Genomic DNA, 143,212 nt, shown 5'->3' with positions numbered 1-143,212 from the left:
ACTTACTTTCTTCAGGCTCTTTCTGATGTATGTTATCTACACTCCCTCTTTTGGATCATTTACCTCTGACACTATCACGTGGCTGAAGGTGCATCCCATCACATCCCTTATGCCATTGACAGGTAATGCAACAACAGAAAAGGACAGCTTGTATTTCTGTGTTCATCACAAATCCGATCTACTGTAACCTATGTCATTACGGACTACAGTATGTTTTATTATGTGCAGAATGAATCTTTCTATATATATTCTTTACATTTAGATATTAATCATTAAGCAGACATTCTTATTAAGACCAAGTTAAGAGGATCTGACAGTTTACAGTGTCCAAGGAGAACAGAGGACAGAAAGTCAGCTGGGCAGAGTGGAGGGATCTGACATTGCTGCAGGATTTAATGTGTAGATTGAGAAAGAAGAAACCAGTCAATGCATAGGCTTGTTCTGTTTGTGTGTTGACTCAATAGGCTGAGTAAAGACGTCGCAGGTGTCAAACTTTCTTTCCAAAGTGGTTGTCACAGGCTTCTACAGAGAGGAATGGATCTGTAACACATCTATAAAATGTATAATATGAAGATGTCTTGGTGGCAGACCTGCCCTGAATACAGAGGTCAATGAGATTGGTTGAGTCAATGAGTAGAGTGTATATCCCGTAGGAATAGCGTGCCATTTGGGAGGCCTTTCCTGAATCAGTAACACCTGATTCTCATATTACCATACTGACCCTCAACAGCAGCATAAACCACCCAGTCTCTGTTGTCTTGTGTTTCCACACAAGATCTCCTCCTTTATCTCCTCCTTTAATTATGATAATCCATAGTCAACTATTTTCCACGGAATGTCAGCCAGGCTACGACCAGTGATTTGGAACCCCATGCCCCTTGCTTGTTGGTAAATTGATTGTAACTACCCATTATCAAGGCTGGTTATAGAGTGCCTGGGTTTTATTCACTTTTTGTGTGAATAAATCTACCTGTGAATCATAGACTGAAATGAAATGTTGTGAAAATGTTGAGACTTTGGTGAGTTGACCACGGATGAGGAACAACGTCACCACATCCATACCCCCGGTAATAAAGACTGTATCATTCAGTATCTCTAGTGAATAGATTCATCCTTAAAGCATAGCTTATAATTAGATATTCAAGTGTAATTAGATTTGCATTCTGCTCATTTGTGTACAATAGCTAAATATGTCATATGTTTTACCATCTCAAAGCATTAAGTAATGATAATGCTATCCTATTCAAGCATAGTTGATCATTAGAATAAAAGTAAGAATCACTGGAATCTATGATAACTATTTAGAGCACAGAGAGCATAGAGACAGCCAGACTGTGCTTGCTGATGCTGAATTATTGGCATATGGTTATGTCTGTAGATTGTATTCAAAGGAGGATGACTCATCCTTTCTATGTAAACACCTCTTGATTCACTGAAATGAATTGTCTGAGTCACTATAGGCTTTCATGCCATCTAGTGGGCAAAACTGTGAATGAATGAGGAACTGTACGTGCTGTCTGATACCTGACAGAACATGGTCAGGTCTAATATTGAGCAGCCTGCAATCAGTCTGGTTAATCAAAATGGCAATCCGTGTTGAGTGCAAAACTAACAGCACATTTCCATTATTATAAATTATACAGGTTTAGTTTTATTTGCATAATTTAAACAATTGCATAATAATGACACTGGTTGTTTTTCTCAACCTGATACACAGATGGTGCACCATCATTAGCCAGGATTTCTATTAGCTTAGGCCAAACCAATCCAGTTCTGAATCTTTGCACTCAAATACAACCTCAAATGGACGATTATGATACCTCACGCTATAGTTACTGGAGAAACATTGGCTGATGCTGGGAAAGTGAGGCCAAATCCATTGATATTGAAGGTAATGTGTTTTTATATGAGTAGTGAAGGCAACAAGATTTGTTTAAAAGATTGACATCCATGAAGATAGAAAATCCAGCTGTTTTCTGTCACTGATATCCTTTGTAGGCCCAATAATGTCAGTGGTGACAGGGTCTACTGTAACAGCATTACTATAAATACAAGAACTGCAGTGAATGATTATTCTATGTTGGTTTTCATTTAGCATATGTCATTCAAATGAAAATCTTAAATTCTGTTAAATGTTAACTAGCTGTCCATCATATTACTGTACCAGTCTACTTTGATCTGCCAGTTGCTAGAATGTTGTGATCCACTGGATGCTTCCTGTGAAGTATAAAGGATCAGTTCTCCCCAGAATTACATATTGCCATCCACAGAGCGGGTAGAAAGGTAGGGATGGGCAATCTGACTTCATCATGAAGATGTAAAAAAAATCACCTGCCTGCAATTCTACTCAATACTGCTCAGAGAAAAAGTTGCAGTTTTGTTAATATTATATTTATGTTATATATTTTGAAATAAGTTGGCTTAAAATAATAATTACTAGTTGTATGTTGGGTTAGTTGTTGCAATTACTATACATTTGTGACATAGCTACAACAATTATTGTTAACTAGCCATACCAGGGGTGTGCACCTTGCAGTATAGCCTTGGTAGTTTTGCTGAAGTCGATGAATGAAAGTGGCTGACATATCTGCCTACCACCTGTTGTTTTATTACATTTTTTATTTTATTTAACCTTTATTTATGCAGGAAATCCCATTTAGACATCTCTTATACACTGCTCAAAAGAAATTAAGGGAACACGTAATAACACCAAGTCAATTAAACTTCAGGGGTATCAATCTGTCCAGTTAGGAAGCAAAAGCGATTGTGAATCAATGTCACCTGTTTTGGTGCAAATGAAAGTGACAACAAGTGCACTGGAAAGGCTGCCAGTACAATCACAAGAGAAAGGAGGAGATACCAGGAGACAGGCCACTACATGAGGAGAGCTGGACAGGGCCGTAGAAGGGCCCATCAGCAGGACTGGTATCAGCTCCTTTGTGTGAGGAGGAACAGGAGGAGCACTGCCAAAGCCCTATAAAATTACCTCCAGTGTGCTACAGGTGCGCATGTTTCTGACCAAACTATCAGAAACAGACTCCATGAGGGTGGCATGAAGGCCCGAAGTCCTCTAGAGGGACCTGTGCTCACAGCCCAGCACTGTGCAGCTCGATTGGCATCTGCCGTTGGCGCCCCGTTCTCTACACAGATGAGAGCAGGTTCACACTGAGCACATGTGACAAATATGAAAGAGTCTGGAGATGCCATGGTGAACGTTATGCTGCCTGCAACATCCAGCATTACCAGTTTGGAGGTGGGTCGGTGATTGTCTGGGGCAGCATATCCTTGGAGGGTCGCACAGACCTCCACGTTCTAGCCAAATGTACCCTGACTGCAGTTAGGTACCGGGATGAAATCCTCAGACCCATCGTCAGACTGGTGCAGTGTACCCTGGGATCCTCCTGGTGCAGGACAATGCCCAGCCTCATGTGGCCAGAGTGTGTAGGCAGTTCCTGGATGACAAAGGCCCAGACGCTGTTGGGAGTGCACTCTTTGAGCACTGAATAAGGAGCTCTGTTTGACATACAAAATACAAATGTACAGAAGCTCAATACATTTACAGAACTAATTTAAATACACAAAAACAAACACACAGAAACATATTCATATAAAAACACACATTTCAATATATTTTCAATTTAACAAATGCAGGCATCAGAAAAACAGCTTGCAATCATAATTCTGAACTGATTTGGAGTACAAATAACTTCTCATTTCAAGGCATTCTGTAGGTCATTGCTGAATATACTGTAGGTGCCATATACAGTAGCTAAATGCAGATTTATCTAATTAACTGTTGACTCAGGGAATATCAATCAATCAATCAATCAACATTTATTTATAAAGCGCTTTTTACAACAGCAGTTGTCACAAAGTGCTTTACAGAGACACCCGGCCTTAAACCCCAAGGAGCAAACAACAGTAGTGTTGAATTTCAGTGGCTAGGAAAAACTCCCTAAGAAGGTCGAATTTTAGGAAGAAACCTAGAGAGGACCCAGGCTCAGAGGGGTGACCAGTCCTCTTCTGGCTGTGCCGGTGAGATATTAAGAGTCCAATTGGAATAATAAATAAATTTCTCTTGGCTAAATCCAGAGTATATTCGATTTTAGACTAGGTCAGAAGTATGACCAGGTGGACAAGGACAGGAACAGCAACGGTCCCCCCAAACCAGGTAATCCGCAGGTGTGGACCAGGACCTCATCTCCTTCTAAAATTTAAAATTGGAGGAAACTGAGAAAAGTTAGTAGTACATCCCTCATGTCCCCCAGCACAATAATATAGCAGCGTAACACCTTGGAAACTGAGACGGGGGGGTCCGGTGACACTGTAATATAGCAGCGTAACAGGCAGGAAATCAATCCAACCACATTGCCAGGCATCAACCAAAGGGACACCCACCAACCGCAACCCCCCTGAATGAGGGCCGAGTATTGCTAGCAGCGTACAGCCCAACTGCACAAGTGCGCAATAGAGATTCAACAACCAGCCAGTGACTCTTCCCCCGAAGGGCATTGGAGTGAGGGCATCCCAGTGGCGACAAGAGCCCACCTGGCAAGACAGCAAGGATGGACAGTATCAAGCCTACTGGTCACCTTCACGCCCCCGGGCCAGGCTACACCTAATTATAAACCGTGCTATAGAGATGAGTTTTTAGTAGACACTTGAAAGTTTGCACTGAGTTTGCATTTCTAACCTTAATTGGCAGATCATTCCACAGGAGTGGAGCTCTATGAGAAAAGGCCCTGCCGCCAACTGTTTGTTTAGAAATTCTAGGTACAATTAAAAGGCCTGCATCTTGCGATCTAAGGTTACATGTAGGTATGTATGGCTGGATCATTTCAGCCAGGTAAGTAGGAGCAAGTCCATGTATTGATGTATAGGTTAAGAGTAAAACCTTAAAATCAGCCCTAACCCTAACAGGCAGCCAATGTAAGGAAGCCAGGACAGGAGTAATGTGTTCAAATTTTTTTTGTTCTAGTTAGGATTCTAGCAGCTGTGTGCAGCACTAATTGAAGTGTATTTATTAATTTGTCTGGATAACCAGAGAGAAGAGCATTGCAGTAATCTAATCTAGAAGTAACGAAAGCATGAATTAATTTTTCTGCATCAGTTTTTGATAGAAAGTTTCAAATTTTTGCGATGTTTCGAAGATGAAAATAAGCAACTCTTGAGACATATTTTATATGTTCTTCAAAGGAGAGGTCAGGGTCAAGGGTAACGCCAAGGTTTTTTACAGTTTTTTGGGATGCGACCATGCAGCCGTCGAGGTTCACAGTGAGATCTGCTAACAACGCTCTTTGTTTTTTGGGTCCTAAAAGGAGCATTTCTGTTTTATTTGAGTTTAAGAGCAAGAAATTCTCTGTCATCCACTTCCTAATATCTGAAACGCATGCTTCCAAAATAGCTAATTTAGGGGCTTCTCCATGCTTCATTGAAATATATAACTGTGTGTCATCAGCATAACAGTGAAAGTTAATATTGTGATTTCGGATTACATCGCCCAGAGGGAGCATGTATAGTGAGAAAAGTAATGGGCCCAGAACCGAGCCTTGAGGAACTCCAAAGCATACCTTTGACTTGTCAGAGGATATGCCATCCACACTAACGAACGGATATCTTTCAGATAAATTTAAACCAGGCATGTCCACGTAGCCCAATATGTCCACGTAGACATGTCCACGTAGCCCAATATTGGTTTCCAGTCTCTCTAAGAGAAGGGAGTGATCAATAGTGTCAAAAGCAGCACTAAGATCAAGAAGCAACAGGACGGATGCGGAACCTTTGTCTGAGGCCATTAGAAGGTCATTTGTTACCTTCACGAGTGCAGTCTCAGTACTATGATGGGATCTAAAACCAGACTGGAATATTTCATAAATGTTTTTTGTCTTTAGGAAGGCATTCAGTTGTTGGGAAACACATTTTTCTAAGATTTTTGAGAGGAACGGGAGGTTCGATATTGGCCTATAATTGTTTAATATGTCGGGATCTAGATTAGATTTTTTTAGAAGAGGCTTAATTTCCGCAATTTTTAATGAGTTTGGTACGCATCCGGAGGAAAGGGAGCAATTTATTATGTTCAGCATTGGCTGACCTAGCACAGGAAATAACTCCTTAAGTAATTTAGTAGGAATCGGGTCTAGCTGAGAGTTTGTGGGTTTAGAACTCATTACAAATTTTGTAAATGTGTCGAGCGATACGGCACCAAAAAACTCAAGTGTCCCCATTGACACCTGATCAGGGAGGTTCCGGAAATTTTTTGGACAACTGAGATTTTTAGGACCATAACTATTTAAGGATTCAGTTATTTGTTTTCTAATGGTTTATCAAGAGTTATATATTCCTACAGCTTGATATACAGCTCCAGGTAAAATTGAGAGATCACTGCAACTTTGTCTATCCATTCCCAAAAAATAAATGTTTTGAGTGAGGAACACAAGCGTTAGATTTGCAGTGGTCTCTTCCTCACTCCAACCCTTCCTTTTCAACTTTTTTGAAACAAAAGAAAAAGGTGCACTGGCCTCTTAATTTCTTCTGGGGCTGTAGTTTGATTATCTATAAATCATCAGACTCTTAGGTAACCAGGTTGTTTTTTGAGTGCCTTCTAAATAAAAAAAGAGAAATGCAGTGATGTAAGGTACTTCATTTAGGTGAAGGCAGACATACTGCTATAGAGTGTAGTCGTTTGTTCTTAAATTGTCACCAGTTGTGTTTTTATTATAAAACAATATTATTATTTTAATGGTCATTCAAGGTCTTTGTATTTGTTGGCCTACCAGGTCGTTTGTGATTTCGGAGATCATCAGTGTCTTTTTTATGGATTTTTCCCACTGTTATTTTCTTCATATTTGTCTGCTTTGTAATGGCTTCTCTTTAGTTCTCATGTCGACAATAACTGAAATGAAAGCTAGACAGTGACCATAATTAAACATATCTTTTGTAAAACTTTTGATTTGAAATAAGAATTTATTTTCTGTGGCGGCCCTCTGGACCTTTGACTATTGGGCAAAACTAGTTAAGCTGAAACAATTCAAAACCATGATCAATAATTTTGTCAGATTGCTACCATAGTAGAAGGATTAGGTATTCAACAAAAGGTGAGGTCATGCTGAGGAGACTGTAAATAATGAAACATTTTGTTATTACTTCCCCCAGTCTACCCTCAATAACCGTGGGAATAAAACATACTGTATTTTGAGTTAGGCTAATTTTTTTGAGTTTGGGCAAACAAAAGGCAAGTGCTTGTCCACCTTAATACTTATGAAGCACATCAATGACTAGAGTGTTAAGTCCCACTTAAACTAAATATATTTCCAGACATTTTGCATGAAAGAAAGCCTTTTCCTATACTTTTTATGACATTGGAGAATACTTAAACTATTCTTCCATGAATAATATTCAGTCTGGGCTTAGACTGTCCTCTTCAATGCAAACCACGTTTTAAATGGATCCTCAGTCCAAAGACTTAGATGGTCAGTGGAAAGTTTAGATTTTAAGGTCATTTAATGTTTCTTTGTACATTCTGACGTGCTTGGGGTCATTGTCTTGCTGGAAGACTCACCTACTGACAAGTTGGATCTGCCCATAACATCAAAGACCCATTATTTTAGATATATTTACACCTCCATAATAGATTTTTTTGTCTAAATGGGAATGTGCTTGTGGAAAACAACACCAAATCTACTGTATAATGTAATTTTCCACAAGCAGTTCTTACTGTAAGTCAATTGCCCTACGCAGACCTGGAAACCAAATCAGTTTCTGGACTTGACTGTGGTTTGAATAGAAGAGGGCAGACCGACAGATCTCAAGGACCTGGAAATATCCTGCAGTGCAAACAATTAGTTTTGATTTAATTATGAATCACAACTCAAGACAAAGAGTGCCTGAATTTAATGAAAATAAAAGCCACAAGCTTGCTTAACCTAAACCAGTCTGAATTTTCAAATCGTTTGCACAAAGCTAATTTCATGTGTTAGTAAATACAATAACATCAACATTTTATTTTTAACATGCTGTTCCAACCTCTAGGTGGTGTGAGTTATCTAACTTTAGGAAACTCTGGAAAAAATTACAACATAAAAAAAATATCAAAACTTGACTAACCGTGTTACAATTTGATCCAGTTGTAGTTAATGCCAATAAGTTGGAATCCTGCAAAACTACTGACCTAATGAGATACTGTAGATAATCTCCAAACACAAAACGTAATACAACAAGTGTTTTTTTTAAACAATGCTTTATTAAAACAATTGCATTAGACAAATTATATATTTTACCTAGTATTTTTCAGAAAAATAAGTTTGAGAAAAGTAAACAGAAAATTCTGTTGCCTGTACCACTGGCAACATTGTGAAGACCAAAGAACATTGAGAATGTCACAACAAAAGGTAACAAGTTATTTTCCCAGGCCTTAAAATTCCTGTTAGCACAGTCCACACTATTATAAAGAAGCTTGTGCACCATGTAACTCAAGTCAACTGTCAAGGACTCAACAACACACTAAACTTTAGATATCATGATTATAATTTTTTTTAATGGTTCACACAAAGCAACTCGCAAAATTGCTAAAGATCTACCAACAGACCTAAAAAACAGCCTGCACCATCCACTGCACACTTACCTAAGAGGAGTTTAGGAAGCCCACAAAGACTCCAGTGCTGAAAGAGAGACACAAGAAAATCAGATTGGATTTTTCAAAAACCCATCCAAACAAGCCAAGGCCGCTCAAGTGGCCATTGACGAGTCCAGGTCTTATAGAAAACCTACGATATAAGCTGAAAATAGTAATGCTGTTTTCAGAACCAGAGTGGTAGGCAGCAGAAGAGCAAACCAGGAACAGAATTACAATAACAAACCTTTTTGTAAGATTTAGCTCTGCACTTTGGAAATGTTAATGTGTGGATACAATTGAATGGTATATTACTTTGACATATGGCAATATTTATTATTTGGGTACATTAGTGCTGTTCATTACATCAATTTCATTGAAAGCCTTCCCTCAGAAATGGTAGGGGTGATTTAGGATAGGCACAAAACAATGAATCATTGCCTCCATATCTCCGTCCATGAATTTGAGATTTGACATTTCTACAGTTGCTGCTAATAGCTTTTGAAAAAATTGCTCTGAAGAAGCGCTGCATTGTTGTTGAATGAATCTCTGAATCACCCATGGAATAGCATTTTGGACAACATTGTGTAATTCCTATTATGCAGTCCCAAATGCTTTCAGGTATACAAATATTGAATATAGAAATTAAATAATTTGTATAAGGTTTTAAATCCACCTACCAAAGACATCCAGAGCTTTCCTAACTTCCGTTCATTTTCAAAATATAATCCATTAAAACTGGAACAGATTGACTTTGCAGAAAGTGGATAGTAAAATGTAGCTTGTTAGCTTTGTAAACCAATTTGTCCATATCTGTATTTTTAACCAGTGGCTTTAATCTCTCACTGACCTGTTGCCTTTAGTTAGCTGGTTAGTTAATGTTCTAAATAAACACTGTACTGCAGCAGACCATTGCTTCTATAGCGGTTGCCTCTTTTTACCCTGTGATTAAACAATTTTCACTATAAACATGCAAAATGATCAATTCTGTAGTTACTGAACCATAGGGTCTATTGTTCATCTGAAGAAAGTAACTATTGAACTGGAATATCCTTTATTTATGAATGCAAAGTACCTAAACTAGTATGCTCTACACCTCCAAAGTGGATTACAGAACCTCTGAAAACTTAAAACACACTAGCCATTTTACATTATTAATTTTGGAATTGGTTTTGAAAAATGACAGGTGATTGCCATATTCGCTATACGCTCCAGATATAATTCAGCTTTGATTTAACTTAGTTAATAGAGCACAATGAGAAAACAAATTATTAGAGCATATGGTGATGCTTCTGGATTCCTCTTGGTCTTGCAGACGGAAGATTCCAAAAAAGTAGAATCTGTATCCAATGTCTTTTAATATTGCAACTGTCTTAAGTCCATGGAGCATATCTACAGTCTTTGAAGATTTTAGAAATGATCATTGAATGTAGTCGTTTAAAAAAACAAAACATCAATCACCAATTTACAAATTACAATGACTTCACAGTGTAAATACTAACGCACATTAAGTTGAAACATGGTAACCATTGACGGCATAAGAAAACATACTCACCAAGATGTGGATGCAATTTCAGATTGTTTGTTTAACATTATAAACCGGGACTCTAAAACTACACAGTACAGTTTTGGCTGAAGATGTTTGGTAATTGGATATAACATCTGCAGCCAAAACTCTGCACTGTGTAGTTTTAGAGTTCTGTTTTCGGCTTGAGGCTTTTCCATAGTTTACATTTTTCAATGGAGCAAGCCCTTCCTTCCATCATTTTCCACCATGTAGTGGAGCGCTTTTCAAACTCCTGTGAAACTCAAACATGTGAATAATCCCAATTGAACCTTTCATGAAAATGCAAAGGACAGAGTACTATGGGGTGCTGTGGAGTTAATGTGTATTTACTAGAGGAAATTATAAGCTAGTACAACCTGCTGCAAACTGACTTCCTGAAGGATTAAACGATGAGCTGTGAACTCATGAGTAAACACATGCAGCACATTAATCAGTAACACTTTATACAAACTCCCATTCCCGAAAATAGTATAAAAATAATAAGTATAAAAATACCACTTTGCATACAAGGATCCATACTTGATCAACCAAAACATTCAGTATCAAATAAAAACATTATAACCTAGTAGAGTTGGCATATAAGTTTTAAAATATTACTGTGAATCGTAAGACAAGACTAGCCATATGGGTCTCGTGAAAGACACTACTTACCGATCCATAATGAAACATCAGTATTAGATACTGTGAAATAGAAGTAATTAGTCAAAGCATATTCAGTATTATCAATGAAGGTCTGCATGATCTGACAACATGACTACTGATGAAAAATACGGAGCGCATGTAGCATGTTTCAATTCTCGCAAATGTAACATTTTCTGTGTCCTGGTCTGATATTTGATATTTCATCTAATGCACTTACTGAAATGTTATCATGCGGCAGACAGAAAAGCGTCCCTACACACTAGAAGCAAAGAACACTACTCACTCACTCTTCAGCATTGAAAAACATGGAATCTGCCTCACTTTATGGATTTCTCCCTGCATACAGTTAACTAGACCCCGTCTGAACCATTGATATTTTAAAAAATTATATCCTTTGATGAGGATATTATTAGATGTGTATGTATCAGCTGTAACTTTTACCTACCCCTCACCAGTTGCCTGAATTAAGTCTTGACATTCAATTGAACTTACCAGTGTGACGTTCACATCAGACGGACATTCAACGAGTAGGACTTTGGATAAGCAACATTTCTAATCTAAACTGTAATAGGGAGAAAAACCCTGGATGAATGTTTGAAAACCTATGGAAATAAAACAACCTTTTCAAAAATCATTGCTATTATTTGTAACCAGCGCCTTTATACTGGTACATTGATTTTATATTGATGTAAGAATGAGTGCAATAAAAAAAGTGTTACAATTATAAATATGATGCCCTAGTCATCTTTAACTCATGATCTCTTCATCTACTTGCCTCATATATAGTGTCGTAAGAGCACAAACCAGATTCTGATTGATATTCATGAACAGACCTTTCTTTGTTAATACGTACCCAAGCATGTAGATCATAGAGGCAGCAAAATGTACCTGAGCAAGGACTGAAGCCAGCAGGTGTGTAAGGGGCTTCCTCCTGTCATAGACTGGCAGAGCTCCAATCATCAGAGAAGCATCCTGCTGGTGTCCAGGGTCTGGCACACTGATGGGGTCCCTTGCAAGGCAGATATTCCCCATCCTAACAAAGTTTAAATATCAAATCAGCAGCTATGTTGGTCAGGCAACGTATCCCAGAACTGAGGTAAGAGTTACTGGGAAAGGCCTCCTTTGGATTCTGGATCCTTGATGGAAGCAAAATGACAAGTCTGTTCATTTTCATGTAATTTTCACTAAAACTTTAGAAACTGAATTAAATACAGAATCCCTGCACAGAACAAACAGGTGGGTGGTTCCTTTCGCTGGCAGTGGCAGACGATGGTATCTGTGGAAAGACTGGGTGCCGAGACTGGAGGTTCATTCGTGTCACTGCATCACATGGCAGGGTACCAAGGTAACCTTGCCCTAATGAAGAAAAATCTTCCTGCGGGCTTCAAAGAAACTGCCAAACACACAAACAATTCAAAATGTGACTCCTTGTTTTGCTGGAACATGAGCTCTGCAGGGTTGTAGTCCTCAGTAGAGCTGTGTAGACTGGACAGACACCTCAGCTGTGCGTCACCGGCCACAGTGAACCCGCGGAGGCGTGAAGTGCTGAGCAGAGAACACCCCAGGCACCTGGATCAGAGGGGCCCAGGCGATGACAGCAGCCTCGCCATCACAGTGTAGCCAGGAGAGGTGAGCCTCTCTCCAGTCTCCGTTGTTATAGCTCATTGGAGAACATCTCCGGCACCTCCAGCTACAACAACAGGGACCAGAGATGACACTGCCGTAGCCCCCCCCCCCCACTTCAAGGGAAGACTAGAAACAGCCAAGGCACAGAAATGGTGCCCGGTTAAACAGGCAAAACATGGGAATTGACAAACGGAACATCAGCAATGATGTGAACACAAAGATTTGAGAAGCTCTTTCCCTTGCTTTCCACACTCTCCGCTCTGGTCTGAAAAGGTGGTTCCATTTTTGAAAATGATGGGTCTTTGTGTTTAAGTGTAAAATACAATTCCTTGGCAACACAACAGAAAGGTCATAGGAGTCGTCTTCCAAGGCAGAAACATTTGTTTTCCCACGAAAGAGAACATTTATTGATACCGAAACAAAATCTATTAAGTGCAAGTTGCACTTTGTTTTTTGACAGGTACTTCTTAGGCGCATGTGCAATGGCGGCTTCCAATTTTTCTCCAGAAATCAGTGGTACAGAGCACAAAGCTAATTCTCCACTTAAAACACTGGAACTGGCATCACAAAGCATTGAAAACAACTTAAGTCAATTCAATGAGCGCTTCCCCTGTGCATTTTGGGGCAATTTTGCATATGGGGACTTCCAGTGTCCAACGTTGGTGTGGGCATTATCGACCCTGGTATCCCGCGCACAGATCGGAGTCCATGGCATGTACACAATAAGCATTGTTTGCAACAACTTCACTTTCACATACACAAATAAAACACTGGCAAGTTCCAAAAGTATAACATTTGCAATTCACAAAAAGGTCAAATTGAAAGTAGTATTTCCATACATTAGACCTAATGCCAGTCAAGAGCCTTATTGTTAGATTACATCTAAACATAATTCTGTAGTATATTGCTAAGCTAAAGCTTGTGTTCAAATCTATTCATCATGAAGAAAAAAAATAAAAGTATCCTTTACTGATTTCACCCATTTAATTTCTTTAACTCACTTTTGTGGAACTGAAAAGACTTACACTTGCCCACCTGCAAGTCAAGATAGTTCCTAAATGGTTTAACTTCCAATGAAAGCAGTTCACTCAAAACCATATATTTGTGCCCTAAGCAGCAATCGTAATTTGGTTTAATAGCTTTATGCCCCTACCTGAACGTCTCATAAACATTGTCCGTTGGGCAGATTGTTATTGGAAATAACATAAATGATGGAAACCATGGAGACCTCCCTGACCTCTACAACCTCAGTCACAGGTAAATAAATTGTGGTATACTGCACCCTGCAATCAATGGAATGTATGTAATGGATGGACCCAAGGACAATAAACTGTAATAGTAAATATCAGCAGTTAGAGTCATGCTATTAGCCAATAGCTGGGTATAACCTAAGACACTTTGAAATTAGATAAATGAAAAAATATTTGAGGCTTTTCCTTTTTTACATGCCAGAAGGGTAGACATTGCAACACTTAGTACAAGGTTTAAAAAGAGATCTCATACATTCTCATAATGTATTAAACAAAAAAGACTGTTCCCAACACTGAAAATTCAGACAAACTGAGTGCTATCTGGACAAAGATACACTGACAGCAGTAGACCACATAACAGTTTGAGAATGGTTGCGGTTAGAAATATAAAGACCTTATCATAGAGCAATGTTCAATTTGACAGATATTCTAGAATTTCAAAACCTTACATGACCCCTTCCACTTGTCTGCTTGATAATACTGGTGTATTCATAGCACATTTGTTTAGTCCACTTGTTTAGCAGATGCTCTTACTCTAATCCAGAGTAATTTACATTTGTTTTTCCATAAATGTTATTACCTATACAGTACTTGAGGAGGGACAAATTAGCCAGTTAGAAGCTGAGATTAATAAATTGCAATGATGGTACAATGCTGGGCTTAACAGTGATATCTTTTGGTGACCACCTACTTACATTTTCCATTTGAAAGACAGCACCCTACTAAGGGAAATGACCCCATTTACTGTCCCGGAGCAATGGCATCTCAAACCAGAAGAAAGAGTGCCCTCCAAAACCCCTTTCACGAGTATCTGGTCTCCAATTCCACCACTAACTAGAACCAATGCTGATTGGCTTCAGAGACAAGCCAGTAGAGGAATGTAGTACATAATGTGGTTGGCTTATTAAAGAACAAAAGCAGCCCTCACTAATACATGCATAACATTGACAATGTACTGCATCAAATAGAAAATGTCTGTGGTCTTAAAGGAAGTACACATCTTCACAGGCTTCTAAATTATGGCATGGCTGATCTATCCCATCTGAGCAAGTGTATGCAACAGCTTTTTTTCAGGTGTCAGATACATCTTTATATACTTTTAGGTTCTATGGCAATGAATAGCAAACAAGACTTGACACCAGAGAAATTACTGAATGTGAATACAATGGAAGGCAACCAAAACAACCAAAGACAATAACCAAAACAACCAAAGACAATAACTATAACAAAAACAGCATGAATTACTCTTGATTCAGACATATTAGTTGAACAAATAAAGGTGAATCAACTTTGATCAACCATTAAATCAATCATTTAAATTAAATGTATCCACTTCTTGTGATTGAAATTGTTCTTATTAAAAGCAGACCACCAGCTAACATAATTCAGGCAATAAGGCATGCGGAGAAGATTGCTTCCAATATCTGAAAGGCTTGTTATTGTTGATAATCAAATTACGTATGGGATTGTTTTCTGCCAAGAAGTTCTTCATTTTAGTAAGACAAAGCTGCCCTAATTCCTGTTTTAATGACAGATAACAGATTTCCTGTATCAGGGTATGTGCGAACAGTGCTAACAACACATCACACAGTAATGATTTTCACTTATTTCAAATTTTATGACGCTCCACTGACAATGACAATCACCAGGTAGTCCTCTTCATTTTTGGCAAGGACTTTAGCTGAAGCATCCAAGAACTGCTGGGAGAAATCACAGGGAGGGAAAGCATGAAGAACTCCCGCGCCGTCCTTGTCACGACCGCCACCTACAGGCAGACTGATGACGCCAGCCGCCTGCTTCTGCTTCAGGTAGGAGACCAGGTTTTTCAGAGGCCTTTCACTGGAGCTCCCTACATCCTGGGGCCCCTCCTCAGAGCTCCCAGGCACCGCCAAGAGGACAGCGTACCCGCTGGCGCCCGCCGTCTTGATGCGACGGGCCACCTCATCCAGTTTGGGCTGATCCAGGCGAAGGCGCTGGGTGATCTTCAGCTGGGACACCTGACCACCAGTGGAGCCCTCCACCAGCAGCCCGGCTGCCACAGCCAGGTCCCCCTCCAGGAGGTGCATGGAGGTGGGGAAGCTGCTGTTCTTTAGCAGGAGCACGCCCTGCCAGGCCAGGCAGAGTTTTTGCCCCCCGGCCCCCGGGTTGGACGGCAAGTTAGGCTTGGAGGAGGATGGGTGATCACGCTCCTCCCTCTTTGCAGGGCTTTTACAGAACTCACTGGTTTTGCGTTTACGGTCCCGTTCCGGCTCGGGCGGGCTCAGCGTACGCAGCCTCTTGTCCCCGTGGCCACGGTCTAAGCTTCCCCGCTGCTCTCGGCCAGGGGACAGTCGGTCGGAGTGTGGTGGACTGTAGCGTCCCCCTTCTTGGCAACTCCCACCAGGGCTGCGCTCCAATGAGGTGCCACGACGTCGACGCACATGCTCGCTGCTATCCGGTGAGCGGTCCGTGCGACGCACATCATCCAAAAGGCGGCGTTTTCTTAGCTGGTCACGGATCTGCAGCTCCCGCTCACATTCAAGAGACCAGGGTTCCCGTGAACGCCTCTCCAGGTGCTCCACTGGTTCAAAGGCCGCCCCGCGCACCCTCTCGCGGATCAATGGGCCAGCCCAATCAGCAGCGTACAGTCCCCTTTCTCTGAAGCGGAGTGGGGGTGGAGGGCTCCTCTCCCTAAACTTAATGGCTTCTGGGGTGGGCCGGTGGATGAAGGAGTCCGCCACTAAGTCAAGGTGAGGTGGCAGGGGGAGAGGCTGCAGGTACTGTTGTTGGTAACGGAGCTCTGTGTCGGCAAAGTCCACCCTGAGTCTCCTGTCAGGACCCCCAAGAGGGAAGCCACGCATATGGGCGCAGGCAGCCTGGGCAGCATCCAGGCTCTCATATTGGATGTATGCCCACGTGTCCCCCTTCCTGTAGTCAATAGTCCTAATGGTGCCAAAGCGGTCAAACTCCCTGGCCAGGGCAGCAAGCGGAACCCAGGGACCAAGACCCCCGACCCACAACCTGGTAGTGGGGGTTGCTTTGCCATAACCAATTTTGATAGGGTTGTGACACACAACTTTGCCTGACATAGATATCTTTGCACGGTGAGCCATGTCTAGGTTCTCGAACTTTAGGAATCCATAGGTGCTGCTCTGTCCACGAGTAGTGGTGCGTTTGATGTCCACCTCAGTGATCACCCCAAACCTGTCAAATGCCCTCCTCAGGTCATTCTCTGTGACTGAGACATCAAGGTTGCCAAGAAACAACGTCCTGTTGGCCCGCTGATCATCTTCTGGGGAAAGGAGGTCCTCCTCACGAAAAGCTGCACAATCATGAATTAAGGGTGGCCGGCTCCTGGCTTCATAGATAGAAAATTCTCTCTCTCTTTCTAGTTCTCTAGGGTGTGGTGGGGGAAGACGACCTAGTGCTAGCTGTTGCAGTCTGAAGTCCCTATATCCTAGCCCTGTTGGTGAAAGAGGTCGTTGGACGTGCAAATGTCTGTGCCCTGCAACTCCCGAATATGTATCCTTTTCGATTGGGGAACGGCTCCTCCGCCGGTTCATGTACACCGCGTCAATTTTTAGGGGGCGATCATAGAGTACCAACTTTCCGCGTGCGTGCTTGGCCGCTTTGGCATCATCGGGCCTTCGGAAATTCACAAATGCCACTCTTTCGTCGTTTACTGTACTTATTTTGACACTCACGTCCCCAAATTTTTTAAATTCGTGAAATAATCCGTCTTCAATTTCTTCGTCGCTTAACTGAGAGCCGAGTTCGCTAATTCTAAGAGTCTTGTACTCACTTTCATTGCTCGGAAGAGGTCGTGGTTCACCGCGAGGATTGTTCCTTGGGTCCAGAGCAAGGCTAATCTGTAGCTTGCTAGTCGAAACAGTTGTGTTAGCATATCCGTGAATACTCCCAGTTCGACTCGATACATGGCCGTCTAAATCTCGACTGTCTCTCTTTTCAGATAGCAAACTCCTTCTCGCCGAACCACCACTTTTAACAGAACTATTCACGTTATTACTGTCTGCCGCCGAGAGAGCTCCCATTTTCTTACATGTTGTTGGGTGGTTTCCTCCCCGGTCTCGGATATCATCCAGAATCCGCGAGCGTTTTTTCACGGGCGACCGCTCCTTGCCTTTCATTTTAAACAGAATTAATTATTGTCGTGAAAACTATATATTCCAACCCTACTACTACTGTACTTTTCGTTTGCTACGTAAAATATATATTTAAATGCAGCTCATTTCCCTTTAGTTCTCTGACATGTTGAATGGCTGCATTGAAAGTCCCACCCAGCAGTGGTGATTTGGTGATATAAGGTTTGCGTAGAGAATATCTATTGGTTCCACACGTCACTCAACCCTCAATGGTTTTGCCTTCACGTCCGGTAACATAAACTTTTCCCGGTTCATTGCACTGTAGATACTAGATATGATCAGGTATGGTTGAAATCCGATGTGCACTTTAGAGTCACCTCCACTCGTTCGGATCATGACATTTACATCAGATTTTACACCTGATCGAAGTCAAGTGAACAATTTGAAAGAAACGGAAGCGAATATCACTCGGCTTTGCCCTCAAACTGACTTTTTCACGGAAGTGTTGCCATGGCAAAGGCATTAAAAACCTGATGCATTGTGGGCTATATCAAGTTGAGGAGTCGCTTTCCGTCGCTGTAATAGGAAGGGTGAAGGGCATTAAAAGGGCATGATGTAGGATGTTGCCAGTGGCGTCGTTAGGCCTGGGCGTCCGGGGCTATACCCGCGGCTCTTTTATGAATAGCCCCGGATCTCAAATAGCCCCTGATCTATTCATCAGTAATTCCGATCGCACATTAGGATCATGTTGCGTATTGGCCGCTAGCATGTGGGGGGGCTGACCCCTGAATATATTGTGATCTTAGCAACGCCTTTGAATGTTGCATTGTAAAATGTACATGATATGTTTGCAGGTATAGGTGGAATGATGTTTCGCCCTTATGAACCACTTACTTTACTCACCAGAAATGATTCTACATTAAGAAACACCCATGGAATACACCCACTCCCTCTGGAGTACCTCCTCACATTCCAGTTTGGGGAAGTACTTCGCAGGTACCTTTACTTAATAATTTTAATCATAAAAAGTAGATACTAATCCTTTAAAATGCATACAATTCTGGAAAAGCCTGGATTTTGCCTTCCTGAATGCAGAAATATTTTCTGATGAGAGAAACAATGCTAAAGACTGGCAAGACCCCAGTTGAATAGGTTCTTCAGTCAGATGGATTCTTATGTGAATCATTGACATACAGTATATTTTTTTGGTTTGCCAATACACAAGGGTCCAGCATAGTGCAAAGCTGCCTGGGTTAGACAGATCAGACAGGGCTGCCTTTTTTAGTCGAGCTCTTGAGACGCAGGCTGTTACCTCGCTACTCTTTGCTCTAGCCATCGAACCTCCTGGCCAAACCATCAGAGGGAGGCTTCTGATGGAAGAAGCCTCTGCTGTAAAAAAAAAAAGAACCAAACTGCCCGTCTTTGCCAAAGACCACATGGACAAACCGGAAGGTTTCTGGAAGACCATTCTCTGGACATGAGTCCAAAATGTACCTTTTTGCACTCAATCAAACCTCTATGTTTGGCGAACACCAAACACTGCCTACTATACCACCAAAAGAACCTTCCCAATAGTCAAAGATTGGGGTTGGGAATGTTAAGACCTAGGGCCACATTTCCTCCTTTGGACTTGTTCGACTGTGCATCAAGGAGCCAGAAATTCTGAGATATACCAGGAGATTAATGCACAGAATGTCAGCCCATCAGTCAAGGAGCTAAGAAGATTTTTGTTTTGAATTGTCCAAGTCAATGCTAAGTGAATTTCATTGTACTATACTCGTACTGTTCAATGACAGTAAAGTTGAATCTAATCTAATCTTAACCTCACTCAATTGGCTGAGTTTTGTAATGAGGATATGTGTGAAATTCCTTAGAAATATATGTCAGAGACCTATTAGTGGCCATTGGAGATAATCCCTTTATTCAGTAGCTTGTGGCACTATCACATTTTTGTTACATAAACAATAAAATATATCATACAAGTTTGGCCTGTCATAGCGTTCACTAGCTGAGATCAAGTGTATCATGAGCAATCTGTTTTCCAGGTGGATGTGAGAAAAATAACCACTAGGAGGCAGAGGGGTTCCTTTGGCACAACTGTGTGTATCTTCATATAATCTTTGTCTGCAAAGTCGAGATCACAAAAATTGCCATTTTATTGGTACCTACAACTGAGCAGACATTTGGACTTACCCATCTGTACAAATGAATTGATTCACCAGTTTTGATTCACCAGTTTAAAAAAACATTTATCCAGAACAACTTTTAATTATTCCATACCTTCTATGATAGCTAGAGGTAACAGCCACTTGACTCAGCAGGGTAAAGCACATCCTCCTCACTAAAGAAGCTGTTGGAAAAGTGCCCAAAGAAGGAGAAAAACTAATAATACTAGAATTTCCAAGCATTTGGTGTTATTTTAGATACTCTAAGTGTTTTTGGTTATGTACCATCTTGTTCTGTACGCCAATATAAGACTTATATCTAAGCAAGATGTGAAAATATAATTCGACTGGCATGGACAGATCAGATTCATCTGCTAATATACACCAATCAGCCATAACATTATGCCCACTGACAGGTGAAGTGAATAACACTGATAATCTCGTTATCATGGCACCTGCATGTGTGTGGGATATAATAGGCAGCAAGTGAAAGTTCATGTGTTGGAAGCAGGAAAAATGGGCAAGCGTAAGGATCTGAGCGACTTTGACAAGGGCCAAATTGTGATGGCTAGATGACTGGGTCAGAGCATCTCCAAAACTGCAGCCCTTGGCCCTGGCCCTTGTGATGCAATCAAACAGATGAGCTACTGTAGCTCAAATTGCTGAAAAAGTTCATGCTTGTGGTGATAGAAAGGTGTCAGAACACCTGTATAGCCGCAGACCAGTTAGAGTGCCCATGCTGACCCCTGTTCACTGCCAAAAGCGCCTACAATGGGCACATGAACATCAGAACTGGACCTCGGAGAAATGGAAGAAGGTGGTCTGATTTGATGAATCACGATTCCTTTTACATCACGTGGATGACCGGGTGCGTTTGTGTTGCTTACCTGGAGGACACATGGCACCAGGATGCTCGGAAAGAGGCAAGCCGGCGGAGGCAGTGTTATGCTTTGGGCAATATTCTGCTGGGAAACCTTGGGTCCTGCCATTCATGTGGATGTTACATACCACCTACCTTAGCATTGTTGCAGACCATGTGCACCCTTTCATGGCAAATGTATTCCCTGATGGCATTGGCCTCTTTGAGCATGATAATGTGCCCTTCCACAAAGCAAAAATGGTTCAGGAATGGTTTGAGGAACACAACAACAAGTTCAAGGTATTGACTTGGCCTCCAAATTCCCCAGATCTCAATCCAATCGAGTATCTCTGGGATGTGCTGGACAAACCATGGAGGCCCCAATCCATGGAGGTCCCACCTCGCAACTTACAGGACTTAAAGGATCTGCTGCTAACTTCTTGGTGCCAGATACCACAGCACACCTTCAGAGATCTAGTGGCGTCCATGCCTTGACTGGGCAGGGCTGTTTTGGCTGCAAAAGGGGGACCTACACAATATTAGGCAGGTGGTCATAATGTTATGGCTGATCGGTGGGTGTATATATTTGCTCTCTTCTGACAAGGTCACAGCAAGCATGGGATGAAAAGGTCAATGAAGATGACTGAGCAGCATCCGCAACAAGCTAACATGTATTTTCTTGACAGGGTTAAGTTTCCTAATGACCATTGAATAAAAATGGCAACAGAGTCAAAACAGTGCCAGTGACTGAGTGCCATATTGCTTCCAGCTATGCACATCTGGACTAAACAATTTTTTCCCATTCTTCTTTACAAAATTGCTCATGATCCGTCAAGTTTGATGGGGACCTTTGGTGAATAGCCATGTTCAAGATTTTCCACATAATTTCCATAGGATTAAAATCTGGGCTTTGACTGTGCCCAGGGGCAGCACCAGGACTTTTTGCCTGGGTTTCTTATGGGGTTGCTTAACAAAACCATGCCGGTGCTATACATTTTTTGTTTTTGGGGTGTTGTGCATGTGTGTAGTTACTCACTTATTCTGAGCAGTTGCTTTGCGATATTTTACTGCAATTTATCAGCGAAAAATGACAAAGACACATTTTCATGAGCATCTCCATGAGATGCTTTTTGCTGCATCCATTTTGCCCTTTATCTTTACAAGCTTTTCAGGCCCTGATTAAGAGAAGCATCCCCATGATATGATGCTGCCACCACCATTCCTTGCAGTAGGGATGCTTTATTCAGGATGATCTGTGGAAATATATTGTGGAAATGTTCATATATCCTACCCCTGATTGGTACATTTGAAAAACCATGTTGTTTTTATTATGTTTTTTGTTAGGCATTTTGCAAACCAACTCTGGAACCTCCAAGAGACCTGAAATTATGTGAAACACTATTGATTGCTCACAAGTGAACTCCAATCAGCACATTCAGCTGTGCCTTTGCAAAGAGGGTGAATAATTATGCAATTAATTATTTTCTATTTTATATCTGTAATTAATTTAAAACCATTTGCAGATTCTATTTTTCTTATAAACAAACATTTTTTATCCTATAAACATGACAGTAGTGTGAATCTGTGTTTTATGGTACCTCTCTGTTGAGTGATAATACACAGTAACTGCACAGGATAAACAGGACTATGGGAGAATAACATTAATTCTAAGGTTTTGAATTGCTGCATTTTTATTGTTGGGGATCGGAAGGGAGAGTGAGGAAGGGTTCAGAAAGAGGAGGGAGAAAGGGAGAACTAGAGAGCGAGGGAGGGGGGAATACAAATGAGAACCAAAGGAAAGGAAAAGTACTGGAGGTTTGAGGTGACGCAGATGCAGAATGTGTGAGTAGACGTAAGAGGATGTGTGTGAGGTGGAGCACAAAAACAAGATAACATAGAGCCGGTAGTGTACTGCAGTTTTTTTTAATTCTGTGAGGGTCAAGACAAGTGAAGGTGAATGGTACAGTCAGGAGAGCAGTGGAAATGAGAGGCAGAATCCCAGGAGTGATGCTTTGATGCCAGGCTTTAAAAATGAGCATAAAACGATAAATAGTACATGACAAATAGCAATAATAGAGAATAGAAATGTATTATTTTGCCTTTCACTGTGACACAAGAGCCCCTTCTAATACTGTATAACGCAATACTCTCTGTCTTTAACTGGCCGGATGAAGGAAAGTACTTGATTTATTTTGGTTAATTTTAAATATTTTAATGATCTTCCACCTGGCAACAGATACAGTATCTCACAAAAGTGAGTACACCCCTCACATTGTGGTAAATATTTGAGTATATCTTTTCATGTGACAACACTGAAGAAATGACACTTTGCTACAATGTAAAGTAGTGAGTGTACAGCTTGTATAACAGTGTACACTTACTGTCCCCTCAAAATAACTCAACACACAGCCATTAATGTCTAAACCGCTGGCAACAAAAGTGAGTACACCCCTAAGTGAAAATGTCCAAATTGGGCCCAATAAGCCACTTTCCCTCCCCGGTGTCATGTGACTCATTAGTGTTACAAGGTCTCAGGTGTGAATGGGGAGCAGGTGTGTTAAATTTGGCACCTCATGGCAAAGAAATCTCTTGAGTATCTGGAAAAAATTATTGTTGCTCTACATTAAGATGGCCTAGGCAATAAGAAGATTACCAAGACCCTGAAACTGAGCTGCAACACGGTGGCCAAGACCATACAGCGGTTTAACAGGACAGGTTCCATCCAGAACAGGCCTCGCCATGGTGGACCAAAGAAGTTGAGTGCACATGCTCAGCGTCATATCCAGAGGTTGTCTTTGGGAAATAGACGTATGAGTGCTGCCAGCATTGCTGCGGAGGATGAAGGGGTGGGGGGTCAGCCTGTCAGTGCTCAGACCATACACCGCACACTGCATCAAATTGGTCTGCATGGCTGTCGTCCCAGAAGGAAGCCTCTTCTAAAGATGATGCACAAGAAAGCCCGCAAACAGTTTGCTGAAGACAAGCAGACTAAGGACATGGATTACTGGAACCATGTCCTGTGGTCTGATGAGACCAAGATAAACCTATTTGGTTCGGATGGTGTCAAGCGTGTGTGGCGGAAACCAGGTGAGGAGTATAAAGAAAAGTCTGTCTTGCCTACAGTCAAGCATGGTGGTGGGAGTGTCATGGTCTGGGGATGCATAAGTGCTGCCGGCACTGGGGAGTTACAGTTTATTGAGGGAACCATGAATGCCAGCATGTACTGTGACATACTGAAACAGAGCACAATCCCCTCCCTTCAGGACTGGGCCACAGGGCTGTATTCCAACATGATAACGACCCCAAACACATCTCCAAGACGACCACTACCTTGCTCAAGAAGCAGAGGGTAAAGGTGATGGACTGGCCAAGCATGTCTCCAGACCTAAACCCTATTGAGCATCTGAGGAGCATCCTCAAACGGAAGGTGGAGGAGCACAAGGTCTCTAACATGCATCAGCTCTGTGATGTCGTCATGGAGGAGTGGAAGAGGACTCCAGTGGCAACCTATGAAGCTCTGGTGAACTCCATGCCCAAGAGGGTTAAGGCAGTGCTGGAAAACGATGGTGGCCACACAAAATATTGACACTTTGGGCCCAATTTGGACATTTTCACTTAGGGGTGTACTCACTTTTGTTGCCAGCGGTTTAGACATTAATGGCTGTTTGTTGTGTTATTTTGAGGTGACAGCAAATGTACACTGTTATACAAGCTGTACACTCACTACTTTACATTGTAGCAAAGTGTCATTTCTTCGGTGTTGTCACATGAAAAGACATACTCAAATATTGACAAAAATGTGAGGGGTGTACTCACTTTTGAGACTGTTCATGTATCAAAAACTGACCAGGGTATATACACATTAAAGTCAAAAGATGTGTTTCCATTGTGGACAAGGAGCTGATTTAAATGATAATTGATGGGGTTCAATTGAAAAAAGCACATTAGACTGTAAGTATATCTACTTAGATTGGTGATGGTGATGAGATTGTTGGAATCATAGAGAGGAGAGGCTTACAACTATATACATTCTAATGAATATATAGGCTAGGGATTTGCTCAAGGTCATGCTCAGTAGAAAGCCCTCTTGGGCAGAAATAATGCCTGGTCACATATCCATTTGTGCTGCGTCATTTGGGTGGTAAATAACAAGTCATTATATACAGTTAGAATGAACTCCATTACAATGTGTTCATGGTATTATTCCATTACATCATACTTTGAAGGGCTCATAAAAAAAAAATCAGCTTTAGTGGGAGATTATGCTTTCTGAAATGTCTCTCCATACAAAGAGAAGAAAAACATGTCCGTAGATCAGGTGTTTGTTTTGTAATGCATTTTCCACTGTGCACATGGTGATGAGAGGACATAACATTTATAAGAGAACTTAAAGGCCACTAGGTTCAAAGTAGCTCAGCATGAAATCCGAGCATTCAGTTAGGATTGAGTGGAATCTCAGTTCCGTTTGGTTTGGCAGTGTTTCTACTGAGGATTAACAAATGTACTAAATTTGCTGATTGTAAAGTAAATCACAAAAAATAGACATTGCTGAAGAGTGTAAGAAAGATGGTCAATTAAGTGGCCATTTAGAAATGGAAATTCAAAAATAAATAGGCTACTGAGTGTAAATGAATTATGGAACTGTCCACTTTCTAAGTATAATACAAACAAGTGCAGGTGTAGTTGCCTACTGTATGTGGTTCTGAATTAATCCTAATATCAACATTTATCGTACCCTGTAATCATGTTATCCGATCATATTTATCCTGCTGTCAATCCATTCTCTTAATCAATTATAGCTGGATTTCATCGCATACGTCTCCATGGGTACAGCTAGCAATGCTTGTTAAGCATCCATGCTACCATGTTACCATGGATTTTAACAATCGCGAAAGGCGCATGGTAAAGTGACGCAAACATGCGTCAGACTCACTAAACCAACTTGTATTGGCCGTCCTATTTTTTCGAAGTTTAGAGGGCAAAAAATTGTATAACCCCAAACACACACACACACACACACACACTGAAAAAATACATATTACGTACTTAGTGTGTTTCCTATGTGAGACCCAAGGTTATTCGATTACTATTAAAAGCATTGTGATAGCGATAACATTCTAATTTGGCGGTGTTATAATGAACACTGCTGCGTCACGCATCGATGCTCCCCACCCTAGAAGTCAGCCAAGACCGCTTGTGAATCAGTCCTTCCTCGCACACTTAAGTGTACTCTACCATTGAATGGAATTGACCCCGCGCGAATATTTTTGGCATTCTGGGAATCTTAGCATCACTTAACATACATTTGTTCATACTTTAAACACTGGATAGCATTTCTTCCATCGAGATACTGAAGGTGAGTAATGCGTTATTGACTTGATGTTTACAGACTGTTATACCTCTGGCACAGGCGATCAATCTGTCTCACCTCAAAATGTATACCTGTAGCCTAGTATATAGTATGAGCTGTTCTGTACTGTTTGTGACTACTTTTGATATTTTGTTAAACAAGGATCAAAGGTCAAAGGTAGTAAAATGACTTTTGCCATATAGTAGATCTAAATGAAGGAGTAACTTTAAATATCTTTAACATTTTTACGAGTTAATGTGATGTAATTAAGCTGTAATGCTTGTCCTGCATTATTACATTTTCTATTGATAGACTCATGAATTACAGGGTTGTGTGACCTTGAGTGCTGTAGCCTACAATTTAACCTTTAATTGTACAATATTTGCTCAATTGAAGAGTATTCTGTGTAGATCCTATTTTTCTGTGTTTTGGTTTAAAATTACAAGGTGACAAAGATTATCTTTCAAGTTTGTAAATCTTAGATTTGACGGAAGTCAGATGTTAGCACTCGGATTTACTCAAGTAGATGACTAACACTAAGTTTTAACATTAAAAGTATTAGCTAGTCAACATAGAATATGTTTGGGTTTAGAATAAGGGGATAGTACAGAGTGCTTAATGTGGGTATACAAGTTACTGATAGACGAACCAGAGAGAAGGTTTCAGTGGGGTGTATCATAGCCACATGGTAACTTATGGTGGTAGTACAGTAAATATCTTACAAATGTTACCATTAAGAACAAATTCTTAAGTACAATAAAAGTACAGTAAAAAAAAAAAAAAAGCATCCAGCAGGGAATGGGTATCAGGATTAAATAAAAAGAAATCAACAACAAATAAAAAAGACACATGGCAACAGCACGACAACAACAAATAATATAAAAAACAAATACAACAGGGCACAAATATATATATTTTTGAGACCACCGATTTTTGTATCTGAAATGCAGCACCTTGCTGTTTTCCACAAAAAGTGTTTTAAGCTGAAAATGTTGCCTGTCCCATCTGGCTTTTAAACTGAAGCCTTTCACAGATATAGTTATTTATCGCCCACCTGCAGTCTCAATCATAGCTGAGTTTTCTGAGCTAATGACATTACTGTGTCCTATTCTATCAAATGTTGTTGTCCTTGGTGATTTCAACATTCATGTTGATTCATCAAAATGTTCCTTTGCCACTTACTTCCTGATCCTGCTGGACTGTCTTATCCTGAGACAGCATGTCAACGTCCCCACACACAATCATGGACATACACTTGACCTCATCATCACTGGAGAAGGTCTGTCATCAGACCTGGATGTACATGTGTTAGGTGTCTCTGACCATGTCTCTGACATTCTCTGTCATTTCTCCTGCATTTCAGCTCCGCCCTATGTGGAATATTAAATTCAGACACATCAAGTCCCTTGACACGTCTATCTACCAGGAGTCACTACAGCCTACCCTAAGATCTGTCTGTCACAAGTCCACCGCTGATTGCTTGACCTGTATAACAGCACAATGAGTAACACTCTCATGCCCCTACAACAATTCCTCTAAAATCCCATCACTCCAACGGTATTCCTCGTGGTTCACAGAGGAGCTGCACAGGATGAATACACATGGCCACTAGATTGAATGTCAGTGGGGAAGCACTGGCTTCACTGTCCAACTGCTGGCCTACAAACACAACCAGAATTGTTATTTTAAAGCTTTAAAAGCAGCCCGCTCTAGTTTCTAATCTTCTTTGATTGAGAATAGCAAAGATAATCCCAGGACTTTATTTAACATTATCAGTCACCCCCTCCAACCTACATACCCTGGCCCTCCCAATGCAACCACAGGACAGGGCAAAACATTTGCTGAATTTTTGAAGAATCGAATCATCAACAATAGAGAGAATTCTTGAAGAATCATTCTATCCTGTAACCCTAATCCCCCTCAAGTCTCCTTCCCAACCACCCAGATCTGCTTCTTTTCTAAGTGACTTGCTCTGGTTACACCTGCTACTGTTCTGGCCCTCTTGACCCTATTCCAACATCACTATTCAAAAGTTGATCACCCCCTTTCATTTACTTTTTTACTCGATTGTTCAACAAGTCCCTGCACACTGGGAAGGTACCGTCACTTTACAAGGTGGCAGCCCCATTGCTTAAGAGACCATCCCCTAACCCAGACATCCTTTCCAATTATAGGCCTATTTCCAAACTCCCATTCTTATCTAAAGTCAACTTCATTCTCTTAAACACGTTCAACTATTACCCCTCTTTCTGCAAGCAGTATGTTTCTCTCTGTGAGGCAAGATCAGAGGAGTTCACATTAGCCTGTAGTGTCCCACATGGGTCGGTGCTAGGACCTATTCTCTTCCTGATATACATGCTACCACTTGGCCTGATCTTCAGACATCACGGTGTTCAGTTCCACTGCTATGAAGATGACACGTTTACATTTAAACCCAACTTGACACAACAACTTCCACCAACTCATTAGCAGCAAGACCGTTGGAATGCTTATAGGCACCCCACATCAAATCACCAACTCCTACAGCATCTGCCCTGCCACTGATGGCCACATTACTCCCTTTTCCTCAGTCATCACCAATCTGGGTGTGAAATTTGACCCTGCTTTCTCTTTTAATGTCTGTAAAACATCGTTTTTTCACCTTAAGAACATTTCTTGCCCAAGACCTTCTCTCACCTTTTCTGATGCAGAAAAGCTTGTCCATTCATTTGTTTTCTCCAGAATTGATTATGGGGATGCTGTACCCTGGGGCCTGCCAGCAAATTCAGTTAATAAAATACAGCTCATTCAAAACAGGGTTTCAAGGATCCTGACACAATCAAATAAATCTGCCCACATCACACCTCTCCTTGCTGACCTTCATTGGCTTCTTGTCCCTCAAAGAATTGACTTTAAAATGATCCTTTTAGTCTCTAAAGCTATCAGTGGCATCAGACCTGCCTACTTATCTGACCTGCTCTCCCCCTATGAACCTCCACACCATCTACTGTCCAGTAACGACAAACACCTCAATGAACCAAGAACCCAGCTGAAAAATGGGAGACCGTGCCTTTTCCTACATCAGACCTGACCTCTGGAACTCCCTTCCTGACATCCTCAATGATACACAGACAGTCATGACTTTTAGAGCAGGCCTTAAAACACACATAAGTATTATCAGTTGGCCTACCCTTCCCTTTAATCAAATGATACTGTGCATTATTATACAGCTCCGGAAGAAATGAAGAGACCCCTGCACCTTTTACTTTCCTTTCCAAAAAAGTCAAAAAGGAAGGTTTTGAATGAGGAACAGAGGGGTTGAAATTAAGACCACTGCAAATTGAATGCTTCTGTTCCTCACTCAAAACTTTCCTTTTCATCTTTTTTGGAAAGGAAATGAGAAGGTGCAGTGGACTCTTCATTTGTGCTGTATAATAAAATGTATTATACTTTTAGTTTTCTGTATTATCATTATACTTTAATGTATATAATCTGTATATATTACATTTTTATCTGATAGTTATTTTATTTAGTTAATACTATAATGTTTTTATTTTCATTTTCTTTTTCATGCACTTTGAGATTATTCCTCTATAATGAAAAGCACTTTACAAAGCAATAAATTATTATTATTAAAAACAGCAATGTACCTTTCGCTGTCATGGTATTTGTATCTTTGTACAAATATCAGCAAACCATTCACTGGAGCATTGGAATATGATATTTACATTTGAGGGAATGGTGCCACCTATTGGCACTCCAACACCACTTTCAGCTGCATCCAGAAACCAACTGGTGACCCTACCTAGCTTCAAAGGCAAACCAGCAGTGGAATGCAGGGTGCTATGCTGCTGCTGGTTAAGAGCTTGCAATTTGCAACATGTTTCAAAGCAACATCACAGCAAGGCAAAACTGGCACATTGATTTTATACATATGTATCTGTGATTTACAATCTCTGATTTCCTCCATTGTGTTTGAGGTTAACTCTCAGAAAGACCGGAAGAAGACGATTAGGGGATTTACAGGAAAAGTCTTCCTGAAAGTTAATCTTGCAGGTCAGGAAAATTAGGTAGGACAATTAGTAACATTTGGAATGTCAAAAAGGAAGCAGGGGCCTAATCCTATTCCAGGACAGCTGACGGGGGAATTATTCCAGATAGATAAAACCAGTTCAAACTGCTACCTCCTCTCCTCTTCATGAAATAAATAAGTTAGGGCATTGGATGTGACCAGGAAGGACACATTTAATGTCACTGTCTGGTATAAGGCCTAAAAATCTGAATGGAAACATGCAATATATTTAAATCCAAATAGTTTTTATTAGTTACCTTCTCTCCTGGTAACCTCCCCTAGGTCTTTAGTGTACAAGAAAAAAAGTTGTATGTAATCTGACCAGTAACCAAAGGTTTCCTATATTAAATGTCTGGACATTAAAACTGAGAGGAAAACATTGGTTGTTCTGTCCCTGAGGCGGTTAACCCTAATTTCTCCCCAGGTGTGGTAGCCCCATGCACCCCTGAGGGGTTGGTTTAAAAGTGGAAATCACATTTTGATTGGACCTTTTGTTCATTTGAAGACTAGATGGATTTACAAGTAACCATCTCCTCGCGGCTCCCTGGCTTTGTATACATTTCCATAAACAGTAGACCAGTGTATCTCAAAACCACTCCGACAAAGTCTACAGTGCATCAAGGCACTGAAGTAACAGCAATACTCTACAGTTGAGAGGTAGAATATGGCGGACGAGTTAAGTAAAATAAAGGAACATGTATACTGTATTTTAACAAGGTTTTAATATTTCTGCATCTTCATCAGACAGCTGTTGTATCCAGTACATTTTCTGTGACCCTGAACATCTTATTTCATGGGAATTAGATTTGACTTCTATCTGGTGCTGGATATCAGTTGGTGCTGCTATTGCACTTCAAAGTGCTCTAGGTTACATAATGTGGCTCTTTTTTGGGGTGGAAATAAATTGAGTTGAGGGAGTCACCTGTCATGTGGCTGACCTCTGCACTAGTCCCCAGAGACTCAACTGTGCTATATCCAGCCTGGATAAGCAGTGCATGGAAGTGGGTTGTTTTTACATTTGTATCTGTATTTAGCTGGCGCTGTTAACCTCACAATAATTGAGTACTTAAATTTCATAATGGTACTGTAATTCTGTCAGTAATCCTCTGAAGTGTTAAGGGCTTGATGTCCACAGTGACACAAAAAGACAGTACATACGCAAACTCAATTTAAAATGAAATCCCAAGCACCTTGTTAAGCAAGAAGCACCTGATTTTAGGAAATTTACCCTCTCATCTGTAAGCACAGTTTTAACGTGACTTAAATGTCCTCCACTGTCTATATTTCTTTGAGCTCATTTTGTGGGGTAGAACAGTAATACCTTGAAATAGTCAAGTGACCGATTGCCTTCCTGTTATTCTTTCATAGGACCAAAGGCCGTCTGAAACCCTGCGCTCACTCTCTTCTCAACCTCTTGCACCTAGTGTCCATCCCCTCTACACTGTAACCTTGAATACAATCTGCATGCCCCTCTCCCCGTCTCTCTGTCTCCCTCTCCTTGTCTCCCCGTCTCTCTGTCTCCCTCTCCTTGTCTCCCCGTCTCTCTGTCTCCTTCTCCTTGTCTCCCCGTCTCTCTGTCTCCCTCTCCTTGTTTCCCTGGCTCTCTGTCTCCCTATCTCCTTGTCTCTCTTTCCACCCCTCTCCCAGCTCCCCCCTCAACATCCCTGATGCCTAAGAACAGTAAGGTGTCGCAGCACGAGCACACCACTGAGCATGTCACAGAGTCGGTGGCCGACCTGCTCACTCACCAAGAGCCCATCCACTACAATAGCAGCTGTCTGAATGCTGGAGGCATCCCCGGGAAGAAGATAGTTCTCAACACCCCCGTGAACGATGGCCGTCCTGCCTGGAACAGCAAGTTGCAGTATATTCTGGCCCAAGTGGGCTTCTCTGTGGGGCTAGGAAATGTCTGGCGTTTCCCTTACCTGTGCCAAAAGAATGGAGGAGGTAAGTTTGCCACCCCTTATCTGAATGAGAATTTTAGATACCAAATAACGTATGCCCAAAAAATATAGGACTAGAATTAGAGAGCCGCCCGTAAGTATTTGCACAGTGAAACACATTTTATTTTGTCTCTGCTCCAGAACTTTAGATTTGAAATTATATTATGACGATGGGTACCTTGCATAAAGTACCTTGCATTTGGAGTTGTTTGCTGGTGTCTGACATGATGCAGATAAATAAGATTAAATCGATCAGAGACATAGCCAAAACATTGTGCTAAAATAAACTGTTTGGTACATTACCAAACAGGAAGATCTTTACAGTGGGCGACCAAAGCATGCTCACCTTAATAAATGTTTTAAAAAATAACTGCCCAACATATCAGGAACACTCTTCGAGAGGTAGGCATGGATTCATCAGCCACTAACATTTGCAGAAGGGTTCACAAGTTAAAATACAGAGGCTGGACTGTAAAGGTGCAAAAACACTACGTAGCCTCAAAAACAGGATGGCCTAAAAATTACCAAACGGAGCCTGCAGGATTCTAGAAAAATATATTGTGGACAGATGAGACACATTCACATGTACCCGAGTGACTGCAAGTGGATTGTCTAGAGAGAAAATAAGTAGCTGGTATTCCAACTTATCTGTAAAATAAGGTTGAGGGGTGTAATTTTTTGGGCATGTATGGCTGCTACTGGAACTGGCTCATTTGTCTTCACTGGTGATGTTACTGCTAACAGCAGAGTTCTGAGGTACGCAGAAACGTCTTGTCTCTTCAGATACAACCAAGTGCCTCAAACCTCATTGGACAGCACTTCACTTTGGAACAGGACAATGACCCCAAACAAACCGCTAAAGCAACCATGGAGTTGCTCAGGGCTTAAAAGGTTTTCATTAGCTGAAGACAAGACTGAAGGCAAAATGCCATTAAACCAACAGAAACTGTAGATGGCTGTATTAACGGCCTGGCAGAGCATCCCCCGAAAAACATTCCCAGTGTCCAAGGCTGTCTATGGGGTGCAGACTTCGGGTAATCATCAAGGATTCCAACCCAATACTATGATAGGATATACATTTTCCAGTTACTTTTGGTCTCCCTCCTGGGGCAGGGCTATGTGTAAAAAGCAATAAAACATGTCTGTGTCCAAATACATATGGTCATCAGGATACTTTCTGCAGCTGCTTCAACAGCTGAGCAGTGACCCATGTAGCCGGCCAATATTTGATGCATTTGATGTAATCTGGTGGCCGGGCAAACCTGCTAGGTTATTTGCTCCTGTTCTTCCTGTCTGCTTGTCTGATGAATATTTTAGAGGCGGCTGCTCACATGGCAGTTCGGTGAGCCAGACTGTAGACATGACAGATACACTGCCCTGCTATCACAGTCCAACAGACTGTCAAGAGAGAAGCTCCACAAATTACATTCTAAATATAGTTGTGCAATCGATTATTACTGGCACTAGGGTCAGTCAGTGCTCAACTGATACTCTGATCAATATGAAATGTATATGCCCCATTACCTTTAAAGGGAAAGTTCACCCATGAAATATATACGCCCCATTATCCGTTAAAGGGAAAGTTCACCCAAGAAATGTATACGCCCCATTACCCATTAAAGGTAAAGTTCACCCATTGTTACCTGTGGTTTTATTTTCACAAATTCTGTACTTTTTTGGTGATGCTGTAACTATTGATCTTTTTTTGTTAAAGGGAAACATTTTTGTCAGATTAGCAGCGCTACTACAATACATTTTTTATAAAATGCTACTAAACATTTCAAACCAAGTTATATTATGTCAGAATCCTATTCTGCACTCGCTGTATTCTTTTGTCTCTTCATACTGGAAATTCATGTTGAGTTGTTGATATAACATTAATTGGTTTGTAGACTTTTGGAAAGTTTTATAACTTGCTTAGACAATTTTTTTTGGTTTGCAATATAGGTAGTTAGTGGCAGGTGATGACCAAAAACATTACATAACATGACAACCAATTTTCTTTAACAAAACAAAATTTTGAAAGATTACTTAGAAATAAGCAAATAACTGCAAAGTAAGAGAGTGGGTGGCTGTTCTGTTTGTTTACAGTGTCTTTGGGAATTATTAGTAAAGATGAGCAAAAGAGTATATGCACATTTTCTGTTGTTGCTTATGAACTTGATCTTACACTCAAAATACAGTATAATAGAAATATTTAAATCTTTAAACATTTAAAGATGCATTAAGGGTTTTCACTTTACTAATATTCAAATAAAAAACTCTTAATCAAGAAGTACATATTGTTCTCAAAATTACTATTATTGGCAACCATTGGAATTGTTATGAGGGAAAAAAGTATTTAATCCCATGCTGATTTTGTATGTTTGCCCACTGACAAAGAAATGATCAGTCTATAATTTTAATGGTAGGTTTATCTGAACAGTGAGAGAAAGAATAACAACAAGAAAATCCTGAAAAACTGTATTAATTGATTAGCATTTTAATGTTTCCAGACCTTAATCCCATAGAAAATCTGTGGAGGGAGCTGAAGGTTCGAGTTGCCAAACGTCAGCCTCAAAACCTTAATGACTTGGAGAAGATCTGCAAAGAGGAGTGGGAAAAATCCCTCCCGAGATGTGTGCAAACCTGGTGGCCAACTATAGGAGACATCTGACCTCAGTCATGATATGATTGCCAACAATGGTTTAGCCACCAAGTACTCAGTCAGTTGCAGAGGGGTCAGTGGGCAAATGTATAAAATCAGCAGGGGATCAAATAGTTTTTTCCCTCACTGTAAATCTGATAGAACTAGCTTCCTATTTATAGTGTTATTTTCAAGTTAATCCAAGTAATTGGGAACTAAGTGGTCATCCATGATGTCCTGTATCACTGGGGTATAAATATGAGGTGCGTAGTTAAGTATTTTTGGAATAAGATAAAGACAGTGGATTTACATGAGAATTGAAGATTTTAGGGCAGTAGTTTACACAATAGACAAGCTGTAACCCAGAGCCTGTATTACATTTTATTTTATCCATGTTTTCACTCACATTACCATCTACCCCACTGTCCCTCAAATCCCTGAGACAGCCGCCCTGACTCTGGCTCAGACTCAGTCTGCTGAATTGTGCTGTCCCTGGCCCCTTGGCTCATTTCTCAGACAGTCCCTGGCCTCTAGTCCAGATTCATTCTGCTGAATTAAAAACAAGACAATCAAACACAGTGGACATTTCATCAACAGTTCATATATTCATCCACGCTCCCTGCTGTACGTACTAATGTGACCCACTACCTAGTCAATTATGCCTATTGTCTCCAGCAACTTTCTTTTTTTAAACGACCTTCCAAATGTATACTGCTGTCTTTCTCTTACTTGTGATTGATATCGCATTAATGCTAGCTGTTATGCACTGACTGCATAATGCACATTAAAAATGGATGGGAGAAAGAACAAATGACGCAGCTATTTAAGATGACTTGTTAGTTAGCTGGTATTTGGATAGGATCTAGATTGTAGTGAGCAAATTCGATTGAAAGTCATAATTGGTAGCATTCATAAACACACTGCCCATAATTTGAATTAAATTGGGGAAGTAATGTTGAAGTTAAAAAAATCATATATTGCACAGTAAGCTAGCAAGGTAGCCAACTAGGTAGTGAGGGAGAAATTGTACCTAGCTTCTCAATAAGAATCCTTTCCATATGTTAAATGTCTAGCACAGAGGCCTCTCTTGGATAATGCAATACTCATCCTGACCTTGTGTTACCTCCTCTACCTAGAAGAATCGTGAAAGAATCGGTGTCTCGTTGTCTAAAGCCCTTATTTGGGCCTCAGGAAGTAATACAATGGTAGAGTCAATATCTTAACCTCCATATGTTAAAATACAATGATAGATTCTATATAAGCAGGAGGGATCAGGTCATTCGGGAGAGATTCCTTGCATGCAGACTCTCTCCATGCAGCATGTTAACACTTATTAAATGACTCAGCTATACTTTGTAAATTAAGGTGTCTTTGTATTATTAATCTATCAATATCTATGTGACATTCCTGAGTTAGCTAGCTGAGTGTGCCAGCGTTTTGTAACCCAATTTAGAGAACAAGAAATTGCAACAACAAGCTTGCTCTAAATATATGAGAGAGTGAGAGTGAGAGAGAGAGTGAGAGTGAGAGAGAGAGAGAGAGCAAGAGAGAGAGATCTACTCTGTAGGGCATCTCGGCTACTTCAATATTTATAGGGCCTCTGGACTTAGAAATATTTCTCATTCATGTCAATGGGCCATTACAGCTTTATATGAAAAAATACGCATATGACCAAAAATTATTTCTTGTAAGAATACATATCTCTCCTGTCTATTTGTAATGATGCCCTGTAAACTACAAAACATTAAAACTACAAATCTGTAATACAGTTAAACAAAAATGAATTGACTCTATTGACCTAACCCTAATTCACAAGACTAAATTGATGTTAATAGATATTTTAAAAACATACCTTCATTGCTGTTAGAACCATGTCTTATCATTCCAATAGGGCAATCACCATAAATAACCCTGACTAGAAAAAATTGGCAATGCTGCAAAAACAACAATTGGCAACATTTGGAAGTAATGGCAAAAGTAGCATACCTTTAACCTGTTCAATACCCAAGATAATGTAACAAATCTACAAATTTGTTATATGGGAGTATAAAATCCAGCAACATCACACTGTTATCTGTAGGTTGGAACCCGATCAGACAATTCTACTGTGGAATTCTTTAGTTATTGATCATGAAAAGTAACCCGCAAAGCATTCAATTCATCCTTATGGAACGACTCCTTACCTCTGTGTAAAATATGAAAGCTTGGGAGTTGAGACTATTGCTTAGAATATGTCACCTGGAAACTAGTCTTGAAGGAGTTGCTGAAGTACCTTGCCTGTATCTTTATCTAAGGCCAAGATATGGCTAGAAATCTATAAAATTATTATCAAAATCGCCATACAATATTGACTGTTTGTGACTGCACAAAACATGCAACCATACCAAAATAACAATAGGTAATAGTTTGGAAATTTTAAATTGTCAACTACACATTTGTATCTATAGGTTGTAAAAAGATGAGACAATTCTACTGTGGAATTCTTTAGTTATTGATCCTGAAAAGTAACCCGCGAAGCATTAAATTCATCCTTATGGAACGACCCCTGACCCCTGTGTAAAATATGAAAGCTTGGGAGTTGAGACTATTGCTTAGAATATGTCACCTGGAAACTAGTCTTCTGCGTTGCAGAAGTGGCTTGCCTGTATCTTTATCCAAACCCAAGTTTGTGTAAGTGTGTCTGGATAAGATCTGTCTGCTAAACTACTAAAATGTAATTGTGAAATGATCTCCTGAAGTTTTACTGATAGTGCTCCACTGTACACTAGGACTTACCATCCTAATGATGACGAAGGATTCCTTGAATAAGATTGGAAAACTTTGTCTTGCCTTATCACGCTCTAGTGACGTGAAGAACCAGAACAGCAATTGATGTGCTTCGTAAGAAACATGTCGCCATTGACTGTCCTGGGTTTGCTGGGAGTTGCTGCAAATAATCAGGTCTTAAAATGGGATAAAACAAATAATAGTTATGATCATTGAAAGTCAGAATTAAAACATGATCACTTTGCCCCTTCCTCTCAGGTGCCTACCTGGTCCCGTACTTCATACTTCTCATCGTCATCGGCGTCCCTCTCTTCTTCCTGGAGCTGGCAGTGGGTCAAAAGATAAGGCGAGGGAGCATTGGGGTTTGGAACTACGTTTGCCCCCGCTTGGGCGGAATAGGGGTGTCCAGTCTCATGGTGAGTGACAGTGAGGATGATATTTTCTTTACCAGTAAACCTATGCACTAATAGACCTGCGCCAAGAAGAACTACAGTTCTTGAATTTCTTACTAGGAGGAGCTACTTTATCCTGTAGACATCTGCCTATACCCCAAATTCCCAAGCTTTTGCTAAATGGACACCCTGTTGACAATGCCAAATAATAATATTATTTTACATGCAACCAAACAATCCTTATTGTGATTAGTAATTAATAGGATACGTCACGTTACGGTAACTCATTAAATCAGTCCTTTTTTTTGACTTTTTTTTTGCCAGTGTCCTATTTGCTTAATTTTACATTTAGCAAAGGGGTTTAGTGCTTGAAGGAGAAATATTTATTCATAATGTTATCATAATGTATACAAATACTTCTTAGTGGTATCCAATGGGAAGCTAATCAATTACAATACTGACAACTTCGCCCTAATAAAGCCATTGCAGTATCAAGTCAACTTCTGCTGATACTGCTGAATAAAAGAGTTACCCAACAATTTGCCTCATGGGATATGATAGTTAGTAGATTAAGAAGATTAAGCCAGTGAGTAATGTCCCGGGAGATTCTTCCTGAACTCTTTATTTCCAATGAATGCCAAGTTTGACAATCGTCCATAAGACCTTCCACGCAATTTGTGGAATTCTGGCTGAAGAACTAAAAAGTCTGATCAATGGACGTACTTTCTCTGAAAAGACTTGGTCTCTGAAAAGACTTGGTCTCTGTCTGTCTTCCATTCCAGGTGTGTGGCTTTGTGGGGCTCTACTACAATGTCATCATTGGCTGGAGCATCTTCTACTTCTTCCAGTCCTTCCAGTACCCACTGCCTTGGGCGGAATGCCCTATCAGGAGGAATGGATCTTTAGCCAGTGAGTGGATGCAAGAGTTGGGAAGGAGGAGAGATGAGAATGGAGTCATAGAGCTCTGCTGATCTGTTTGATAAAGCTCTAGCAGCAGTGTTGCCATGACTACTGTGGTTTATCACACCTTGTCACATAGGCACACAAGCGAATCTCCTATAACGTGAAGCACCTTCCTCACCCAGGTAGTAGTTGACATATGGACAGTTTCTCCCATCCTTTGTAGCTCCTTCAGTTACCTTTCGCCTTGTTGGCGGCTTCTCTGACCAGCGATTCCTTTCCTAGTTGATTGCTTGTGGTGGACGGCCTGTTTAAGGCAGAGTCATGTTGTGCTACAGTATGTTCTGTAAAAAAATGTCTAATGGATTAAATTATGCTTCAGAAGAAAGTCAAAAGTCTAGGATATTATTCTTATCCCAACTCTGACTAGGAGCATTTCAAGATAACTAAAATGGAACTACCTAATAAAAGGTCATTATCATTGGCAGTATAAGGGTTAAATTAACTGGAGAACACAAAGGCCATGGTTGTTTAGAGTTACTGCATACATTACTGTCACATGAACAGAGAGAGGGTACCAATAGAATTTTGTAGCAGGCAAGTTTCTTCTGCTGAACATCACCATCTGCCTGTCATAAGCTGTCCATTTCTGTGTTTTTGTCTGTTTGTCTTTGTGTGTGTGTGCTAAGCTGTGCATGCCAGCAAACCTTGGGTGTTCATGTTGTGTGTAATTCTGAATCTGTTGGGCTGCTTTCTTCAAACGTAGAGCCATGTATAGTCAAGGTTAAACTATAAAAGGTGAAAATATGAGCAGATAAAAATATCAAGTGTCCTGGATTACCCCCCAACCACCCACCCACCCCCCCACAACCCTCTGCAGGTGTGGAACCTGAGTGCGAGAAAAGCTCGGCCACCACATACTTCTGGTACCGCCAGACCTTGAACACCACTAGCACCATCGCAGACAGCGGCGGCTTGAACATCAAGATGACCCTGTCTCTCTTGGTGGCCTGGATCATGGTCTGCCTGGCTGTCATCAGAGGCATCGCATCCTCTGGGAAGGTAGGGAGTGGGCTGTTGCTATGTAACAAAGCAGCATCACATACCGACTCTTATTTTTCTCACCTGATCAGAAAACACCAACAGACTTGGGTGGAGGGTGGTGTAACATTGATATAAAAAGCAATACATCAATGCTTCCTGGGCAGAAGAAGATTCAGATGGACACAGTAAAAAAAGAAAACCCGCCGACTAATGGGACTGTTGTTCCTAGATTCATATTTTGGTGAAAAAGCACTTACCTTGTTTTTGAAGGCCCATTGAGTCACAATTTTTCACAATAAACCATTATTCACCTTTCTCCCAGCCTGGAATTAGCTTTATTTGCATCGTCCAATATCATGGATTAAAAATGTGCATCCCATGCAACAAAAGCTGCATTGCAAGCGTAAAGGAACTAAAAAAAACTCTTCAAACTAAAATCACTAATCGGTTACCCTTGAATCAACTTTTTAGACTGCATACCGACAAAACAGCTGGTGGAATCTGGTAACTTCAAACAGGCACTATCTAAACTATTTTCTGTAGCCACCACAGCCAAAATTATTCAGCAAAAATGTAATCGGTTGCTAGCAAATTCTAAGTAGTTGTTCCACTTTGGTTGTTACGTCGAAACTTGAAAAAATGCGGACTGATACCACAAAACTGACCGGTAAACATAGGAATATCATGGGAACTCAGAGTTTCAACTCAAGAATTTGGACGATGCTGATAATGCTAATTCAAGGCTGGGAGAGAGTTGAATAATGGCTTGTTGTGACAAATGACTCCATGGTCCAACAAGAACAACTCAAGGTAAGTGTAATTTCACTCAAATATCAATCTAGGATTAACTATCCCTTTAAAGGGGGTTAAAAAACATGACAAAAGAATTGCACTGTAATGTTACTGATAATGTGACTGTATGTTGTTTCCTGTGGTGTAACAGGTGATGTATTTCAGCTCTCTGTTCCCCTACGTGGTTCTCTTCTGTTTCCTGGTGAGAGGTTTGCTGTTGAAGGGTTCTGTCGATGGAATCACACACATGTTTACTCCCAAGGTGATATTCACCTTCCAACGTTATATACACACACTCACACACACATAAAAGCCAGTGGCTCCATCAATGAAATGAAAATACATTTGTGATGATTAAAAGCAACAAGTTAATTGTTATGTGTTTCAGCTGGAGAAGATGCTGGAGCCCCAGGTGTGGAGGGAGGCAGCCACCCAAGTGTTCTTTGCCCTTGGCCTGGGCTTTGGTGGAGTCATTGCCTTCTCCAGCTACAACAAGATAGACAACAACTGCCACTTTGACGCCGTGCTCGTCTCCTTCATTAACTTCTTCACCTCTATCCTGGCCACTCTGGTGGTGTTCGCTGTGCTGGGCTTCAAGGCAAACCTTATGTGTGAGAAGTGTGTCATAGAGTGAGTTCACATCCACTGTCCTAGCAGCCTTCTAGTATTGATAGTGGAGGGTATTTAGACAAATTCAGAGTAAGCTGACTGTCAGGCCGCTCTATAATCAGATTCCTGACTTTTGCAATATGCTTCATCTCGTGCTCTAACTTGTTTCCCTATTGGATCTTCAGGAATGCAGAGAAGATCCTTGGCTACTTGAACTCTAACGTGTTGAGTCATGACCTCATTCCGTCACACGTTAACTTCTCCAAGATGTCTTTGGTAGACTACGCTGAGATGTATGGTGTCATCAGGACAGTGAAGGAGGGCAGCTTTGACCGGCTGGGCCTGGACCCCTGTCTCCTTGAGGATGAACTTAACAAGGTGCATCTGTCTGGCTGGGCTCTGAACTCAGTCTCACAAACAACTAGGTCTGCATATGATCCCTTTAACAACATCAGACAAATGTACAGTAGGTTTGTTTTGTCATCCCTGTACATTGTAATTAGCAAGTGTCAGATGAAACGGCTACATAAACAAGTAATACTTACAGTAGTGGCCAAAGATTTTGGCACCCTTGCACTTTCTTCAAGTAACTCACCATTGGTGAATTGACAAAGTAATCTCACAAAACGTTTGTTTTTGATTCAGAACTTAACATGCCATTTTAATTCCGAAAATGTACAGAAATTTGACAAATGTATTGTCAATGCCACTCTTGTGTCTGAAGATCAGCTTGAATCTGTGTGGCTGTTGATCAAGGTGCTTTCTCCACCATTCAAACAATCAGTCGCTGCCGTCGTCCATTTAGTTTTCACTTGCGACCTCATCCATGGAGATTTGCTACAGTTGCATTCCCATTAAACGTCTTGATAACAATTTGTATTGTAGAAACGGGAACATCAAGGTCTCTGGAGATTTATTTGTAGCCTTGAGATTGTCCAAGCTTGGCTACAATCTTGTGTCTGAACTCCTCAAACAATTCTCTGTTTTTTTTTTTTTATCTGTAGTTATTGCGGTACACACATTGACATGAAATAGAAGAATGAGTCCTTTTCTCTATTCAGATTGGTTGAATGGGTGATTTACATATTGCATGCACATTTAATTCAGCTCCAGATTAGTTCAATTCCAAAGTAAAGGTCAATCACCTACTTGAAAACAAAATATTTATAAGTACTTCTAGAAGTAATTTCAGGATTTCATTGTGGAAAAGGCTAAGATTTGGTGATTTTTTTTGTAATTGTTATGCAAACAAAATAAATACATATGTGGACAACAAAAGTTTTCAGGAAGTAATGCTGCACTTTTTAAAATAAACTCCATGGCTGCTCTTCAGAAATAATATTGTCAATCCAATGTGTGACTGTCTTATCATCTTGAATTGAATAAATGGTAGATTAATATAATTACGTTATAAAGCTGAAACTCTATTATGAAAGGATAAGAAGTACTGTCTTTGACGTGTATTATACATTTAACCATACATTTTTATATATATATTTAAGTATTAAAAAATAAACTACATATAAAGAAAATATTTACAAAAAAGAAAATAAAGAAATGATAGTAAAGGGGCCATTGTAAATTAAAATAAGGAAACATACACATAGGCACTTTTTAAACTTATAAACCAGCATTTTTTTTAAAGATACTATGCAAACTCTTTTTTAATCTAACGTTATCTATCAATACCCCTCCATCCACCGCCCACCCCCAATAACCTACACTGTACTGGCTCTTACACTGTACTGGCTCTTACACTGTACTGGCTCTTACACTGTACTGGCTCTTACACTGTACTGGCTCTTACACTGTACTGGCTCAACTTCTTTTTGGCTCCTCAGTCCCCTCTCCCCGTCACCATATTTTGGTGCTCTTTTTTTACCCTTCACTTTTTTGATCTCTCACCCTCCATCCCTCTTTCACTCTCCACAGTCGGTGCAGGGTACAGGCTTGGCCTTCATAGCTTTCACAGAGGCAATGACTCATTTCCCAGCCTCTCCTTTCTGGTCCGTCATGTTCTTCTTCATGCTCATTAACCTGGGCCTGGGCAGTATGATCGGCACCATGACTGGCATCACCACACCTGTCCTCGACACCTACAAGGTCCAGAAAGAGCTCTTCACAGGTCGGCCATAAAACCACCGTCCCCGTCTCCTCTGTCTTAGTACAAACACAAATTCACTGGGGGAAAAAAAGGTCAAACTCTGCCTCTTTCTGTTAAGATAAAAGGGGGGTAAGACTTTGTTCTTTGTCAGTTAAGGCAGTAAGTTATCTGTACAGTTTACTGCGTATTATGGAATGCCATTTGGGTCTTTCCATGTCAGTAAAGATTCAAGTGAAATACAATTGGATGCGTTGTAATTGGTTACGCTTGTAATAGATGTCACAGTGATTCATGGTACATAAGCCATGATGCAGGTACAGTCTACCTTTATTTATATCACAAAATAATTGAAGAAAAACGAAATGACTGCGGTTTGCGTTCGTAGTGTGATTTTACGTGTTTGTTTTTTGACACGCATCGACATACAGTAGACATACACACCCAAGGATCAGAAAGTCTTCGTTAACGCTAACGCCTCTTTCTCTCTCTATGTACCTTCCCTTTAGTGTGCTGCTGCATCCTAGCCTTTTTCTGTGGCCTGCTCTTCGTCCAGCGCTCCGGCAACTACTTTGTCACCATGTTTGACGACTACTCCGCTGGTCTGCCACTCACCATTGTGGTCCTCCTTGAAAATGTGTCAGTGGCCTGGATCTACGGCACCAAGAGGTAGAGTATGGTGTCATCTCAGGGCCTGCTGTCTCAAAAGTAGCTTTCTGAGGTGAATTAATTGATCGTCGCTGATGTTGTGATGTGTTTTCACATGCGTCACGGGTTAAGTTGGACGGTTGAGAAGAACTTCGTACTGAAGGAGTTCTCCGGATCCATGTAAAATTCATCCGTGTGCGTGTGCGCCCGTGTGTGTGTGTGTGTTAGGTTTATGCAGGAGCTGGAGGACATGTTGGGTTTCCGGCCCTGCTCTTTCTATTTCTACATGTGGAAGTATGTCTCCCCGTGTTGTCTCATGGTTCTCATCACAGCTACCGTTGTGGAGATGGTCATCAGCCCACCAGGTTACAATGCATGGGTGGAGGAACTGGTCAGTCAGTCCATTGGCAACAACAACTTCCACACTGATACATTTAGTTCACTCTTTAAAACATTTTGAGTCTTTGAAACACCAGTCCCATGTATCATCATCCTTGAAACAGAGTTTGAGTTCAGTCCACACTGTTTTCTTCAAACAAAATCATCTCTCTAGGCTGAGGAGCGTTTCCAGGGCTACCCTCCCTGGGCGCTGGTGATGTGCTTCTCCCTCATCGTGGTGGCGATGCTTCCACTCCCCGTAGTCTTCGTCGTCCGCCATTTCAATCTGTTGTCCGACGGCTCCAATAAGCTGTCAGTCACCTACGGAAAAGGACTGAAGGAAATCTCCAACCTGGAAGAGGTGGACGAGACACGCTCCATCCTGGGCAAGAACCCTGGAGAGACGCCCTCACCCAAGGCCCCACCTGGAACCTACCTGGGCACCAACCCCAGAGAGAACCCACACTCTCTGTCCCCCAACAGCTGCTATGGGACAAGTTATCAGAATGTTATCAGCCCAACATCCCCTGATTCTGACTCTTGATCATTGTCCCTCCTATTCCTGTCCTATTCCTGTCCTTCCCCCTAGACCTCTCCATCTCCTACAGGTCATCTCATCCTTAACCGTACAGAGTCTGACCCCACAAACCCAGGGTTGTCACCCCCCACAAACCCGGAGTGACCCCCCTCACACACCCGGAGTGACCTCCCTCACACACCCGGAGTGACCTCCCTCACACACCCACAGTGACCTCCCTCACACACCCGGAGTGACCTCCCTCACACACCCACAGTGACCTCCCTCACACACCCACAGTGACCCCCCTCACACACCCACAGTGAACTCCCTCACACACCCACAGTGACCTCCCTCACACACCCACAGTGACCTCCCTCACACACCCACAGTGACCTCCCTCACACACCCACAGTGACACCCTTCACACACTCTGAGTGACCCCCTCACACACCCAGTGACCTCCTCACACACCCAGAGTTTAGAGTTTACTGCAGCTGTGGGCTACTTAGGCCTTTGCTTTGTCAGGGAACCACATTGTTTGCAGTGTTAATATGGTACACTTTGGTGTAGCTGTTTTTACAGTGGTAGGATATATATTCTTCTCTTGTGTCCCTTTATCTTCTGTCACAAAATGTTGATAGGTAATAATAGTAGTGACACAGTATAGTATAATACTGACAGTAGCATGTTAACCTATAAGGCAACATGGCAGAATCTTGGTCTATAGTTCTGTATTCCGCTTGCATGGCCTTCGCACAATGAGCCCAGGAGCCCCCTATGAAGAGACCACCATGAAGTCCAATAGCTTTATTCTAATCACGCTTTGTGTTTCGAAGACTGGTGGGAGGGGATTTGAAAGGATTTTCGTTGATGTTATGTGAAACAGAATCAGGGAAGTAAGCACAAATTGCTGGTGTGTGTGTATGTTTGTCAGCAAGAAAGAGAGAATGAGGAAGAGAAAGTGAGCACAGTGATAACGGCAAAAGTGAGCACAGTGATAACGGCAAAAGTGAGCACAGTGATAACGGCAGTAGTAAGCACAGTGATAACAGCAAAAGTGAGCACAGTGATAACGGCAGTAGTGAGCACAGTGATAACGGCAGTAGTGAGCACAGTTATAACGACAACAGTAAGCACAGTGATAACGGCAGTAGTAAGCACAGTTATAACGGCAGCAGTAAGCACAGTGATAACGGCAGCAGTAAGCACAGTGATAACGGCAGCAGTAAGCACAGTGATAATGGCAGCAGTAAGCACAGTGATAACGGCAGCAGTGAGCACAGTGATAACGGCAACAGTAAGCACAGTGATAACGGCAACAGTGAGCACAGTGATAACGGCAACAGTGAGCACAGTGATAACGGCAACAGTGAGCACAGTGATAACGGCAACAGTGAGCACAGTGATAACGGCAGCTTTCAGCACAGTGATAATGGCAGCAGTAAGCACAGTGATAACAGCAGCAGTAAGCACAGTGATAACGGCAACAGTAAGCACAGTGATAACGGCAGTAGAAAGCACAGTGATAACGGCAGCAGCAAACCCAGTGATAACGGCAGCAGTAAGAACAGTGATAACGGCAGCAGTGAGCACAGTGATAATGGCAGCAGTAAGCACAGTGATAATGGCAGCAGTAAGCACAGTGATAACGGCAGCAGTAAGCACAGTGATAACGGCAGCAGTAAGCACCGTGATAACGGCAGCAGTAAACCCAGTGATAACGGCAGCAGTGAGCACAGTGATAATGGCAGCAGTAAGCACAGTGATAACGGCAGCAGTAAGCACCGTGATAACGGCAGCAGTAAGCACAGTGATAACAGCAGCAGTAAGCACAGTGATAACGGCAGCATTAAGCACAGTGATAACAGCAGCAGTAAGCACAGTGATAACGGCAGCAGTAAGCACAGTGATAACGGCAGTAGTAAGCACAGTGATAACGGCAGCAGTAAACCCAGTGATAATGGCAGCAGTAAGCGCAGACAGTAACATAGCCCTAGCATATATATAGCCCTCTATATAGCAGGTAAATATAGGAGGCTGACAAGCATTGAAACATATTGTTTTATTTAGGGAATTTTACAATTTGCGTGAATGTTACAATTTGCGTGTGTGTGGCATGATCGTTGGTGCCAGCCATGCTAGTAGAAAGACATTGCCTGGTCCAAGGAGTCCCGGTGCAGTTTACTTACAGTCCAGAGACCTATACCCAAATGTATTGGCGATGAGATGGAAAAGTGCTGCTTGCAGCATGAATGTACTGCCAATGTTCAGTCTGCAGCAACTGTGATTCAACTGCATCAGCAATGACCTACATCGTTGTGGTCAACGCCTTGTCAAATCATTCACCCAAAGAAAGGCTGTTCTGGAGACAAAAGGGGGTTCAACCCAGTACTAGATACATAGGTGTATATAATTAACAGGCGTGTATTTGTGTATTTGCTGCAAGTCTGTTAAGTTATGCTGTCCTCCATATCTGATAGCCTTAGCAGTTGTGTGTTGTTAGTCCGGTGTGGTTATGCTTTTAGTAGATTTTATCTAGATCATTTCCTTGTAATGTAGTGTGCCACTGAAGCACTTGCAGCATCCACTGCTCTCAACAAACCTCTTACACTTCCACGCCCTAAACAGCCTTCAGCTAATTGTTGTTTGGTGTTGGTTATGAAGCTAACAGTCTAGAGGGCTCTATACACAAGACTGCGGTAAAGACACTACCTATTTGCTAGCATTCATGCTAGACTTTCTACATTAATATACCACTGTCTCATCTAGTGTAATGTCAGTCTCCTACTGAATATTTAGTGTGGTTTAAGCCAATACCTTGTTCATTATGTAAAGGTTCTAACGTGTATAACCTCAGGCCACCATATATTAGCTGTTGTCTTAGAAACACTACCTCCACCAAAGAGTTAGAACTTCATATCAATGAGGGCAGACTGTTGTAGTCTCCCTGTCAACTACATTCTTTATAGTACACACCAGAGACAGTAATGAACAGCTCTCCATCACTTCCAAGGCAAGAATCCAAGAAGAAACACAGCATTATGTGCTGCTATTAATGTAAAACCTACAAAATTATCCATTGCACAGATGAATGTTATAAAGGGAGTCCATACTGGGAAATGTTTTTCTAATATAATGATTCCTTGTTTTTGCTACCAAGCACAGGCAAATCACACTTTTAAAATGTATTGACATAAGCCTATTACTGAATAATCAGCACAAAAAGATTGTAGTATGTATAGGCAAAGACTTGGAGTGGCACCAATAGGAAATATTTTAGAAATAGGGTAGTATGAGCACAAATAGGTATATTACAGTAGGTATATTACTGCAAATGTGATTATTATGGAGCTTAAAGCAGAATGTACAACTAAACCTGCATCATCAACTGAACCTTTAAGCACACAGAAAATACACCACTCCACTTTTCTTATCTTATCAGAAATCACACAATCAATCTGATTTGACCAGATCAGAATAGAGTATGATTTTATATCTATATTTTACTGAAGAATGTAAACCTTTTAATAGTTTATTGTCAAATCTTTATTGATACTTAAGAGCAAAACAGCAGTACTTCCTAAATAGGGACATAATGTTTTGATTTAAAGCAAGTTCTCTTTTACAGGGGTTCACAATTGTTTTCCACCAGGTCCCCCTATATTACATTTAATTCCTTTAAAAAAATTGTTGGGCAGAGAGAGGTCAACAGAATAGTGGGCTGGCTTGCAAGAAATTATCAACTGACAGTGACAAACTTTGGCATCCAAGTGAGATCATATTTAATGCTTTTGCATTAAAGGGGCAATTTATGCATTGTAATATCCCAAAATGGATATATATCTGTGGAATGATAATGTTTCACAGCATTTATTCACGAGAAGTTATAGCGCATACAAACATGCATCCTAAAATGCAGAAATTCTATTGGTCAAATCTGAAAGCTGCACTCATTTCCTCAGCTGACATTACTATGACACACAATCATCTCTTCTCAAGTAAACAATACCAGAAGTCAAGTCAGATGGAGAACTTGTACAAGCACTAAGTGCCCATTTACTATCTGCCAGTCCGTTTACCACAAGTATTTACTAACAATCATCACACATTCAGCAAAGAGCATGATGTTACAGTGACTGATGATGAACCGGTCAGGAAAGGAAATGTCCACTGGACATAACCACTTTCATTAACTATATGATTTACAGTTAGCTAGGAAGCCACATTGTTTTTATTATAGATCATTTTACTTTTTCTAGAGCATTAATTTATAGACTTTTTTTTTACCAATATGCAAAGCCATGGTGTTGATGAAACAGACTTTTTATATTATTGTGTATTATATTTGTATAGTAAATATTATTTTATCTGTTAAGGTGCACAGGTGTATGTTGTAATCAATGTGTGATGTATATTTCATTGTATATTTGTCAATTGTTCTGTTTGTATTTTTTTTTTGTAGTCCCTTATCTACAGTATCATTATGCAAGTGTTAAGAGGAACAACAGTCACATGATACCCCTATTCAAAGGGCCATGGTCCTCCAAAACATTGCTGTTTGTAAAAAGTGATTTCACCAGGCATGTCACCACCTATTTCAGTGAGAATGAGGTTCAGGTTTGCGGCAGGTCATTTGAGGAGGAGGATGGACTATTTTGTATGTTTTATCAGGTTGGAATCGGTTTTCACTCTAATATTCTCTTTTAAACCAGTTATTTTTTGGTCTGTGAGACATTTCAGATGGATTATCATGTGATTACTGTTCCATTGAGGTACAGTACATTCACTTAGAGGCTTGCCCCCCAGACATACATGAAGATAAATATCTTCATAGGGTAATGCATTATCAACCTGATTTTAATATGTAGTTATACTAGGTTTTTAATCATTGGCCTGGAGCCAGTCCCTCTTTTGATTGTATCATCTCAAAACCCATCACTTTATTAAATTTGTGAATATTTTGTCAGACAGATGCTACAACCAATAATAAAGCATCATAAATAAAATAAATCAGACCGGGCAACATACTTGTGAGGTATATGTTTTAACTCAAATGTTGGAACAGAAATGTGCAGAAAAAACTATTGAATGTGAATATGAAAGCACCTTTCCTCTTCACTCAAAAATAGTATTATTTTTGTTTTGTTGCCTGCATATTGGTTGATCTTATTGTTTGCCCTAGCTTGGGTGAAGTAATCGGTCAAAGCAGTATCTTATACCAGTAGAGCTGCAGTAGTGGAATAAGATTTTAAAACCTATATATGGAAAATGAGTAGGGGTTAGGAACTGCCTCTTTGGAGCCAAAATGTCACATTGACTCTTGGCATAATGTAATATATGTATATTTGTGTCTATGAATGTAAAGTAGTGAGTTTGTAGGTTTTGTCTGAACATAAGTAAATGCAAGGTCTTCCAAAATAAAAGGCTTCACAAATTGTTTTGTCATTGAACTGAAGGCACATCCATAACTTTCACTCTTTTCTGACATGATGTATGTACCGTTGTGCTCAGAAGTTTTCATACCCTTGGAGAATTGGTCATATATGTACCATTTGTAAAGAAAACATGAGTGAGCAGGGAAAACATGTCTATTATTTCTTATGGGATTCACATTGTCACAATCATAAAACAAAACATGGCAAATTCTTTTTTATAAATGAACTGACCCCTGTTCAAAATTCTGCATCCCCTTAGTTCTTAATACTGTGTATTGCCCCCTTTAGCATCAATGACAGCCCCTATGAGGCCCCAAATTCTTGCAGGTGGTATAGCTGCCCATTCGTCTTGGCAAAATACCTCCAGTTCATGCAAAGTCTTTTGTTGTCTTGTGTGAACCACACGTTTGAGATCTCCCCAGAGTGACTCGATGATATTAAGGTCAGGACTGTGATGGCCACTCAAGATCCTTCACCTTTTTCTGTTGTAATCACTGGAGGGTCAACTTGGCCTTGTGCTTAGGGTTATTGTGCTGTAAAGTCCAAGAGCGTCCCATGCGCAGCTTTCATGCAGAAGAATGCAAATTGTCTGCCAGTATTTTTTGATAACATGCTGCATTCATAAATAACATGCTGCAGCCATAAATTTTCACAAGATTCCCCGTGCCTTTAAAGCTCTCACACCCCCAAAACTACAGTGTGCCAGAAGCTGTGAGGCGTGACATGGTGTTGTCAGGCATACTGTAACCAGGCTTTTTAGTGGCATTGGCGCAGTAAAGGCTTCTGAAAGGCAACTCGAACATGCAGCTCATTTTTGTTCAAGTATTGTCGTATTGTGCTCCTTGAAACAATCACACCATCTTTTTCCAGAGCAGCCTGTATTTCTCCTGATGTTACCTGTGTTTTTTGTATCCCGAACAATTCTGGCAGTTTTGGCTGAAATCTTTCTTGGTCTACCTGATCTTGGCTTGGTATCAAGAGATCCCCAAATTGTCCACTTCTTAATAAGTGATTGAACAGTACTGAATGGCATTTGACAGTTATTTTCTGCTCCCCATGGCTCAGTATCTAGCCTGCTCAGTGTATCCACGTGAGGGCTAAACAACTCATTCACTATGTATATAGACACTAATTGCAATTTAAAAGCCACAGGTGTGGGAAATTCAACGTTGTCATTTTCACCTGTGTGTGTCACCTTGTGTATATGTAACAAGGCCAAACATTCAAGGGTATGTAACCTTTTGATCGGGGCCATTTTGGGGATTTCTGTTATCATTATGATCTAAAAAGGGGCCAAACAACTATGTGATAATAAATGGCATCATATGATCACATTACTTAAATAAATGCATATATTTTTGTGTGATCAGTCATATTTTCTAAATCAATGGCAACATTTCACAATTTCTGCCAGGGTATGCAAACTTATGAGCACAACTGTACAGAATTTAAGCTGTATGTGAGTAATAATAATTTGTGCATACCAGCAAAAGAATCAATAAAAAAATTAGAAACCTATCAAGTGATTGGTGTTCCACCTTCAGGGCAGGGTGAGACACATAGATATGGACATCCTTCTAGGGTGGGTATTATTTTTTTCCATTTCCAGAAAATGACATTGAAGCAAATGGCCTCAAAACAAACAAAGATATCCAGCATCGGGTGGGTTCAGTAGGAATTAATCCAATTTCTAGGAACAAATACTAGAAATGTATTTCATTTCTATGTTCATTCTTTGTTTTTGTTTGCCCACTGACAAAGAAATAATCAGTCTATAATTTTAGTGGTAGGTTCATTTGAACAGTGAGAGACCGAATAACAACAACAATATCAGAGCCAAGACAACACAGGAGTGGCTCAAGAACAAGCACATTAAGGTCCTAGAGTGGTCTAAGGTTTAACAAGCGCACCAGCACGGTCACCTCCAAACAATAATCTGTGAGGTGCGGTTGGTGAACAACAGAATATCAACAACTAAACAGTGACTGGAAACAGGTGCGTCCTTGGGACGCGCTGCTGCCATCACTCTCGTGCCGGTGGTTAGTACACTGGTGAGGTGGCGTGCCGGAGAGGAAGAGGAGCTGCAGTGCCACGCAGAGCAGACGTTACAAGAGCAATAAGATGAAATGCTTCATCATCCCAACAATAAGGGCCCTGTAGGTAAAACCATTCTCTCCACTCCATGGCAATAAGAAAACAAATGTGTAGAACTACAGACATTTTTCAAACTGCTAAATTGTATCTACGCCCACTGGCATGGTGTAGAATTACAGGCAATTCACTTAAAACTTAACATTTTGTTCCCTGTCGTCAAGGGTTCCCACACATCTTAGAACTTTTAGGTGTCCCTCTCGACAAAACTGCCTCCTAAGAAAGTATCCTTGAGCTCCTAGAAAGATAAATTTTCACTGGCCAAGCAAAAGCAGATGTGAGGTCTTTTTAACCAACTTTATGTATTCTGGAAGCGAAAAATGCTAGGAGTGCTTTACTTTTTTTGGAGCTGTTTTTGTCTGGTCTGTTTGGATATTTTTTCTATTCTTTCAATTCTCTTTTTGATTGTATTATGCTTGTTGTCCTGTGTGTTTGAGTGCATGTCAAATTAGATGCTTATAACACAGTCCATATAATTGCATACTTTCAAGCACTAATGTGGCACAATCATTTCAGACAAAAAGCTTGGATAAAAACAAAGCTAAAACAAACAACAGAGCAACAGGGAGAATTATTTTAATACCGTATTTATAAAGTAATACAATTTAAAACATACCAACAAAAGCCAAGATAAATAAGTGTTTTCCAAACATCAGATGTTTTAATTTCATAGATTAAATTTAGATTCTCTTATAACCATTATAGTCAGACCAGGAATAAAAGGTGCACATTCGTATAAACCCAATGCAACTATATAAAATTATCTTAAAACCGAAGAGTTATCAGGTGGGTAAAATTGTTCCCTTGAGTAAAAAAAACACCTGTTAGCTAGTTAGGTGTGAGTGAGAACCACTAACCCCATAGGGCTCACTTTCTATCCTCACACACTAAAACACACATGATCATGCTTTGTCCTCCAAGTTCTCATCCAACAAGGTTGTAGAGCACACCAACACAATTTCCTTTTTCTTTAGGCTAAAACGTTAGGCTGTAAATTCAATTAAACTGTCTTAATGCCAAACTAAATTGGGTTGACACAGGTGTGTTAATTATTTAAGCCAACTGTAACTCAGTTATTAGACAGTAATATGAACATCAAAACGGATTCAAAAGCCTGGTCAACAGGTTGAAGCAGTAACCAAGACAATGTACGCACTCAAGTAACACTTTCCTCACACACACACACACACATACACACATCTTACTTTGCACTTCTTATTGTGTACTGTAGTGCTTTAAGGGCAGAGTACTGGTCCAACAGCCAGGCGAGCAGCACCATGGCAGTTTGGGTATGTGGGGTTAATTGTGTAATGAACGGAACATAATGGATTTACATCCCTACCCAGGGCGATTAGATAAGGCTGTTTAGACCTACAGCATTCTAGAAAAAGTCCAGCTGTAAAAACGGTTCTATACTGGATCCAGACCAGGCTAAAGAAATAGTGGTCTAGTGCCTGGATTCAGGGATTACAGTTGATTGGTCTAACTGGGAGGGGGCAGTGAGCCAGGTCCACCGTTAACCAAATCCCTCCCAGATCCTTTACTGACTGGAATTCCTTTCTGCAATGAGGTGGGAACACACGGATAATGCTTGTAATGGGGACTCGTTCTCCACAAGTTCTGAACCAAATGCAGAGCTCTATGAATGCTATCTTTAAGGAACATGTGGGTTTATTCAGCAACATTACATATAGATTGGGGATGAAGACAATTGCTGCCCCTTTGGGCGGGTGTGTGAGGATAACCAACCTATAGCACCACCAGCCACCCCCAGCCCTGCTCTCATTGCAGTAGCTCCTCCCAGGATATGGGTTTGGAGAAGACTTCTCGCTCTAGCCAGAGGTCATAGTTCATCTGAAAGTCATCCGGCAGGTCGACGCGCTGTCCCAGGACGCTCTGCAGGCAGTTGTCGACGGGCAGGAAGTCAGGGTTGCTCTGGTTCTTGTCATAGCGGCGGCTGTTGAAGCGCTCAATGTTGGCGCGCAGAGCACACTCCTCCGCCTGGAAGTCCCAAGGCCTGGCATCCAGGTCTGCTGTCAAAAAAACATGGAAGCTCATTACCTGGGGTTCTGTCCAGTACAAATCACATGTTTTAAGAGTACACACCCAAAACATGTTGCCGACTTCATGTATTTGTAGCCAAAACAAACCACAAGGGGAAAAACACTACAAAAGCACCACTTCAAAGCTGTATCTCAAACAGTTCCAAGGTCTACTTAGTCTTACTATCAGTGACCCACTCATTCCATCACAATTTGGTTTTGGAGGTTACACCCACACCATTCCAACACAGAAGACTGGCATTTAAAATAGGACATACCATGTCTCAGCTGAGTAGGTCTACTTACAAGATGTATTATTCTTTTTATTCTTTATGTATTATTCTCCATCCTAGACAGCAGAGGGCCACAGCACTTAAGGTGCTACTTAATGTTAGTCGACCAGTTAACTTAAAATGCCATTTTGACATTAATTCCAACGTTCCATAGATCAACGCGTTGTTTCCAGTGAACCATCCAAACCAGAGCGGGCACTTTCGCCATCTGACGCAAACTACTGATTTTGGTGTTTACTGTGACTCACCGTTACCATATGCCCAGTCATCGTTGAGGCGATGGCGGACCTTCTGGTAAATGGCAGACATGGTCTTCATGTTGCTCTTCCTCCACTGGCGACCCAGGTACTTGGTTTGAACTTTGAGCAGCTTGAGGACATACAGCTGCATCATGGCCTGTTTGACCTTCAGCGCCCTCTTCAGGATAGGAGCAGACTTGAACACCACCAGCATCTGACAGAGAGAAGCGGGAGACATGAAGATAGGACTGGAAGAAAATCCCCCGGCCCATGCCTGCCCAAGTGAACATGAGTTGGTCCCCACCATAGTTCTGGAGTGCTTCCACTTGGTCAGCTTGTTGAGAATCCTCAGCAGGTTGATACAGGAGAACAGGTTCCTCCAACAGAACTGGTTGTTGTCTCCAGCCTCCTGTGGAACACAGACGAACCCACTGAGTGCACCACACACAGGTCAACCAACCACCTCAGCAGTTCATATTAGAATGGATTTTTTGCATTTTACGAGGGATGGATTATGCAACTTGCCAAACTCTCCGCAGTAAGTTCCGGGAGCTCGTGCACCACACAGTGAGGGAAGTCCAGCACAGAAATACTACGGGAGAGAATGAGAGGTCGTGGAGAAGAAGGCCATTACTGGAGGGTTCGCAGACCTTTCTTGATTGTCGGGGTCGCGGATAGACTCGAATTCATTAACAAACCTGTTTTTGGCTGTGATGTAAGACATGATGTTCTGGTTGAAGAACTTGAGAATGAGAGGAATGCAGTTGGCAAACACCAGGTGCTGAGCCATGTACTCAAACTGTCGGGAGGAAGACACAAGAAACTGAAGGCTGAGGCAAAGCCGGGGCCCACTCACCGGTTGTTGGTGCTTGTGAGTCATGACCCCTCCTGTTAACTGGTTATACATACTTGGTAGAGAGTCGGGGTTTCAAAGGGAAAATCCACCAAAACACTATTTTAGTTATTTTTTTCAGGCTCCCTACATTATCATGAGTAACTGCAGCTATTTCAGACATAATTATGTACCACAGCAGTATTTAAAAAAAATATCAATCAATGATGTCATTGGTTAAGCCTGTTGTCCGATCGAAAAATTCAATTATTGTGGACTTATTGTGTTTCACCGATTGAACAATCACACTAGATGTAGGTAGATATGGCTGTCATTATTCAACAAAGCCATTAGACTTGCCTCAACGATGTTCCCATCCGCCACAACATTGGAGGATATCCAGGATAACATTTCCTTTGGCCCAGTTCCCAACCTCACAGGTGGAGTTTTCAAAACAGTGGCGGTAACTAGCTTTAACAGATACTCTGGAGCTCAATAGCTGGCTAGTCATTTTGAGATCACAAAACAATTGCCGTTTCTGATGACTCCTAATTACAAGAGTTGGACATTGCTATTTGAATATTTTGGTCTGCTTACAACCAGGGAAAGGCACATTCAAAATGGTGACCTACATTTGTAGTCACCATTTTAACGGACATATAAATGGCAAATAGAGCAGCAGTGAAATGACCCTTTAACAGCTGCCTTGTGTGTAGTTGTTCAGAGTGGGTTACCACTGTACCTGGTAGATGTGATTGAGTTTAAAGTGTTTGAGGAGAAGCAGCAGGATGGCAGAGATGGCCTTAACGATGATCTCCTTGTGGCGGTTAACATCCACACCGAGCTTCATGCTCTGGAGCACCGTGGTCCTGGAAATAGACAACTAAAAATAAAACATTTTCCGTTGACCCTCAAAGAAACACCGCTCCCTTCTGATTCAAACTCACGGCATCTCCTCTGGCAGCACATCGGCTAGGATGTTGATGGAGTCGGTCTTGGCCTTGGAGGTGGGGGCAGCTGCCAGCAGGATCTTCAGCAGGGCAATCTAACAGGAACAATCAGAATAACGTTATTACTGCTAACAATGTAATAGTCGCTAATAACCTAAAAGCTTTAGCAACAATAATGCAATACATGCTGATAATGAAATAAACTGGCAAAAATATGATATATATATATACACTGAGGGCATAAACACAGAACAATGTTGCATATAACTACTAGTTACAAGAACACAAATAAATAAAACTACCAATGAAAAGGAAGGTCCTTCCCTTGAATTTGGTTTTGACACAAGTGTTTCTGTTGGAATTCCCTACAAGCGGGCAGCTATGTTTATAAACCAAAAGTTTGGTAAGAGTCCACAAATATCTTTCCAGTGTGCTCAGTCAACTCAGTGGGTCCTAATGGGACCCAGTTCTCACAACCACACCGGCATGTAGTACAGATAATGTTACACTGTTTACAGGGACACAGAATCCTCAGAAACACATGACGCAGGAGCTCTACATATAAAGATGTTCAATTATTCACCCAACATCTTTCACAAATGTGCCCATAAATCTGTATCAGAAGAGATTAGAAATAATAATTGCCATATATAATCTTGAGATTGGTCAGAAGACATATCAGTGGAGAGAAATACAGAATTGGGCAGCCTGTGTGAAAGCAGCCTGAGACACTGTCAGCCCGACAGTTCAAACGAGACTTTACTAATAGTAACTTAACCTGTTAAAGCCATTGTTAAAGCCATCGAGCGGTTGATATGAATGTTCTACTGGGTTTTGATGTACAATTAAAAATATATTTTAGTCCAGAATGAGATTCTGATGAAATGTGATTTGGTTGGAGGCATGTTTTAACATGCTGAGTGGTATTTCCAGAATCCATTGTAGACAATAGTATGTGATGAGTCAGTAAAATGTGTCAACCAGTTCTCTTTAACAAACCAAAATACAGAAAAACCTTTTGAGGGACCAACTACAAGAACAGCATGAAAATAAGGCCAAATGTAAGGGGTGACCTGCCCCTTTCAGTGTTAACAAAAACCTAAAAATGTGTTATTAAAACAAATGTGACGTGCCTGAAGTTTCAACGTTAGCATTTCAAATTGGTTGTAATGAGAATAACAGAGAAGAACTCACCATATACTGAGGCAAGCTGGGAAGAATGCCCTGGTACAATAATTCAGTGGAGGACATCTCCACATCCTCTTCCCCCTACAAACAAACACTTTGAAATGAAACACTTGTTTCCTTCATGGAAGACAGAGATATTGAGGCATGTATCAGTGATTTAAGTGTTTTGCACTCACCCCTGATAGTGGTGTTTTCTGAAAATCCTCCTCCTTGGCCATCTGAATCTCAGCTATGGAGATGTACTTATGCTGCAAAAAAATGTAAACAACTGTCATACAGCAGGAATATAGTGAAATATGTAGTGAATTAATATAGATTTCGTAATGCTTAAAACGCTGAGAAAACAGAGGAAGGTATGACACCTGCTTCAAGGTCCTGATGCTTTCATGGATGGGTCTGGGCAGACCCACAACTGTATCAGTGTCACTGCAATACACATTCAAAAATAACCATGATATCTAGGTCAAGGATCCTCAAAAAGAAACCTTTTTCATGATAAATAGCACATCTTTACTGAAAAAATAAAAAAATAAACAAAATGAACTTACTTTCCAAGTGTATAGCCAATAAATTTGCTTCTACTTGACTCCAAGAAATTTTCGATATCCTTCTCCCTGAAAAAGCATGAATGAACAATTACACGAATTATACAAGAACAAAAAAAAGAACAAACATCTAGAGAAGAAACTTGGACCCTGGAATGGTGCCCCAGTCAAGTGACCACATAAGGGCCAAGGGTGAGAGGAGCCCTGGCCCTGCTGACTGTCTGAACCCTTCCTCTCTGTCTCCCACCCTTCACACACCCGCCTCCCACCACCCTCCAAGACAATATTAACACACCCTAAAAAACTACATCTTAAATAAAAAAAGACTGCATTAATGCAATGTCTCCCTGAGCCCGGCCACGTACCTGACTTTAGGGGCCCAGGGCAGCCCCTTGGGGAAGTTCACCCTCTCAGAGGGGGGGTGTGGGATGGGTGGGGGCATGACCTCATCTCGCTCCAAGGGGAAAGGCTCTGTGTCCATGGAGGTGTCGTTGTCGTCGTTGTCATCCTCATCTTCACGGGGGTCATCTGACTTGTAAGGGTCTTTTTCATTGAAGGCATCAAGGTTGTCCTGTTTAATCAGAGACTGTAATGGAGAGGAGGTTGTGGGTTACTTCAAATAATATTATTTTTTCTAATCAGCTAGTGTCCAGTTTCCCAGTACAGATGGAACTTAGCCTTGAGCGCTATGCATATTTAATGACAAGAAAGTTCTTAAAACATAATTTCTACCATTACCATTATTGTATCTGGAATTAATTTGCTTAGTATGCTAAGAACAGATTCTTATTTACAGCAACGACCTTGGAGCACTTAGGTTTTACAGTCTTGCTCAGAGAGGTAACCAACAGGGTTTTCTATCTTGTCGAGGAATAGAACCACCAGACATTCCATTTATGGGCCCAAAGCTCTAGACCACTAGGCCACTCTGTCCCCCATTGTGTGGGTATATTCTTATGCTTACTGTATAATAATAATGCACTAAACCATGATTTGGAACATTACAGAAAGCCTACAATTGTTTAATGCAGAAAACAGGCAACATTGATAACACACAAGCAACAGCACAAATACAACATCAATATTTTATTTTACATCAATGTTTTATTGGTGGGGCAAGCTTTTATACACACACAACTGTCTTTTATGTACTGCTGTTGGTTGGGATTCCTTGCATTCCAGGAGGGCAGGACACGTTTTATTGTTCGTTTATAAAGCCATCCTGCAGAAACTTCCAAATTATACTGAAAAACAGCTCTTAGCAAACACAATCGCAAGATTGGATAGTTCTCAAGGTACAGGGCACCACTGTACTTAATTGGATATCTAATCAAACATACCTTGTGTTCGCGGCGTGCCCGTTTCTGCTGCTGTTCGATGAGGTCAGACGCAGAGGCGGGGGGCGAGGCGGCCCGCATGCTCCTGATGACCCGGATACTGTCCTCTGGAAGGGGGGGGAGGTGCAACTCTTCCCGCTTACGCACCTTAATGTTCTGGAGCTGCTCAAAGCCCCCGAGAGTAAACTGGGGCAGAGGAAATGACATGTTGTAAGGACCTAGCAGGCAAAAAGGACCTGGCTCATCAAACAGCAGGAAGAAGATAGATCAATCAAATGTCCAGCTCACCAGAATGCTCTTCCACAGCAGCAGCAGAACCTTCTTCATGGGGAAGTGGGGGGCGTGGCCACTGCAGAACTTGGTCACCATACCAAAGAGCATGACAGAGATGGGCTCATTGTTGTACAGAGGAGAGCCTGGGAGGGAGATGGAGAAACGCTGATACTAATAAACAGGGCCTAAACTAAGAGTGGGTGCATCCATCTAATAGAAACCAGCACACGCACCCATCTCTGTTTTGAAGGTCTCCCGGGTGGCCCTCCACTCAGGTGGGTCGGCTAGGTCCTCCTGTTGGATGGTCTCCACCATAAGGTACATTATGTTGAGCAGCACCCTGTGGAATAGCCTAGCATCAGAGGACGCCTGTACGCTAATTGTTTAATTGTAAGGAGCTACAAGAAAGTCTCTGTAATCTTACCTGAGGTCTGTGCTGTCAGCCAAGGAGATGGCTGGCTTTCTGACCGCACTGCTACAGGCAGCACTGTTACTGTGACAAAGAGACAAGGCAAGAGATGGTAGCTGAGAGCGAGTCAAAAACTTGGTTTAACCATATTGAGTAGTAAACAAAAAATCCTCAAAAATATTGAGCGCTAACTGACTGATAGTTCCAACTCACTCGATCTCCATGTTGAGCAGCTCCACCAGGGCAGTGAAAGTGCCCACGTCCAGCAGCAGGAAGATGTTGTACCTCATCCAGTGCTGCACTTCCGCCTCAGAGCCACACTCCGCAAACGTCCCTGCAGAACCGCATGCAGAAAACGTGACCTTAGTGCTCCTCTGCAGGATACAGTATTCTCCGGTAGCCTAAAAACATCTCTCATCAGCCTCTTCACAGGCATCTTCGGTGGCTGTGTGCTGCTGAGCTGCTGAAGCCTAAGAACCTACCCTGAGCCATGTAGAGGATGGCCCTCGCCACCTTCAGCCTCTTCTCCCTGGCTATCACCTCCAATCCATCCAGCAGACGCATGGCGTGAGCTCTGCGCTGAGCCGGGTCCAGCTCAGTCCATTTATTGTCAGACACTGAGACAGGACAGGAGCAAAGAACACTGACATCACAAGTACTACAGTAGCAGCCAAATATACTGGCATCCTTAAACATTACTTAATAAAAGAAAAGGAACAATACATTTAACACCTTCAAGAAGTAATAGCATTTATCATTTTAGTAAAAAATAAAAAGACAAATGGAATGGAAAACATTACTGGCACCCCAGACATAGTATATGCTCCGGCCAAGATTACTGCCAACAAATGACTCGTGTAGCCAGTAGAAAGCTTCCTGCAGCTATTCATGCAGCCAAACCTGTGGCATTTTAATTATATATTTTTTTAAGCTAAAGAAGACTGACTAAATTCTAACAACCAAATGAACCATTCAAAGAAAAAAAAGAAATAACATTCCTACAACCACACTATCTCGCTGTGGGAATCAATCCTATAATCCTGGCGCTGCAAGCACCATGCTATACCAACTGAGTAACATAGGACTTAACCTAACTCAAGGGCTGAAATATGCAGTAGGACGAGGGCACCATTTAAATATTAAAGAATTAGAGCAGTTCATTGTTAAGTTGAAAGTCCAATAAAGTGGAGACCATTGACATTATATAGAAAAGCGCATGGGTGCCAATTTATATACAATATGTATACAATCATACAGGAGGAAGTAAAGATTTTCAAGTTGATAAGGCACATACCGTGACTTCTGAATTCTTCCTCAAAGCATTTTCTATTGAGAATAAATTCTGGTCCTTCGGTGTAACTATATAGTTCTGGAGAAAATAATGTAGACATGGTTAGTATCAAATTCACATTACAGCATGTCAGAGGTCACCATTTAAAAATGAGTGTGTCCTTAAACACCTCACCTGACAGTTCAGCAGACCACCTGTCAGTATCTGCATACTCAAACTCAAGGTCTGGAGACTCGGAGAAGCCCTGTGTTGGAGCAATGGGGGAGAAAAAAATTCGGACCACAGAAAAGACTATAGAGGCAGAGCAGTCACGACGCACATCATTGAGCTGCAGAGGCCGTAGGAGCCGGGAAATGTGGGCACATTCCAATGTCCACCTAGCTGTTCGTTATTTCGAGTTTGCAGTCAGGTGGGGTAAATTTGGACAACATAGCTAGTATGGCACATCATTCAGGTTTGAGCTATACTATATGAAATAAGTAACAAGTAAATTAGTATTCAAAGATATTTACAGTACAGGTAATTTTCTAAATAAAAAAAATCTGTGTCGGAACAAAAATATTTTGTTTTCAATAATGATACTTCTATTACTAGCCAGCTACATGCAGTCATTACAGTACAGTAGCTAACTAGCCAGCTACAGTAGAAGTCAAGTTACTAACTCTGATATTGATCTGAACAAATCTGAACAAGTTATACAACACTAATAAAACATTTGTAGCTGTGGGTGAAAACTACCTAGGGGATTGGTGTATAACTGGATTTTTAGTTCGCTAGCTTTCTAGTTAGCTAACTTTAACCTACTGACTACTGCTAATAGTACTGTACTGGTCTCGCTAACGCCATTAGCAGCAGCTACCTTACTGCCAGGCCAACTAAGCTAACGTCGTTAGCACAAATAGCTGCGCTGCATATGGTGATGATAGAATGCCATTAAGTAAAGTTATATTTCTGTTCCTTACCTCCGAGTCTTTTCTTTGATTTCGGACGAATTCACCCCTACTTTTGTTAGGTAACATAGCCCTCTGTTTATTGTTGACAACAATCAATCCACCACCATTACCACCAACGTCCATCTTTGATTCACCCATAGAGAAGGATAGAGGCTCCTAGCGGCTTTAGGGATTAGCTAGCTATGTAAATAGATATATTTTTTTTAAATGCCAAGGCGATCCAGCAGAGCCTCCAGCAGACTTGTTTGCAGGCAATGCCAGCCACCGGCGCCTGAGAACGTCCCATCCAGCATCGCTTGGTAAGGGTGACCTAACCAACCACTCTTGGTTCTCTCCGACCACTCGAAGCTTCTAGTGAAGAGATGTTAAATTCTGTTAAGATGGGTCATTAAAACTAAAACTGCCTTTTTCATTTTCAACAATAGGTGTTTTAGAGTTGAAGAAGTAGCCTATATAATAGCCTACTAATCACGTTGGTTTTTGTAATACATATTATATACTTAAATGTAAACTTCAACTAGTATTTATATATATTTATTCTTACAGTAGTTTGTGGTTTTGGTTTCTCTAAAGACTATATGAAATAATGCTTCTTCTCCTCAGATAATTTAAATCAAGATTCACTTTGGATAGGAGAATTTGAAAATGTGTGTCTTAGTCTTCTAAATAGAAAAATTGGTTCAGATTAATGAAATTATAATTCAATTTGCTCCATACATTTTAAAACAGTTTCTTTGAAAATCTCCCCAATGTCCATCTTATAATTATTACTAATCTAAAACTAAATTATTATATCCTAATTGAGTATCTTTTTGATGGTGTAAACATATTTTCATAGCAGTTTATATGTTCACATGAATAAACAATCTATTTACTGTGTTGTTTTCCCCAAATTCTAACTAGATCTGTTTTGGAAGATTCTGACATTACACATGGTAAAGAATGAAAAATTATGCAGTTTTTAATTCAAACACAGAAAGGTTTATTTAAGTGGTCAATACCCATCAACCAAAAGAAAAGAGATGAACAGAAATAAAAGAATCAGAGAAGTCACATTATAGTGAATTAATTTGAATTGTGATTGAACCAGAATATACATAAACCACTTAGATAATATACAGAAAAAAAGATTATAAGCACTATATAATCTTCAGCATTTATTAGCAAAGCTTTAAAAGGAAATCTGGCACAAGCCAGTGATACAACAGCAATTGTTGTATTATCAAGGCCTTCATCACAGTGGTCATAGCTTTGAAAAATACAAATTTAAATTTTGGCTTACACTTCACATGGTTTGAACATTGAGTCATTTGATTTCTTTTTTTTTTGATCAAATCTTCACTGTTATAAGTATAATCGGTATTTCACAAGAGATCTTCACTGATTTTGGTTAGAGAAACAGCAAAACTGATTTGCCTAATGTTGCTGGACTGTTAGACAGTATTTCATAAACTGAAAATGTGTCAGTTGTTATGACATCAAGCTAGTACTTGGGTTTTGACAGTATAAGCACATTTAAAATAAGGACAATTCCTTTAAATAAAACTGATTTTAATAAAAGAGAAATTGTAATCTGCTTGGAGCATATAAAGACCGCGTGGAAGATGAGTCATTTTACTTGGTAGCATGTTCTAGGTAGTGCTGTAACAATAACCAAAGCAGGAAATTGAAGTATTTACTAACAAAATAATGATAAAACAAGGAATACCAACTAGTTTTCTAGCTTTCACTGGATGTACCTTGAAAATGCTGACACATCAAGCAGTTTTGGAACTACAAATGGGTATGTATCTATAACAGACCACTTCAGTTATGCATGTTTTGGTGCAAAGCAACTTGTATATGCTTCCATAGAGGAAGAGATTTGAGAAATACAGTCCCATAAAATGTCCAATTTGTGCAGTAGCAGATGAGTCACAAGGCACTGTCACTTGACCAGCAACCAAGGTTTTGACACCAATACCCTGCCAACAATGTCCTTCTCACACAAATGTCCTTGGTTGTAATGCCCAATAGCTTAATGTAGCGCAAAGATGAAAGCGCTTCTCACAGTTGCATCAGCTGAAATACAGACATATAGAAAGCTATCTGCTTCACACAGATAAAATGGAAGAATACTTGAAAAGATGGCAAACCTCAGCAGATGAGTAATGTATTGTGTAGTGAATGGACTCAGTAACCTATATTAACAGATCAGGGTGATAATGCCTGCACTCCTAAATGCAGGAGTTATAGATAAACACTGTCCAAATTATGTACCCTCCATTTACCCTGTAATACCATCAGCAGATGGCACAATCTACATCAAATATGCAGTTTGCAGTCTTCATAATTACTATCACTAGGACACTCAACTTTAAAACAACAGTTGCTTGATGACGTTGCGGTGGTGACCTTTAAGACTATGGGATGGTGACATGAACACCTTAGTTACTTAGAAGGACAACATGGTGATCAGGAACATTACAATCATTAAGAGAAAACAGGACTCTCAACTCAAAACAATATTAGAAATTCTACATAATACAAAAATATACATATTAAAAATGATATTAAAAAAAGACAACTTTTAAATTCCACATTACTTGGAGGGAAGGAAAAAATCCACAATGATCCTTTAGTTGTTATATGACTTCTGTAATGCATTCGATATTGCGTTATTTTCATTTAAATATGTTATCGCATCTAAAATGACTTCCATACTGGTCCCTTGTGGGAAACCAGCCAACCAAACCAGTTAGTACTATGTGAGACTGGACAATCTCTTATGGTTATACATACCGTCCCTGATAAACAGATTCCATATGTTTCTACATTTCTCTATGCTGACGGTGAAGACTATTGTATGTCTGAGCTGTACATGCATACATGTACTATGCAGTGATTACATAATGAATGTCTACTTAACCTCCTTAAGTTATTATCGTCAGTAAAGATAGCCATTTAATTGAATAAAAGTTACATTTAATAAAAATGTAATAAAATCTGTTTCCAAGGGAGTGATATAAAGATCAGTAAAATAACCAGCTGGTAGTAAACATTTATGAGGCTATAAATCTATGTGGGAAATATAACGATGTGTTTAAATGGAATACTGTCAGGTTGAGTCTCTTTTCTAACTTTCTCTATATTTTCTTGGCTGGAATGTAATTATTTCAGAGTGTAGCGACATTAATACAGAAAACAAATATCCATCTTAATTCATAACCCTTCCTTACACAATCATTTGGCACAATAATATAAACATCAATCAAACTAACAATAAATGATTAAGATCTGTATATTCCGGTGGGGTAAGAAATTACAATTGGAAAAAGTTTAAGTGCTGTGCTTTCAATGGGTCATTCATGGCCAGTCAAGTCATGTACAGTATGTTGGTTTCTTATTTACAGAACTAATGACAAAGAAAACACACAAAGCAACTGAGCAACACTTTAGATTAGAAGAAACACAATAGCTTACTAAAAAAATTATGCTGAAAACTGTCTCTGTCAAAGTCTCTTAAGATGTTTTATATACTGAATGGCCTTCTGTCCATCAATTCCAGGATTTATCAAAGTAAAGGAGTGCAGTCATGGTTCATTCTTGTAAGCTAATACCTGAGAATACAAAACATTTACATAAAAATATTAGTAAAATGTATAAACTTAATGTCATTAAAGGCTTTACTCGATGTGGCCATAGACAATTCATTTTGGGGCTGTGGTGGATGCATTACAGACCCATTTGGGTGTCCTTTAAAAGGGATGTGTGAGGGACATTTGTACCTGTAGTAGTTGGGTTTAAATGGGCCATTCTTGTTGAGGCCCAGATATTTTGCCTGCTCTTCTGAAAGCTCTGTCAGGTGGGCATCAAAGGTGGGCAAGTGCAGGCTGGCAACATACTCGTCTGAAACACAACACACAGAGTACAATTACAAATTGTTATTACGAAGGCCACAAGCAGCATTTCTGGGTTTCAGCAATGTACTCACTGTTCCATCATCAGGGCAACTTAGAAATGTCCCCATTATTAGGTATTCCTTAGCCCACTTTACAAAACATCACAAATAAACCATGAAAAGATATTGCAATACGGCTTGTCAAAATCTTATATGATGTTCCATACTTTAAAACAATACCCCTCCAGAACCATTGGTTTGATCCAGATGCAACTTTGCATGTAGCATTCTTTTGCCCACTTCTTTCAATGCTAAATAATCCAGTGGTAAAACAATGGCCTTGCACAAAAGTTTTTTTTTGCCTTATAACATCACCACATCTAGGCCAAACAAAACCACACTTTATGGCAGTGGAGGGCAAACTTTTTGTCTTGGGGGCCACATCAGGATTTTTTAATTAAACGGAGGGCCATATTTGTTTTGTAATTTGTTAATCATAAATGATTTGAAGGCCAGAAAACGCCATTAATTAAAACATCTATACAGTAGGTATAAAATATAATATTATAATGTCTAAATAATTTATAATATATCAAAATTACTTAAATTCAGATGGTTTTGTCAAATAGTTTAGGAGATATAAACATTGTCTTTAAAGTGCCACCATGTTGTCAATCTGAACGTAATGTCTTACCATTGTTGTAAAGAGGTTCAAGTTTTATTAAGATCTGAATGTCTTTGCTGATTTATAGGAATGTATTAGTTGGCCATGCCTACATGGAAATGTATTGGTCAGTAGTGTCCAGATTTTTTCAAAGACGCTCCACAGCAAATTACAAGCAGGTTGGTCCTTCCATCCCAGAGTAAGGATTGACGTGTTAAGATGAATCATAATGGCATAATACATTACAGTTTCAGTAGCAAGAGTTTTTGAAGTTGTATTCAACTTAAATGACACATCCACAGCGTTTGTCTCCACTACTCAGCCACAAATTGTTTGTAGCCTTAGCAATTAAAATGTTTAAAAATATTATAAAAGTATATTTTCTCAAACCAGTAAGTAATTTGTTCAAAATTATGACATTTCTACAACTTCCAATGTGCTTTAAGGCAAATAGAGAGGCCTTAAAATAGATGAGTGCAGTTCAGTCTCCAGAGCTAGCTTATAACAATTACTATGCAGTGGCTGTTTAGTATTACCAGGCTGTTTGGCTCAATTTATATACTAAAGTAACTATTCCTGGTGATTGTTTCCGTGGTCGGCTGTAGTATTGTCAAGAATGGAAAATCAAGTCATTCTATATTATAATTTAACAGAGCGGAATATTGGCAGATGCAATGAGTGGTTGGCGGATATTACAAACCCTAAACACAAAGTGAATACACCACCAGAGGAGTAGTAGATTGCCTTGTGTGCAGTCAGCATTTCCCCCCAGAGGATTATGGGAGAGATGTGGGGATATGCAGACTGATTGAGGCCATGTGTAGCAGTCTGTCCACACAATTGTGTTTTGAAGCTGCATGCTATTCTCTATATTCAGGCTCCAAAGAGAACTGAACGGAAAGCAACTACTAGAGAAACAATGTTATGGCAAAGTCATTTTAACAATGCTTACAATATTAACTAGCTAAGTTCATACTATTTATCTCTATTAGGCGGCATGTCATCAAATTGAGCCAGTCATAATATTAGCTATGAGATCATGAAGGCAACCTCACTCCTCCCTAAAAGTTGTTGTAGTTTTTGAAAAACAAAATGTCCCCCAAAACACATCACTGAGGATTAAGTCTGGAAACGTGATCTTCACACCGATTATGGGGTGTTTAGGGGTTCTGGAGTTTAATGATTTATGAATGTTTGCTGGAAAATTCAAGTTGCAGAATTATGTTGTAATGCCACATTTACATCACCAGAGGGCATAAGTGGGACCAAAGACTTGTAAAAGTGATTGTATTGGTACATCTTGTCCAAATCAAGCACTTTTGTAACAGTATCATTACGTCCACACTCCCAGACTGTTAAAACATCTAGAAAGTGTGTTGTGTAACTAAAACATACCACCATAATTACAATTACCACTAAAGCCATTATTTTTCTGTACTTTCATTTAACACTCCAAACAGTGTGGGGTTTAAAGGCTGTAGATGACTCACCCATCTTCTTGGGCAGCAAGTAGACATCCTGTTTGTAGCGGCCCTCTGGAGCATTGTACAGCTCAATAAGAGCCAGAGCCTGTGGGAGCAATGAGGCACAATGCACAAACATCAGTCTACACACAGATCTCAGAAATCCACATATCAATACAAAATCTTTACATTGTACTCCTGGTAACACAAAGCCCTTTAACAACATTTTAGACCTTTCAGAAATGCCTTAAACAGTATTCCAAATATACAGCGGTGTATGTATGCGAATTCACTTATTCTTATGCGCTTATATAGGTGTTAACCTATATACAAATTGTCACAGAATAAAACTTGTACCCAGGGAGACGGCACTGTGCCAACGCCTTTCCTGTCCTAGCTGGGAGTACAACAAATTGTTCCGAGACTATCCCTAATCTACATGAGAATAATTGCTTAGCTCAGACAAACCCTCCCCAGCCAATTCCCCCTGGGGCTTTATTATTAGAGATGACACTGAGGTCAAGGCACCCCTCCTATCATCTACCACGGTGGCCTAATTATCGAAGGGCAGAGATCATAAATAAGCCTACAGACTTTGCTATCTAATGCACTAGCTGACAATCAGTTAGTCTGGCAGTGGGAAAAGCTGAGAAGGTATTATCTGCTGTTATCTGCAAAACTCCTCTAGTTCGTTGCTATGTTAGCTACTGTGGGAGGTGTCCGTTTTACCTGGGTTATGTTAGCTACTGTGGGAGGTGTCCGTTTTACCTGGGTTATGTTAGCTACTGTGGGAGGTGTCCGTTTTACCTGGGTTATGTTAGCTACTGTGGGAGGTGTCCGTTTTACCTGGGTTATGTTAGCTACTGTGGGAGGTGTCCGTTTTACCTGGGTTATGTTAGCTACTGTGGGAGGTGTCCGTTTTACCTGGGTTATGTTAGCTACTGTGGGAGGTGTCCGTTTTACCTGGGTTATGTTAGCTACTGTGGGAGGTGTCCGTTTTACCTGGGTTATGTTAGCTACTGTGGGAGGTGTCCGTTTTACCTGGGTTATGTTAGCTACTGTGGGAGGTGTCCGTTTTACCTGGGTTATGTTAGCTACTGTGGGAGGTGTCCGTTTTACCTGGGTTATGTTAGCTACTGTGGGAGGTGTCCGTTTTACCTGGGTTATGTTAGCTACTGTGGGAGGTGTCCGTTTTACCTGGGTTATGTTAGCTACTGTGGGAGGTGTCCGTTTTACCTGGGTAGTGGCGGTTATTGACAGGACGAAGGTGGGAACCGTAGAGCAGCTGAGGTTCAGAAGACGACCCTGAGGGAGACATGTTCATTTCTACAGGTGGGAGTATATTTTAATGTGCGTTCGAGCGCGTGCATATGTTTGTGTGGTAGCCCACCTCGGCGAGCAGGATGACCCTCTTGCCATCAGGCCAGATGACGTGGTCGACCTGAGAGCGCACTCTCTCCCAGGTGAGCTCTGGGGTCCGCAGGCTTGCCTGGGGAGCAGGATAACAGATCAGCAGAGGCTACCTAAGGTGTAATCCTGCAGTGCATTAGGGGCCATCACCAGAGCCTCACCACATCAATCTCAGTGTTGGAGTGTCCCATGTTGCACACGATGGAGCCGTTCTTCATGCGGTCCAGCTGGTCTCTGGTCACCACGCTCTTATTCCCTAGGAGGCCAGAGGGAAACACCAGTCTGAAAGCTCCAGCACAAACCCTCAGGGTGTGGTCAGATGATGCAAATGGCCATGTATGTCATGCATTTATTGACTGCCAGGCGATGACTGGAAGACTATAGATTAACGTAATCCCATATAAAACCAGTCCCCACACACAGACAACTGATTTCATAAACACAGTCGTCTGATGTTTACCAGTGCACGTGATGATAATGTCCACCTGGCGGATGACTTCGTTCAGCTTGACCACCCTGAAGCCATCCATGCTTTTCAGGCACATGGGACGAGAGAAGGGTTAGTCAGAACAGAGGGGTCAGACGGGTTTTATGCCTACAGTGGTCATCAAGTACCATTCAATGAAATGGTACGCATTCTTATACAAAAAAAGACAGTTCATACACAACATGGCCAAACATACAAGAGACACTGTGCACAGCTGCAAGGAGCCGAATGCTAATGTTGCAGTATGGACCTCATTCTTCTATGCATGTACTGCTGAGGAGTGTCATACTGCCTCCTGGTCCCAGTCCAGAGGTCAGAGCTCATCTTATACAGGACTTGTATTATTAAGGATATTTCCCTATTTAAGCAGTGCTTGAAATGTAGCACTTGCTGATTCCTACTGTGCGCTTCCTGTCCCTCACCAAGCCTGCAGGGCGCAGATGGGATCAATCTCTGTGACGTAGACGATAGACCCCATGGCTTTAAGTGCAGCAGTGCAACCTTTCCCGACCTGCAGTGAGGGAACACCGCTTTAGCATTACATAATATGACCACATCACATTGACCTCAATCATCAGAACATGTATAACCAGTAGAAACAAATGTACTGTACAGAAGGTAACTGCACTGAGTGTACATATTACCATTACAGAGTCAGAATTGTATTTATTTTTTTAAAGAGAAAACTTCTTACTTCTCCATAACCACAGACAACCACCTGCTTCCCTCCAAACATCACATCTGTAGTCCTCTTCAGCCTGGAGACAGAAAAATGGAGACAGAGGAAACATGAATATACTAGAAGTCAGCATTTTGGTGTTATGGTAAAATCTCAGAACGAAGCAGTAAGTCTATAACAGCAATAAGGGAACAGAAATGACATGCAAAAGCATTACAGTACAGTCCCCCCATTCAAGGGAACAAAGTATTACAGTACAGTCCCCCCATTAAAGGGAACAAAGCATTACAGTACAGTCCCCCCATTCAAGGGAACAAAATATTACAGTACAGTCCCCCCATTCAAGGGAACAAAGCATTACAGTACAGTCCCCCCATTCAAGGGAAAAAAATATTACAGTACAGTCCACCCATTAAAGGGAACAAAGCATTACAGTACAGTCCCCCCATTCAAGGGAACAAAGAATTTCAGCACAGTCCACCCATTCCAGGGAACAAAGAGTATTAGGACAAATGCACTAATATTTGTATAAAGAGTAAAAAGTGCAGTATTTGGCTGAAAGATAGTAAAAACGACATATCCCTTACTCTAATGCTACCATCCACTATTAATGTAATTGGTGACATGTTAGCACAAACAGCATAACACCACCTCCATGCTAACCTCCCTTCTTAATGTAATATTCTTTTTTTAATAATACAAGCTTTGGCAAGGACCCTGAAAATGTGTCATATTTTGTCATGGGGCAAACACCCAGCAGCAACAGTCTTGAGTATACTGTGTTCATGGCCTCAAGTACGTACAGAACTTGATGTACTAACAACTCTACCACATACTTTGCCATGTAGTGCAGTTTATGCAATACTTACCCATCTAAAATAGACTCTCTGCAGCAGTAGAGGTTGTCAAACTTCTGCTTTGTCACAGAGTCATTTACATTCATGGCTGGCACACACAGCTTGCCTGCTTTGGAAAGCTGGTACAATCTGTAAGAGAATGAGGAAAGTAATTAAGCTCACAGACTGTTTCCCATTGAAACAGAAATATTAACCTGTGTGATTGTAAATGTATTATAATCAGAAATAACATCACCTGTGGACCCCTGTCACACTTTCCTCCACAATGCCCCTGATCTTTTTGAAAACGTTGGGGTATTTCTTATACACCCAGTGGGTCAAGTCCCCTCCGTCATCAAGGATCTACCATGGACACATCAAGAGACAACTTTCTCAGCAAACACTCACACCAACAAACACATACAGTTTAGCAACAGAGTGTCCAACAAGGTTATGTGCTGTTTGAAAAAGCTAGATTAGATATGTACCATGTTCGGCTGCCAGCCCTCCATGTTGACACATTTGTCGATACACCACCAGAAGTCATCCTCTGATTCCCCCTTCCAGGCAAAAACCGCCACACCTGCACACATTATGTTTGTCATTCAGCAGGTCCTCTTACTCAGAGCAACTTATAGTAATTAGTGGATACATTTTCAAACTCACTCCTAAGTGACACAAAGACAGTATACAGTAGTGAATGGTCATAAACCAACAGTATGCACTAGCATTCCAGAGACAGCAGAACCGATCACCTTCGAACACGTTGCTCGATGTTCATATAATCTGCTCTTAAGCCACACAGCATTACCATAATGATCTGCGGCTAAAATCCAGACATCTGGACCCACACAACCGTCCAACCACAAGACCACAGACTGAGCACATGTCCCTGATTTTGTGGGACCAGGTCGCTGGTTCTAATCCCTGAGCGAACAAGGTTAAAAACCCTGTTCTGTCCCCGAGCAAATAAATAGTAAAAAGGAAACAATATACTGATAGTGTGAATAAAGACATGGAAGCAAACAGTAAAGTGGCAAGTTTGTTTTGCTATATTTCCATGTGTATTCAGGTGGGGGTGGGGACTACTGTGCAGTAGTTAATAGTAACAGAGACTGGGCATTCATGAACAGCAATAGCTGGCCAGATGTATGTGTGTCATAACGTTTCTTGTCTCTAAAAATCCTGTAGTTGTTTTTGTAGGTGTGAGAAATACAGCAAGTGTTAGCAGCAAAATTACAGGTCCCCTTGTCATTTCCACCACTGAGAAAGGGCAGAGAAAAACATGCAGGAATGAACAAGTAGGCATTAACAAAAGCTGCCAAAGGACACGGCCCTATCATCTGTTTGCAGGGAGATTTCTCTTCATAAAGACCGTAACCAACTGTTTATTAGAAATAGATACTCTGACAGATGGAGCTTTGCAATGTTATTCATCCTGTATGACCATACAGCTAGAAACACAGGGTTTAGGATTCCTATTCCAGTTAGTGTTTTCTTTTCACTCTTTTGCAACCACTGGTCAGAAATGGCAGGCTGCATCTTTAATATCCCATCTATCCTGGTCTCATACTATGAGCCTGTAAACATTGCTACGTACTGTACTTCTATTAATCTACTCCCTTCATCTGGTCATGTCTCCTTTAAAAGGTTTCTGTCAGGTTTACTGTATGGTATGAAGATTGCTGTTATAACTCACACACAGAAAATGTCAGCACCGCTGAGAGTGGGTTGTAAATGTTGAGAAGCTCCTGTGTATGTAAGACAAGTTAATCAGCCAGTTACTCACCCAGCCTGAGCTGTGTGACTCGTGATATTTACTTAAATGCTATCTGACTCTGGTGTGAACTGCTCAGACTAATAGGCCGATAAACCATGACTTAGCAACCTGCATTGTGTGTGTGCACCTTGGTGCTGACATTCAAAGACTGAAGGAGAAGTCTGATGTTTTCTTTGTGTTTTCCAGAACATGTGAGAACAGCTTCTAAGCATCGCCTTGGTTTCAAAGGGCAGAAGGGGAAAAAAAAAAAATCACACTGGACCCAACACTTGGGCACCCTTACAAGAAACACAAAATTAGCTCAGGTAATTCATTACATATTCATTCACTTATTTCCTAGGCAGGAACCTTTTTCAAAATACTTTAAAATAGGTGTTAAAGTATGAAGACACGGTAAGAATTATTATGAATGCAATAAAACAACTTACAATCAACTTCTCACTCTTCTCCATATAGAGGCGCAGTGTTAAAACGCTACTCCTTACCAATCTCTGAGAGGGCAGCTGCCACCTCGTTCTGTGTGGAGTATATGTTACACGCCGTCCATCGACACTGGGCCCCTAGAGCCACCAGAGTCTCAATCAACACCTGAGGAAAGAGGAAAACAGGAAATATACTGTGTTTTATCATTCAAAGCTTATATAGGTTATACATTACACAAATGCAAGAGCAGGAATATACATTTTACATATACATTTTTAAATAATAGCCTATTTTGTATGTATTTATGAGCTGTTATGAGATGAACTGGCTACCACTTTAAGCCTCATGTTGCAGTTTGAGCAGAGGTGGTAAGTTACGGCAGGAGAGAGATAATACTGCAGTCTTGGCATTAAAATACTTGGGTATGTAGCCTATTTCACAGGGAGAGAAATCTCAGGAATAAGTGCAGCAGAGTGATGCTGCAAAGCCTTGGCAGTGGCATTAGGGACAGTTAAAAGAGAGTCAGAGTAATCTTACGGCAGTCTGGGCAGTGATGTGAGTGCAGCCAACGATTTTAGCCCCAGCAAGTGGCTTCTCTCCCTGGGCTCTCTTCCTGAGCGAGATTAATGCTGACATATCTGCGAGGAGGAGAAACACGCACACAGGGGTTAGCGGCAAATGTGTTTGTCAAATACTTTTCTGGTCATCTTTGAGCAAGTGAGCGTGACAGTGAGAAAGTGAGAGACAGAGAGAGATTACAAACATATCAGCTTCAGAGTAGGCAACAAGAAGTGTCTGAATATACAGCTTTCCCATTCTCTTCACAAATCTCTCGTAATTGAGGAACCGGAAGAATTTCTTGCACTAGAATCTTCTGAGCTCCTTAAATTTAAATAACCTATGCTTCAGTGGCCCTCAAAAGTATTCACCCCTTTGCTATGACTTTGTATACGCTGTGGTGCAACCAATTGTTTTTAGGTTAAATACACCCGCCTCTGTGTGGTCATATAATTGGTCAATACAATTCCTAACAAAACCTACATCATGAAGACAAAGGAACATTCAAAGCAAATCCAGACTGTTTCTTTAACAGCACCAATTATGGGTAGGCTATAATAACTTCTCCTAGGCTTTTATTATCCCCTGGGGTACAGTAAATTCCAGGATGAAGAAATGGAGAGAATAGGGCCCAACTGTGAATCTGTGTAGGGCCGGCCTCAAAACACTCAAAAACGGAGTATCCAGATGAGAAGGGAACTAGGGAGGCCAACAAGAGGCCTATGGCACTAAATGGAGTTTTTAGTTTTCCACAGCTGTGCAAAGAGACACTGTGCATACTTCAACAACAGCCCAGGTGCTTCACAAAAATGGCCTTCATGGGCGAGTGCCAAAAAGAAAACAACTTGCAACAAATCAAAGTAAAGCAGCATGTTTGGGGCAAGTCTAATACTCCACATCATTCTAGGAACACCATCCCTACTGTGAAGTATTATGGTGGCAGCATCATGGGGAAGCTTCTCTGCATCAGGGCAAGGAAAGTTAGTGAGGATAGAGGGCAAAATGGATGCAACAGAATACAGAACAATCCTGGAAGAAACCGGGCTAAAGTCTGCAAGAGACTAGGGAGAAGATTCATCCAGTATGACAATGATGCCAAATATACAGTCCAAGCCACAAACATTCAAATGTTCTGGAGTGGCCCAGTCCCAGACTTCAATTTAGTTCAGTTGAGTTATTTTTTAATTTAACTTTAAGGATTGGTGTTAATCAGTACCAAAACCCCCTGATTATATCTTTTATTTTAGGTTATAACACTATACAAATCTGCAAAAGTCCAAGGGGGTGGGAATACTTTTGAGAGCCAATGGAAGCTATCACTGCTAGTCCAAATTGGACTAGGATGTTGTCAAACTATGGGGTTGTGTTGAATGTTTTATGTGTCTGTTATGAACAAAACATATTTAAGATCAAAATCTTTACTGTACATTGTGTAAAGTGTTGAGAACCAAATTACATAACAATGGTCAATAGAAATCAAAATCACCAACAAATAGAGGGCTGGATTCAAACTCACACCGAAAATCTAAGTAAACAAATGAAATCACAGGCTGTTCCAACTTGCGTGAATTTCATCACGGCAACTCAATATGACTCAGTAGTGTGTACGGGCCTGTATGCACTCCTGACAATGTCTGGGCACGCTCCCGATGAGGCAGTGGATGGTGTCCTGGGGGATCTCCTCCCAGACCTGGATCAGGGCATCATTAAGCTCCTGGACAGTTTGCGGCGCTACTTGGCGGCGTCGGATGCACCGATACATAACGTCCCAGAGAGTCTCAATTGGATTCAGGTCTGGGGAACGAGGGGGCCGGTCAGCGGCATCAATGCCTTCGTCATCCAGGAACTGCCTATGCACTCAGGCCACATGAGGCCGAGCATTGTCCTGCACCAGGAGGAACCCAGGGCCCACGGCACCAGTGTAAGGTCTGACGAGGGGTCTGAGGATTTCATCCCAGTACCTAACAACAGTCAGGGTACCGTTGGCTAGCACGTGGAGGTCTGTGCGACCCTCCAAGGATATGCCTCCCCAGACCATCACTCACTCACCCACCGCCAAACCGGTCATGCTGGATAATGTTGCAGGCAACATAACATCACCACAACGTCTACAGACTCTTTCAGGTCTGTCACATGTGCTCATAGTGAACCTGCTCAAATCTGTGAAGAGAACGGGGTGCCAATGACAGACCTGACAATTCTGGTGATCTCTGGCAAATACCAATTGAGCTGCCCCCAGTAGCACGCTGGAGGTCATTTTGTAGGGCTCAGTTAGTGCTCCTCCTGTTCGTCCTCGCACAAAGGAGCACCTGTGCAACCTGAATGGGCTGCAGGTACTGCCTCATGCTACCAGTAGTGACAACGACACTAGCTAAATGCAAAACTAGAGAAGAATCAGTCAGGAAGAATAAGGAGAGAGCAATTGTCTCTGGCCACCACCTGCAAAACCATTCAATTTTTTCTGAGTTGTCTTGCTGTTGCCTCTCCAGTGCATCTGTTGTCACTTTCATTTGCACCAAAACCGGTGACATTGATTCCTAACTGGACAGATTGTCTTATGATTCCTAACTGGACAGATTGATATCCCTGAAGTTTAACTGACTTGGTGTTAAACAATGATGATTATGTGTTCCCTTAATTTTTTTTGAGCAGTGTATATACGATTAATATGTTACACAGCAAGAATCAAAGGTCAGGGTCATTAAAAGGTATCTAAACCTTCAATTAGACCAAAGTTAATGACTTTATTATCTTTCTACAATGTTTCTCTCTGAATACTTCAAGCAACACCTCAAATTAGCCTAACAATACAACACATGACTTATCTATGAAGCCATATCTTCAGACAGATTGGCTCAATCTAATACAGATAACAAGCTAAACTGATTTGAAGAACTAAGGATAGCGGTTCTGTTATTGGCCAATCCCGACCTTGGAGGTTAGGAGGAGTTACTACTAAAGCACATTTTGGTGTAACAAGCTAAAGGTCCTGTCAGGAATACTATTTATATACAGCAATAGATATATTTCAACCTTCATTGTGCACTAACAAGTAGTTCTATGCTCTTTCTATCTTGATAAAGTCTGGTACTGGATTTATTGACCTTATGTCCTGATATAACCTACTGTAGGATCAAAGACCATTAACAACTGATAACCTTCAGTGATTCAGGGTATGAGAGCCAACTTAAAAACATGCTGGAATTGACCAACCACCAGTACTTTACACCTGGAACACCCTATTCATATTTTCATGTTTATCAGTGGTCTGTTCTGGCTGCATTGTATTGTTCTTTATGTGATGGATGAGGGGCAACATGTTATCTGTAGCCTATGGTGGTAAAACAGCACAGCAGAATCAATTTGAATCCAGCCTACTGCTCTTTCAGCAAAGATCTTCCCACACCACCTTGGTCAAATAAAGCCGAAATGTGCTAGAAGAGTACTGTTACCTTGCTCTGCAATCTCAATCTCACGACGACCAAATTCAGCCTGTTTAATGTTCTTCACACAGAAGTCACCAGTGCCCTTGGAGTTGAGCTGTGTTTTTTCCCGTGGTGAAGTCTCATCATCAGAGCTGTCTGTGTAGGATGCAGCTGAAAGGGAGACCGACAGAGGAAAGGTCAGCAAGGAAGGGTCCATCCATAGCTTGCTTTATGCATGAGTGTCGAGGTGTTCATAGCACAGTACCTGAACTGTAGCTGTCGGTGGATGACTGAGAGATAGACCGAGAAAGGGAGCGTCGTCCAGTCTTGGTAGGGAACCTGCTAAACTCTTGCTTGTCTTCCACAAACTGGATTTGCTGAAGGACAAAAGTGCAAAAGAGGGAAACATTTAAATAACCAGGAGTTCAGTGGCCACCTGGAAGAACACAACACAACAGCAACCTCTCCAGGGGCAGAGTGCTCCCCAATTAACTGCAGATGGGTCCACTGATGGCTTTATTGTTTCCCTCTACTTAGTTCCTGCACACCTGGAAAACATCCTCAAATGAGCAAATACAAGGGGATTTGTGTGTGTGTGCAAAGACAGGCTGGTTACTCAGTCAGTATGTGGGTTTGTGCATGAGATAATGCTCATGAGACAGGTGCTAGGTTTTCAATAAGGCCTGCTACAAGAAGTTGGTCATTATTAGTTAATGTGGATTATGCAAAATTCTGTTTAATTTGTAACACAAACGGCCATTTCATCATGTGTTGCAAAGAAACGCAGCTTAACTCAAGATAAAAATAAATCAGTAGAAATTATTGTTTTGGAAAGATCTAGCCTAATTACAGTTTAAATTTTGGCATGGATTTTGAAAATATGTCTAAACATGCAAAACAACTGTCTTTTATTTAAGGATAGTGATCATATGAAGGCATTTATTATCACATAGTTGTTTGGCTCCTATTTAAATCACCCAAATGGCCCTGAGCAAAAGATGACATTCCCTTGAATGTTTGGCCTTGTTATAGACACACAAGGTGACACACAGACGAAATTGGCAAATCAAGGTGAATTTCCCAAACCTGTGGCTTTTAAATTGCAATTAGTGTCTGTGTATAAATAGTAAATGAGTTTATTAGCTCTCACATAGATGCACTGAGCAGACTAGATACTGAGCCATGGGGAGCAGAAAAGAACTGTCAAAGGACCTGCGTAACAAGGTAATGGAACTTTATAAACAAGGAAAAGGATATAAAATAATATCCAAAGCCTTGCAAATGCCAGTCAGTACTGTTCAATCACCTATTAAGAAGTGGAAAATTCAGGGATCTCTTGATACCAAAACATGGTCAGGTAGACCAAGAAAGATTTCAGCCAAAACTGCCACAAGAATTGTTCAGGATACAAAGAAAAACCCACAGGTAACCTCAGGAGAAATACAGACTTCTCTGGAAAAAGACAGTGTGGTTGTTTCAAGGAGCATAATACGACGATAATTGAACAAAAAATGTCTGCATGGTCGAGCTGCCAGAAAGAAGCCTTTACAGCACCGATGCCACAAAAAAGTCCTGTTACAACAGCTTCTGGCACACTGGAGACCAAAATAGAGCTTTATGGTCACAACCATAAGTGCTATGTTTGGAGAGGGGACAACAAGGCCTACAGTGAACAGAATACCATCCCCACTGTGGGCGGGGGGGGCTCTAAAGGCTTGGGGAATCTTATTGAAATGTATGGCAAGATGAATGCAGCATGTTATCAGAAAATACTGGCAGAAAACTGGCATTCTTCTGCACAAAAGCTGCGCATGGGACGCTCTTGGACTTTCCAGCATGACAATGACCCTAAGCACAAGGCCAAGTTGACCCTCCAGTGGTTACAGCAGAAAAAGGTGAAAGATCTGGAGTGGCCATCACAGTCTCCTGACCTTAACATCATCGAGCCACTCTGGGGAGATCTCAAATTTGCGGTTCATGCAAGACGACCAAAGACTTTGCATGACCTGGAGGCATTTTGCCAAAACAAATGGGCAGCTATGCCAACTGCAAGAACTCAGGGGCTCATAGACAACTATTACAAAAGACTGCACACTCTCACTGATGCTAAAGGGGACAGTATTAAAAACGAAGGGGAAGCAGAATTTTGAACAGGGGTCAGTTCATTTGTTTCTTTGTTGCAATGTTTTGTTTTATGATTGTGTCATTCTGTTATGACCCACTGTTGAATGTGAATCCCATAAGAAATAGAAGACATGTTTTGCCTGCTCACTCATGTTTTCTTTACAAATGGTACATATATTATCAATTCTCCAAGGGTATGCAAACTTTTGAGCACAACTGTATATTTTATGTTGAGGTAATCCTCCCATGCTTCCTGAAGCACCTTCCACAAGTTCGATTGGCTTGATGGGCACTTCTTACGTACCATACGGTCAAGCTGCTCCAACAACAGCTCAAAAGGGTTGAGATCGGGTGACTGTAATGGACTCTATTATAGACAGAATACCAGCTGACTGCTTCTTCCCTAAATAGTTCTTGCATAGTTTGGAACTGTGCTTTGGGTCGCTGTCCTGTTTTAGGAAGAAACTAGCTCTAATCAAGCGCCGTCCACAGCAAATGGCATCCCTTTAACCCTGTACAAACCTCCCACTTTACCATCACCAAAGCACCCCCAGACCATCACATTGCCTCCACCATGCTTGACAGGTGTAATGCACACCTACAACATCTTTTTATTTGGTCTGTGTCTCATAAATGTTCTTTGTGATCCAAACACCTCCAACTTACATGTCTCTCCATAACACTTTTCCTCAAACTTCCTCCGTCTAGTGTCTGTGTTCTTTTGCCCGTTTTAATTTATTCTTTTTATTGGCCAGTCTGAGATATGGCTTTTTCTTTGCAACTCTGCCTAGGAGGGCAGCATCCTGGAGTCGCCTCCTCACTGTTGACATTAAAACTGGTGTTTTGCAGGTACTATTTAATAAAGCTGCTAGTTGAGGACCTGTGAAGCATCTGTTTCTCAAACTGGATACTAATATATTTGTCCTCCTGCTCACCTGGGCCTCCCACACCTCTTTCAATTCTGGCTAGAGCCAGTGTGCGCTGTTCTGTGAACTAGTACACAGCATTGTACAAGATCTTCAGTTTCTTGACAATTTAATTGAATAGCCTTAATTTCTCAGAACAAGAATAGACTGACGAGTTTCAGAGGAAAGTTATTTTCTGGCCATTTTGACCCTGTAATTGACAATGCTTCAGATACTCAACTAGTCTAAAGAAGGCCAGTTTTACTGCTTCATTAGTCAGGACAACATATTTCAGATAACATAATTGCAAAAGGGTTTTCTAATGACCAACTAGCCTTTTAAAATGATAAACTTGGATTAGCAAACACAACGTGTCATTGGAACACAGGAGTGATGGTTGCTGACAATGGGCCTCTGTATGCCTATGTAGCTATTCTGTTAAAAAATCATCAGTTTCCAGGTAATAGTCCATTCTACATTGGATTTCTGATGAATTTTATGTTTTTCTAATGGACAAAAAACAAGGACATTTGTAAGTGACCCCAACATTTTTACATAGTGTAGTCTTAGTACAAAGGTCTTATAGCTTTGTGCGTCTTTGATAGTTCCCGGTGTTATGAAAACTATTTAAATCTCTTATTGGCAGTTTCCGCTAAGCTGCAAAGGTCTCTGAAGGTATTATGCAACCCTAACCCTTCTCATAGACAACACCATCCTGCATGCGGTTTCTGTGGAGGTCTAAACTAAGCCAGAGGTGAACGTGGGATAATCTCCCCAGTATTTAAAGAATCCAATGAGAACATAAGCATGTTAAACTATGGATGGAGGCCAGAAAAGGACACTCGATATGTAGTCTACTGTGTCTTCGAAATCCAGTTCCTTCAAGTGTGCCAGTGGTTCCTTTTACAGATTGAGGGTAGCTGAACCATTAAAGAACCAACTTCAGACAAAGGATGCAGATGGAAAATGTCATGGTAACAAAAACACAGAGATGCCATAAAACAGTGGATTGTGAAGTAAAAAACATGCAAAAACACTACTTTCAATAATTCCCACTGAAGATTTAGCAGAAACCCATTTACTCAATGAACCGTGCAGTTGAATGTTTTGTAACCGAATTGCATTAAAACCTGCAGCAAGAATGACGTGTTAGCTATGACTTGACACTTCTAGTTGAAAAAGGTGAAGGAGATTTACACCTAAAAATAGATTAATTATAGCCTAGTTTCGGTATAGTGCAGTATAGCCAAGTCAGGCAGAAGAGGGATTGTTGTTACGCTTCACTAATTTATGTATTTCTTAGTAACTGTATAGCCTTTCAATACTGTGAGAAAGCCCCAGGTCTTGGATTAAAAATCTGGAAAATGTTTATTGTCAAAGCTTATACCACAGTAAGGACACGTCAGAATGTCTGTCCAACTGAATGGTTGTCACAGAGTATAGTGTTGGTTCTTACAGTGTACAGTGTTATGTTTTATAATAATTGAACCATTTTACAACATTTCTGTGTTTATGTGCATGACAGAGTGAAGAATTCTCAAGGTAGAATTAAAAAAAGTAACATTAAATGGATGTTGGCAATGCTAGTGTGCCCCTCTCTAAGAAACAACGGAATTACTTATATCCACAGCCTACATCCTAAATGTTGTTGACCCTCTCAGTATTTCAATATACTTCAAGTACAGAGGCCAAGATAACCATTGCAAAATGTTGATTCTGCTGACAATTTACCATTTCTTTGTGGATGTCAATGTGTGCTTCGGATGATTGTGTTGCTGAATGTTCCATTTGAGGCCAATATTCTGCTTCTTGGCAGGAACAACTTGTGTTTTGGTGAAATGTATTGGTACTTGGTAGTAGAGGGGCCCCTCCTAAAGATTATATTGTGCTTAGGTATCCTTGTGAATCCTAGGAATGCTCTCTCTGACTTTCCTGGTGTCCTGTTTGACCTTGGGAAATGAGCCCTTGGCCCACGCCTCAGAACTACCTGGCCCAAATGACTCGTAGCTGTCTCTGCGCGAAGTTGTTTGTTTTGCCAATCAAGTTGTTGCTAGATGATTCCTGTGGCCACTGCCCACACCACACCTGACTGTCCTTGTCCACCTCATGCTGCAAACTTGGATTCTGTGTAAGGACTCTGCTCAAAGCCAACGTGCATTTAGTGACCTTCTTCTCTTCGGATTGAGGTGATCCGAAAGGTTATGTACAAAGGTACTTGGGTCCTCTACCAGGCAGGTGTACCACTGTTCCACAGGGGGTATTTTTAAGCAACTAACGCCTAAGGGATGTGTTATATGGACAATATACCAAGGCAACAAACAATTCTTAGGCATGATCACGGAGTACTTGGATGCTGCACTTAGTCGTGGTAGGTAGGTATATTGGCAATATTAAAAAAGGTGCCAGCACAATTTAAACAATAAAAGTAAAGTGACATCATACCATGCTATATGGTCTTATAGTTAGGTCTGGAAAAAACTGGACACTGACAAGTTTTGTTATTTTGGCTGTTTACCAAAATATATTCAACTTACAGTTAAACAATGAATATGGGCTTAAAGTGCAGTCTCTCAGAGAATACTTTACGAAAGCAAATACAGAGGGTTCACCATAAGGTGCAAATCATTCATAAGTCTCAAGAATAGAAAGGCCAGATTTGCCAAAAAACATCCAAAAAAAATAAGCCCGCCCAGTTCTGGAACAGCATTCTTTGGACAGATGAAACTAAGATTAACTTGTACCAGAATGATGGGAAGAAGCCTTGGAACGGCTCATGATCCGAAGCATACCACATCATGTGTAAAACACAGTGGAGGCAGGGTGATGGCATGGCCATGCATGGCTTCCAATGGCACTGGGTCACTAGTGTTTATTGATGATGTGACAGAAGACAGAAGCAGCAGGATGAATTCTGAAGTGTATAGGGATATATTGTCTGCTTTCAGCTTAGTAATTCTGTTAGATTGGTGGGTCAATCATTAATTTGCATATGCCTTCAATTATCAAAAACATACTCTTAGCTTCCATTCAACACCAAAATGTGATTTATTGCCAGTGCATGTGATCCTAATGCATCTGCAATGGTTTTCAAGAGTTTGCTTATACAGATTAACTAATTGGTACCAGAACATTACCCCCAAACAGTGCACCTGTAAAACACTAATAGGGAATGATAAATTGATCAATCAATAAAGCTTTATTCAAGGTTAACTTATTTGACAGAGGTGGAAAATGCAGAGTTATTTAGTTAATTAAGCTAATTTATCAGCATGTCTTCGGTCAATGTTTTTAGAAGGCACATTGCAGAGACTAACCCACAGTGCATGGCAAGTCAATCAAGTCAGTCAAGTCATAGGCACATACACAAATATTCCTATAGACATATAGGACATCCTTATGATTGCAGCCCACAAATTAATCATATGTCCAACACATGGCAGTTAGAATTTCTTTCTTCGATATTGTTTTGGCTGTCTAGAGGAAGCAGCACAGTGCAAAGTTAGCATTGTTCCCATAGATTCCAGAGGTAGTAACCTAACCCTGGAAGATGAGCCCAGGTCACACAGTTCTTGGTAAAATGTGCAAAACTCCACATGCAGTCATGGACCTGGGTGAGTAATGGTTACATTCAAAATACACATGACCATTGTTGATCTTCTGTATCTACCATTTTGAACACAACATTTAGTCACATCAATATGTTGCCCAGAACTTTTGTTAAATCCCACCACAATTGAGAAAACAAAATAAAACAAGAGGCACTCAGCCTGACTAACACTACAGGCAGGAAAAACCTACTACTCTATATTTCATACAGTAAATTATCCATTCCATTTCTGTAGGGAACTGGGATAGCAAAAAGACTGCAAAATACTGCACACGTCAATAATCCACTTTCCGAAAGCTGCCATTTATCAATGTGAACAAACAAATACTTTTGAAGGAACTATTTTTTTCAATCTCACTGCTATAACCGAGTCAGTCAGCATTCAATGGTTGCTTTGTAACTTTCCTTCAATGAGACTTAATATCACGTGAACAGCATTGAAAGTTCCTACCTCTGTAAAACAATAAACCGAACAGAAAAAAATAAATAAGTCTCTAGAACTGTCTCAGGGCTTCTAAGGAATGGTCCGCTAACCTAGCCCTCACACGCCACTTCCTTTCACTCACCCTGTGTCTGTGTGCCTTTGCTGTGGCTCCTGCTTGTAGCTCCATGCCTCCCACTTGCAGTACAGGCTCCATGTCCATTCCTCACCAGTGCTCAAGCTCTTCTCCAGGCTGGTTACATCGCCTGTTATCATGGAAATCTCCACACCAGGAGGTCCAAAGAGGGACGTGCCATAGCCCCCACCAGAAGCCACCTGACCTGACAAATCCTCTTCCCTCCGCTCTTTTTTTATATGCTTTAATTGAGTGGTTTCCCTGTTTGCAGTATCGTCTCTCGTCTGGGTTTCTTTCCTCTCACGGTCTCTCTGTTAATCTTCCCATTAATTTGGGGAGTTTCGTGCCTCTGTCCATAGTGTAATCCTGGCAGTGACTGGCTGCTAATAGAGACTGAGGTCAGTGGCTAATAAAAAGGATTGAAAAGGAATTAAAGCTTGTTTCCATAAGCCTAAAAGCACTGCAAGCATGACCAGGCCCACAGATCCGGTCCAGCCTAATAATAACCACGATCCTAAACTATCCCCCTGACACAAATCAGGCACCCGTTGGTGGAATGGTCTCTGGGTTTTCCATCATTAAACTTTTTGGTATATCATTTTGTAGTTAACGTCTATGTTACTCAAAAGGGAACAGCAAATTCTACATGACAAAAAAATCTATGTTTCAGCTACAAAAATGCTAAATTGTTCTTACTAGATATTAATCTTCCACCCACTGTTGAAATCCCCACCAACACTGATTCATTTACTGATTCATGATATCATACTCGGTCAAAGACATGTTCAGTTGAGTTCAGATCAGGTGACTGACTTGCCCAATCAAGAACTTATCACTTCTCCCCACAAAAAAACAACTTAGCAGCTATGACAGTGTTTATGGTAATTGTCATGCTGCATGATTAAGCCTTGTTGAATGAGTTCAGAGGCATGATACACAGATGAGGTGGTATGCTAGTTCCTGTTTTTCCGCCACACTTTCCTCTTGCCATCACATTGGTACATGTTAATTTGTCTCATCTCTTTACACCTTTTTCAGAATTCTAGGAGGTTCTTTTAGGTATTTCTCATCCTGTTTTTTTTAGAAAAACTAGTGTTTTTGCACATTGCAGTACAGCCAATGTGCGTTGGCATTTGAAGTCTACTGCAGATGGTAGTGGCTGACACATCAACGCCTACCCTCTCTGTCTGACAGTTTCAATTTTATTTCATTATTTATTATATTGAGCATTCTTTGGTCATCCACTATTGGCATGCTAGGGTAGCCTAGGTGTCAAGAGAGTTGGGCCTGTAAAAGAAAAGTCACTGGTTCTAATCAAAGTGCCATCAAGTTAAAAAAACTATTTTGTTCTGACCCTGAGCAGGACAGTTAAACCCTAAATTCTCCCAGGTCGTTGCTTTAAAGAAGACTCCCTCTCAATCCATCAGACGTTAAGTACACAGCAGGCCCCCGGAATATTGGTGTCATAGTGGCCAACATAAAAAAATAATACTGTACAGCAGAGTTGCTTAGTTCCCTTATACAGTGCCACAGACATCAGTCTCTGAAGTAATGTGAGTGTAGTTATGGATCATAAAGTAAGAGAACCCTGTCAATAGCCAAATTAGTGATATACAGTTCATAAATAAGTTGTTCTTTTTAGAAATTGAAGTAATTGTTAAATATTTTATAAATAGGTCTGATAGTTTTTTTTTATGTAGAAACATGAAAACAAATAATCCAAAAGTGCTATGACAATTTTCTGGCCGAGATGCCCCAAAGAAATTCCAGTCAATGTCATATGTTAATAAGCTAGATCAAAGATCAGATCTTTGAACTCAGTTGCTCTTTAAATGAAACCTATAGTTGTGAGAGCATATACAATTTGGCTTAGACTGAATTTATACATTAGAAGATATTTCTGTCAGAGTTTAAATTGTAGAGAATAGGGTAGTTGGCTTATCTTTATGATGTCACACTCCTTGTAAAAACGTTCAGGCATCATTCCTTCAATGACAGCAACATGTCACATGACCGCAACCATACACTACATGACTGTTGATATTCAACAAGAATTTGAATTAGAACTGCTCACTAAGCACACTCAGTTCCCCTTTTTTATTTTTGGTTACTTGTCTTTTGTGGAGAAGAGGCAAAAAGCACAACATTTCTGCATGATTTACAGTGTGTTTACTATGCATTTAACATTTAAAGAGCACCTGCCATTCCCTGGCAGACCAGTGGTTAAAAGCAGTGGATTACAAACAAGTCAGAATAAGAATCACCTTAACTAATTAAGTTAATGTAAATATCAGAACCAGGCCAGCTGGGCACATGCCAGGCGCCTGGATCTTCATGAGTTCCCTACTGCTTAATATAGCTATTCTCCAAATATACCTGAGCAAAGATGGCAATATGTTAGCTACAATTGTAGGAAATTTGCTTTGAAGAAAAAACTGTAGGAAAACTGCAAAAACTTATCATCAGCCCATAGCAAAATTGAAAGCAATAAGCAGTAAAACGGCAGCTATTTTCAACCATTTGAAACTTTGATCAAAATGTCGACTGTGCTAGGCTATAAGCATTTCAGGTTTAGGTTTATTAACAACATCAAAATGTTATGACTACGAAGGAAAAATTCTACGAATGATTACTATGAATGAACTATTCTTATCAACAAACATCTTAGAACAAAACTCTAGGTAGACTAGATATGGGAATTGTACATCGTTTTACAGAGATAAGCTGTATTAATATGCCCTGGTCAATAAGGGAAGATCACTGTTGATAAGCCAAGGTCATCACCAAAGGCTCACACCAAAGGCTCCTCTCATGCTTGATGAACAGGTGTCTCCTCCCACTGAGCAGTGAGGTCACCCTGCCATCTCAGTTACTGTTTCTACTGAATTAATCTCCATATCAGACAATTCCTCTGCAGTGCAAGTTGTCCGCTTAGAGGGGTGGTTCACGGCAAATCATAAAAAAGTTATTCTGAGTGGTCACCTTTATCCTATGCTGAAGCATTTCTATCCTGATAGGAGGGGTCTCTTCCCAGATGATAATACCCCATCCACAGGGCACAAGGGGTCATTGAATGGTTTGAGGAGTATGAATATTATGGGAATCATATGCTATGGCCTTCGCAGTCAACAGATCTCAACCCACCTGAACACCAATGGGAATTGGTGTTCAATTAATGTGTTAGACAGTGCTCTCCACCATCATCATCATCTTTAAAACACCAAACGAGGGAATATATTTTAGAAGAATGGTGTGCCATCCCTCCAGTAGAGTTCTGGAGACTCATTGAATCTATGCCAAGATGCATTGAAGCTATTCTGGCAATTCATGGTGGCCCAGCACCTTACTGAGTTTTTGATATCCTGTAAGCAGTCCACAGTCTATGACCCTGTGTAGAGAATGAAGTTTGTGAAGCCAATATTGTGGGTTTGATTGCCACATGGAGCCATTATAATAAAGTTTGCCCTCACTACTGAACTACAGCAATTAAATTATTTTGTTTTATTCCCTGACACTGTTTCCAATGCTTACATTTAACATTTGTGACACAAATCACATCCAAAAATGCTTTTGTAAATCAAGTTGAAATAATACAAAAGTATAACTGGTTGTAAAGTTTGCCAAAAGAACTTAGTTGATTTCAACATGATATAGGAAAATGTATAATATCTGTACAAAGACTGAAACGAAACCCATAAACCTGGTACCAGTATCAAGTCATGGAACTGAAACATCCCAATCAGATACTTTTGGATAAATAAAACATGATTCACTCAATATCGGAATTCTATAAGTACATTTACTGGGACTAGTTACTAAAATTGCCTCTCACGACTGTAATAATTAAAAAGTGTACTTTTAATTAACATTGTATGGATATAAAGCTGGTATCGCTGATATCATCCTCGACCCGAAAACTGATATCACAATATATAACCCGTTCTCTTTTACTCGTGGGATAGAACAAATTTTTTTATATATTGGATGAAGGATATTGACGTCAACCGCCTACATTCAGTGGAAAGTGATATGAGGATGCTCTTTCCGTAAATATGCATACCGTCTCGGATTTCAACAGCAACTTGACAACCGATATTACATAACCACATTTATTTTTTTATCCAAACGTCTCATATCTACCTAGGACATTCAATGTTGCTCAATTTGAAACTCCACACTCCAAACCAAAAGTCCTTACATGCTGCTTAATAATTAACTGCTTAGATATTAGACTGATCAGTGTCCCACTAAACAGGAATGTACTTGAAGAACTTATACTAACGCATTGGATAACCGTCCAATACAAACCGTTCCGTAAGTTAGCAAACCTAATCGCAAACTGAATGCACCTCAACAGTCACTTGTTTCTTACCTTTTTGACAGGTTTGTGAGTAGGTACGGCACCGAAGAAAGCAGTGGACGACACTGACAGTTCATTCATGGTAATTTCGCTGTTCTTGCTCACTGTCATGGCTGAGTATTTCTCCGCCACGTTCTCGCTCTCCTTTACTTCTTTACTGGCTTGTTTCAGCTCCAACTTTGCGTCCCCTGGATTGTCCGACATTCCGATAACGAAATCGCGCAAAAAAGAATAGCTCGTAGCTAGATTGCTCTAGAATTCGACTTGGTCAGGGTTATTTCACGGAAGTAGCAACAATTTGTGAAGCAGTAGAATGCAGTTCAGTCGATTAGTTAACAAAAATAAAGAGCCGTTTGGTTTCGTTAGATCTATCTTAAACTAATGTGTAGTAGCAAGGTAATTGCTGTAATAAAATGGTTCGTTGTTTGCGCAGTTCATTCGCATGCAGGTTTCCGTGTGGACGCTGGTCGGTTTCCCTAACTGTCACCTGAAATTGTGGGCGGGGTTTAAAGGCGCGCGCCTACACTACCTTGGTTTGCGTTCTTAAATAGCAAAGACAGATAGGAAGCTGAACGAGGATTGTCTGCTGCCTATCAATCCACGGTAAGCAGGTAATGAGTTGTTGTATGGGATTCCGTGAATGTCGAATTTAGTAAACAATGTAATTTTTTTTTTATGAGAGGCTTATTTATTATTATAGAATAGTAAATGCGTGTACTGGTGCGTGTGGTGCACGTAACAGAGTAGGTTTGGGATAGATGTCACCAGTGGCGTTTTTATATGTAAAAAATTGGTGGGGCACAAACCATTTCAAAATACAGGATACATACCAGTAAAGCTACAAAATTCCCTCTTGCTACTGATGTGTTTATTTAACACATCAACAAACAGCGTGGCTCCACAAAACACTTTTAACGACAGTGCGGCTTGCTTCTACCAGGTGTTGTAGTGCACTTACTGGAGAGAGACCTTCTTGTGTAATTGCTCTCCTTCAGTCTCACACACATGTAAAATTACCACTGTCACATTTACAAATCAAAATTAGGAATGCAACCAAGCTCAGAACCAATGTGTAAAAGTTCCTTTCTGACTCGGATGTCATAGGTGTTGTTATGTTAATTTTCAGCAGAGTGAAGGTCTCAGCAAAAGCCTCCTCTAGGTTGTTCTCATGGATGGATCTTAACAGAGACAGGGCCGTCTTACCAGTGTGAAACTCAGTGTGGTGGTACAGAGTGGTCAGCTCAGACTTCAACATTTTCTCATTTCCTAGAGGCCATAGTTTCACTGCACAGTCAACCTCAGATGTAGGGAATGACAGGACAAATTGTGTGAAAAGATAAGGTGGTCACTTTGTGAAAACCTCTGCACCACCTGGGAGATGACTGTCGCATGCGTCCTTCATCACCGGCGCTGTGTTGGTTACTCGTCGGCCTGGTTCGTCTGTTCCATTGTGAATGGTGGCAGCCCATTTATCAGTTTGCTTCAGCATATTCTGGACATTCTCATTGAAACGGGTGAGCGCACTGCTAATCCCAGATTCATCAATGCTCTGTTTTTGCAGTTGTATAAAACATAAACTTCTGGCATAAGGAAGAAAAACAAAATCCAGCAGCTGCAGAAAGGCTCGGTCCCAGAGTTTTTTTGAAAGGCCGTATGCCTCACTTATTGTGGTCTCATCCCATCCTGGTTGTGTGCGTATGTCCTCCATATACAGGAGCAGCGCAGCGCGGTTTTCCCAAACTGCATTGACAGTTCTACTTAAAGTTCCATCGTAAAGAGGGTGGCCTTGGAATGCGTCTGTGTTGCCTCAGCTAGTGCCGCAATGCATTTTGGAGCGCCAGAGAAAAAGGTGGCAAAAGTAGTTAAATTAGCAAAACACACCTTCAGGATGCTCATCCTTGCTGAACAAAGTAGCTGCAAGGTCAGGTTCAGCTTGTGAGCATAGCAGTGAACAAACTGGGCATGTGGTTATGTCTCTTTCATTAGCGTCTGTACCCCTCTGATGTTTCCACTCATTACAGCCGCACCATCATGTCTGAGCGATCAGCTTTTCTCCCAGCTTCAATGGTTCCAGCACACCCTTGATGCTATTAGAGTGACTGAGTCCAGTTTTATCTTTGACTTCCACAAACTCAAAAAACCTCTCTGTATTGTCAGGCAACATATATCGCAACACAACCACCACTTGTGATTTACAGGAAACATCCGTTGTCTCATCTGCCTGTATGGCAACAAATGATGTCTTGTCCACTTGCTTGGCTATCTCCTCCCTGTACACTTCATACATACAGTCTAACAGTTTTATACAGTGATGAATGTCCCTTTGAAGATGGGCTGAGCGTCTGAATATTCCATGATTCAGGGAGTCCACTGACTCATTGTGCCCCCGCAGTTTGGTTTCACATTTTCCACACAGTTTAATACATGTTATGATCCGACTGAGAATGTACCTGTTTTCCTCCACCTGTTTGTTATGCTGCTCAATGGAGCGCCTGTATGCACTGTCAACTTGGGCTGCGACATTTAAGATCAATTTCACAGCATTGTCCAGATGACTTCTGCTGCTCTCATGTTTTGCAATCCTCTCAGAAAGATGTTTCATATCTTTGTAACTCGTCCTTGACCAAGTACCATCTCCACCAAATAGCAGATATGGAAGACAGAAGAGTGTCTTTTTGTATGCTAACCGTTAGCCACTTTTTCTTCAGAAACCACTCCACGTTAAACCCGCGGTTACTTTCACCAGCAGTTTGAGTGATGACAATATCCCGTGGCTGATGGGCACCAAGTCGCTTTACTTAAAGTTTCTCCACCAAATTAAGGGTTTCAAACTGGTGCTCGAGTATGAAATCCACTTTATTAATTTTATAGGAATTATAGGAAGTAATCTGACAACAGGTGGGGCTGTGCCCAGTGACCAGTCACCCCTGGATCTTTATCAACTGTGGATCTTGGCCTAGCTTATAGATCATTATCAATGGTGGATCTTAGCCTAGCTTATAGATAATTGTCAACAAATAAAACATTTTATTTTGTATATCTTCAATATATTTTTCAATAATGGTCATATAAACTAGTTTAAATGTGTATATCTTCAATATCTTTTTTGGGATAAAGCTCATAGAGATATTGAAAATACATTTAAATGGGTTTTATTGATGAATAATAAATCAATAAAGACTTCCCACCAAAACATAGGTTGAACAAGTAGTGTTTAAATTGATTTATTAATTTCTAATTATGGCCCTCCATAACCAACACTTCTAGTTGTTCTTTTACCACCGGATATTCTGTAGGCCTATTCTGCAGTGTATGTATTTTTTGACTTAAATGGTGCACATTTTGTGGGCACTCTAGACAGGTGCCATTTTTTAACTCATTCCTTTAGTGGACATCCTAGTGTCTTTCAGAATACATTTTTAATCCCCCCCTGTTTTTGTTATCAGTGATATCTTTATTAGTTCTGTTTTGTTAATGGGACAATATTATTTTTGTAGTTTAGTAGGGAATGTAACACCCACCTAAACCAAAGATTTTACAGTAATAATATTTTCTGGTATCTGCCAATGCTTGATTTTGCTGCAACCATTGTCCAAATTGCACTAATTCAAGGACAAGGGAGTACCTTTGTGTCTGTTTTGTTTGAACCATATTATGTAGTAAATGTGCAGTGATTGTTTAAAATAATAAGGCCTATTTTTTGTACTGAAAGTTTTATGCAAGATGGTGATTGGGTAAATATTAAAGACCTCAAACAATATGCACTTCTGAAATCCTGGAGGAACTGATGTCAGCCTGCCATTCCTTCAAGTATATGCATTGACGAAGGGTAGTTTTCACACATGAAATATACACATTATACACCTAAAACAACATTGCATTTGGGTACAATACTATTACAATAATTTCTAATTGAATGCTGCATTTGCACAGTTCTATTGCCTGACAAAGTTAATTACGTCAAAACGTGGTAGGTCTCAGCAAAACACGTTTCTTGTCTACAAAGGCATGTGTATAATCCTATAGTCTATACCTCAATGCAGAGGTTTAAATTCATTCATCGCAATCAGCAAAGTTATTTAAACACATTTTCAGCCCAGTTAGTAACACTATGAGGAGAGTCTTCAATATTTTTTTTACCTCAGTGAGTCCATATGTCGTCTTTACACTTGAAAAAAAGATGAACTGTAAAAAACATCTATTACCTTATTGCAAAAATATTCAAGCTTGCACTTTAAGTGGTAATTCATTGATTGTACTGTCCTAAGGCCAAAATCCCAAAACAGTTCTGTTTCACTATTTGTATTTTTGTACCCTAACAGCCAGTTCAAAAGCTGAACTTGTAAGTCAGTTTGTTTCAACAATCTTCAACAATATTTAGCATAGTTGTGCAAAGTATTTCAGAAGTGTGCCGGTACACTGCCATGGTTCTATTACAGTAATTCATATATTTCTTTAATTTGATGCTGCAGTCTTTTTGAAGCAAATGTACTGTTTATCTTATTACGTCTCCGTTCTTGTAGTATCACCATGATGACAGTGACTCAGTGACTATATTGGTTGTGCTTTGGCGCCACCTAGACTATACCTGATATAGGCAGCTACATTCATGAATACAGAACCCGGTCATTCATTTCAAATTTCTCAAAGTAGTCCATTAACACAGTTGTGATTAAATCCTTAGTTTCTCTTTGGTGCAGCCATCCTGCAAAGAAATCAATTAATGTAAAATCCTAGCGCTGAACATTCTGCCCAACACCCAAACCTTCTGTAAGACCATTTAGGTAACTGAAAAGATTGTTTTCAATCTCTTTATTATTTTTTTACACACACTTCGTTTTGCCACACTTATCAGAATTTGAAACATAATCCATAATAATAAAAAACAATTTAATGAAGTTAGGCTCTGCCCCTATTACTCAAATGGGTGGGCTGTCACTAAGCTAGGATCTGTCAACAACTGTCAAGCTTTGGATAAAAAGATAATTCTGCTGATCACTGCACCATGCAGCAACTTGGTAACATGCACATTTTCCATATACAAACATACAAGCACACCTGTTAATGGATTAATGCCTTTGCTTGTGTAAATCAATATAATTATGAAAATGCTGTCTCTCAACAGGAAGACATAATTTACCCGTGTTTTATCACAATGTGCTAGATTACAGAACTGAATTTAAGAGCATAATTTAAAAAAACATTACACCATTCAATATTAATAATTCTCCATAGTAGCCAAGTAACAATTTTCTCTCAATCCAGGTTCTTTGGGATTTACAGTCATTTACAATTGTTCTAAATGAGGAGACATTTTTATAAATACACAAAGTATGCAGCTGCTCTGACCACTTACCTACACAACAGCTTGCTTTGGCCAGTGAATTTTCTATATACACACACAACTATGCAAACACGTATTAATGGACCTTTTTTTAGACTGAACCAATCACACTGTGCCCCTTTCGATTTCATCGGTGGTGGGCAATTACACCATCCCCTTGTCCGATTTTATTGGTGGGGCACAACGTTTCTCAGAAACGGTTTCCATTTTTGCTGGTCTGAACAGTGGAACAACTCTTTTGTTATTTTCAAAACGAATGATTAAAAGATCCTTTCGATTCCACCCCAATTTGTCATTCATGTTCTTTGAGTCAATTTATGCTAAAACAAAAAGGAAATGGCATATATGAGATTATTAGATCTCATAGATTGTTTAAATGCACTGGTGTTGTACTGGATAAGAAAGACTGCTCTCGAGGTAAATGGGTCCCACCCAATACTAGTTGGCAGTACCCAATAAACATGTCACTGAGTTTAGATTAATTCCCTAACATTTCCTAGCATTTGAAAAAGACGAGTCACGGGGAAATTATACAAATTAACATATATCATTAAATATGCACACAGGGGTTTAGTAGACAGTGATGATTTAAAAACCAAATAGAAATATCGCAAGGGAGGTGGCTTCAAAATAAATTACAGTGGTTACAATTGCATCAATACAAACTAGAGGATACAATCTGTCCTAAGAATAAAAACTACAACGGCATTTCTGAAGAGCATCAGGCTGGAAGGAGGGTTACCATAACAACCACTTCAGGCTTGTGGCCTACTACAATTGTTATCGCGTGGCATAACTAGACATGAAAGAGAAACATAAAACATGGGATGCTTTTGAAAGCACTTTGTGATTTTTTTCGGGATCTTGATTGTACAATTCCAGAAGGGCCCAATTTTTCCTGTGTTCCCATGGTTACAATTTGAAATCGAAGCCCATACTATCTCTGTATGCTGGCCATGTCACCATCTGTCCTGCGCTCTTCCAATGTTCTGGGCAAGGACCTTGGGCAGCTTGGCACTGGTTGGAAAGCATTGATTTGTGGACATCTGTCCGGAATCCTCCCCCCCGTGAAACAATTCTCACAAAGACAAACACATGAGCACACGCCTTACAGGGTTTCTGAAGGTTACGACACACGGATGACCTGCCCGGCCGCCTCCTCTCCAGCCTGTGGTTGATCCACCTGGACCTAGAGAAGGTGAAGGGAGAGGACCTTAATGACCACACAGTAGCAACACGAGCCTTACTTCGTATGATCTAAGCTGGAAAGCAGAGAGGGGCAGCAAGCTACCGTCTGAGGAGGCCTTTGTAGTTTAGGGTTTTTTTATTTAGTGAAAACCATGATTTTAGTTAACTGAAAGCTTCATTCAATAAAAAACAATACCAACATTAAGAAACTTTTTTTTAATGTCACAAATGTGGATGCTAGACAATGGCGAAGAAAAGGGCAGCAATCATTCAAATGTATAGAAAACTGAAACAAAAATCCCAAAACTATATACAGAATGTCTAACAATAAATGTTACTTCCTTCACAAAACAGCTGCAAGTACACAGCAAATGTATTTTCCTCAGAGGATTGCTGCATGCGTATTTACATTTCTAAGGACAAATCAGCCTGTCCAGAGATTCACAAGGATGAAACGTATGTGAAAGGTTAAGAAAATGCATGTATTTCTTTGGTATGAATTCATACAGTACCTTTTACAGCACTCACACTAGCCTTGCCGCTGTATTATAAACACAGGTATTATGAAAGGTTTAGACAACATGTAACAAGCTCAAAAAGACAACACAGCAAGGAATTGTGACAAGATTTTTTTTTTTAAATGATTACAATATGACCTTAAACAAAAACATTCTTTTAAATGACCCTGCCCAAACAGTATACCGATTTTGTGTACAGCACAATGTGAATAAACAAGCTTTCCCTGACTGCATGGTTTGTCAGAAGGTTGTAAACAATCTAATGAATACAATACATGAAAAAAAAAAAAAACTCTTAAGTATTAAAGACAAAATGCCAGTATCTAAAAACACCACAGTCTAAAAAGCAATCGTCTAAAATTACAAAAATAATATAAAAATGAGGTAGCTGATGTAATAAAAAGAGATGGCAAGCATGACAAGGATTACCATTTTAATACTGCAGTATTAATGATTGACTGTTACTTGTTGGTTAACTGAGTGAGGCAACAGAAGTTGGTGGCCAATGAGACTTAAATTCGAAACCGTCAAACACGTCCTCTTGCTTGAGGGCGCCCTGAGCCCCCCTCACCTGCATGGCCAGAGCCATCTCCTCCTTTTCTTTCGGCGAGAAGAAGCGACCGCCATCTCCCCTCTTCCTGGCCATGGCATGTTTGTGACGAGACTCGTGTAGGTATTTCTGTTCAACAAGTAAAAGCAAAACACATTCACACATAAATACTATATTCACATACCCAGCACCAGCTGTGCTCTCAAAAACAATCCTCCACACACACTTACCCTCCTCTCCTTGGGAATCTTCCCTTCGGCCTCCAGCTTGGCACGGGCCTGGCGTCTCTTCAGAATGCGATGGTACTGCTTAGCGTTGACGTACAGAGGCTCTTCCTCCAGCATCTCCGCTCCAGGCAAGGGGATACGCTGCATGGTGGGAACAGTGGCACCGCCACCTGGAACCATCTAACACACGCACGCACGCACACACACCTCTGAAACGCCTGCATAGTTTACACATATGGATAGTAAAAGGTCTGTATCCCACGAGAGGCCTTACCATGACCATGCCGCCTGCATTGACCATGTTCCCCGGCAGTGTGACGGTGACTGTGCCCTGACCACTGTTGGTTGTGTTGGTGTTGTTACCTGCTTGTACAATCTGAGCACCGGCCAGACTAGAGGCAGGAATGGTGATCACACCTAGGAAAAATAAATAAATACAAATATATATATTACACAAGTGTCAATTTTGAATAATTGTATTAGGTCAGTTGGTTTTAGATAATCCTTGATGACACCAGAGAGTGTAGCTCAATTGTTACCTTGTTGCAGAAGGGAGCCATCAGCATTGACTGGCTGGTACACAATGGTCTGGCCATCTGCAGTCTGAGCCACCTGCTGCCCTGGCTGCAATGTGATCTGTTGCTGGCCCTGAGAAACAAACGTCAATAATCATTACCAGTTACATGCTACACAATGTGGTGGTTCTCTATGGCCGTCAATACACTGTGTGCACAATTATTAGGCAAATTATATTTCTCAAGATTTATTTTATTGTTGAACAATCACAATGCTTTATGTCAATCCAAAAAATAATTGAACCTCAAACCTGAATGTTAAACAAAGGCAAAGTTTGTTTTGATCTTTCTCAGGGGAATAGAAGTGTGCACAATTATTAGGCAACAACTGGTGTGCAGAATTATTAGGCAACTACATTACAAAAATAATTTCTCCCAACTCACTTGTTTATTCTACATTTTTAAAGAAAGTGTAACAAATAAGTAACACTAAATGACAATTAATTAAAATGTGTCTTTTCAAAAAATATTCAGTGACCAATATAGCCACTTCCATCCATGGAGTCTGTCAGTTTCTTGATCTGTTCACAATCAACTTTCCCTGAAGAAGCAACCACAGCCTCCCAAATGCTGTTCAAAGAGGTGTATTGTCTTTGTTTGAAAAGGGTCCACAAATTCTCAATAGGATTTAGGTCAGGTGAGGAAGGGAGCCAGGTCATTATTCCGGCCGTTGCTTGCTAGCCAACAGTGGAGTACTTGGATGCATGTGATGGAGCATTGTCCTGCATAAAGATCATGGCCTTCTTGAATGCGGAGGACTACTGCTTGAAGAAAGTATCCTACAGAAACTGGCAGTAGGTGTGGGAGTTCAGTTTCAGTGCATCTTCTACCCAACGCTGGAGGATAATGGGTTCCTGGTAGCTTCACGTTTAATTACTCTCAAGTTACAGTTAATTTGCATCTTTTGTTATCCACGCATCAAAAGTTTCGCTATTTCATGAGTGTTGCATCTGTCGGAAAGGCATTTTACAATTTATGACTTTTCAGTGTCGGTTAAATCTCTTTTTTGGCCCATTTTACCTGAGGTCATGAAGCTGCCTAATAATTATGCACACCTTGATATAAGGTGTAATTCACTTTCACAACACTCTCCCTCATTACACAAATACATATCACCTGAAAATGATTCAATCCAATAAGCATTCAAGTTTATATGGTTTGGAGTTGGAAAATTTGCATAGAAATATCAGATCAGAAAACTCACTAGCCTAATAATTGTGCACACAACACAGTGTGTCGTATGCTGAACTGTTATATGTCATCAGAGGCTAATGATAAACATTTAAATTTAAGTTGGCAGACCATCTTATCCTGAGTGACCTCCTGTAAGTGTATACATTTTAAAAGAGCTGGTGAAACAACGACACAGTTTACTAGTAAGTGGATTCTAATCAATGAATGAGTTATCAGCAAAGATCAGTGCAGGAAAAACATACAAATAATAAACATAAAAAGCTAACAAAATACAAGAGAGAGTTGGTGTGAGTGGAACTACTTAATGTTCTCTATGAATAGGCGAGTTTTCAGCTGTTTCTTTGAAGATCGGTAGAGAATCTACAATCATAGACTCCAAGAGAATCTGTTTCCACCATTGAGGTGCAAGAACAAAGAAGAGTTTTGACTGTATGTATTGGGAACTGCCCTGAAAGTGGTGGGATGGCCAAGAGCCCAGAGGTGGCTGAATTTAGAGCCTGGGTAGGGTTGTATTGCCTGAAGGTAGGGAGAAGTTCCAGTAATGTTTGGCAAACAGTAGGCGCTTGAGCTGCTTGTTTAATGACAGCAAAGGCTTTTTTATGGCAACCCCCCCAAACAACATGTGGTTATGTTGGGCATCGAATGTAATTTTGGAGACTTTCTGACTCCAGGACCCAACTAACGTCAGTAATTCTCCAGCTGTGATCCTTGGAGAGTCTTTGGCTACTCAAACCAATAATTGTTTCACACGTTTTGAAGAGAAATATTTCACATTTATATTTTTCAATAATTTCACCTCATTTAAAGTTTAGATTTATGTGGATATTTTGAATGAAAGACCAAGAGGATAAACAGCAAAATATTTTCTTCACAAGCTGTTATCCTATTAAATAACATATTTACCAAGGGTGCCAATATCAGTGGAGGGCACTGTACCTGGTTCTGTCCTGCCGTAACAGCTGTTTGGGGTTGCTGGATGATGAACTGCTGGGTCTGGCCTTGTTGGCCCTGGACCTGTAGAGTCTGAGCCCCCTGGAGCTGGATCTGTCCAGGCTGCACCAGCTGGATCTACAGCAGAGGGAAGTCTTCATAAGCTTGTCTACTTCATAATATTTTAAGTTTAGTAACATCTAAGTTTGGGTGTACAGTTACAATACAGTTCACTCACATGTTGGAGCCCCTGTGCACCAGACATTGGCACCTGCATGATGGTCTGGCCCTGTGCTCCCTGCCCCCCCATGACCATAATGGGCTGGCCCGTCGAGGTGATGAGCTGACCACCGCTCACTTGCACCATCAGAGGCTGTCCCTGCACCTGGAAGGGTAAGAGAAAGAAATGAGTGGACGAGAGTAAGGAGAAAAAGGAGGCTGTAAGGGTGTGAAAGACACAGGGACTAGAATAAAATAGGGTATGGGTTAAATGAAGACATCTCCAGTTGAACTGCAAACATACACAATGACCATTCAACAGCTGAGCTTCCATGCAGCGCCCACAGAAAACAACACCGTAGCTCCGAAGAACAGGAATTACAAAACAGAAACACAATTTGGGAATAGCCAGTGCACCCATTCTTTGATGTTTGATATCCACAAGATGCTGAGTAAGTTGACTATAGGAATACATAATGGTTATTTAAGAGTCTGCTTGATCGTAAACCTAGCAAAGTAAATTTCACGGGCTCAGAATATAGTTGTAGGTTACAATATGGTTTTAAAAACAAAAATGGCTTTCCAAGGTGTTGCGTTTTACTAAATGGTCTATTAATAAAGAGTCTCAAATTAGATTAACCAAACATTTGGGACAAAGTAGGAATATTGATATCCATTAAAGATTCCAATTGAAAATAAATTAACTAGAGCAATTTGGACAAAATAAATTGATGTTTTTGGCCTACGAGCAGTAAGTTGGCAGAATTGTATTTAACATTTGATGACTCAGAAAACAAGTATTAACTGTAGGGTATGAAGAAATGCAAACAAGACATTTCAGGAAAAACAATACAAACATTTCTCCCATTCACAATTTGGAATAGGTTGTCTATAATGATCCAGTGACCACTGCACCACAACTAGGTCCAGTGACCACTGCAGCAGGGCTTTGAATCCAGCTTACTGGTTTTTTCTATCCAATAAAGCACAAAACATTTTTGAACACACTTTAGATATTAATACATATGTAGTAGGTTGTGTAGATCTGAAGGGAAAAAACTTAATCAAATGTAATGGTTTTCAATTTAGTGTAAAGTGAACAAAATGTAAAGATTGTGCAAGGGGTGTTTAGACTGTCAGTAAGCACTATACTACACCAATAGGATGAATGACTGGACAGCTACACCACAATAGGTGAGAGTTACTCAATATGATCTCAGACTGAAGACGTTGCCGACAGCAAGAAACCACAGAAAATACGGTGACATGCAAGGAGTTCGGCAGCCTGACTAGTATGATGAAACAATGATCCGGCTCAAGTGTCAGATGTCTTCATGCATCCATACACAACAGTAAAGCAGTAATGTCCAGGAGAAAAGGGCTATGATGAGTGGACATGCAAGGAGACAAGCTGGGGCTGGGACAAGGTAGGGGTTCTAAAGGTCCATCCAATACCTGAAGAGTTGGAACCTGTTGGCCTGAGGCAGTTAGCTGGGCCTCAGCCTGCAACTGCACTGCAGTCACTGTGCCCTGGGCCAGAGACAGGTGTTACTGACAACTTTGTTTGGAAAAGGTCTGGGACACTTCAACATTCATTCTACCACCTCGCCCGAATACATCACATTAATATTCTTAGCCATATATATTTTTCTTTAAAAACTATTCTCCCCATTAGTCTACTATTCATTAGTACACTTCCAATTTCAAGATATGGAATAAATACTCACCATGTTGTAATTCTTGAGTTATGGTGGCATTTGAAAAGAGTCAAAGCTTTTTAAGTGGTTTTATTTATTAATTTTGCGCTAGATACATCTTCCCATTCCCAGGCAACAGCCAATTTCCCTAGGCTAAAATGAAAGTGAAAAGATTCGGTACATGAGACTATATGTATATGGCAAGCGTTCCTATTCCACCAATGTACCCTTTAAGCACAATTCCATTTGAATTGAAAAACATATCAAATATATATATAAAAAAAATTTTTTTATGATGTCTCTACCAAAATACAGTATATGCTTGTTACGTCCAAGAAACTGCTTATTTTAAGAAGGGATTTGTATCCACATGGGCATAAGCTAGCTCAAATTTCTATTGATTCTACTGGATATCCAGATCCAACCAAAATGACCCACCCAAAAGGTCAAACCCATCATTAGCCAGTAGTCAAGTCAAGATGTAAAACATGCAGAACAGTATATCAGTTGATAGTTGGTTACATAGTGTTTCTGAAGGGTAGGATATAGCACTTGACTTAATTACATGCCCGAAATAAGAAGTTGCTGCTTCCCTGATCAATATAGAACACAATCTGTAGCCAACAAACCAGAAGTAATGTCAATTGAAAACACAATGCAGTGTTTAAGACAGACAAAAGGGCTATGGTGTGGCCAGCAGACAGTTCTGCTCTGCAAGTAGTTCATCCATCATGGGGGCAACATAGAGGCTTCAGATAAGCCCTTCTCATCCATCGTTTGCTTATCACTGGACATTGCCACACAAAAAATTGTTTACTAATTCTAAATAAATATCTGCTGTAAAATAAATAGTTTAGGAGGTTTGGTAAACATAAATAATTTATGCCAGGTGATCATTCAGAGGTCCCAATTAGTAGAAGCGTTTCACTCCCCTATTTGGGACATAAATATGCTATTAGCTATTTGCAAAGTATTTCTGCTGTTAAGCTTCATAGCTGAACTAAAAATCCCTTATCAATTCATCAAACTCAGCACAGAATGTAGCCTATTGGTAAATGAAGTGATTTATTGTTTTATTTTTAGTGAAGATTTATCTTCATTTTTCTTGGCTACACAGTACCAACTCCAAGCAGCTGTCTTGTTCCTTTCACTGAGGAGTGGCTTCCGTCAGGCCATTCTACCATCAAGGCCTGATTGGTGGAGTCCTGCAGAGATGGTTGTCCTTCTGGAAGATTCCCCCATCTCCACACAGTCAAGACCTTGTATAGACAATAGTTTGCCTTTCCAAATCCTGTCCAATCAACTGAATTTAACAGAGGTGGACTCTAATCAAGTTGTAGAAACATCTCAAGGATGACCAATGAAAACAGGATGCATGGAGCTCAATAATGCGTAATAACAACAATCAATACGTTACGTTTTCAGCCTAGCATTTCAAACAAAAACACCTGCAAATCTCCACAACTTCTCACTACAGCTCTACACATTACCAGTGGGACCAAAGAATTTGTTAGTAGTAGTTTTCTACATTGCATAGATATCAATTTCTTGCAGCAAACAGACGACTTGTTATCCTATTAAATAACATTAAAACAGAAAATCTTATGTATTGTAATTTCAAAAGGTTTGTACATGGAGCCGTGAAGGCAAGGGGACCCCCCTTAATTTAAGAATGACTGACATACTAACACATTGGCATTACAGGTACAAACAAGTCATTACCTGTTGTTGGATCTGCCCCCCAGTGGTCTGCACCATTATCTGTTCACCAGTAGATGTGGTGGCAGTTGTGTACTGCTCCATGGTCACTGATTTCAAATAGGCCTCAATTCAGTCTACTGAGACAGCTGTGAAAGACACAATTTTATGTTCAGGACTACTCTGGATTGGGATACAGGTACAAGTAAGATAAACAAATACTCAGTGTCTGCTAAGATTAGGACATGAGTAATGTTTGAGAAAATTAAGAGTGGAACAACAATTAGTTTGTATTTTAATTTCACATTCATTTTGCCAGGTAAGCTGAACGTATTGGGCAAATAAATTGTATAGATAAAACAAGCCTAATTGTTTTTAATGTGTCTTGATTCAAAGCTGATTGTAACGTGTTTCAGATATCAAAAGTAACCTACTGGAGAACACTCATTCCCTTAATACAGGGTGATTAAAACAGAAACAACCCAAAAAAGGTTTAGGATATGTATAAACTCACTACTCTAAGTTTCTCTCGATAAGAGCATCTGCTAAATGACTTAAATCTTAAATCAAACCACTTAAGTTTGAAGCAATTATTGTTCGGTGAGATTTAGTTTTGTGTTATGAAATATTTGTAAGAAAATGTAAAACTGAAATGCTGTATGCTACTTGCATAGGTATTCAACACCCACCCATTATTATAGGGTCTAGACATATTTTCCTGCAATAACAGCAATAGCTCTTTTGGTTAAAGGGATAGCCAAGCCATTATTCACCTCTGTCCCAGCCAAGAATGAGCATTATAAACACCGTCCAAATTCATGAATTGAAACTGGGTGTGAGCGCCACCAAAGTTGCATTGCCAGTGGAAACAAACTCAAAAAACACTTCAAAACAGTAATAACATGTTTCTAAATATCCCTTTGAGTATGAACCAGCATGCACACCGTGTCCGGTTCATTTAGCTCATTCTTCTTGGTAGATTTGCTCCAGGTTGATCGGACAATGATTCTGAATTACAATTTTCCAGTGTACCAGATTCCCAGTGGGACTGAATTCAGGACTTTGAATGTGCCACCTTTTTGTTCATGATCCCCTCCAACGTTGCTTTGGCCTTGTACTTGGGTCCATTGTCCTGTTGCAACTTCGATTTCCTCCCATGTTTCAGCTTTTTGCAGACTTAAGCCAGGTTCTCTTGCAGTATTTCACTGTATTTTGCACCATACATTTTTCCTTTAAATTTAACAAAATGCCCAGTTCCAGCTGAAGGGAATCATCCCCACAGTATGATGCTGCTGCCACCATACTTAACGGAAGGTGACACCCTTCTATATAGGTCAGAACTCTTCATTTGGTTGATTGGTACACCATTCCTCTCCTCCCAGCCACTGAACTATGTAGTTCCTTCAAAGTGATTATTGGCCTCACTATGCCTTTTCTAACAAGTCTCCTGCTTGCTTGAGTACCTAGGGACTGTCTTTCCTTGTGCAGTGCCTGGTTGGTGTGATGCAACTTGGTGATGATCACCTATACACCTTATCCACTTCTATACACAGTGCAGTCCATAGGCATTTAGACAGTGACACAAGCTCTCTAATTCAGCACATTGGACTTGAAATAAGGCCAAAGGTTTTAAATGCACTGTCCAATGAGTGGACTCCTGTAATTTTAAGGTGACCTCCGTTCAATCATTGGTTTACAAGACAAAAAGTGGCAGACAATTCCAGCCTTTTAAAACAGAGAACAGTGCATCAGACTCCCTAAAGAACATTCTGCATACCTGAACGTCATTTTGATTGAGGGTGATATATATGCGAGGGAACGAGCTTGGCAATTGCACCTTTAATTATATATGGAAAACAGGACAATTTGATTGAAACATTTTTTAGAGAGTCTGTATCTTGAAAATACAGCCCTTTCAAACGTTTGCGACCCCTGATGTTTTTTAGAGAAAAATAAATTCCAACGACTCCTAGAATTAACTCCTTTGTAAAAGTATTGTTTTTGACCCCGTGTCTGATTATTAAATCCGCTAACACAACAAACTGTTGACTCCACTCGAGATCGTAAAATAAAAAGTTCAGGCGCTTGGCAAGTACAGACATGTACACACACAATTGTGCAGTAGCCAGCTAACTTTTTAGCCAACAATAACCAGACATGGGAGTGGTGTGGTGTACGTTTTATAACTAGCTAGAGTAGCTAAGTTAACCAGCTAGCAACGTTAGCTCGCTCAGTTATATCAGATGTGTTTACTACTTTAGTTAATAAACCTAGTTGGCTATTTTTTATTATTGCGTTAGTTATGTAGTTGATCTATGACAACTAGATCCCTTGTAACCGGATAATATTCCTTCTCCTTCGTACAACCTCTTACCGTTTGTCCGAAACCGGGTTCCCCTGATTGGCTCCAATACCGATATGCCTACACCAAATCCAATGGGCCTTTATCTCATGCAAAAATCGTCACATCCGGATAGCTGTAAGGGGTGTACCTTTACATCCGGTTGCTGTATGGAGCTAATTGTTACGAGTTCTCTACGTGACCTGCTAAAAGTTGACTAAAAAGATGTCACCATTATTGTTCATTTGTGCGCTGCAACAAAGTGAAAACGCGACAAAAGTCCTTTCACTTGACCTACCTTTTCAATTAAGAAGGTAAGTCTTCCTCAGCTGTCATGTCAGGCAAGCTAGTAGTGTTAATGTTACCATGTCAAGCTATAAAGCCGATTGTTGTTTACAAGCATGTGGTTGTCCTGCTTTTCCAAACAGCACTTTTCAGCAGAGGCGTCGCTAGGATCACAATACATTCGGGGCATAGCCCACCCCCCAGCCCTGCCCGGGACAGAAAGTACAGGGTTTTGAATGTACATGTGGAAAATATCGATGTACACGCTAGCAGCCTACACGTCTACAATGTTATAATGCACGATCGGAATGATAGATGAGTAGATTAGGGGCAATTTATTTATTATTGGGTTTTTTTGTTCAATTTGAGATTCGGGGCTATTCATAAAAGATTTCAGCATAACGGTAACACCACTAGTACAATGCACAAACTCACTGCAAACATGTTTCTTGAAAAATATGTCCCCACGTTGAATTTGATGCCAGCAACACGTTTCAAAAAAGCTAGGATAGTGGCAACAAAAGACTGGAAAATGTGTGTAATGAAGAAGAATCAATCAGAAAGGATAAGGAGAGAGCAATTGTCTGTGGCCACCACTTGCAAAACTCTTCCCTTTTTGGGGGTTGTCTTGCTGTTGCTTCTCCAGTGCTCCTGTTGTCACTTTAATTTGCACCAAAACAGGTGACATTGATTTAAAATCGCTTTTGCTTCCTAACTGTTCATCAGAGGCCTTGCGCAGCAGGTTGTCCCAGGAGCATGGGATGAAAAAACTGACCATGATTTGGAGGTAAGTGTCAAATCAAATGAGATCAAGAAAAAATATTGGATGATCTAATTGTCTAAACTACTGTCATATCTCGTTAAATGGGGACTTCCTGGTAAGTCACATTGGATTGATTGCAGAGTATTCATTCTCATGGTCAGTTTCTGTACAATATCTCCGATCAGAGGGGCCTCATCTGATCATTACAACATTGATTCGTGTGTTCTAGACTGCTGCGGACCTCCTGGAATAACACTGCTATGTCAAGAGGAGGACCGAAGGAAATCTTCGGCTTCTGGTATATCTGGTTACATACACACCACTGCACGTACAGCTGTCACATCACACACTACTTTATATAAATACTGTATATAAACTGTTATTTGTGATTTCACTTTCTGATTAGCTAAGTACTTTGACCATGCACTCTATTTCAGTGTATGTAAGTGACTACTGTTTTAAAATTGCACATTCTTCTTTGTACTGTTTTCTATGAAACGATCCCTCCATGATAATGCAGAAATGAAGCTCCAGCCAATGACACACCAACACTCAATACAGAAAGAAACATTTGCCTGCAGGGTGCTTTTACATAGCATGTTTAAATACATACTCCTCTGCTGACTGTTGAGGAGACTGAGCCCAGCTGGCATCTATTACTGTCAACCACCTACAACCCCCACCACCACCGTCCTTACCTGCACGTCACGAATGCAAATGTGTGATAGTATGAAGCAAATCTGCAGCACTGACACTGTTTGTCTGATGATATTCTTTTAGGCACCAGACTGCTGTCCATTTACAGTTAAACAGTCTGGATCTTAGTGACATTTACAAGAAGATAAAACGTATAATAGAGACAGGATCCACATAACGCGTTGTATGCTAATTCGTCAAATGTTTTCTTTACCTTCTAGATGCCACAAATTGTCCTTGAGGACATCTGCTTGGAGGTGGTCCTGGCTGAGGGCGATAGAGCCTTCCTGAGTCTCTCCCTCAGCTGCTGTCTCCTCAGAGACATCATAAGGGAGCAGAACTTCATGGACAGGGCCCATTTTACATGGCTGGATGGTAATCACTTAAGCTATGCCTACAATAATAGGATGACATGCTTGTCTGGTATGTGAATAGGAATTTTAAATAGGGGCAAATTGTTTAGCCAATATTTCTTAAATTTACAGTGCTTGAGGTCCCAGTATTGTGGGTCAGAGGTACCTTTGTGCCATTGTCTAACAGATTTAATCACTTTATTTCAAATCTTGTGTAGGATTTTGATGAAGCTACCAGCTGTTGAGATAATGGGACCTTTTAACCCATAATTCATATTGTTTTCTCTCTTTTATTAATTTTTTTAACAGGTGAAGTGGACTGGACCCGATTTTTCGGAGTTGTTTAAAAGAGAGGCACGGGTGGGCTTTTCAGTCCAAATACAGTATGTTTGTACTACAGAGAGCTGTAAAAGGACTGCAGGGGTTGTACTGTAAATGGGAAGCATGGGGTTTACCCACGCTACTACAGTGATATTTCGTGCCCCCCTGGTATGCTTAGGCAGATTGCCAAGCTCCCTATCCTATAGGCTTACAGAAATGGAAATTGAGGTTTTGGAGCAAGGACTCACCTTCATTCCTACTACAAAGTAGATGGACCGCAGGGACTTGCATACCTACCATATGCTGTTTTGTGATGTTTAGGCCCAAATCAGCGAATCATTTTAACCTTACTCAATAACAGTTAAATACTGTCAGGAACCTTCGTAACAGAGTATCGCAATAAAACCAGCTGATAAGGGGTCACAAATTGTTATTATGGATAAGGTCCAATATCTGGTTGAGGCAAATGGACAGCTTAGTAATGAGAAACCGTACGCCATGCTACATCACTCCATTCATTCTGAGACACAGGTATGAGTTGCATCCCTTCCAGACCCAGAACAGAAGGGGCAACAGGCAGTGGCAGAGTGGGCTCCGGTAATGGCTACGGTTGAAACGGGTCGACATAAAGTGATGATGGGTTATGCTACAAAAGATAATTCTTACTTGAGTGAATCCCAAGCTGAGTCCCTTCTTAACATCCTAAAAACAAACCTGCCAAATTCGAGCCGGCGCTAGCCACATGCCAGGAGCCTCTCAGGCACCTTAATATAGGGAGAAAGAGAAGTGACTGGCTGGTTGACATAGTTAAACCAATTGTGGTGATAGGAGATTTGTGATATAGTGGTGGAGTTGTATGAAAAAAAACTTTATTAGGGCTAAACAAATGTCTTACCTGTTGGGTCCCGATAAGACCCAGATAATATTATCTGCTTCCTAAAATTCACCAAGCTGCACAGCAGTGGACTGTTCCTGTCCAGGTTCCATGCGACTGCCCTATTGTGAGTGACTGGCCCTGAGTCGTATCAGTTTGCAGAATACATAGATTTTTACATGAATCCTCTCTCCCAGAAATGCGGCAGCATTGTGAAAGACACAGGACGTTGTGAATAAACTGAATGGTTTGAAAATACCAGTAGACTGTGGACATCAATTCACTGTATTCCAACATTGGGCCTACACGCAATTGAATACCTTTCAGTAGATTCTTTAAACGTCCAGACAGGGCTATTTTGGATTTACTGGAGCTGAGTTTGACCAGGAATTATTTGGAATTTTATTATAGGCATTACCTTCAGATACATGGAACAGCCATGGGTAAAACTTTTGCCCCGTATGTAGTTTTGGGAGGGAACAGCATTTCGTAAATGTACAACCTTACCAATGCTTCAAGAGCTTGGTGGCACTTAGCTCCAAACTTCAGTCCCACTTCCAACTAGTTCAGCAGGCTAATGGACATTAGTGATATCAGCATACAGGAGAAATAAAAACCCTAAAGACATGCTTGTTCACTCTAGCCTCACACAGTAGAAAAAACCATTGTGCAATGACCAATACCTTTTGGTATCTCAAAGGTATCTCAAAAAGACCTTTTCTGGGTTGGGGTCTCCAATATGGTAACATATGGGGTTGGAAACAGCCAACGTGGTTTATGAGATTAGGTGCAATCTGTGTCTGAAGATATACATCGATTTAACCAAAAATGCCCAAGGTGATAGACTTATACAGCATTTACATCACAATGGTAAAATGGATAGAATCATGGTGCTATATACTCACTTCCAGGGACACACTGTAGATAATGTAATACTTTGATTTAGAGTCAAAGCCACAACGACAGAGGGCAGATGATTCAATGGGTTTGAAAGAGAAGATTTAGGCATCCCGGCACCTTGCCTCTTTCTGGTGTCGGGGGGTCGGAGAAGGCAAGCGGGGGGTTCCCTCTAAGATCTGAGAGATCTACATCGGGGTGCAGATGTATTAAGTGCAGGAATGTACCAATGCATGTATTTGAGAATTGTGTGGGCTTTATTTTATTTTCCAAAGATAATTATTTCTGACATAAAAAGCAAAAGCACTTATTGTACATGGTGTTTATTTATTGTTGGTACATTTTCTGCAGTATGTATTTCTTATCATAACTTGATGGAGGAGTCTTCTTTGGTGGCAAGCTGCAGTGTTAGTCCACGTGAATTTACAGCTTTAAAATGGTTGTAGTCTTGTTTTGACTGGGCCTTCACTGTCCTTCAAAAGCCAAACCTGTTCTAAATTAGAAATCAAGGGAATTTGACAAAAAAATACTAACTTCAGTTGTGCAGGTAAGTTTTCACTTACCTGTTGTTTAAACGCTATCTGGTGTTGACATCTAGGAGGGGTAGCAGATATCACCTGTGGGTTCATGAAATAAGAGGGTAAGAAAGCACTGTCTGTGAAATTATTGTATTTACAGTGGGGCAAAAAAGTATTTAGTCAGCCACCAATTGTGCAAGTTCTCCCACTTAAAAAGATGAGAGGCCTGTAATTTTCATCATAGGTACACTTCAATTAAAAAATCCAGAAAATCTCATTGTAGGATTTTTAATGAATTCATTGGTAAATTCCTCAGTAAAATAAGTATTTGGTCACCTACAAACAAGCAAGATTTCTGGCTCTCACAGACCTGTAACTTCTTATTTAAGAGGCTCCTCTGTCCTCCACTCGTTACCTGTATTAATGGCACCTATTTGAACTTATCAGTATGAAAGACACCTGTCCACAACCTCAAACAGTCACACTCCAAACTCCACTATGGCAAAGACCAAAGAGCTGTCAAAATTGTAGACCTGCACCAGGCTGGGAAGACTGAATCTGCAATGGGTAAGTAGCTTGGTGTGAAGAAATCTACTGTGGGAGCAATTATAAGAAAATGAAAAACATACAAGACCACTGATAATCTCCCTCGATCCGGGGCTCCACGCAAGATCTCACCCCGTGGGGTCAAAATGACCACAAGAACGGTGAGCAAAAATGAAACGTTGAAGATGAAACGTGTCTGTGTCTTTCAGCATGACAATGATCCCAAACACACCGCCCGGGCAACGAAGGAGTGGCTTCGTAAGAAGCATTTCCAGGTCCTAGAGTGGCCTAGCCAGTCACCAGATCTCAACCCCATAGAAAATCTTTGGAGGCAGTTGAAAGTCTGTGTTGCCCAACGACAGCCCCAAAACATCACTGCTCTAGAGGAGATCTGCATGGTGGAATGGGCCAAAATATCACCAACAGTGTGTGAAAACCTTGTGAAGACTTACAGAAAACGTTGGACCTCTGTCATTGCCAACAAAGGGTATATAACAAAGTATTGAGAGGAACTTTTGTTATTGAACAAATACTTATTTTCCACCATAATTTACCAATAAATTCATAATAAATCCTACAGTGTGATTTTCTGGATTTCTTTCTCTCATTTAGTCTCTCATAGTTGAAGTGTACCTACCTAGTTTTATGTTGTGTGTATAATTTACAGTAATATATTTACCTACCTTATTTTATCCTATTTGCTCTGCTCTGTATATTGGTGTTGATAGTCTGAAACACTCACGTTAGTGTTGTTGAATAAAGAAAATCTATGTGTGGTCACAGTCTCTCAAGATCAAGATTCAGTTGTTAAAAAAAGTAAAAGTATGCTATATTTTGTAGTACTCCTATGCTGCCCCATTTAGTTATAAGGGGGAGAGTGTGTGGTTTAACAATGTGCAATTTATATTTTGCGGCTTTTTATTTTACAAAATGTTTCAATGTAGTTTAGTACATGTAGTTTAGGTGCTGACACAAAGAATGCCACAGACATTATGTAATGGTCTAGATATAGGATTTTGCCACTGACAGGATAAATAGTGATACTGATAGTAACTAGTGAAAATTACCATAAACAACTCAGAGGTCACAAAGGTCTAACCAGGTTTAGTCACCTAACTAGATGCAACAGCATAATAACACACATGCAAACATTAAGATAAGAGACAGATAAATCTGTAAAGGTTAGCAAAATTACACAAATAAATATTGACTATTTGTGCTAAAAAACAATTGTCTATATACTGCAGTTTACCATGGATGTATACAAGCTATTATGACGCACCCCAACCTAAAAATCTTACTACTAGATTAAAAGTACATAATTAAAGGGATACGGGGCAGACTGACTCAAGAAAATGATTTCCTATCAGAGGGAATGCGGGAGACAATAAAAATGATCATAAACATGAAAACATCCTAAAACTGCTTTTATACAGCTTTTTTGAATATACTGTGTGTGTGTATATATATATATATACAGGTGCTGGTCATATAATTAGAATATCATCAAGAAGTTGATATATTTCAGTAATTCCATTCAAAAAGTGAAACTTGTATAATGTATACATCCATTCCACAACGACTGATATATTTCAAGTGTTTATTTCTTATAATAGTGATGATCATAACTGACAACTAATGAAAACCCCAAATTCAGTATCTCAGAAAATTTGAATATTGTGAAAAGGTTCAAGACACCTGGTGCCACATTCTAATCAGCTAATTAACTCAAAACACCTGGAAATGGTCTCTCAGTCTAGTTCTGTAATCATGGGGAAGACTGCTGACTTGACAGCTGTCCGAAAGACGACCACTGACACCTTGCACAAGGAGGGCAAGAAACAAAAGGTCATAGCTAAAGAGGGTGGCTGTTCACAGAGGTCTGAGCCCTAGCACATTAATAGAGAGGCGAAGGGATGAAAAGATGTGGTACAAGCAATAGGGATAACCGCACATTGGAGAGGATTGTGAAACAAAACCCATTCAAAAATGTGGTGGAGATTCACAAAGAGTGGACTGCAGCTGGAGTCAGTACTTCAAGAACCACCACGCACAGACGTATGCAAGACTTTCAGCTGTCGCATTCCTTGTGTCAAGCCACTCTTGAACAAGCTAGACTGTCAGAAGCGTTTCGCCTGGGCTAAAGACTAAAAGGACTGGACTGCTGCTGAGTGGTCCAAAGTTATGTTCTCTGATGAAAGTACATTTTGCATTTCCTTTGGAAATCAAGGTCCCAGAGTCTGGAGGAAGAGAGGAGAGGCACAGAATCCACGTTGCTTGAAGTCCAGTGTAAAGTTTCCACAGTCAGTGATGGTTTGGGGTGCCATGTCATCTGCTGGTGTTGGTCCACTGTGTTTTCTGAGGTCCAAGGTGAACGCAGCTGTCTACCAGGAAGTTTTAGAGCACTTCATGCTTCCTGCTGCTGACCAACTTTAAGGAGATGCAGATTTCATTTTCCAACAAGACTTGGCACCTGCACACAGTGCCAAAGCTACCAGTAACTGGTTTAAGGACCATGGTATCCCTGTTCTTAATTGGCCAGCAAACTCGCCTGACCTTAACCCTATAGAAATTCTAATTTGGTATTGTGAAGAGGAAGATGCGATACGCCAGACCCAACAATGCAAAAGAGCTGAAGGCCACTATCAGAGCAACCTGGGCTCTCATAACACCTGAGCAGTGCCACAGACTGATCGACTCCATGCCACGCCGCATTGCTGCAGTAATTCAGGCAAAAGGAGCCCCAACTAAGTATTGAGTGCTGTACATGCTCATACTTTTCATGTTCATACTTTTCAGTTGGCCAACATTTCTAAAAACACTTTTTTTGTATTGTTCTTAAGTAATATTCAAATTTTCTGAGATACTGAATTTAGGATTTTCATTAGTTGTCAGTAATGATCATCACAATTAAAAGTAATAAACATTTGAAATATATCAGTCTGTGTTTAATTAATGAATATAATATACAAGTTTCACTTTTTGAATGGAATTACTGACATAAATCAACTTTTTGATGATATTCTAATTATATGACCAGCACCTGTATATATATATATATAGGTATATTTAGGGGTGTACTCACTTTTGTTACCAGCAGTTTAGACATTAATGGCTGTGTGTTGTGTTATTTTGAGGTGACAGCAAATGTACACTGTTATACAAGCTGTACACTCACTACACTAATTTCTTCAGTGTTGTCACATGAAATGATAAAATCAAATATTTATTAAAATGTAAGGGGTGTGCTCTCTTTTGTGAGATACAGTATGTATATATATACAGTGGGAAGAACAAGTATTTGATAAACTGACGATTTTGCAGGTTTTCCTACTTACAAAGCATGTAGAGGTCTGTAATTTTACACTTCAACTGCAAGAGACGGAATCTAAAACAAAAATCCAGAAAATCACATTGCATGATTAATTTGCATTTTATTGCATGACATAAGTATTTGATCACCTACCAACCAGTATGAATTCCGGCTCTCACAGACATGTTAGTTTCTCTTTAGGAAGCCCTCCTGTTCTCCACTCATTACCTGTATTAACTGCACCTGTTTGAACTCGTTACCTGTATAAAAGACACCTGTCCACACACTCAATCAAACAGACTCCAACATCTCCACAATGGCCAAGAACAGAGAGCTGTGTAAGGACATTGGGGATAAAATTGTAGACCTGCACAAGGCTGGGATGGGCTACAGGACAATAGGCAAGCAGCTTGGAGAGAAGGCAACGACTGTTGGTGCAATTATTGGAAAATGGAAGAAGTTCAAGATGACGGTCAATCTCCCTCGGTCTGGGGCTCCATGCAAGATCTCACCTCGTGGGGCATCAATGATCATGAGGAAGGTAAGGGATCAGCCCAGAACTACACGGCAGGACCTGTCAATGACCTGAAGAGAGCTGGGACCACAGTCTCAAAGAAAACCATTAGTAACACACTACACTGTCATGGATTAAAATCCTGCAGCACACCCAAGGTCCCCCTGCTCAAGCCAGCACATGTCCAGGCCCATCTAAAGTTTGCTAATGACCATCTGGATGATCCAGAGGAGTAATAGGAGAAGGTCATGTGGTCTGATGAGACAAAAATTGAGCTTTTTGGTCTAAACTCCACTTGTGTTTGGAGGAAGAAGAAGGATGAGTACAACCCCAAGAACACCATTCCAACCGTGAAGCATGGAGGTGGAAACATCATTTTTTGGGGATGTTTTTCTGCAAAGGGGACAAGACGACTGCACCGTATTGAGGGGAGGATGGATGGGGCCATGTATCACGAGATCTTGGCCAACAACCTCCTTCCCTCAGTAAGAGCATTGAAGATGGGTCATGGCTGGGTCTTCCAGCATAACAACGACCCGAAACACACAGCCTGGGCAACCAAGGAGCAGCATCTCAAGGTCCTGAAATGGCCTAGCCAGTCTCCAGACCTGAACCCAATAGAAAATCTTTGTAGGGAGCTGAAAGTCTGTATTGCCCAGCGATAGCCCTGAAACCTGAAGGAGCTGGAGAAGGTCTGTATGGAGGAGTGGGCCAAAATCCCTGCTGCAGTGTGTGCAAGCCTGGTCAAGAACTAAAGGAAACGTATGATCTCTGTAACTGCAAACAAAGGTTTCTGTACCAAATATAAAGTTCTGCTTTTCTGGTGTATCAAATACTTATGTCATGCAATAAAATGCAAATGAATTACTTAAATCATACAATGTGATTTTCTGGATTTTTGTTTTAGATTCCGTCACTCACAGTTGAAGAGTACCTATGATAAAAATTACAGACTTCTACATGCTTTGGGAGTGGGAAAACCTGCAAAATCGGCAGTATCAAATACTTGTTCTCCCCACTGTATATATGTGCTCATAAGTTTACACACCCTGGCAGAAATTGTGAAATTTTAGCATTGATTTAGAAAATATGACTGATCATGTCTTTTATTTAAGTATAGTGATCTTATGCAGCCATTAATTATCACATGGTTGTTTTGCTTTTTTTTTTAATCATAATGATAACAGAAATCACCCAAATGGCCCTGATCAAAAGTTTATATACCCTTGAATGTTTGGCCTTGTTACAGACACAAGGTGACACACACAGGTGAGAATGACAAAGGTGAATTTCCCACACCTGTGGCTTTTCAAATTGCAATTACAGTCTGTGTATTACAGTCTGTGTATAAATAGTCATTGAGTTTATTAGCTCTCATGTGGATGCACGGAGCAGGCTAGATACTGAGCCATTGGGAGCAGAAAAGAACTGTCAAAGGACTTGTGTAACAAGATAATTAAACTTTATAAACATGGAAAAGGATATAAAAATATATCAAAAGCCTTGCAAATACCAGTCAGTACTGTTCAATCAATCAATCAAATGTATTTATAAAGCCCTTTTACAACTGCAGTTGTCACGAAGTGCTTTTACAGAAACACCCAGCCTTAAACCCCAAGGAGCAAACAACAGTAGTGTTGAATTTCAGTGGCTAGGAAAAACTCCCTAAGGACGAAATTTAGGAAGAAACCTAGAGAGGACCCAGGCTCAGAGGGGTGACCTGTCCTCTTCTGGCTGTGCCGGGTGAGTCATTAAGAGTCCAATTGGAATAATTAATAAATGCATGTGGGCTGGATCCAGAGTCTATTTAAATGTAGACTAGGTCAGAAGCATGACCAGATGGACAAGGACATGGACAACACAGGGGAGGGAGGAGGTATCAGCACAGTGGCAACTGAGATCACTTATTAAGAAGTGGAAAATTCAAGGATTTCTTGATACCCAGCTAAGGTTAGGTAGACCAAGAAAGATTTCAGCCAAAACTACCAGAAGAATTGTATGGATACATAGAACAGTCCAAAGTTAACCTCAGGGGAAATACAGGAAAAGGGCGGTGTGGTTGTTTCAGGGAGAACAATACAACGATACTTGAACAAAAATGAGCTGCATGGTCGAGTTGCCAAAAAGAAGCCTTTACTGCGCCATTGCCGCAAAAAAGCCCAGTTACAATATGCCCAACAACACCTTGACACCTCAGCTTCTGGCACACAGTAATTTGGAGTGATGAGACGGAAATAGAGCTTTATGGTCACAATCATAAGCGCTATGCTTGGAGAGGGGTCAACAAGGCCTATAGTGAACAGAATACCATCCCCACTGTGAAGCATGGTGGTGGCTCACTGATGTTTTAGGGGGGGGGGGGGTGTAAGCTCTAAAGGCAAGGGGAATCTTGTGAAAATGTATGGCAAGATGAATGCAGCATGAAGGGCAGTTTCTGTCTTAAAACTGGACACGCCTCGATTTCCTTGCTACAAAACTATCAATGATATCTTCATACAATATCTTGAGAGCATCTGTTGTATTTGATTGCAAAATAATACATTCTAAAGTTCAAATGTTCAGAATAACAAAGATACATCTGACGGCCAGTTCAGATCAATGATTTGCAGCGCGATTTGATGCAACTTGCGAAAGAATCCCCAACGTTCCAAAACCACTAGTGCACTTCACTAGGTCCCCAGGGGCTTCAAACACTCTGCAACTAACCAGTTCACTGCTGCAAATTTCTCCACCAAATTCTAAAACCAGCCCGAATGATGACCTGAACTGGCCTTTAGGGTTCCACTTCCACCCTTTGCCCACTGCCTGAGTTTTATTTTTATAAAACTACAAACTACATATGGATTGATTTCCCCCATATAAATAAATATATATTATTTATTTTATATTATTTATTATATTTTTGTGCATGTGGCGTAGGTTGCCTATGCCTAGAAACGCCTCTGGATACACGCTTGGAACTTGTTGAGTACGATCGAAAGGTTAAACCAATAACAGTGCCAGTAGAATCCTTAGTTTAGACATACCTTTTTTCTATTGACTCCCCTCCCCGGTGGACACACTTTTTTTTCTCCGGGGACGCAGCTACCGCACTCACAAAAAGTAGACAAAATGGCCCAGAATGAAAAATCACCATAGAGGAGGTTAGAGGCCTTTACGCCATTTTAGCATACAACGTATAACAGAAAGGAGGAAATTAAGAGTGCAGGAAATGGGTTGACTGCGATTGACTGTAAAAATGGGGACTTTGGTTGTCAACAATATTGTGGCTATTGAAGTCGTTTCACTGTAACAACATTTTCTCAACACCTAAAAGCTGTAGGACAGCAATTCAAGAAAGAAAAAAAAAAAAGGCAAGCATGGCAGAACATTACCAAGATTCCTAGCGCCTGATAACATTTATCCGTTGGAGATTTATGGCCATCAATGTACAACTCTGTTTCCAAAAACGTTGTGAATGTTCAAATGTAAAGAACAGCAGAATGCAATAATATGCAAATAATTTAAAACCTATATTCAATAGAAAATAGTACAAAGATATCAAACAACATATCAAATGTAGAAACTGAGATATTTTATTGTTTCTTGGAAAATACATGCTCACTTTGAATTTGATGCCAGCAAGCAGGTTAAAAAAAGCTGGAACAGTGGCACCAAAAGACTGGATATGTTGTGTAATGCTAAGAAACTAAACCTGGTGGAATATCACACAACTAATTAGGTCAAATTGGTCAAAATAGTAGACTGAGCATTAATTAATTACTAAGAAATATACCAAAAAATATTTGTCCAAGATTTGTCCAGTTGAGTGTTGTATGCGTGTATGTGGGGAGCGGTTATAGATTTGTCCAGTTGAGGGTTGTATGCGTGTATGTGGGGAGGGGTTATAGATTTGTCCAGTTGAGGGTTGTATGCGTGTATGTGGGGAGCGGTTATAGATTTGTCCAGTTGAGGGTTGTATGCGTGTATGTGGGGAGGGGTTATAGATTTGTCCAGTTGAGGGTTGTATGCGTGTATGTGGGGAGGGGTTATAGATTTGTCCAGTTGAGGGTTGTATGCGTGTATGTGGGGAGGGGTTATAGATTTGTCCAGTTGAGGGTTGTATGCGTGTATGTGGGGAGGGGTTATAGATTTGTCCAGTTGAGGGTTGTATGCGTGTATGTGGGGAGGGGTTATAGATTTGTCCAGTTGAGGGTTGTATGCGTGTATGTGGGGAGGGGTTATAGATTTGTCCAGTTGAGGGTTGTATGCGTGTATGTGGGGAGGGGTTATAGATTTGTCCAGTTGAGGGTTGTATGCGTGTATGTGGGGAGGGGTTATAGATTTGTCCAGTTGAGGGTTGTATGCGTGTATGTGGGGAGCGGGCTTTAGTCAGTTTGGCTCCAGGGGCATTTTCATGAGGACTATAGTCTGTATACTGCTGTAGGAAAGGAATTATTCTTATGGTGAGAGGTTTTGGTCCTGATAGACCTCAACCTTCTGCCAGAGGGGACAGTTATGAATAGTCCATTTGCAGGGTGAGAGGGATCAGCCCCAATTTTTGACATTCGCCACCATGTTCTGTAGGTCTTTTAGAGACTCTGCAGAACTGATGATGCGCTGCAGCCTACCCTTGTCCTTGACAGTGATGGAGGAGGTCAGGATGGACACTATAATGGCAGTGTGGAAATGAAAAACTGTCTTGTGGTCTGATGAAGCTTGACCATCCAGCTTGTTCTCAGCGCACAGTGCAAAAGCCATTATCTGTGATGGTATGTGGCTGCATTAGTGCACATGGCATAGGTGACTTGCATATTTGTGAAGGCACCGTTAATGCTGAACAATATATAGAGATTTTGGAGCATCATATGCTGCCATCCAGACAACGTCTTTCTCAGGGAAGGCCTCGCTTATTTCAGCAAGACAATGCCAAACCACAATCTGCACGTATTACAACAGTATGGCTCTGTAGTAAAAGAGTTAATGTGCTAAACTGGCCCTAGTTGACTACTTTATTGTACATAATGGTAGTCTGTCAAAATACAATACTAGTCAAAAGTTTGGACACACTCATTCAATGGTATTTCTTTAGATTTCAAAATTTGCCTTGATGATAGCTTTGCACAATCTTGGCATACACTAAATAAGGTAGTCATTAAATTGTCCTTGCCTTTCTATTGGGTGAATAACTAAGATTTAAGTAAATACCAGCCTCAAGTGTGCTTTAAACTATGCCAAGTATAATGGAGAAAGCTAATTTTGTGTCAAAGAACTAGAAGTTGCAACTCTGCTCCACACTGTTGGCTCCAACCTGGCTATATCACCAGTGAGCTTGCATGCCCCTTAACATTTCTTGTTTTTTCTTGTAATACTTCTATAATATACTACTGCAATATATTCATATTTGGCTCTGTATTATTGTATGCAATGACAATTTCAGCATCATTTTCTGGGATCAAACTACAGCTGATAGTAGTTTTTGTTTGATAGCAATTGGACATATTACTATCACTTCTGCCCTGTATAACATTTGTTTTTTATAGAGCAGATATGATCATGCAAAAATATTACAACGCTGTCTTTCATGATTTCAGTCTGGCTTTCATCATTGTCCTGCGTGATGTTTACATGGGGAAACTATCAGATCAGGTTAAATGTTTGTAATTTTCAGTGTCCCTTTCTCGTGCTTGTTCTGTTGGTAAAATCTGTTTGAGATTGCATCAGTGCACATTCATATTAATGGGAATAAATGTGTTGAATACATTTTTTGAGTACAATTGATTATGGCCACAGATAGTGTGTAGCCCTTTAAAATTAGGGCGTTTCTTGTTAGGAAACGCCCCTAGGACATTGGAATGATTTCATCACACTCACTGGATTTCGGGTGTCCATTTTATTGCAGCCAGTTGTTCGGGCGAATCAACTAAACATAGCAAGCAAATTGAATACTGTTGGTGCTACATAACGGTAAATAACATAGATTGAAATAATGAGGAGTGTGATTGATTTATATTGTGTTTGCCTTTAATTTCATATTGCTTGAATCTCTGTTGGTTGTTTCATTGCTAACCAAGTCCTTGTTCTGCAGCGCTAGCTACTAATAATGCTATACCTAGCAGCTGTTTAGATAGCTTTGCCACCGAATAACTAGCCAGTCGGTATATTTTATTTTCACGACTAAACCTATTTAAAATATCAAATGTTGTCTGGAATTACACTACTAAAAACTTCACCCGTAACTACGGTATGTGGAAAAGTAGGGAGTTAGTCAGCACATGTCGGAACTCGGGTTAGCCAGCTTATCACAATCAGCAAGGCCCATTCTGCCATTTTGCATAGCTAGTAACTAGTGAACAAAGTGCGTATACGGGATGTCGAATGACGTTAGATCAGAAGTAGTAGTTTTAAACTGGTTATTTCGTTGTGATGTTAAACCATAGCTAATATTGTCAATCATTCACGGAAATCTGAAGAATTGCCAGGTATTTCCATGTGATATACATTTCCACGCAATTTGCTTCATTCTATGTCATGCCCTATATTAATCTCTAACCCATTACCAGATTCAGCCAGAATTACTCGGGTACATCCGCGTAGTTCATATTTTTTATAATCGTTTTGAATGTGCCTTTGTAAATTGTATTTTATCTATATTCGACATTTTACTCGGTGGTATGATGGCATATTTGATTGAATGTCTATTAATGCCATCTGTAATTTGTGGAAAATGTGTACTACATGAAAATCTAAAGGGACAATTCTTCTTTCAGTTTCTCGTTTCCGGAGTAGGCCTAGAAAATTGTTTTGGAAATTGAGGCCTGTTGAAATGGCAGGTAATTAAAGTTTTCGTTCCTAGCATGCCAATTGACGTGACAAATGCAGTGTTTAATGTGTGTAGGCTATGTTCCAGAACTGCTTGTTGTAGCCTTTCTGGTTAATGCCTATGAATGCAATTTATCTCAATATGCATTTACAGGTGTATGTCTTAAAAACTAGCCTTTTTTATCCACATTTCTAGAATGCAAAACAAGAGTGGTTTAATTCTCGCACCCTAGAGTGAGTTGAACGTGATGAATTCTGTAGACTTATTCTGCTTAATGTTTACAGATCCAGCTATGCACAGAGATTGCCCTCTTGACTGCAAAGTCTATGTGGGAAATCTGGGAAACAATGGCAACAAGACAGAGCTGGAGAGGTCCTTTGGCTATTATGGGCCACTTCGCAGTGTCTGGGTAGCTAGGAACCCTCCAGGATTTGCTTTTGTGGAATTTGAAGATCCAAGGGATGCAACAGATGCAGTGAGAGAACTTGATGGAAGGTAAAAGCCCTAAAACAAGTTGCTCAAATCACTGCCTACGTCATACTTCTGGCTCCTGTATCCTAATTATTTGCTTAATGGTTTTAGGTATATTAGGGCTGTTACTAACAACTGTTTTATTAATCAATCAGTAGTTTTATTTATATTCTTTACTGTATAAAGTTGATCTTGCACAATGCTCTATTTGAAACCACTTTAGACAGCGGTCATAAAACAAATATAAAATGTGCATACAGTATGACAACAGATGCTTTACAGAGCAATTTTGCTCTTTAGTTTAGCACAATTCTAATAAAATTATAAAATGGTATGCTTTAATCAATCAAATTTATTTATAAAGCCCTTTTTACAACAGCAATTATCTCAAAGCGCTCTAACAGATGTTGTAATTCACCCTGAATATCGGTAAAGAGGGATTAAGAAAGAGGAAACATTGCTGAGAATCTTATAACGGGCAGCTTTAAAATGGCGTACACCCTGAAGTACACAGATGCAATCCTTATGATTCAATAAACGGATGTTGAATGAGGATGCATTTTGTCCAGTTTTTGAATCTCAGCTTGATCCACCCCAGCTGTAATGTGGGTAATACTTAACGTGCTTGACTGTAAACCAACTCATGCACAGTGGCCCACCGGTTAATAGTGCTTCTGCAAACTTTGTTAATACGTTATTTAACAATGCATTTAAGATGTTTTGCTTAATCCCATGGCTACCTTGCTTTGCCCGACTGAAAACCAACTCCATGCGCACAAGTTTTAGTTTAGGAGTGCTACTGCAAATGTTATGTGAATGCATCTCATTTGATTACCTGTAGTTCATAATTGAAAGAATTGTTTTGATAAATGTTTTGGGTTCCCACAAACTGCTCACCTTCTGAAACAACAATCAATGCTTAAGTAAATCATCACACCTCTCTGAGCCAGACACTTAAAATGAAATAAAGGGGATGCTAACAATCTGTACACTAATTTAAGTGATATCTTTCTACTCTATGGATGTTTTATCGCAATTAACAAGTAGTAATAAAACAGCAACATTTAACACTGCTGTATTGTGTCATCTGCTGCTGAAGAACCTAGTGAGTCCCCAAACGTGGGAGTGGGAGGTTCTCCCTGGACTCTGTGTTCCTTTGAAGCCCAGATTTATCACTGTGTTCCACCAGACCATATGCGCCTTTGGGCAGCAGTATCTAGGAAAGGGATTAAGAGACACCCAACTGAGACCTGATGATTTGATCTGGATGGAGACTTTAGACCTATTTTTGCAGAAATGGGTGCCGCACATGAATGTCAGTCACCACTGGTCTGACTGAGTGTTTTAAATTTAATTTGGATGAATGTAACCTCTCCCTGGCTAATTCTCACAGCGCAGATGAGTCTGGTACCGCGTCCGTTCAATATTGGCCTAGTGAGAGGGACCTAGTGTTTTTGTCATTTAGCGAATAACGCTGCAGAGCGTGGCTCCAAAAAAAGCAGTAAATTGACAGGACACTTAACTACCAATGTGAAAGGCCAAATATCATCTTTCATTAGTTCTGTAAATGTATGCATGATCATAAAATCAAAAAGTATTCAAGAAAGATAGTAGGGTAGAAGACATGATGGCAAACGTAGCTAAATGTACCACAAAATGTATGCTATGCTTTTGACGACTAGGGAACTTAATGTTAACTAAACTAGCCACTCGGCTTCTCCATTGAGAACAAACATCTCGGGCAATCCGAACACTGTTAAATTCCCCTGGTTATTTTAATGTCCTGGCCGTTGTCTGTCTGCAATCATACCACATGTCAAGTTTTCAGACCAATCGTCTGTATAACCTTTTTGCTGTTACTGCGTGCAGTGTGCACACAAGTAACAAATGCTACTCCTGAAATGTTAGTTTGGGAGAAATGGCTAGCTTGCTAAATACCACAGCATGTTGGGGACACGGAACACCTGTGGACCTACAGAGGAAGGTGTAATGGTTGATTGGTTGTTCAAGATTGCTGATTGAGCCAATGGCTGTTGCTCTGCTTATTTCAACCAGAATTCTGAGAGGCCAAATTTGAATCCAGGTCCAATTTGGGCAGAAGTGTCTGGGGGCCAGAAATGGGTGAATGATACATCTTGTTCTAGAGAGAGGGCATTTACAGAAGTACACTGATTGGCAGGTGGTGGTGCTATATCGCTGGCTGCTAACATCTGCCGTAATTATTTTCACTGTTTCCAGTAAATACATATTACTACTCTGGCATTGAATGACTGATCTAGAAAACATTTGTATCTATGGCCAACAAACACTTGCACAGACTAATTCCTGAAACAAAATTGACTTCATAATACCTTGTATTTTAGGTGGAACTAAATTCAGTTTCAGCTGTTTAAAAATGAGACATAAACAGGCTATCATAGTTCAAGGGGCGTTACAAGTAATATGTAAAGGGAGGTTTGAGGATCCGCTACAAATGAAAATAATCCATGGTATTAAGACATGGGGACTGTTTGCTTTTCTTTCCCTGAAATGGAGAGAAACTAGGCCATGCAGGCCGTAATATATTTGGTAACTGTAACCTCATTCCTTTTGGTAACATCCCTAATGATCTGTATAGGACACTGTCTGGCTGCCGTGTGCGAGTGGAGTTATCGAACGGTGAGAAACGCACCCGCAACCGCGGCCCTCCTCCATCATGGAGTCGGCGTGCACGAGATGACCACCGTGGACGTCGTGGTAGCCCGCCCGCCAGACGCAGGTATCCCATCAACCATTTAGGGCTTTATGATAGCAATGCCCAACTGAACTTTTTTACTTTTTTTTTTTTTCTTCTAACTGTTGTAGTTCCTGCTTTGTCTTTGCACAGTGTTGATAGTTTCTCTGGCTCTGTCTGTGGTAGTCTACAGTGGTTACTGTACTGTGATGTGGTGCTCAAGGCATGCAGTTTTCATCTTCATTATCATTGTTGATCAATTTGCCAAGTTCCAGGGTACTTTAGAGCCAGGGGGTAAGGTGTGGAAGGAAGTGTTGCTTTTAATGTCAATTTAGTACATTAACATTTACTGATGTAAAAAATTTGGCTTGCAAGCTTTTCACTGTTACCTCAAGTTTTGGAAGTGTACAATACCAAGTGCACTTGCAAGATTACTTTAAGCTTTGACTCTGTATAAATCGCAGCTAGCTTTTGGAAGTAGGTTATTCATATGTCAAATAGAAAATGTTACCTCTTTGAACTGGGTGGGGTGGGAGAAGCTTTTTAATGCTACATTGGTTGTTTTTGTTACAATTTAAGGTTGCATTTTCATTTACAATTTATATTAATAAAAATGAACCCCGTTACAGAGTCATCACCATGCCTCTTCTCACCACCCTCTGAGTCAGTCAACTAGCCCTCTTTCAGCATCATGTGACCGCTGACCAGCGTGCTCCAAACAGCTTGGCTGGTTTTGTCACATGACCCAGGCATGGCCAGTCGTCAGGTTGCACCAGCCCATTGGTTCCTGAGCATGCAGTTCTCAGCCTCCTCCTCCTCCAACCTTAACCCAATCGGCAGCGGCCCACCTCATATTCCCGACCAATCAGCGTATTACATCCCCAAATGTCTACACTACAACCAACCAGCAGCAGCCCTCGGCTAACCAATAAAAGCAGGAAAAATCCACAGCCAGCCCCCATCCGCCAGCCAACTAATCACATCGCAGCATCTGGCCAGTCCTTTTCTGCCAAATCTGCCTACCCGGCCGACAGTCTGCCTCCCCTTCGTCATTTCTAGCTTGTTGAAAACCAAAAGACTAGTAAGTTTTTCCTGCTTCATACAGTACACTGCTGATAAAAAAAAATCAAGTGAAGAGAAAGCTGCTTTAAAAAAAGGTTCTCCTTTTTTATTTTAAATCAAACAGGGTTGGTATTTCACTCATTTCTATAATCGATTGATTTTAAGGGGAATGACTCCACATCCATTGAGTCTAGGACCCTGACATTTTGAGATTAATTTATGACAGTTTTTTTTTTTTTATATTCCAAGGATCTGTACTAATCAGTGCTTCCCCTTCCACAATGGTCCCATCTTTTGTGCTTTGCGGTTGTGCTCAGTAATATAAATTGATTTTACTGCAGCATTGAGAGCCCCTGTACCCTATTTTTGACCATAGTTATGATACAATCCTTCATTTCCTTACCCCTTCCCATTTGATATAATTGCACTTCTCTTTCCCAAGCCTTCGCTCAGCTGGCAGCATTAACTAACCATGACCTTTTAAGGGAGGTGATGACTGATTACACAATGCTGCAGTCCCCTGTTAGGAGGGGTGTAGACAGTAACCGTGTGCCCGCTGTGGGGCTCTTTTCAGTGGGGCACTGTAGGGTTTACTTTAGGAGAGTACCGGTAATATGGGGGTTGGATGGGTTTGGTATCAGTGGGCAACCAATGCTTTGCGCTCTGCGTTTGACACGTCTCCCTTTTTCCCACTCCTCAGATCCCCACGAAGGAGGAGCTTCAGCCGAAGCCGAAGCAGGTATGTTGACAGTCGTGTTGTGAAAGTTAACAGCCAGGCTCAGAAGGCTATACCAGAAAGGTGGTCGAGCAAATTCAGCGTTCCCTGAACATATCCAACTTCTCTTCCAGCACGGCTGGTTCTTGTTTAAATCATTATGTTAGGTGAAATGCAGTGCATCCAAACGTGTGGGGGGGGGTGCTTATGGAATGCTGTGTGCCAGAAACACACATGAATCATTATTGATTGAATTACTTAAATAGCTAGGATTTCCATTTTATTTACCTTTTTTAATTAATACAGAGTAATCAACTGAGACTAAGGTCTCTTACAGCTGAGCTCTGTATTACAATAATTAAAACACGTACACATGTGGAAATAAGACACAGATTTTTGTCAATTGTGTGTTTTTATTAATGTAATTCATTAGAAATGTAATCTTCAGCTTTTGTTTGGTAACTGCTGTTCTTCCAAATCATTCTGTTTAGATGGCCAGGATGTTTTTAGATGACTCCCTTTTTATAAAAGCATCAACCGATGTCTGGCCCTTCTAGATGTCAATGACTACCAGCCAACTAAAGCATTTAATGATGTGTTCAAAGATGTTTGACTAATCAACAGGAATGTGGATTAGTCAAATATTTTGGACCAAATTAAGTATATTTAAAAAAAATCTTACGATCAGGTGGTCCAGCAGTCTAAGCCAGGGCGCACAAATTGAATTCAATTTGGATTCTCTGGTTCTCATGTTCTAGAACCCAAATCCCTAGTGACTTTATTTTTAAAAGCTTCCTGCAGGATACAAAATGAGATGTTTTGTTACTACATGTCTTTTCATTTAGTTTTATTACCCTACATAACTAAATCTCTGGGCTCAAAAGCTTTCTAAATGTGTCAGTGACAAGATAATCTTGTCAACAGTAAGACGCTGGCTGCTTTGGGTAATTATCGTGTTCCCTTTGTATATAGATCTCTCTCCAGAGACAGGAAGAGGGAGAGATCTTTGTCCCGGGACAGGAACCACAAACCATCAAGATCTTTCTCTCGATCAAGGAGGTAGGCAGTAAAACATTTTTTAAAATACATTTCATAAAACTGGTGTTTGCATACTTATGCAGCCTATGTGCTGTTGAAGCTCCCATGTTAAAGAATTTGCCTTATCTGCCTTTACAAGGAAACAATGACCCTATCATTGGTCATTTTCAGGATAAAAAGCAAACAGAACACAATCAAACCAAACGGACAATTTTCTCAAACATATATTGTCAGGGACAATGGATCCTAGGATTTTCACTTTTCCAGGGGGGTTGTCCTCTCTGTAATATTGACCCTCCCCCATTCTACACCCCTGCACTTAAGTTTAAGTAACCATTTACAATTATGTGCAGTAGAGCTGTGTAAAAATAAATACACATATATATATATATACCGGTTTTGTATCTTTGACTGGTATCGTATCAGTCAATTAGGTCTGTGTACTGAAAATCCACCCTATAAGTATTTCAGGGGTTTAAATTCCAGGATGGATTATTTACAAATAAAACATTTGAGCTTAATGTTTTTTCCTTTTCACAGCCGCTCCAGGTCTACTGAGAGAAAGTAAAAAGGTGCATGACGGTCAAGGTGAAAGGTGAAGAATGGAGAACGTACCTCTAGCGCGTTGTTTCATGCGACAGACTTTAAAAGCCTCTGGTCTTTTTTCTTTTTTTTTTTTAAAGCAATCAAATTTTAGCGGTTTAATTTGTTTCTTTGTCATGCAAACTGGTATAAAAGTCCTATTTTTTTGTAAATAAGTGGGTATGCAAGTTTTGTGATAGTCATGTTAGTGCCAATTCATACAGTAGTTGTCTCCATGCACCATTCCATTTATCAATAATTATTTTTTATTTTTTTGTCTGTACCAGATCACGGAAACACTTCTGAATAGTGTAGTGGTAAAGTCATGTTTCCATGTCAGCAAGATTAGTGTCTAGAGTTAGTGGAATGCTATGGTCACTTATGGTATGTCCATTCATATGTATAATTGTTTTCTAATTGACTCACTATTCTTCCAGTTGTGGTTGGTAATGACTTGAAGTGAGAATATTTGGGATATTGGAATCCATTTGATAACAAGGGGTGAAGTAATGAATTCAATTCAACACTTTGATTACAATATTCCATTGTTTCTGTTCTTGATACTTGTACAATTTTTTTATGATCTGTGTATTAAAAAATTGTTGTAGAAAGTCTTCTTACAATTACTTATACATTTTGCTCCTAAGATCTTTCATTAACTGTTGACATTTAAAATTCAGATTAAAACTATTGACTACAGACTTCCAAGGTGTTTGCACATTGATGATTCCACATTCAAACTAGCTGTTACCTCTTTGCCATGGCTGTGAATCAGACTCTGCCTCTAACCTGCCAAAAAAAGTGTTGACCCACATTTATCAAGTGCATACGAGTAAATCATTGCTACTCAAAGTAGGGTGGTGGAATACAGGGCCGTTTCTAGGTATAAGCAACATAAGTGATTGCTTAGGGCCCCTGACTGCTAGGTGGCCCCTACTGCTAGGTGAGAGCCCCCCCCCAAATAGGTACTGGTGGAGTAAGTGAACTGCTTCTCAGTTTAAGTTAATTCTTTGTGTGTGAATTGAAAAGGGAAACTTTTAGATTTAATTGTTTTTCCATTGCACAAATTCAAGATGTTCAACATTATTTGGTATTTCATTTCACCAATAGTTAAATGTATTATAATGCACAGTACAGTCACTAAATTGTGTGCAAAAGTGATAGTAACGGACTGAGAACATTCCTCTTGACACCGATGGGGATCTTTTTTCAGAAAATAGTTACTCAGCAGATCTCAGGCTTAAATAAATGTATATTACAGAGGCAAAGATTTTAAATGGCATTCCATTGATTTATAAAATGGTCTACTGCTGTTTTTAAAATGGGTGTAGGATCCTGTGAAATCCTTTGCATTCCACATCAAGGAACTGAGTTTAACTGTATAATGGTGTTGTAAGACACACCTGACAATTCTGTGTTCCTGTGGTTGTGCAATTTTTAGTATTGGGTGCTGAGGAGCCTATTACAGACAGTAGCAACCTAAATTTAATAACATTGTGTTCTGTATTCAAAGAATGGCAAACAATCTTTTGTGCACCTAGTCAAGCAAGAGGTTATACAATCCAACAGGCAAAGTTATTGGTATATCATGCCACTCTTCCTTGTTGCTCTTGTCACTTATTTTGAACACACGGAATGACATGAATCTGCTTAATTTAAATAGAAAAACTGAACATAAGATCCTGAAAAAGTCAGGTCAGAAGCAACTTTCTATTCATGCCATAGTATACAGGTGCTGGTGATAGAATTAGAATATCATCAAAAAGTTGATTTCAGTAATTCCATTCAAAAAGTGAAACTTGTAAAATGTATACATTCATTCCACACAGACTGATATTTTGAGTGTTTATTTCTGTAATTTTGATGATTATAGCTGACAACTAATGAAAACCCCAAATTCAGTATCTCAGAAAATTTGAATATTGTGAAAAGGTTCAAAATTGAAGACACCTGGTGCCACACTCTAATCAGCTAATTAACTCAAAACACCTGCAAAGGCCTTTAAATGGTCTCTCAGTCTAGTTCTGTAGGCAACACAATCATGGGGATGACTGCTGACTTGACAGCTGTCCAAAAGATGACTATTGACACCTTGCACAAGGAGGGCAAGACACAAAGGTCATTGCTAAAGAGTGGCTGTTCACAGAGCTCTGTGTCCAAGCACATTAATAGAGAGGCGAAGGGAAGGAAAAGATGTGGTAGAAAAAGTGTACAAGCAATAGGGATAACCGCACCCTGTAAAGGATTGTGAAACAAAACCCATTCAAAAATGTAGGGGAGATTCACAAAGAGTGGACTACAGCTGGAGTCAGCGCTTCAAGAACCACCACGCACAGACGTATGCAAGACATGGGTTTCAGCTGTCGCATTCCTTGTGTCAAGCCACTCTTGAACATTACACAGCGTCAGAAGCGTCTCGCCTAGGCTAAAGACAAAAAGGACTGGACTGCTGCTGAGTGTTCCAAAGTTATGTTCTCTGATGAAAGTACATTTTGCATTTCCTTTGGAAATCAAGGTCCCAGAGTCTGGAGAAATAGAGGAGAGGCACAGAATCCACGTTGCTTGAAGTCCAGTGTAAAGTTCCCACAGTCAGTGATGGTTTGGGGTGCCATGTCATCTGCTGGTGTTGGTCCACTGTGTTTTCTGAGGTCCAAGGTCAACGCAGCCGTCTACCAGGAAGTTTTAGAGCACTTCATATAGAAAATCTATGGGGTATTGTAAAGAGGAAGATGCGATACACCAGACCCAACAATGCAGAAGAGCGGAAGGCCACTATCAGAGCAATCTGGGCTCTCATAACACCTGAGCAATGCCACAGACAGATCGACTCCATGCCACGCCGCATTGCTGCAGAAATTCAGGCAAAAGGAGCCCCAACTAAGTATTGAGTGCTGTACATGCTCATACTTTTCATGTTCAGACTTTTCAGTTGGCCAACATTTCTAAAAATATTTTTTTTGTATTGGTCTTAAGTAATATTCAAATTTTTGGAGATAGTGAATTTGGGATTTTCATTAGTTGTCAGTTATAATCATCACAATTAAAATAAATAAACATTTGAAATATATTAGTCTGTGTGTAATACCATACCATCTTCTTCCGCTTATCCGGGGCCGGGTCGCGGGGGCAGCAGTCTAAGCAGGGATGCCCAGACTTCCCTCTCCCCAGACACTTCCTCTAGCTCTTCCGGGGGGACACCGAGGCGTTCCCAGGCCAGCCGGGAGACATAGTCCCTCCAGCGTGTCCTAGGTCTTCCCCGGGGTCTCCTCCCGGTGGGACGGGACCGGAACACCTTCCCAGGAAGGCGTTCCGGAGGCATCCGAAAAAGATGCCCAAGCCACCTCAGCTGACCCCTCTCGATGTGGAGGAGCAGCGGCTCTACTCTGAGCTCCTCCCGGGTGACCGAGCTTCTCACCCTATCTCTAAGGGATCGCCCGGCCACCCTGCGGAGAAAGCTCATTTCGGCCGCCTGTATCCGGGATCTTGTCCTATCGGTCATAACCCAAAGCTCATGACCATAGGTGAGAGTAGGAACGTAGATTGACTGGTAAATCGAGAGCTTCGCCTTGCGGCTCAGCTCTTTCTTCACCACGACAGACCGATACATCGACTGCATTACTGCAGAAGCTGCACCGATCCGTCTGTCAATCTCCCGTTCCATCATTTCCTCACTCGTGAACAAGACCCCTAGATACTTAAACTCCTCCACTTGAGGCAGGCACTCTCCACCAACCTGAAGTGGGCAAGCCACCCTTTTCCGACTGAGGACCATGGCCTTGGATGGCCTCGGCTGCAAACCGTCCCAGTGCATGCTGAAGGTCCTGGTTAGAAGGGGCCAACACGACAACATCATCTGCAAAGAGCAGAGACGAAATTGTGTGGTCCCCAAACCTGACACCCTCCGGCCCCTGGCTGCGCCTAAAAATTCTGTCCATAAAAATTACGAACAGAACCGTGTGTAATGAATGAATATAATATTCGTTTACATTTAATTTTCTGAATGGAATTACTGACATAAATCAACTTTTTGATGATATTCTAATTATATGACCAGCACCTGTATGTATCCTAGCAAATACCTGGGAGTGTGTTTACTAACCAAATACATTTTAGAAGTGCACAGCGTTAAATCCACCCATACATTTTCCAGACCCCTGCGTAGTGCCTAATGCAATTCACTTTACATGGACTACATATTGTTGAAAGTCAAAGATGTGGAGCAGTGAACAGAGGAGCTGTGTGGGTGTCTGGAATGCACTGATTGGGACATTTTTAGGTCTGCCACTAATGGTCTGGATGAGTACACTGATGCTGTGACATCGCAAAGCAGCAGGGCCTGATGGTGTCTCCCCATCCACCCTAAATCACTGTGCAGATCAGCTTTCTGCTGTGTTTACAAACATCTTACTGGAGAGTGCTGAATCACGGGCTGCATCCCGGGCCTGTTTCAAGTCCACTATCATGATCCCAGTCCCCAAGAAGCCAAGGATCACAGGACTACAGACACGTCACCCTGACCTCTGTGGTTATGAAGTCATTGGAGCCCCTTGTGCTGTCCCACCTCAAGACCAGACCAGCCCTCTAATAGATCCACTGCAGTTTGTCTACAGAGCCAACAGGTCTGTGGATGATGCAGTCAACATGGCTGTTCACTTCATCCTCCAGCATCTGGACTCCCCTGGAACCTACACCTGAATCCTATTTGTGAATATTTCAGTTCCACATTCAACACCTTAAATTACTGCTTTGCTCCAGGACAAGCTGTCCCAACTGGGAGTTCCCGAGTCCACATCACAGCCTTTTTGTCCAACAAGAGGCAGTACGTGAGGCTCAGGAAGCACCTGTCTGACCCCCTGACCATCAGCACCGGCACCCCTCAAGGCTGCGTCCTGTCCCCCTACTCTTCTCCCTGTACACCAACAGCTGCACCTCCAGTCACCACTCTGTCAAGCTCCTGAAGTTTTCGGATGACACCACCCTCATCTGACTTATTTCTGATGGAGATGAGTCCGCCTACAGGTGGGAGATTGAACATCTGGTGTCCTTGTGCAGTCAGAGTAACTTGGAGCTCAACACCCTAAAGACAGTGGAGATGACAGTGGACTTCAGAAGAAACACAGCTGCCCTTCCCCCGATCACCCTGGGTGGCTTCCCAGTCAACTCTGTGGAGTCCTTTCGCTTTCTGGGCACCACCATCGCCCAGGACCTCAAGTGGGAGCTCAACATCACCTCTCTTACAGAAAGAAAGCACAGCAGAGGATGTACTTCCTGCGGCATCTGAAAAAGTTCAAACTGCCAAAGACTATGATGGTGCATTTCTACACTACCATCGTAGAGTCCATCCTGACCTCCTCCAACACTGTCTGGTACGCTGCAACAAGGGCAGGCAGCAAAACATCCGCTCTGCGGGGAGGGTGATTGGCTGCAATCTGCTGCCTCAACAAGACCTACACAAAGATTGGGGCTGATCCCTCTCACCCTGGAAAGGAACTATTCAGAACTCTCCCCTCTGGTAGAAGGTTGATGTCTATCAGGACCAAGACTCTCGCCACAAGAACAGTTTCTTTCCTACATCAGTAGGCCTCATGAACATGCTCCCCGGAGCCAAAGTGACTGTAGCCTGCTCCCCACATACACACAACCCTCAACTAGACAAATCTATGACCCCTCTCCACATATACACACAACCTGGAAAATATACACACAACTGGAAATATATACATAACCCCTCCCCCTTATTTTCAGTTTATATTTCCCCATGTCGTTAGTCCTTTTAAAATACATTTTAAGAATATACACCATGCAAAGCAGCATTTAAAAAAAAAATAATATATATATATATATATATATATATATATAGGCTACATATAGCGTTTTACTGCGGCCTTTGTACGCCAAATACGATAACCGGCATTCTAACAGTTGTAGCTGAATCTGTTGCCTGTGTGAACTATGTTTAAAGGAAGCGTTTTAACTGCGTGGTATGCAAGCGCCAAAACAGCAAAGTGGGCGGGGGATTGATGGGGTATGCGTAATTCCTGGCAATTTGACAAGGAAATTGCAGTGCCATTAATTTATGGTTTAATAGTGTCAGTCATAGACTTCCATAATAATATACATTGGTAGAAATATCCAACATTTTCTTCCTAATGATAAAACATGGCTAAGCCTATGCATTATTTGTCAAGAGTAAAATAGGCTAAGCTATTTCATTGGACTCATCATTTGTAAACAATCCTAACCACATGCTCACTGACATCCTTGTTTTGTGTTGAGCCAACTCGCCCAATAAAGGCAGATTTGCCTCGCGTCAGTCGGCTGTGGTCCGGGCTTCATATTCCCCCATTGTATTCACGTGTTTGGGTGTTTACCCGCGCGAAATACACGTGCTTTTTCCTCAACAAACCCCGCCTTTGATATTATAAAAAAGAAATACGCCCACCAAAGTGAGGAAGAAAAAGCTTCAGCCAAACTAGAAAGTAACGAGCTGATCGGGAAGTTCTGCGCGGAAGCGTCAATCGAAAGGGGCGTTTCTTCTGATATTCTACCAAAGCGTCACTCCGACTTCCTTCGACCTAGACGGCTGAAAAATCTCGAGGCGTGATGCGAATGCTTACAGTACTTCAAACGTCACATCATTACTTTAAGTACGACAAATCATCGTTTTCTAAACTGCATCTTCAAAGAATTACCTGAACCCTACAAAGGGAATTTGCCTGAAGTTTGGATTCAAATTTCAATGTGAGTACATTAAACTACATACGGCTTCTACATGTCATGTAGACGTAAGCTATATTAAAATCACGGAATAATTATTGTAGGCCAATTTATGGGTGTTATTTTGTGGTGTGGTAGCCTAGACGTACGCGGGGAATGTTGTAGGTATCCTCGTATTTATTATGTTACATACTTTGTTAACCGTTGTTTTCTCACGTATGTATGCTACGAACATTCTTATTTACAGCAACGACTTGTTTCAGTAATATATTTTTGTACAATTTTAATGAGGAAACAATATCTGACTGGTGAATGTAAAAGTTCTAACGGACTTAGTTTAATTGTAGATTACCTGGTCACACGGGTTTCACATTCACGTGGAGTGTAGTAGTAAGTGGGCAGGGCACGAAGCCACGTGTGTTTCTTCAAAAGTTGTCTTTCTGTATTTCTCCCGCCATCTTCTGTTGTGCCCTCCCCTTTCCGTAACTTTGGGGTGAGGTTTATTAACACGTTAACAGAGATTAGCCTGAGCATTAATTAATTTAGTTTGGGTAGATTAACACTAAACCCATGTTTAGCGTTAACTAACCCATGTTTAGTTTTAACCTAGTCTTAAGCAAACTAGTCATTGTTGAATGACATCAATCAAGTATTTTTACACCCAACTAAAATGCCCCTATAATGTGATAATTGAATATAATTATGTGAAGGTGTACATCTGAAAATAAATGCTTTCTGGCTCTCCAAATTCTCTTTAAAACAATAAAATATTAAATGTGCCTCCCAAAGTGAGGAAGATAAAGTTTCATCTGTGAAATTTCCAGTTTGTTCTGGGTAATCACCCAGTGTCTTACTGTACAATACTGGATATCTAGCAATTTAGTAATTTACTATTCTGTTAACCTGAAAAATGTGTGAACACGTTTATTTTCTCACATGGCTGGATGAGGTTCCCTATCAAAAATCCTAGCTTACAGTAAATTTTACACTAGTTTATTTTCAAAAAGTCTAGCTCAAAGGGCCTATATACAATAGTATATTTTCTGAAGAAACTGCTACATTTATTTCTAAAATGTATTATTCCCCATCAAGTATATACAGTGCAAAAAGGTATGGATGCAAATTATGGATAAACACTGGTGCCTAGTGGTTACGTGCAGTATAACATTCATATAACACAGGACTTGTCTCTACATGTTGCTGTCGAAGTTTGCCCAGGCATGTACCAATCTAGATGAGGTATAAGTAGGAGGGCTGTATGAATCACTGTGTGGCTGATATAAGCATCCTCAGTGTTCCACAGATCATATAAGGTTTACACAGATGCTACACGGTTTGATTGGGATTTTGAGATTTACTTGTGCATAAATGGTAAGTTCTTTGCTGGTAGTTTTGGTTGGGGTAGACTAGCTGTAGAACTTGTTAATAGTGTTCATAGTGTGATAGTTATTACATTATATTGGAATGTCAACTTTCAGATTCTATTTATAAATATTTGTCTCAGTTTGATTATTGTTGGTACTAGGATATAGTGATAATCATTTCATTGATACCCCATTAGTTTAAATCTGACAGAATCTTGGTTGCAGTGGAACATGGATATCTTTCCACGTTCTGTCGCAATTACAAAACTAAAGGGACTCAGAACTAGGCTAATTAGTGTCACATACTGTGGATTTTAACAAACACAACCAAATCATTCTTTTTGTTTGTTCAATTGTTAATTAGTAAGCTTTGTATTTGTAAATGATTTTGTACATGCTTTTTGGAACATCTGTGAGCTTATCTATACGTCCCACTTGAAATTCCAACCTCACTTGTTCATTTATTATTACTGCCTTTTTATTGTTTTTACACTGGTCTTTTGTTTTTCGTATTACTTGTCTCGTCTGTATTTTCTGTCCAAAGTGCGTCAGATGTCTCCTTTTCACATGAGCATATAACGATGACGTTACGTTTTTCTGTACAAGGCTATTGTCTTGCCGTGTTCTGTGTGGATGTCCACCCACTTAACCATGCCGTCCCCTCCCTCTGTTTCCTTCAGTGTAGAACCGGAACAACCATGGCCAGTCGTACGAGCGTCCTGACCTATCTGGGGGAAAGTTCTGCCAGGCGGAACCTGTTCGGCCCAGTGGACCACGAGCAGCTGCAGCAGGAGTACCAGGACGCCCTGAACAGAGACCTGGAGGCAGCCTGCTACCGCTGGGGCTTTGACTTCCGCTCAGAGAAACCTCTTGCTCAAGGACACTTCCAGTGGGACGGGGTTCCAGAGGCCGGTGTGCCACTGCTCTACCGTCCCTGCGCGGTGGGTCAGGGGGGGGGCACAGAGGGTGGGAGGACCGGCGGACTCTGCTGGGCTTGTCTGGGTGGGGCTGTCGCACTGTGGCAGGGAGAACATTTCCTGCACCCCCGTGAAGTACAGAGGTAACTGCCATAACCTGGAGGAGACGCCGGAAAAGGAGGAGAACAAGAACAGCAATGAGAACGGTCTGAAGAGGAAACAGACCAACCTCACAGGTACATGTTTTTATTTGTGCTGGGTAGTTTTATGCAATGGTGGTTAAAGGACAGAAAATCTAAGGAAAAGTACTGTGACATTGATTGTAATAATCTAAAGTAAATGTAAAGACTCAAGTAGGAGTACTACTAGTTACTTATTAGTAAAGTAATTTCAGTTTGACCAGACTTTAGAACGGGGAAATTAGATTTCTGAGCTACTTCGACCTATGATTGGTGGTGCTAGGCGTGACCTATGATTGGTGGTGCTAGGCGTGACCTATGATTGGTGGTGCTAGGCGTGACCTATGATTGGTGGTGCTAGGTGTGATTGTTCTATCATGTCAGAAACCGTTGACTTCCTGGGGTAAAACCTACTCCAGGGCTCTACAGTGTGACAATTTTGATTGCATATGTGTCTAAAAACATAGATCTGAATTTATATACATTTTCAGATGTGCGCGATTACCAGTTTCTATCCAGAAATGCAGAGGTCCTGTGGTTGTAGTGTTTCTGCTGTATAACTTCATAGTCTGTAATCAAACTACTGATACCATAATGCGCTGCTCAACTCAATGATCCAATTTGTGAAATAGCTTGGAACTACCACAGGGAGAACTACCACAGTGGGGAAAAATACCCTTATTTAAACCTTTATGACCTCCGTGTAAAAAGTCCTTTCCATTTCAGTGCTAGGCAAATTGAGCGCAACACATAACATATCAGAATACTGTACATTTCATATATATGTAAGTAATGTAACTGAAGTTTAAACAAGTTGACTTAAATTACTTAAGAGTACAGGTACAGCCTGCTGAGTGTAACAAAAAAATGACATGTTCCTCAAAGAACTTACTGAAGTACATGTGACATGTTTGGCCAGACAGTCCTGCCCAAAGTTTTCCTATAGATCCCTGCTTTGATTGGGTAATTTGGTATCCAATTATTTGCCTACTTGATTTAACCAATGTAACTTGGGTTTCACTTATTTTTGCATCTGCATCAGCTGCTTATTAGTTTTGTTTTTCTACTACAATTTCCTCTAAACCAATCTCTGGAATTGTCAAATAACAGACTGGTTTTAATTCAATGAAGATTTAATGGTTAAAGAAAATGTATGATTGAACAAGGGGTTTACATACTTTCAAGCAGCATGTTACAAATTGTGTCCAGGGGAGTTTCTAAACATGAAGTACTCTTGAATGTAATGAAATATTTTCAACCAATACATTTCAATTACCTTTTGTCAATTGCTAATGAAATATATTGATCTGTTTCTGCAGACTTCTACCAATCCAAGAAGAGAGTAGTGGGTACGCCACGCAAGTCAGGCCAATGATTTCAAGGCACACAGTCAGAGCTGCCATGGAGCCAACCATTGGACAGAACCACAGCAAACTACTTCTCTCAGGAACCACTACACAGACTCCTGGGCACATGTATTACATCCAATACACGTATAGATTACATCCAGTACACTAACCTGGAGGGCCACATAACCAGCATCCCATAGAGAAACACGTTTGTTAGCAGCCATGGCCGATGAATACTTTTTATATGGATGTAATGTATTCATTATTTACATGTAGGGTGGGGTTGTGGTAAGATATGGTATTTAAAGTAGTTCAAATGGAATATTCATGTGCAACTGAGTCATGTGAGGACATGTGTTAAACCCCCATGACACTGTAGTGTAAGGGGCACCTAAAATAGCTTGTGGTCTGAGCTTGTGCTCTGAAATTGACCAACTCAAACCCTGACTCTGGGTTTACCCTTAAACACTTGATGACATCTTAAAATTCATGATGAAACCACATTTTGCAATGCTGAGGTTGCATCTACTGTAATTTCACAGTTTCACATGTAGTGGACTATTGAAGACATTTCCAGCTCATGTTGTTTTTTTCCCTCTCCATTCCGCTGTATATCTCATGAAGAGGGCAATTAATTGTTCTTTATTTTTCAGTAACTTCTTATCCAAAGGATATTAATATAACATAAATGTTTTATTGTATTGATCAGTGAATGGTTGTTTATTGCTCTAATAGCTGAGCTTGCAACTATGAGTAATTTCACTGGGGGTAAGACAGTCTTGCATATGACTTCCACAGTACAGGATGTAATGCTAATAATGGCATGCATTAAACCCCCGCCCCCCTTTCCAAAAAAGCACTTATGATGCCGGTGTACAGGTCCTACATAGTATTTATATTCAAATCTACAAATACAATATATTTATTGTGAAATAACTTAGATTTCTGTAATTGGTTCATTTGAAAACGTAATAAATGTGTTTTTGTCTTGTATTTGGTCTTGGTTATTTTTAAGTGTCATGAAAATTGTTTCATCTGAAGATTAGTAGCCTAATTCTTTTACCTTTCTTAGTACTGTACCTCTACATATTGGACTCAAGTTCCACAATTATGTATCTTAGCAGACATTTATCTACAGCAACATACATTTCGGTACGAGACCAACAACCCTCATCGTGTGTCTACCAGCTGACCTACTTGCGATTATGTTATGATAGTTGGCTATTCAAATAGAAATGACTTCCACATGCAACAGGGCTGGAAGCGTCAAATTTAAAACAGTTGATAAGTTTAGCAGTCTAGTGTTAAGGAAATAATGTATTTACATTAGATAACCATCTAGCGTGGCAATCTTTTCACGCGTGCGGGACGGAAATCCGGTTTGTACAGCCTATCATGACCGTGGAGTAAATTACAGTGGTATGTAACCAGCACACGATTTTTCTAAACGTTCGATTGAGGAGCAGGATGTGGAATGCCTCTTAGTTTTGGACGTAGGAGCTAACTTGATAACAGCTAGGTAGCTCGGCATTTTGGCAAATGTTTTATGGCCTATCCTAAAAAGATTATGTGGTGGCGCCGGAAGGTGCAAATGTCCGCGCCTTAAAGAAATTAGCCACAATAATTGAAGTTTTTATGTAACTTTCAAAATAAAAGTCGCACACGATGGAGGAATGGCTGGGAATTATGTTGATAGCGAAGAACAAGTTCAACCCCTAGGTTGTAAATACAGTCCATAGTGATTATACACATTCCTTTGTTGACGATACATTTGTTTCTGCCGAGCCTTAATGAGTGTCGATGTAGGGGTGACCCGGGGTTGGTTGTCACACCTGTTGATTGTCATAAAGCTTATTACAGCTAAATTAGGAAGGCTGTGTTAAGTGTTTCTCATCAAATGTGTGACCTCTTTGTATGAGGTCATTCATATTATCATTTTGTATGGAGAGCTAACTATCTTAGCGTAAGGGAATCATTTTACATATTGATGGGTAATAGTTAATATTTACTTTTGTATAAAATGTCTTCAGTAACTTTTTACTTGTAGTGTATCTCTATTTAGTAACTTTTGTTTAAGAATAGAAGGCAAATGCTACAGTTACAGTATATTTATCAGATGCTAGGTCAAGCCATGTGGTTGCTAGTTAAACACTTAACTCAGGAGTTCAGATGGAGTTGGTTGTCACACTTTCTCAGAGTGGCTTATTACTGAATTTTAAAACATGTTATGCTGATAAAAATGATATTAATTAATACCCAAGACCTTAAACTTTGGACCAATACTGAAATTTGTCTTTTGTAATTTACTGGTGCTGAGAAATACTAGCAAGAGTAAATAGGTATTAACCATTCCATGTCTCACCTAATACATTTTCTACATTTACTGTTCACAACTATAGGTGAGCTATAGAATAAGCTGCTGCAGTTGTGGTCAAAGCTAGTCACATGACTGATGTATATTTTTGGTTATAAACTAATTCTGCCTGCAAGCTACTGGTTAGCCAGTCCTTAGCTAACTTGATTCTGAAACTTAAAAGGCCATTCACATGATGAGCACCAGAATAGGCATGGAGCCCAAGAAACCCCTTTGTTTCAATGAATAAAGTGGCTGCATTTTCCTAAACCGCTGTGCCCAACAAAGCTGCACCTATTGTAAAATATAATCTGGTAGCAGCGCTAGAGTTAAAATGTCAACTTTGACTCCTGAAGTTGGTGACTACTGTAGATACAAACTTGTCTAATTCAGCTGAATTTATCCATCAATAACACCAACAACAATTACAAAAATGAAATTGGAAATATGGCTGTTGAAGAATGTCATTTTGCAAATGGTGTCAGTACCCCACAAGGAAAATCCTCCACAGGTTCTGCAGCCCTCCCAGCCTAGATAGGCCCTGACACAGGCCCTGCTGTTCTCAGATCCCCCCCTCCCTCCCCCTCTCTGCCTCTCTGACAACCTCCTGGCTCTACAGATGTTGCTACCCTAGCAGTCCCCCCATGACTAACTATACAATTTAGATTGGACTGGGTCTAAAAGTGAATTGGTCTCGGTAGGTAACCATACCCTATAGACCAGGGTTAGGAAAATAGATTCAGACTTTTTTGTTAAGAATCATAATAATCAAAAGTTGTGTACACTGCAAACAGACCATGAAGAATACTAAAAACAATATGTTTAAAAAGATATTTCCTTGTTTACATCAACATATTTTAATAAATACCTATTTTATCTGTGGGAATACTTGGGAACAGGTGTCCTATAGGTAATTATTTTAGTTGTGTTGGGCACAGCAAATATCGCTTATCAATGCAATATTAGAATGGCAAGAGTTTTTGTCTCTGATGTCAAGAGCGGCCCACAAATATTTTCTGTCTTAAGGTAGGGGACACCAAATTCAGTTATCACTCTTTTAACCTAAAGATAAGCCATATCACATCTTAGCTATTTGAAATTATATACAGTACTTTAAATGACTATGTACTATAGGCCTCTATGGCCATTTATTACATGCACAAACTGACATGGGAAGCATGCACTTCACCAATGAACCAATTGAAAGCCCCACTAATGGTGTTACCAATATGTAATGACAACAGTGATTGATTTGCTTTGAGGGGCGAGGTTAACGACAAACAAGTTTAGGTGAAAAGACTGGAGGGGCACAAATGATTTACCTTCCAGTGGAGCCAGTCCTGTTGGCCCAGTGGAGCCAGTCCTGTTGGCCCA

At 40.6% G+C, this 143,212-nt stretch overlaps 8 protein-coding genes and 2 long non-coding RNA genes across 24 annotated transcripts in view; 5 read left to right on the top strand and 5 right to left on the bottom strand.

Moving 5' to 3' along the window:
* LOC105017138 (amphoterin-induced protein 1) overlaps positions 1–1,062 on the top strand; it is a 5,899-nt gene extending 4,837 nt beyond the window's left edge. For all 3 annotated transcript variants that reach the window (XM_020055271.2, XM_010881507.3, XM_020055270.2), the window contains one exon: positions 1–1,062. This exon is cut by the window's left edge. The gene's annotated coding sequence lies outside the window, so the exon portion shown is untranslated.
* A 12,881-nt stretch (positions 1,063–13,943) lies between these two features.
* LOC105017137 (RNA-binding protein 15-like) lies at positions 13,944–18,099 on the bottom strand. Its single transcript, XM_010881506.3, has one exon. It carries the CDS (start codon positions 17,818–17,820, stop codon positions 15,310–15,312), a length of 2,511 nt encoding a protein of 836 aa, XP_010879808.2. The 5' UTR covers positions 17,821–18,099; the 3' UTR covers positions 13,944–15,309.
* Positions 18,100–31,790: 13,691 nt separating this feature from the next.
* On the top strand, positions 31,791–45,135 carry LOC105017136 (sodium-dependent neutral amino acid transporter SLC6A17). Of its 3 annotated transcripts, XM_034287081.1 has the most exons (11): positions 31,791–32,147; positions 37,794–37,951; positions 38,710–38,836; positions 39,708–39,889; positions 40,815–40,925; positions 41,052–41,293; positions 41,458–41,650; positions 43,205–43,397; positions 43,883–44,042; positions 44,250–44,412; positions 44,575–45,135. In XM_034287081.1, the coding sequence occupies exons 1-11, from the start codon at positions 31,868–31,870 to the stop codon at positions 44,941–44,943; spliced, it is 2,178 nt and encodes a 725-aa protein (XP_034142972.1). In that variant the 5' UTR covers positions 31,791–31,867; the 3' UTR covers positions 44,944–45,135. The 3 variants fall into 3 exon arrangements, with proteins under 3 accessions (XP_034142972.1, XP_019910925.1, XP_019910926.2); XM_020055366.2 differs by lacking the exons at positions 43,205–43,397; positions 44,250–44,412; positions 44,575–45,135 and having other exon boundaries at positions 43,883–43,988; XM_020055367.2 differs by lacking the exons at positions 41,458–41,650; positions 43,205–43,397; positions 43,883–44,042; positions 44,250–44,412; positions 44,575–45,135 and having other exon boundaries at positions 40,829–40,925; positions 41,052–41,282.
* An 8,546-nt stretch (positions 45,136–53,681) lies between these two features.
* strip1 (striatin interacting protein 1) lies at positions 53,682–63,015 on the bottom strand. Of its 2 annotated transcripts, none has more exons than XM_010881502.4 (21): positions 62,867–63,015; positions 62,079–62,148; positions 61,908–61,982; positions 61,096–61,230; positions 60,827–60,947; positions 60,629–60,697; positions 60,438–60,544; positions 60,220–60,347; positions 59,935–60,117; positions 58,960–59,180; positions 58,598–58,663; positions 58,412–58,475; positions 58,226–58,297; positions 58,056–58,130; positions 56,859–56,956; positions 56,654–56,780; positions 55,778–55,878; positions 55,605–55,671; positions 55,384–55,488; positions 55,089–55,293; positions 53,682–54,538 (listed from the first exon to the last, which is right to left on the bottom strand). In XM_010881502.4, exons 1-21 carry the CDS (start codon positions 62,993–62,995, stop codon positions 54,288–54,290), a joined length of 2,469 nt encoding a protein of 822 aa, XP_010879804.3. In that variant the 5' UTR covers positions 62,996–63,015; the 3' UTR covers positions 53,682–54,287. The 2 variants fall into 2 exon arrangements, with proteins under 2 accessions (XP_010879804.3, XP_010879806.3); XM_010881504.4 differs by having other exon boundaries at positions 54,288–54,535.
* A 1,160-nt stretch (positions 63,016–64,175) lies between these two features.
* Positions 64,176–90,511, bottom strand: LOC105017134 (S-adenosylhomocysteine hydrolase-like protein 1). Of its 3 annotated transcripts, XM_010881499.4 has the most exons (17): positions 90,028–90,511; positions 78,728–78,839; positions 78,490–78,633; positions 75,017–75,117; positions 74,542–74,644; positions 72,765–72,859; positions 72,533–72,639; positions 72,310–72,426; positions 71,456–71,519; positions 71,184–71,272; positions 70,735–70,805; positions 70,436–70,530; positions 70,255–70,353; positions 70,101–70,169; positions 68,892–68,970; positions 66,625–66,745; positions 64,176–66,456 (listed from the first exon to the last, which is right to left on the bottom strand). In XM_010881499.4, the coding sequence occupies exons 1-17, from the start codon at positions 90,217–90,219 to the stop codon at positions 66,450–66,452; spliced, it is 1,665 nt and encodes a 554-aa protein (XP_010879801.1). In that variant the 5' UTR covers positions 90,220–90,511; the 3' UTR covers positions 64,176–66,449. The 3 variants fall into 3 exon arrangements, with proteins under 3 accessions (XP_010879801.1, XP_034143269.1, XP_034143270.1); XM_034287378.1 differs by lacking the exons at positions 64,176–66,456; positions 66,625–66,745; positions 68,892–68,970 and having other exon boundaries at positions 68,979–70,169; positions 90,028–90,508; XM_034287379.1 differs by lacking the exons at positions 64,176–66,456; positions 66,625–66,745; positions 68,892–68,970; positions 90,028–90,511 and adding an exon at positions 85,665–86,021 and having other exon boundaries at positions 68,979–70,169.
* A 4,301-nt stretch (positions 90,512–94,812) lies between these two features.
* On the bottom strand, positions 94,813–106,907 carry LOC105017133 (nuclear transcription factor Y subunit alpha). 6 transcript variants are annotated; one of them, XM_020055615.2, is made up of 11 exons: positions 106,530–106,628; positions 104,180–104,304; positions 102,216–102,290; positions 100,780–100,926; positions 100,548–100,679; positions 98,382–98,490; positions 98,117–98,259; positions 97,846–98,022; positions 97,637–97,744; positions 97,060–97,088; positions 96,504–96,548 (listed from the first exon to the last, which is right to left on the bottom strand). In XM_020055615.2, exons 2-10 carry the CDS (start codon positions 104,258–104,260, stop codon positions 97,077–97,079), a joined length of 984 nt encoding a protein of 327 aa, XP_019911174.1. In that variant the 5' UTR covers positions 104,261–104,304; positions 106,530–106,628; the 3' UTR covers positions 96,504–96,548; positions 97,060–97,076. The 6 variants fall into 6 exon arrangements, with proteins under 6 accessions (XP_019911172.1, XP_019911174.1, XP_019911173.1 ...); XM_020055613.2 differs by lacking the exon at positions 97,060–97,088 and having other exon boundaries at positions 94,813–96,548; positions 106,530–106,629; XM_020055614.2 differs by lacking the exon at positions 96,504–96,548 and having other exon boundaries at positions 96,745–97,088.
* Positions 106,657–111,421, top strand: LOC105017131. The gene is made up of 5 exons (XR_828504.5): positions 106,657–106,810; positions 107,508–107,568; positions 107,774–107,842; positions 108,462–108,615; positions 108,903–111,421. It is a non-coding gene; the product is annotated as an uncharacterized LOC105017131 (long non-coding RNA).
* Positions 111,068–118,786, bottom strand: LOC117592898. Of its 2 annotated transcripts, none has more exons than XR_004574631.1 (3): positions 118,603–118,786; positions 111,249–111,302; positions 111,068–111,158 (listed from the first exon to the last, which is right to left on the bottom strand). It is a non-coding gene; the product is annotated as an uncharacterized LOC117592898 (long non-coding RNA). The 2 variants fall into 2 exon arrangements; XR_004574630.1 differs by having other exon boundaries at positions 111,086–111,173.
* A 2,613-nt stretch (positions 118,787–121,399) lies between these two features.
* On the top strand, positions 121,400–129,570 carry srsf3b (serine and arginine rich splicing factor 3b). 2 transcript variants are annotated; one of them, XM_010881495.4, is made up of 7 exons: positions 121,400–121,522; positions 122,326–122,388; positions 122,663–122,873; positions 125,467–125,607; positions 127,325–127,363; positions 128,312–128,398; positions 128,918–129,570. In XM_010881495.4, exons 2-7 carry the CDS (start codon positions 122,382–122,384, stop codon positions 128,943–128,945), a joined length of 513 nt encoding a protein of 170 aa, XP_010879797.1. In that variant the 5' UTR covers positions 121,400–121,522; positions 122,326–122,381; the 3' UTR covers positions 128,946–129,570. The 2 variants fall into 2 exon arrangements, with proteins under 2 accessions (XP_010879797.1, XP_034143019.1); XM_034287128.1 differs by lacking the exon at positions 122,326–122,388 and having other exon boundaries at positions 121,411–121,522.
* Positions 129,571–136,912: 7,342 nt separating this feature from the next.
* cdkn1a (cyclin-dependent kinase inhibitor 1A) lies at positions 136,913–140,478 on the top strand. The gene is made up of 4 exons (XM_034287129.1): positions 136,913–137,047; positions 137,721–137,970; positions 138,014–138,193; positions 139,456–140,478. The coding sequence occupies exons 1-4, from the start codon at positions 137,045–137,047 to the stop codon at positions 139,509–139,511; spliced, it is 489 nt and encodes a 162-aa protein (XP_034143020.1). The 5' UTR covers positions 136,913–137,044; the 3' UTR covers positions 139,512–140,478.
* Positions 140,479–143,212: the final 2,734 nt, after the last annotated feature.

Source organism: Esox lucius, chromosome 17 (assembly GCF_011004845.1).
Source record: "Esox lucius isolate fEsoLuc1 chromosome 17, fEsoLuc1.pri, whole genome shotgun sequence".
Classification (NCBI taxonomy): Eukaryota; Metazoa; Chordata; class Actinopteri; order Esociformes; family Esocidae; genus Esox; species Esox lucius.
This window is presented reverse-complemented; position numbering and strand designations above follow the sequence as displayed.

Bases quoted from the DNA above. Each gene is read 5' to 3' on its own strand.
- strip1 (XM_010881502.4), bottom strand. From the start codon at position 62,995: ATGGGTGAATCAAAGATGGACGTTGGTGGTAATGGTGGTGGATTGATT. The intron at 60,948-61,095 runs GTAGGTTCTTAG...GCGGTTCTGCAG, and splicing joins CATCCTCTACATGGCTCAGG to GGACGTTTGCGGAGTGTGGC. The intron at 55,672-55,777 runs GTTTGTTAATGA...TCTCTCCCGTAG, and splicing joins TACATCACAGCCAAAAACAG to TATTTCTGTGCTGGACTTCC.
- srsf3b (XM_010881495.4), top strand. The intron at 127,364-128,311 runs GTATGTTGACAG...CTTTGTATATAG, and splicing joins TTCAGCCGAAGCCGAAGCAG to ATCTCTCTCCAGAGACAGGA. The intron at 128,399-128,917 runs GTAGGCAGTAAA...TCCTTTTCACAG, and splicing joins TCTTTCTCTCGATCAAGGAG to CCGCTCCAGGTCTACTGAGA.
- LOC105017136 (XM_034287081.1), top strand. From the start codon at position 31,868: ATGCCTAAGAACAGTAAGGTGTCGCAGCACGAGCACACCACTGAGCAT. The intron at 38,837-39,707 runs GTGAGTGGATGC...AACCCTCTGCAG, and splicing joins GAGGAATGGATCTTTAGCCA to GTGTGGAACCTGAGTGCGAG. The intron at 40,926-41,051 runs GTGATATTCACC...TATGTGTTTCAG, and splicing joins CACACATGTTTACTCCCAAG to CTGGAGAAGATGCTGGAGCC.
- cdkn1a (XM_034287129.1), top strand. The intron at 137,971-138,013 runs GTCCCTGCGCGG...AGAGGGTGGGAG, and splicing joins CGGTGTGCCACTGCTCTACC to GACCGGCGGACTCTGCTGGG. The intron at 138,194-139,455 runs GTACATGTTTTT...CTGTTTCTGCAG, and splicing joins GAAACAGACCAACCTCACAG to ACTTCTACCAATCCAAGAAG.
- LOC105017137 (XM_010881506.3), bottom strand. From the start codon at position 17,820: ATGAAAGGCAAGGAGCGGTCGCCCGTGAAAAAACGCTCGCGGATTCTG.
- LOC105017133 (XM_020055612.3), bottom strand. From the start codon at position 104,260: ATGGAGCAGTACACAACTGCCACCACATCTACTGGTGAACAGATAATG. The intron at 102,291-104,179 runs GTAATGACTTGT...TCTCTGGCCCAG, and splicing joins GGGGGCAGATCCAACAACAG to GGCACAGTGACTGCAGTGCA. The intron at 98,023-98,116 runs GTAAGGCCTCTC...TGCGTGTGTTAG, and splicing joins ATGCAGGCGGCATGGTCATG to ATGGTTCCAGGTGGCGGTGC.
- LOC105017134 (XM_034287378.1), bottom strand. From the start codon at position 90,219: ATGTCGGACAATCCAGGGGACGCAAAGTTGGAGCTGAAACAAGCCAGT. The intron at 78,634-78,727 runs GTACTGTGCTAT...TCTCCCTTTCAG, and splicing joins CACCGACAGCTACAGTTCAG to CTGCATCCTACACAGACAGC. The intron at 72,860-74,541 runs GTAAGGAGTAGC...TAATGTGTGCAG, and splicing joins AGCTGCCCTCTCAGAGATTG to GTGTGGCGGTTTTTGCCTGG.